The sequence below is a fragment of the Vidua chalybeata genome, chromosome 36, assembly GCF_026979565.1.
Source record: "Vidua chalybeata isolate OUT-0048 chromosome 36, bVidCha1 merged haplotype, whole genome shotgun sequence".
Classification (NCBI taxonomy): domain Eukaryota; kingdom Metazoa; phylum Chordata; class Aves; order Passeriformes; family Viduidae; genus Vidua; species Vidua chalybeata.
In genome coordinates, this window is record NC_071565.1 from 805 (window position 1) to 137,285 (window position 136,481).

The 136,481-nt window shown below is 62.3% G+C and overlaps 8 protein-coding genes across 15 annotated transcripts in view; 6 read left to right on the top strand and 2 right to left on the bottom strand.

The window, feature by feature from the left end:
• The first annotated feature begins 7,124 nt into the window (after positions 1-7,124).
• On the top strand, positions 7,125-15,784 carry GRK1 (G protein-coupled receptor kinase 1). The gene is made up of 8 exons (XM_053968584.1): positions 7,125-7,616; positions 9,629-9,915; positions 10,887-11,014; positions 11,553-11,710; positions 12,256-12,339; positions 12,795-12,919; positions 13,719-13,920; positions 15,151-15,784. Exons 1-8 carry the CDS (start codon positions 7,145-7,147, stop codon positions 15,444-15,446), a joined length of 1,752 nt encoding a protein of 583 aa, XP_053824559.1. The 5' UTR covers positions 7,125-7,144; the 3' UTR covers positions 15,447-15,784.
• Positions 15,785-21,529: 5,745 nt separating this feature from the next.
• On the bottom strand, positions 21,530-30,436 carry ZBTB4 (zinc finger and BTB domain containing 4). Of its 5 annotated transcripts, none has more exons than XM_053968597.1 (4): positions 30,338-30,436; positions 27,136-27,216; positions 25,790-25,866; positions 21,530-24,559 (listed from the first exon to the last, which is right to left on the bottom strand). In XM_053968597.1, exon 4 carries the CDS (start codon positions 24,542-24,544, stop codon positions 21,656-21,658), a length of 2,889 nt encoding a protein of 962 aa, XP_053824572.1. In that variant the 5' UTR covers positions 24,545-24,559; positions 25,790-25,866; positions 27,136-27,216; positions 30,338-30,436; the 3' UTR covers positions 21,530-21,655. The 5 variants fall into 5 exon arrangements, with proteins under 5 accessions (XP_053824572.1, XP_053824574.1, XP_053824576.1 ...); XM_053968599.1 differs by lacking the exon at positions 30,338-30,436 and adding an exon at positions 28,315-28,379; XM_053968601.1 differs by lacking the exons at positions 27,136-27,216; positions 30,338-30,436 and adding an exon at positions 27,020-27,073.
• A 598-nt stretch (positions 30,437-31,034) lies between these two features.
• POLR2A (RNA polymerase II subunit A) lies at positions 31,035-60,960 on the top strand. The gene is made up of 29 exons (XM_053968575.1): positions 31,035-33,896; positions 34,671-34,803; positions 35,355-35,491; positions 36,202-36,375; positions 37,480-37,761; positions 38,770-38,931; positions 39,735-39,955; positions 40,998-41,130; positions 41,852-41,976; positions 43,007-43,217; positions 44,260-44,469; positions 45,092-45,260; positions 45,626-45,720; positions 46,284-46,487; positions 47,162-47,384; positions 48,124-48,307; positions 48,843-49,014; positions 50,123-50,228; positions 51,266-51,471; positions 51,907-52,131; positions 53,049-53,295; positions 54,046-54,146; positions 54,236-54,340; positions 54,647-54,829; positions 55,839-56,042; positions 56,697-56,883; positions 57,484-57,597; positions 58,164-58,313; positions 58,849-60,960. Exons 1-29 carry the CDS (start codon positions 33,807-33,809, stop codon positions 60,003-60,005), a joined length of 5,910 nt encoding a protein of 1,969 aa, XP_053824550.1. The 5' UTR covers positions 31,035-33,806; the 3' UTR covers positions 60,006-60,960.
• A 1,208-nt stretch (positions 60,961-62,168) lies between these two features.
• Positions 62,169-69,232, top strand: WRAP53 (WD repeat containing antisense to TP53). Its single transcript, XM_053968572.1, has 11 exons — positions 62,169-62,213; positions 62,334-62,403; positions 62,515-62,613; positions 63,162-63,270; positions 63,893-63,981; positions 64,484-64,574; positions 65,476-65,608; positions 66,140-66,348; positions 66,634-66,737; positions 67,200-67,343; positions 68,237-69,232. Exons 1-11 carry the CDS (start codon positions 62,192-62,194, stop codon positions 68,871-68,873), a joined length of 1,707 nt encoding a protein of 568 aa, XP_053824547.1. The 5' UTR covers positions 62,169-62,191; the 3' UTR covers positions 68,874-69,232.
• Positions 69,233-69,952: 720 nt separating this feature from the next.
• Positions 69,953-75,353, top strand: EFNB3 (ephrin B3). The gene is made up of 5 exons (XM_053968563.1): positions 69,953-70,050; positions 73,033-73,301; positions 74,158-74,250; positions 74,353-74,391; positions 74,479-75,353. The coding sequence occupies exons 1-5, from the start codon at positions 69,953-69,955 to the stop codon at positions 74,757-74,759; spliced, it is 780 nt and encodes a 259-aa protein (XP_053824538.1). The 3' UTR covers positions 74,760-75,353.
• Positions 75,354-90,554: 15,201 nt separating this feature from the next.
• KDM6B (lysine demethylase 6B) lies at positions 90,555-112,976 on the top strand. Its single transcript, XM_053968576.1, is given in 22 exon segments — positions 90,555-90,634; positions 91,270-91,395; positions 92,576-92,680; positions 93,495-93,756; positions 94,752-94,847; positions 95,568-95,729; positions 96,293-96,427; positions 96,916-97,146; positions 97,967-98,420; positions 98,422-99,685; positions 100,962-101,088; positions 102,242-102,347; positions 103,235-103,440; positions 104,732-104,796; positions 105,233-105,301; positions 105,968-106,116; positions 106,847-106,961; positions 107,344-107,531; positions 108,063-108,204; positions 109,046-109,172; positions 110,024-110,194; positions 111,470-112,976. Coding segments are annotated over 21 exon segments (4,320 nt in total). The 5' UTR covers positions 90,555-90,634; positions 91,270-91,273; the 3' UTR covers positions 111,494-112,976.
• Positions 112,977-113,151: 175 nt separating this feature from the next.
• NAA38 (N-alpha-acetyltransferase 38, NatC auxiliary subunit) lies at positions 113,152-115,773 on the bottom strand. 2 transcript variants are annotated; one of them, XM_053968573.1, is made up of 3 exons: positions 115,682-115,773; positions 114,736-114,913; positions 113,152-113,958 (listed from the first exon to the last, which is right to left on the bottom strand). In XM_053968573.1, exons 1-3 carry the CDS (start codon positions 115,718-115,720, stop codon positions 113,864-113,866), a joined length of 312 nt encoding a protein of 103 aa, XP_053824548.1. In that variant the 5' UTR covers positions 115,721-115,773; the 3' UTR covers positions 113,152-113,863. The 2 variants fall into 2 exon arrangements, with proteins under 2 accessions (XP_053824548.1, XP_053824549.1); XM_053968574.1 differs by having other exon boundaries at positions 114,736-114,910; positions 115,682-115,772.
• A 5,290-nt stretch (positions 115,774-121,063) lies between these two features.
• CHD3 (chromodomain helicase DNA binding protein 3) overlaps positions 121,064-136,481 on the top strand; it is a 49,048-nt gene continuing 33,630 nt past the window's right edge. Inside the window, exons 1-10 of one of the 3 annotated variants that reach the window (XM_053968569.1) lie at positions 121,064-121,605; positions 128,963-129,081; positions 130,292-130,480; positions 131,303-131,430; positions 132,138-132,376; positions 132,934-133,064; positions 133,933-134,068; positions 134,184-134,246; positions 135,251-135,429; positions 136,278-136,481. The exon at positions 136,278-136,481 is cut by the window's right edge and continues 27 nt beyond it. In XM_053968569.1, coding sequence (XP_053824544.1) covers positions 121,347-121,605; positions 128,963-129,081; positions 130,292-130,480; positions 131,303-131,430; positions 132,138-132,376; positions 132,934-133,064; positions 133,933-134,068; positions 134,184-134,246; positions 135,251-135,429; positions 136,278-136,481 — 1,647 coding nt within the window. In that variant the 5' untranslated portion in view covers positions 121,064-121,346. The remainder of the gene's footprint in view (positions 121,606-128,962; positions 129,082-130,291; positions 130,481-131,302; positions 131,431-132,137; positions 132,377-132,933; positions 133,065-133,932; positions 134,069-134,183; positions 134,247-135,250; positions 135,430-136,277) is intronic. The other 2 variants (XM_053968570.1, XM_053968571.1) reach the window with 2 other exon arrangements.

The window sequence follows — 136,481 nt, forward strand, 5'->3', positions numbered from 1 at the left end:
CCCCCTAAATCAACCCAAAACGTCCAAAATCCCCCAAAAACTCAACGCAGAGCCCCCCCCCGACAAACCAGCCCCCCCAGCCTCGCGGACCCCCCCCAAAAACCCCCCAAGCCCCCCTAAACCCCCCCCCAGACGTTTAAATCCCCATCAGAGCCATCTGTCCCTGCGGGGGGAGGGGGAGTTTGGGGGAGGGGGGGGGGGGGGTTTGGGGTTCCCCGTCCCCCCCACCCAATTTTGGGGGGGTCCCCCGCCATGGGGGGGGGTCCGTCTGCTCCAAGCCCCCCTCTTTGGGGGGGTCCCCGCCGTTCCCATCCCCCACCCCCGACCATGACCTACTTTTGTCGCCACAGCGCGACAGATGGGGGGGGGGGGGGGGCGGGAAGGGGGGGGGGCACAAAGCCACCCCCGCCCCCCCCCAATTTGTCCTTTTGAACCCCCAAATTCCCTCCCCCACCGCCGCCTCCTGGCGGGGGGGGGGGATTTTTGGGGGTCACCCCCTAAAAAAGAGGGGGGGGGCTTTAAGCAGCCCCCCCCCACATTTCACCCATTTTGGGGGGGGGTCCTGGGTTGATTCCGCCCCTCCTCAAGAGGAGCCCCCACCCCCCAAAAAGGCGGCGTTAAAAGGGGGGGGTCCCCAATTCTCACCCAGTTTGGGGGGGCCCCCCTATGGGGGGGGGGTCTGGGCACATCCCGGGGGGGTGCTCTGAGCAGACCCCCCCTCATTTAATGCACAAATGGGGGGGGTCTGTGGGGCCCCCCCATAACTGAGGGGGTCAATGCGCCCCCTCCCCTCTCCCCCCTATTTGAGGGGGGGTCTTTACGCACCCCCCCACCCCATCGCACCCATTTTTGGGGTTGGGGGGGGGTTCCCAGGGACACCCCAAACTCCCCCCCCCCCCCCACATTAACGAGGACCTGTTGAGGGAGGGGAGGGGGGCGGGGACCCCCCAAAATCCCCTCATCGATCAGCGCGGGGGGCACCCCAAAAACAAAAAAATTAAAAAAGAGGGGGGGGGGGTCACCATCACCCCCCCCCCCAAAAAAAAAAAAAAAAACAAAAACCCCCAAACTCACCCCAACTGGAACCAGTCCTGCCCAGGAACTGGCGAGTGCGGGGGTCCCACAGGAACGCTCGCCACTCGGCCACCACTTGCCCGCAGCTGCGCTTCTCCTTGTCCCGCGCCATGGCGGCCCCCCCCCCGCTGTCCCCCCCCCCCGCCCCCGGTGTCGCTGCGCTGTCCCCCCCTGCCCCGCGCCGCTGTCGCCGCCGCTCCCGCCGGGACTCGAACCCGCGACTCCGCGCGGCCGCCGCCGCGCCGCCCTTTATGCGCTCGGAGGCCACGCCCCCTCCCGCGCCCAGGCCACGCCCACTGAGCGTGTTGCTTGGACCACGCCCCGCCTCTAAAGTCGCTGGGGCTCCGCCCCTTCTGCTGGGGGGGGTGTGAGGGGGTGTGGCCACGCCCCTTATGCTAATGAGGAGGGTTAAAGCTCGATTTGCAACGCCCCTTATGCTAATGAGGAGGGTTAAAGCTCAATTTGCAATGCCCCTTATGCTAATGAGGAGGGTTAAAGCTCAATTTGCAATGCCCCTTATGCTAATGAGGAGGGTTAAAGCTCAATTTGCAACGCCCCTTATGCTAATGAGGAGGGTTAAAAGCTCGATTTGCAATGCCCCTCATGCTAATGAGGAGGGTTAAAGCTCAATTTGCAACGCCCCTCATGCTAATGAGGAGGGTTAAGGCTCCAAGTGTCACGCCCCTTATGCTAATATAGGAGCATTAAATCTTAATTGCCACGCCCCTTGTGCTAATTAGGAGGGTCATAGCTTAATTTGGGAGTGCTAAAGCTTCATTTGCAACGCCCCTTATGCTAATGTGAAGGGTTAAAGCTTAATTTGCAATGGCCTTTATGCTAATTAGGAGGCTTACAGCTCAATTTGCAACACCCGTTATGCTAATGACAAGGGTTAAAGATCTGTTTGCCATGCCCCTTATGCTAATGAGGAGGGTTGAAGCTCTGTTTGCAACGCCCCCTTATGCTAATTACGAGGGTAAAGCTTAATTTGCAAAGCCCCTTATGCTAATATAGGGGCGTTAAAGTTTAATTTGCCCTGCCGCTTATGCTAATTAGGAGGGTCAAAGCTTAATTTGGGAGTGCTAAAGCTTCTTTTGCCACGCCCCTTATGCTAATGAGGAGGGTTAAAGCTCAATTTGCCATGCCCCTTATGCTAATGAGGAAGGCTAAAGCTTAATTTGGGAGTGTTAAAGCTTCATTTGCAATGCCCATTATGCTAATGAGGAGGGTTAAAGCTCAATTTGCCATGCCCCTTATGCTAATGAGGAGTGTTGATGTTCCACATGCCACGCCCTTTATGGTAATGAGGTTTTCTAAAGCTGGCACATCCCGCCCCTTATGCTAATAGGGATTTATAAACCCCAGAATGCCCCTCCCCTTATGCTAATAGGGATTTATAAACCCTCCAAATGGCCCCTCCTCTTATGCTAATAACGATTTGCTTTAATTAATTATGCCCCACCCCTTATGCTAATAATTTATTATAAAGCCCATATGCTCCACCTTTTATGCAAATAATCTTTAAAAATCCAATTTGCCCCACCCTTTATGCTAATAACTCATTACAATATACTGATACCCCACCCCTTATGCTAATACCCCATCTTGAAGCTGTCTGGCCCCTCCCTTATGCTAATAGCATCTGCCAAACCACAAAGCCACGCCCCTTATGCTAATAAATCACTCTTTAGTCACACCTCTTATGCTAATAGTACTTTATGAAGCGCCCAAACCCCGCCCCTTATGCTAATAACGAGCCCTGCATGTCTGTGCCCTGCCCCTTATGCTAATGACCACTGCAAACTCCCACAAGCCACGCCCCTTATGCTAATCTGAGATTTAAATACACCCCAGACCACCCCAGGCCCCGCCCCCAACACGTTGTCCCGCCCCTTTATCCATATAAGGGGGGGTTACTGTTCTATGCTAATGAGGGGGCGTGGCCTCCGCGGCGTTCCACCGTCCCCATTGAGAGATTTGGGGTCGGCGGTGGGGGGGGCTCTTAAAGGGCCCGCGCAGGAACGGGGGATACTGGGGGGATACTGGGGGTACTGGGAGCACTGGGAGCACTGGGAGGCACTGGGAGCACTGGGAGCACTGGGAATTGGGGGACTGGGAGCACTGGGGGGGTACTGGGAGCACTGGAGCACCACTGGGATGGGGACTGGGAGCACTGGGGGGGTACTGGGAGCACTGGAGCACTGGGAAGGGGAACTGGGAGCACTGGGAAGGGGAACTGGGAGCACTGGGGTTTACTGGGAGCACTGGGAGCACTGGGAAGGGGAACTGGGAGCACTGGGAAGGGAACTGGGAGCACTGGGAGCACTGGGAGCACTGGGAAGGGGAACTGGGAGCACTGGGGTTTACTGGGAGCACTGGGAGCCCTTGCTCGTTTGTCCTCGCGCGGTCATTAACGGGGGCGGGGCTAATTGGGGGCGGGGCCTGGGCGGGGTCACTCGAGGTCAAGTCTGGGGACCCCCCCCCCCACCCCGGGGGAGACCCCAAGGTCCCCAGTTCGCTCCAGTTCAACCAGTCCCAAACTGGGAGACGGCGACCCTGAGAGACCCTCCTCAAAGTGGGGGGGCTCGGAAATCCCGGGCGGGGGTCCCAGATTTTGGGGGGGCACCCAAGAATTTGCGGGGGGGGAGTCAGGAATTTTGGGGGGTAATGAATTTGGGAAGGGGGGTCAGGAATTTTGGGGAGGTCAGGAATTTGGGGGGGGCAGGAATTTGGGGAATTCAGGAATTTGGGGGGGGGGGTTTGCACATGTCTGGGGGGGGGTGAGGAATCCGGAGGGAGCTCAAATTTTGGGGGCGGCGGGGTGGGGGGTGTCTCAGGCATGCTCAGGCATTGGGGGGGGGGGGGTCCCCAAAAATCCACGAGGGACCCTCAAAATTCCGGGGGGGGGGGGGGGGGGGGGGGATCCCAGGCGGGGATTTTGGGGGCGGGGGGGCTCAGTTTGGGGGGGGGGGGGGGCCGTGGAGCTCCAGGAGGACGCGGTGGCGCGGGGGGGGGGGGGGGGCTCCAAGGATCCCGGGGGGGGCTCCAAGGATCCCGGGGGGGCCCGAGGATCCCGGGGGGGGCTCCAAGGATCCGGGGGGGGGCCCCGAAAAGGGGCGGGGGGCCCCGAAAGGGCCGCGCGTGCCCGGCCGAGCGCTCGCGGCTCCCCGGTAACGGCGCGTCCCGGCCGAGCTCCGCCAAACCCCCCCGGGCCCCCCCCCCCTGGAACCGGAACGGCACCGGAGCCCCCGGGGATGGGGGGGGGGGGGTCCCCCCATTCCCCCGGGGGGGGTGGGGCCCAAATTCCATCGGGGGTTCCGAAATTCTGGGGGTTCCCTGATGCATGGGAGGGGTCCCGAATTTCTGGGCGGGCGTCCTGAATTCCGGGGTGGTCCCTAAATTCGGATTGGGGGGGGGGGGGTGTGTTCCGAATTCTGGGGGAGGGGTCCCCAAATTCTAGGAGGGAGCCTCAATTCCCAGAGGGGGTCCCCAAATTCCCGGGGGGTGTCCCGAATTCCTGGGGTTCCTCGATCCATTGAGGGGGGGCGGTTCTGAGTTTCTGGGGGGGTCCCCAATTCCCGGGGGCTCCTGAATTCCCGGTGGGGGGTCCCCAATTCTCGGGGGGGTCCCGAATTCTTGGGGGGGGTGTCCCGAATATCCCGGGGGTTCCCAATTCCCAGGGGAGTCCCCAATCCATGGGGGGGGTCCCGAATTCCTGAGTCCCCCCCGGAATTAATTGGGGGGGTCCCCTGGGATCTCAGGATCCCTGAGTTTAATTTGGGGGGCTCCGGGACATTTGGACACCCCGGAATTTGGGGGGGGGGAGGGGGTCCTGGGAATCCCGGGGATCAATTTGGGGGGGGTCCCCGGGTGTTAATGGGGGGGTCCCGGGGGTTAACTTGGGGGTCCTGGGGGTTAATGGGGGGGGTCCTGGGGGTTAATTTGGGGGGTCCGGGAGTTAATTTAGGGGGGTCCTGGGGTTAAGGCGGGGTCCCGGGGTTAATTTGGGGGGGTCCTGGGGGTTAATTTAGGGGGTCCTGGGGGTTAAGGCGGGGTCCCGGGATCATTTGGGGGGGTCCTGGGGGTTAAGGGGGGGTCCGTCTACCCGAGCCCCCGGGGTAATGGGTGGGGGGGGGGTCCCGGGATCATTTGAGGGGGGTCCCAGGTATCCAGGCTCCCCGGGATCAATGAGGGGGGGGCCGGGGGGGTTTGGGGGGGGTCGGGGGTGGCCGCCCCGGGGGATTTGGTTAATCCCGGGCGGGGCTAATCCGGCCCCGGGGCACCGGGACCCGCCGCGGGCCGGGGCAGCTGCGCAGTGTGAGAGCGGGCGGGGGTCCCTGGGGGGGGGGGGGGGGGTCCCTGGGATCCCGAGGGGGTGGTCACAGGGGCGGGGGTCGCGGGGTCCCGGGTAACGGGGTGATTTGGGTCAGGGGTCTCTGGGGTTCCTGCGGGGGTCTCTGGGAGGGGGGGGGTGTGAAGGAATGAAGGGGGGGTTATTTGGGGGGGGTCGTGGGGTCAGGGGTGGGGGGCTCTGGGGTGTCCCCTGGGGGTCGCGGACGTTTGAGGCCCCTGGGGTCAATGGGGGGGGGTCGGGGGTCGCAGGGAGGGGGGGGTCCCGGAGATCTGGGTCCCCTGGGGTCAAAGGTTGGGTCCCCTGGAGATGGGGGGGTCACAGGGGGGGGGGTCTTCTTGGGGGGGGGGTCCTGGACACCTGAGTCGCCTAGGGTCAGTGTGGGGGGGGTCCCGGAGGGGGGTGGGAAATTCCCAAATGGGGGTCCTGGGGTGGGGGGGGGGGGTGGTCTCAGGGTTGGGGACCCCGGGGTCAAAGGTCAGGGGTCTCCCGGGTGTCTGGGTCGCGAGGGGGGGGGGTCCCGGGGTCATCGCGGGGGGGTCTCCGAGAGTGGGAGATCCTGGGGGGGGGGGGGGTCCCCAGGGGTGGGGGTCCCTGGGAGGGGGAGAGTCCGTGGATTTTGGGGGGGGTCCCAGGGAGCAGGGGTCTCGCAGGGTCAGGGGTCACCTGGACACCTGAAGGGGCGGGGGTCCCTTGGGCGGGGGAGGAGGAGGGGGGTGGAAGGTCCCTCCCCCACCCCCCCTCCCCATCACCCCCCGTGGGATCCACCCAGGGGTGGGGGGGGTGCGGGGGTGGGTGTTCTTTCCCAGAATCCTTTGTGGCCCATTTTTTTTGGGGGGGGGGGGTGGGACCCCCTTCCCATCGCGCCCCGCGGCCCCGGGGCCTGTCGGGATCCCCGGGGGGTCGGGGGGGGGTCGGGGAGGATGGGGGGGGGGGGATCTCGTGCGAGGGCCCCAAAAGCGGCTTAGGCACGCGCTGAGCCGCTTACGCTAATTATAGCGCGGGCCCTTTAAGAGCCGCGACCCCCCCCCCCCCAAACCCCCCCCAAACCGAGGGGGTGGGGAGGGGGCGTGGTCACATCCTCGTGCAGCGCATGAGGGACCCCCCCAGAGCCCCCCATGTGTCACAGGAGGGACCCCCAGACCCCCCAGAACCCCCCCCCACGTGTCACAGGAGGGACCCCCAGACCCCCCAGAGCCCCCAGACCCCCCCTACGTGTCACAGGAGGGACCCCCAGACCCCCCAGACCCCCCAGAGCCCCCCATGTGTCCACAGGAGGGACCCCCAGACCCCCCAGCCCACGTGTCACAGGAGGGACCCCCAGACCCCCCAGACCCCCCAGACCCCCCAGAGCCCCCCACGTGTCACAGGAGGGACCCCCAGACCCCCCAGACCCCCCAGAGCCCTCACGTGTCACAGGAGGGACCCCCCAGACCCCCCAGACCCCCCCCCATGAGTCACAGGGGGGACCCCCAGACCCCCCTAGAGACCCCCCAGCCCCCCCCCATGTGTCCCATCGGCTCCCCCCACCCCCCAGACCCCCCCTGTGCGTCCCACGTGCCCCCCAAACCCCCCCCCACGCCCCAAAACCCCCCCGCAAGCGCCACAACCCCCCCCCCCCAGAACGTCCCACCAGTGCCACCCAGTCCCTCCACCAGTCCCACCAGTGTCCCCCCGCCCCCCCCCAGGTGTCCCACGCCCCCCCAGCCCCCGGCAGCCATGGACATCGGGGGTCTGGAGACCGTGGTGGCCAACTCGGCCTACGTGTCGGCCCGCGGCGGCCCCGGCGGCAGCAAGGAGCGGCGCTCCAAGGCGCGCCTCCGCCTGCCCCACATCTCCCAGTGCGAGGCCCTGCGCGCCCAACTGGGCGGCGCCGCGGGCGCCCAGAACGGGGGTCCCGCCGCCCCCAACGGCGCCCCGCCCGGCCACACCCAAGATGGCGGCCAGGAGACGTCGTTCCGGTGGCAGTGCGTGGAGCAGCCCATCGGGAAGCTGCTGTTCCAGAGGTTTCTGGAAGGAACGCCGGAATTCGCGGCGGCCGGGGCGTTGTGGGCGGAGATCGAGGCCTTCGAGCAGTGCGAGGACGCCGAGAGGGAGGCGGCGGCCAAGCGGCTGCGGAGCCGGTTCTTCACGCCGGGCGGGTCCGAGCACTGCGGCTTCCTCAGCGCCGCCGCCACCGCGCCGTCCGCAGGTGAGGGGTGGCGTGGGTGGGTGCCAATATGGCGGCCGTGGCGCTGATATGGCTGACACAACTCCAGTATGGCGGCTGTGATGTTGATATGGCTGACGTAGCTCCAATATGGCGGCTGCGACATTGATATGGCTGACACAACTCCAATATGGGGGCTGTGATGTTGATATGGCTGACGTAGCTCCAATATGGCGGCTGTGATGTTGATATTACTGACGTAGCTCCAATATAGCGGCTGTGACATTGATATTGCTGACGCGGCTCCAATATGGTGGCCGTGATGTTGATATGGCTGATGCGGCTCCAATATGGCGGCTGTGACATTAACATTGCTGACGTAGCTCAATATGGCGGCTGTGATGTTGATATGGCTGACGTAGCTCCAATATGGTGGCTGTGATGTTGATATTGCTGACACAGCTCCAATATGGCGGCCGTGACGTTGATATGGCTGACGTAGCTCCAATATGGTGGCCATGCTGTTGATATGGCTGACGTAGATCCAATATGGCGGCCGTGACATTGATATGGTTGACATGGTTCCAATATGGCAGCTGTGACGTTGATATGGCTGACGTAGCTCCAATATGGCAGCTGTGACGTTGATATGGCTGATGCGGCTCCAATATGGCGGCTGTGACATTAACATTGCTGACGTAGCTCAATATGGCGGCTGTGATGTTGATATGGCTGACACAACTCCAATATGGCGGCTGTGATGTTGATATGGCTGACACAGCTCCAATATGGTGGCCGTGATGTTGATATGGCTGACACAGCTCCAATATGGCGGCCGTGATGTTGATATGGCTGACGTGGCTCCAATATGGCGGTCGTGACATTGATATGGCTGATGCGACTCCAATATGGCAGCCATGATGCAGATGTGGCTCCAAATGGCAGACATAGTGCCAATATGGCGGATGTCGTGCCAATGTGGTGGACGTGACACCAACATGGCGGATATGTGACATCAACATGGCGGTTGTGGCACCAATATGGCAGCCATGACACCTCATTGGCGGCCATGATGATGTTGGTGGCCATGACACCCCAATGGCAGCCATGATGTTGTTGGGAGCCATGATGATATTGGCAGCCATTATGGTATTGGCAGCCATGACATCCCAATGGCAGCCATGACACCCCAACCGTGTCCGTGACAACCTCGGTGGCCATGACACCCCAATGGTGGCCATGATGCTGTTGGCAACCATGACACTCCAATGGCAGCCATGATGGCATTGGCAGCCATGACATGCCAACGGCAGCCATGACACCCCAACGGTGGCCATGACACCCCAATGGCAGCCATGATGGCATTGGCAGCCATGACATGCCAACGGCAGCCATGACACCCCAATGTCAGGCGGCCATGATGCTGTTGAGAGCCATGACACTCCAATGGCAGCCATGACACCCTGATGGCAGCCATGACACCCTGATGGTGGCCATGATGCTGTTGGCAGCCATGACACACCAATGGCAGCCATGATGCTATTGGTGGCCATGACACCCCGACGGCAGCCATGATGGCATTGGCAGCCATGACACGCCAATGGCGGCCATGACACCCCAATGGTGGCCATGACACCCCAATGGCAGCCATGACACCCGACGGCAGCCATGACACCACGATGGCAGCCATGATGGCATTGGCAGCCATGACACGCCAACGGCGGCCATGACACCCCAATGGTGGCCATGACACCCCAATGGCAGCCATGACACCCCGACAGCCGCCATGATGACATTGGCAGCCATGACACCCCAACGGTGGCCATGATACCCCAATGGTGGCCAAGACACCCCAATGGCAGCCATGACACCCTGGCAGCAGCCATGATGGCATTGGCAGCCATGACACACCAACGGTGGCCATGATACCCCAATGGTGGCCAAGACACCCCAATGGCAGCCATGACACCCCGACGGCAGCCATGATGGCATTGGCAGCCATGACACGCCAACGGCGGCCATGACGCCCTGTAACCCTCCCCGTTGCCCCTCAGGCACCGCGCTCGCAGGCGACGCCTTCGTGCCGGCGCGCCGGGAGCTGCTGGCGCACCTGGAGGCGGCGGCCTGGGGGCCGTACCGGGGCTCGCCCGAGTTCGGCCGCTTCGTGCAGTTCAAGTGGCTCGAGAGCCAGGCCGTCAACGCCGACGCCTTCGTGGAGTTCCGCGTGCTGGGCAAGGGCGGCTTCGGCGAGGTCTGCGCCTGCCAGCGCCGCGCCACCGGCAAGATGTACGCCAACAAGCGCCTCAACAAGAAGCGCCTCAAGAAGCGCAAGGGATACGAGGTGGGGGTGGCCCCAAGGGTGGCCCAAGGGTGTCCCCAAGGGTGGCCCCAAGGGTGGCCCCAAGGGTGTCCCCAAGGGTGGCCCAAGGGTGGCCCAAGGGTGTCCCCAAGGGTGGCCCAAGGGTGGCCCAAGGGTGGCCCCAAGGGTGGCCCAAGGGTGTCCCCAAGGGTGTCCCCAAGGGTGGCCCAAGGGTGGCCCAAGGGTGTCCCCAAGGGTGTCCCCAAGGGTGGCCCAAGGGTGGCCCAAGGGTGTCCCCAAGGGTGTCCCCAAGGGTGGCCCAAGGGTGGCCCAAGGGTGTCCCCAAGGGTGGCCCAAGGGTGGCCGCAAGGGTGGCCCAAGGGTGTCCCCAAGGGTGTCCCCAAGGGTGGCCCAAGGGTGGCCGCAAGGGTGGCCCAAGGGTGGCCCAAGGGTGGCCCCAAGGGTGGCCCAAGGGTGGCCCTTTGTCCCCTCTGTGCCTGTGGGTGTCCCTCGGAACCCTCAGATGTTCCTCTGTCCTCAAATTCACCCCTCAGTCGTCCCTCTGACCCCACTTGGTCCCCTTGGACATCCCTCTGTCCCCAAATCTGCTCCTCTGTCCCCACATCTGTCCCTCTGTCCCCAGAGCTGCTCCTCTGTCCCCACATCTGTCCCCAAATCTGTTCCTCTGTCCCCTCGGATGTCCCCTCAGTCCCCGTGTCTGTCCCTTGGCGTGTGCCACCTCGTCCTTGGCATGTCCCTGTCCCTGTCCATCCCGTGTCCATGGTGGTGCCATCCTGTGTCCCCATTGTGTCCCCAGCGTGTCCTCGATGTGTCCCCAACGTGTCCCCAGGCGGCGCTGGTGGAGAAGCAGATCCTGGCACGCGTCCACAGCCGCTTCATCGTGTCCCTGTCCCTGTCCCTGTCCCTGTCCCTGTCCCTCTCCATCCTCTGTCCATGGCGGTGCCATCCCATGTCCCTGACATGTCCCCGACGTGTCCCCGATGTGTCCCCAGGCGGCGCTGGTGGAGAAGCGGATCCTGGCGCGCGTCCACAGCCGCTTCATCGTGTCCCTGGCCTGCGCCTTCCAGACCAAGACCGACCTCTGCCTCGTCATGACCATCATGAACGGCGGCGACCTGCGGTACGCGGGCTGCGGTGGCCTTGGGGGACAGCGGGGTGGCCTCAGGGTGGCCTCGGGGTGGCCTCGGGGTGGCCTCAGTGTGACCTCGGCCTGGCTTTGGATTGGTCTTGGTGTGACCTTGGTGTGGCCTTGGAGTGGCCTTGGCATGGTCTGGCATGGCCTTGGTGTGACCCTGCTGTGACCTTGATGTGGCCTTGAGGTGGCCTTGATGTGACCCTGACATGGCCTTGGCATGGCTTCGGTGTCACTTTGGTGTGACCCTGGTGTGACCTTGGCACTGTGCTGGTGCCGCACACGTTGATCGTGTCCCTGCCATGTCCCCGCGGTGTCCCCAGGTACCACAGTGTCCCCAAGGTCCCTGGTGTCCCCAATGTCCCCGATGTCCCCAGGTACCACATCTACAACGTGGACGAGGAGAACCTGGGGTTCATGAAGCTGCATGTGCTGAGCGTGTCCCTGTCATGTCCCCATGGTGTCCCTGTGGTCTCCCCGATGTCCCCGGTGTCCCCAATGTCCCCAATGTCCCCGATGTCCCCAGGTACCACATCTACAACGTGGACGAGGAGAACCCGGGCTTCGCGGAGCCGCGCGCGGTTTTCTACACGGCGCAGATCCTGCTGGGGCTGGAGCACCTCCACCAGCACCGCATCGTCTACCGCGACCTCAAACCCGAGAACGTCCTGCTCGACGACGCCGGTGGGGACACGGGGACACTGGGGGGACATGGGGACGTTGGGGACATTGGGGCATTTGGGGACATTGGAGATGTTGGAGATGTTGGGGACATTGGGGCATTTGGGGACATTGGAGATGTTGGGGACATTGGCAACATCAGGGACATTGGGGACATTGGGATATTGGAGATGCCGGAGATGTTTGGGACATCGGGGACATTGGGAACATTGGGGACATTTGGACATTGGGGACGTTGGGGACATTTGGACATTGGGGACATTGGGAACATTTGGACATTGGGGTAATGGGGACATTTGGACATTGGGAACATTGGGGACATTTGGACATTGGGGACGTTGGGGACATTTGGACATTGGGGACGTTGGGGACACTGGAGATGTTGAAGATGTTGGGGACATTGGGGACATCAGGGACATTTGGACATTGGGGACACTGGAGATGTTGGGACATTTGGGACATTGGTGGATGTGGGAAATGAGGGGGACATGGGGACACCGGTGGTCACTGGTGGTCACTGGTGGTCACTGGTGGTCACTGGTGCCCAGGCCACGTCCGTCTGTCCGACATGGGCCTGGCCGTGGAGCTCAAGGATGGAGAGAGCAAAACCCGCGGCTACGCCGGGACCCCAGGTGGGGACAGGGGACACTGGGGGGACACTGGGGACACTGAAGGACACTGGGGACACTGGGGGACACTGGGGGGACACTGGGGACACTGGGGACACTGGGGGACACTGGGGACACTGGGGGACACTGGGGGACACTGGTGGGACAGGGGGACGTGGGGGGAACCTTGGGTACAGTGAGGACATGGGAAGCCCCCCAGATACCTGTGTCACCTCTGGTCACCTGTGCCCCCCCTGTGTCACCTGTGTCACCCCTGTGTCACCTGGGTCACCCCAATGTCACCTGGGTATCCCCTGGAGATCCTACTGGGGTGGCCAATGTCCCCTGTCCCCTCGATGTCCCCTCGATGTCCCCTGTCCCCCTCGATGTCCCCTCGATGTCCCCTCGATGTCCCCTCGATGTCCCCTCGATGTCCCCTGTCCCCCTCGATGTCCCCTCGATGTCCCCTGTCCCCGCAGGGTTCATGGCCCCCGAGCTGCTCAAGAACGAGGACTACGATTGGTCGGTCGATTACTTCACGCTGGGGGTGACGGTCTACGAGATGCTGGAGGCCAAGGGCCCCTTCCGCCGGCGGGGGGAGAAGGTGACCCCCACCCCCAGCGCCCCCCAGTACAGACCAGTACAGCCCAGTACAGCCCAGTAACCATGGGAACCCCCAGGAACCCCAAGGAACATCTCAGGGCTTCCAAGAACCTCCCAAGGACCACCAGGAACTCCCCAAAATTCAGCCCAGGGCTCCCAGAAATCCCCCAGCACCTTCAGAACCCCCCAAGAACCTCCAAGAACCACCCCCCCCGACCTTCAGAACCCCCCAAGAACCTCCAAGAACTCCCCAGGTCCCTCAGAAACCTCCAAGAACCTCCCCCAGGTCCTTCAGAAACTCAAAAATTAAAAAAAAAAAAAACAAAAAAAAACTCCCCAGGACCTTCAGAAACCCCCTAAAACCTCCAAGAACCCCCCCAGGTCCCTCAGAAACCTCCAAGAACCTCCAGAAAACCCCCCAAGAACCTCAGAAACATCAAAATTTCCAATAAACCCCCCAAAGATCCCCCTCAAGACCCTAAGAAAAGTCCCCAAAGCCTCCAAGAGATGCCCCCAGCACCTTCAGAAACCCCCAAGAACCTCCAGGAAACCCCCCAGGTCCCTCAGAATCCTCCAAGAACCTCCAGAAAACCCCCCAGGTCCCTCAGAAACCTCCAAGAACCTCCAGAAAACCCCCCAGGTCCCTCAGAAACCTCCCAGAACTTCCAGGAAACCCCCCAGGTCCCTCAGAAACCTCCAAGAATCGCCCCCAGGACCTTCAGAACCCCCCCCCAAAACCTCCAAAAATTGTGACCCCAAGGACCCCCGACCCTTTTTTTTTTTCCCCGTTGTCCCCGCAGGTGGAGAACAAGGAGGTGACGCGGCGCATCCTGAACGACCCCGTGACCTACTCGGACAAGTTCAGCGCGGCGGCGCGCGAGGCCTGCGAGGGGCTCCTGGCCAAGGACCCCCAAGCCCGCCTGGGCTTCCGCGACAACGACTGCGCCCAGCTGAAGGCCCACCCCTTCTTCAGGAGCATCAACTGGGGGCGTCTCGAGGCCGGTAACGCCCCCCGTGGGGCTGGGAGGGGTCTCCAGGGCGGTCAAGGGTCGGGAAATGGGAAATGGGGTCTCCAGGGGGTGGTCGTGGTGGTGGGGCTTGGTGGGGCGTTGGGTGGCCAAGAGTTGGGTCTGCAGTGGGCTTTGGGTGGTCATGGTGGTGTCTCCATTGAGTGGTCAAGAGTTGGGGTCTCCAGTGGGTTTTGGGATCTCCAGTGGGTGTTGGGTGTTCATGGTGGTGTCTCCATTGAGCGTTGGGTGGTCCTGAATTGGAGTCCCCAAAGGACATTGGATGGTCAAGAGTTGGGGTCTCCAGTGGGTTTGGGGGTCTCCAGTGGGTGTTGGGTGCTCATGGTGGTGTCTCCATTGAGCGTTGGGTGGTCAAGAGTTGGGGTCTCCGATGGGTTTTGGGGTCCCCAAGGGGGGTTGGGGGTCAGGAAATGGGGTCTCCAGGGGGTGGTCAAGGAGGTCACTCTCAGTAGAGCGTTGAGTGGTCAAGAGTTGGGGTCTCCGATGGGTTTTAGGGTCTCCAGTGGGTTGTGGGTGTTCATGGTGGTGTCTCCATTGAGCGTTGGGTGGTCAAGAGTTGGGGTCTCCAGTGGGTTTTGGGGTCTCCGATGGGTTTTGGGGTCTCCAATGAATGTTGGAGGTCCAACAATGAGGTTTCCACTGAGTGTTGGGAGCCCTGGGCTGAATTTTGGGGAGTTCCTGGTGGTTCCTGAGAGGTTCTTGGAAGCCCTGAGATGTTCCTTGGGGTTCTCCTGGTTACTGGACCATACTGGGCTGTACTGGGAGGTTTCCAGGAGTCCTGGGCTGGATTTTGGGGAGTTCCTGGTGGCTGAGAGCTTTCTGGAAGCCCTGAGATGTTCCTTGGGGTTCCTGGGGGTTCCTGGGGGTTCCTGTGGTTACTGGACCATACTGGGCTATACTGGGAGGTTTCCGGGAGCCCTGGGCTGGATTTTGGGGAGTTCCTGGTGGTCCTTGAGAGGTTTTTGGAAGTTCTCAGATGTTCCTTGAGGTTCCCATGGTTACTGAGAGATACTGGACCATACTGGGCTGTACTGGGAGGTTTCCGGGAGCCCTGGGCTGGATTTTGGGGAGTTCCTGGTGGTTCCTGAGAGGTTCTTGGAAGCCCTGAGATGTTCCTTGGGGTTCCCCTGGTTACTGGACCGTACTGGTCTGTACTGGGGCTATCCCTGACAACCCCAAAGCCAACGGGGTGTCCTCCCCCAAGGCCTGGTGCCCCCCCCGTTCGTGCCGGACCCCCGCCGCGTGTACGCCAAGGACCTGGGTGACGTGGGCGCCTTCTCCACGGTCAAGGGGGTGGAGCTGGACGCGGGGGACGCGGCGCTGTGCGACGCCTTCGCCTCGGGCACCGTCCCCATCCCCTGGCAGGAGGAGCTGATCGAGACCGGCGTCTTCGAGGAGCTCAACGTTTGGGGGGCCCCGGGGACGCTGCCCCCCGACCTGGACCCCAGCGCCGCGGGGGGGGGCGGCGGGGGCAAGTCCTCCACCTGTCACCTGCTGTGAGAGGGGGACCCCGAAATTTGGGGAGGGACTCCACCTGTCACCTGCTGTGAGAGGGGGACCCCGAAATTTGGGGAGGGACTCCACCTGTCACCTGCTGTGAGGGGGGGACCCCGAAATCTGGGGGGGTTAACTCCACCTGTCACTTGTTGTGGAACCCCAAAATTTGGGGGGCTAACTTCACCTGTCACCTGCTGTGAGGGGGGGACCCCGAAATTTGGGGAGGGACTCCACCTGTCACCTGCTGTGAGAGGGGGGACCCCGGAATTTGGGGGGTTAACTCCACCTGTCACTTGTTGTGGAACCCCGAAATCTGGGGGGGTTAACGCCACCTGTCACTTGTTGTGAGAGAGTGGGAACCCCAAAATCTGGGGGAGCTCCTTCACCTGTCACCTGATGTGGCACCCCAAAATTTGGGGGTTAACTCCATCTATCACTTGTTGTGGCCCCCCAAAATTTTGAGGGGTTCAGTCCACCTGTCACCTGCTGTGAGAGGGGGGGAACCCCGAAATTTGGGGGGGGTTAACTCCACCTGTTACGTGCTGTGAGAGGGATTGGGGGGGCACCCCAAAATTTTGGGGGGAGGGACTCCACCTGGTGTGAGCGATTGCCCCCCAAAAGTTTGGGGCAGGGACAGGGATGTGGGGGGGGCTCTAAAAGTGGGGGGCTCCATCCCGAAGGGGCTTGAAAGTGGGGGACCCCCCCCTTGAGGATTCCTGGAGTTGGAGCCCAAAATTGGGGTGTACCCCCCCCCTTTTTTTGGGGTGTCTGGAATGGGGAGACAAAAAGGGGAAACCCCCTCAGGACCCCCAAAAATCAACGCCCTCTCCCCCAAAAAAAGAGACCCCAAAACTCGAGGGACCCCCCCCAGACCTCAGGGCCCCCCCCCTCAGCTCGGTGCCACCTGGGGGGATCCCCAAATTTACCTCATGTCACCCCCTCCCCCCTGTGACTCAGGGACACCTTTTGGGCCCCCCAAAAAGGGGAGACCCCCCAAAAAATGGGGAACCCCCCCAAAAAGGGGGTCCCCTCCCCCCCCCCCCCGTGTACAATAAATCGTGGTTGTTGTTGCTGCTCCGTGGGGGGGGGTCTGGATTTGGGGACCCCCCCGATGTCACCCCCAAAATGTCCCTCCGTGTCCCCCAATGTCCCCCCCAGTGCCACCCCCCACCGGGAACCGCCCCTCCCCCCCAATGTCCCCATGTGTCCCCAATGTGTCCCCAATCCCCCCCAATGTCCCCAAAGTCCCCAATGTCCCCCCAATGTCCCCAATCCCTCGATGTCCCTGATGTCCCCAATGTGTCCCTATGTCCCCAATGTCCCCAGTCCCGCCACTGTCCCCAATGTCCCCAATCCCCCCAATGTCCCCATGTCCCAATGTCCCCAATGTCCCCCCAATGTCCCCAACCCCCTCAATGTCCCCAATGTCCCTGATGCCCCCAATCTTCATAATGTCCCCAATCCCCCGATGTCCCCTCAATGTCCCCAATGTCCCCAATCCCCACGATGCCCCCCTCATGTCCCCAATGTACCCAACCCCCTGCTGTCCCCAATCTCCCCCATGTTCCCAGTGTCCCCAATGTCCCCAATCCCCCCCATGTCCCCAATGTCCCCAATGTCCCCAATCCCCCCCATGTCCCCAATCCCCCCCATGTCCCCCCGTGTCCCCAATGTCCCCAATCCCCCCCATGTCCTCAGTGTCCCCAGTGTCCCCAATCCCCCCCATGTCCCCCCATGTCCCCAATGTCCCCAATCCCCCCCATGTCCTCAGTGTCCCCAGTGTCCCCAATCCCCCCCATGTCCCCCATGTCCCCAGTGTCCCCAATCCCCCCGATGTCCCCCCCGTGTCCCCGCTGTCCCCAAGGCCAGCTCAGCTCTACGGTGTTTATTGGCGTCTCTAACACTCACTGATGCAGATAAATAGTGGACATTTGTCACCGCTGCCACCCCCCGCCGCGGGGACGCCCCGGGGGGGGACCCCCCCCCCCCGCCACCCCCCGGGACCCCTCCCCAGCGGGGACACCCCCGAGGGGCCCCCCCGGGGGGGGCGGACGCCGGGGGGACAGGGGGGGGGGGGGGGGGGTGGGGACATCCATGGGGTCACCTCGGTGGGGACGGGGCCATCCCCTTGGGGACATCCCCAGAGCCACCCCCCTTGGGGACACCCCCTTGGGGACATCCCCCACTGACGTCACTCCCTTGGGGACATCCCGGTGGGGACAGGGCCACCCCCTTGGGGCCACCCCCTTGGGGACATCCCCAGGGCCATCCCCTTGGGGACACCCCCTTGGGGACATCCCGGTGGGGACAGGGCCACCCCCTTGGGGCCACCCCCTTGGGGACATCCCCAGGGCCACCCCCTTGGGGACACCCCCTTGGGGACAACCCCCACTGACGTCACTCCCTTGGGGACACCCCCTTGGGGACATCCCCCACTGACGTCACCCCCTCGGGGCCACCCCTCGGTTGTCAGCCGGGTGGTGCCACCCCATTTTTGGTGCCACCCCCACCCACTGATGTCCCCAGCGGGGTCCCCTCCCCCCTCTGGGGCCCCTCCCCCCTCTGGGGCCCCTCCCCCACTCGGGTTTTTGTCACTTTTCCCCTTTTCCCGCTCCTTTTTTTTTTTTTTTTTTTTTTTTTTTGCCTTTTCCGGTCGCTTTTCCCCCTAAAGTGCGCTCGGGGAGGGGGGGAGGGGACACCGGGGGTGGGGGGAGGGGACATTGGGGGGGGGGGGAGGGGGACACGAGGGTTGGGGGAGGGGCGGGGGGGTTCAGTCAGTAGCGAACGCGGCCACGAAAGTGCAAAAGGGGGGAGGGGCCGCGGGGGGGAGGGGGAGGGGGGAGGGGCCTTGCACGTGGATGATCCTTGCACGAGGATCCTTGCACGGGGATCCTTGCATGGGGATGATCCTTGCACGTGGATGATCCTTGCACGGGGATGATCCTTGCACGGGGATCCTTGCACGCGGATCCTTGCACATGGATGATCCTTGCACGAGCATGATCCTTGCACGTGGATGATCCTTGCACGAGGATGATCCTTGCACGGGGATGATCCTTGCACGTGGATGATCCTTGCACGGGGATGATCCTTGCACATGGATCCTTGCACGTGGATGATCCTTGCACGTGGATGATCCTTGCACATGGATGATCCTTGCACGCGGATCCTTGCACGTGGATGATCCTTGCACGAGGATGATCCTTGCACATGGATGATCCTTGCACGTGGATGATCCTTGCACGTGGATCCTTGCACGGGGATCCTTGCACATGGATGATCCTTGCACGGGGATCCTTGCATGAGGATGATTTTTGCATGAGCATGATCCTTGCACGAGGATGATCCTCGCACGTGGATGATCCTTGCACGTGGATGATCCTTGCACGGGGATCCTTGCACGAGGATGATTTTTGCATGAGCATGATCCTTGCACGAGGATGATCCTCGCACGGGGATCCTTGCACATGGATGATCCTTGCACATGGATGATCCTCGCACGGGGATCCTTACACATGGATGATCCTTGCACGAGCATGATCCTTGCGTGTGGATCCTTGCACGTGGATGATCCTTGCGTGTGGATGATCCTTGCACGCGGATCCTTGCACGCGCGCTTCGCACGAGGATCGTCCTTGCACGTGCAGGAATCTGGCACGAGGATCCTTGCACAAGGAATCCTGCACGCGGATCCTTGCGCGCGCGTCACCCTTGCGCGAGGAACGTCCCTTGCACAAGGGTTCTTGCACGTGGATCCTTGCACGAGGACGATCCTTGCACGAGGATTTGCTCGCTCACACGCGGCTCCTTCCACGAGGATTTGCTCGCACACATGTGGATCCCTGCACAAGGATGATCCTCACACGAGGATTTGCTCGCTCACACGCAGATCCTTGCACAAGGATGATCCTCACACGAGGTTTTGCTCGCTCACACGTGGCCCCTTGCACAAGGATTTGCTCGCACACATGTGGATCCTTGCACAAGGACGATCCTTGCACAAGGATTTACTCGCTCACACGTGGATCCTTGCGCAAGGACGATCCTCACACGAGGATTTGCTCGCTCACACGCAGATCCTTGCACAAGGATTTGCTCGCACACATGTGGGCTTTGCACAAGGACGATCCTTGCACGAGGATTTACTCGCTCACACGCGGATCCTTGCGCAAGGACGATCCTCACACGAGGATTTGCTCGTTCACACGCAGATCCTTGCACAAGGATGATCCTCACACGAGGTTTTGCTCGCTCACACGTGGCTCCTCACACGAGGATTTGCTCGCTCACACGTGGATCCTTGCACAAGGACGATCCTCACACGAGGATTTGCTCGCTCACACGCGGCTCCTTGCACAAGGACGATCCTCACACGAGGATTTGCTCGCTCACACGCGGATCCTTGCACAAGGACGATCCTTGCACGAGGATTTGCTCGCTCACACGCGGATCCTTGCACAAGGACGATCCTCACACGAGGATTTGCTCGCTCACACGCGGATCCTTGCACAAGGACGATCCTCACACGAGGATTTGCTCGCTCACACGCGGATCCTTGCACAAGGACGATCCTCACACGAGGATTTGCTCGCTCACACGCGGATCCTTGCACAAGGACGATCCTCACACGAGGATTTGCTCGCTCACACGCGGATCCTTGCACAAGGACGATCCTCACACGAGGATTTGCTCGCTCACACGCGGATCCTTGCACAAGGACGATCCTCACACGAGGATTTGCTCGCTCACACGCGGATCCTCGCACGCGGCTCACGCCCGGCCCCCCTCGTGCAAGGCCCCCCTCGTGCCCCGGCGGCCGTGACGGAGCGTGAGCGTGAGCGGGCGTGCGAGGGAGCGCGGGGCCATGGGTGTGCAAGGCGGGGTCAGGCGGGTGTGCAAGGGGCGGGTTTGCACGAGGATGGCCCCCAGCGCCGTGCGGTGCACGAGGGCGGCGGGGAAGGGCCGGGCCTGGCACGAGGGTGGGCCTTGCACACTCACCATGGCACGGGGAGCCATTTGCACACTCAGATTTGCACAGGGATCCATTTGCACACCCACAACTGCACGAGGATGAGCCTCGCACACTCACCATTGCAGGGGGACCCATTTGCACACTCAGAACAGAATGAGGAGTCCTTTGCACACTCAGATTTGCACGGGGAGCCGTTTGCACACCCACAACTGCACGAAGGCAGCCCTTTGCACGCTCAGAATTGCACAAGTGCCCATTTTCACACTCACAGCTGCTCCAAGAGTCCTTTGCACGCTCAGAACTGCAAAAGGACCCCCCCCCCGCACACTCAGAATTGCACCAGGCCCCTCTCTTGCACGCTCACCGCTGCCCCCGGCCCCTCCCCGTCGCACATTCGCCCCCCTTGCACGCTCGCCCCCCCCCCCGGGTCTAAGTGCTGGAATGTCGCTGCGATGCCGATAAGGTGCCGAAGGGGGGGGGAGGGGTCGGGGTTTGGGATTTTGGGGGGCCCCGGGATAGTGGGGGGGCCCCGACTCCGATGGGGGGAGGGGGAGGGGCCCCTTTGGGGGTGCAAAACGCTGCGGGGGGGGGAGGGGCGGGCCTCGTATATTGGGGGAGGGGTCTCTGGAGTGGGGGAGGGGCTGCTTTGGGGGTTGCCCTGTATTTGGGGGGGGTCTTCGCTGTTTGGGGGGGTCCCTGTGCTCGGGGGGGGGGGCAGACCCCTCCTCTCCCCCCCAATTTGGGGTGACTGGAAGCCCCTCCCACCGCCCAGTATCCCCAGTGCCCCCCCCAGTCTCATACTGGTCCCTGTGGCCCCTCCCAAATTCCACGGGGGTCCCCATCTTCCTATGGGAACCCCCCACGAGATTCTGGGGACCCCCAACATCTCTGGGACCCCCATCCCCCCAAAACTTCCATGGGGTCCATGAACCTCTGTTGGACCCCCCCCCCAAAATTTACGGGCATCTCCAATCTCTTATGGGGACCTCAAATTTCATGGGGGCCCCCCCAAATTTTATGGGGTCCCTCAACTTCTATGGGGCCCAAGGGAGACCCCCCCATTATGGGCCCCACCTCTTTTCAATGGGGTCCCCCAACCACTGTGGGACCCCCACCCCCTCCAGTCCCCCCCCAGTAGGGAGCAGGGACCCCCCCCTCACCTCCGGGGCGCCCCCAAAACTCCTACAGAGCCCCTCCCCCTTCCATGGGGCAACGCCCTCCCCCTCCCCTCCCCCACCCCTCAGGTGCCCCCCCCCGCTTGCCGGGGCCGCTCCCCTCCCCCACCGGGGAACCCAAAAGTGGGGGGGGCCGTGCTGGGGGGGAGGGGCGCCCCCCCCGCCCCCCCCCCAGCCCCCAGGAAGCCGCGCTCGGGCTCGGGGAGGACGAGGGCCAGGGGGAGGGGGAAGGGGAAGGGGTAGGCGGCCACCAGGCGGGGCCCGAAGGGCAACGGGAACGCGGGGGGGGGAGGGGCCGGGGGGGCGCGGGGACCCCCCCGGGGTGTCCCCCCCCCGCCCCCCCCGGCGTCGTCCCCGAGCTCGGGGTCCCCGCCCGCGGCCCGGCAGAGCAGCGCCAGCGGCTGCTCCTGCACCGGGAAGCCCCCGCCGTCGTCACCGCCGCTGTCACCCCCGGCGGGACCCGCGACCTCGGCCCCGCCGGCGTCACCCGGGGGCGGTGGCACCGCGCCGGCGACGCCGGGGGACGGCGGGACCCCCCCTTTATCCGCGGCCGGCGGGGTGTAGGCGATGACCGTGGGAGGCGCCGGTGACCCCGGCGGTGACGCCGGTGCTGACCCCGGTGGTGACCCCGGTGACCCCGGCGGTGACCCCGGAGGTGACCCCGGCGGTGACCCCTGCAGTGACCCCGGCGGTGACCCCGGCGGCGACCCCGGCGAGCGCCGCCGGTGCCGCTGGGCGTGGCGGCTGAGCGCGGCCGCCGTCTTGCACACCTTGGCGCAGGTGGGGCAGGTGAAGCGCAGCGACGGCCGCCGCCCCACGCGGCCCGACGACGTCCCCGATGTCCCCGCCGGCGGCGCCGCGGCGCCGGCCTCGTGTCCCCGCTGGTGCTTCCGCAGCTTCCGCAGCGCCGGGAAGCTCTTCCCGCACACCCGGCACGGGTGCTGCCGCTCCCGGCGCCGCGCGGCGTCCCCGCGCTGCCGCCCGTCGCCGTCGTCGCCGCCGTCGTCCCCCGGCGCCCGGCGCAGCGAGCGCAGCTTGCGCCGCCACCGCGGCTTCTTGGCGGCCCCGGGGGCCGCCCCGGCGCCGGCGGCGTTGCCGCCCGCCTTCCTCTTGGGCTTGTAGGAGTAGTAGGGCCGCCAGAGCCGGTCCTCGGCGTCGCTGTCGTCGTCGCCGTCGCCGCGGCGCTCCTCGGCGCCGTCGCCGCGCAGGTCGGTGCCGGAGATGCGGCGCTTGACGATGGCCTCCTCGCCGATGCGCACGGTGATCTGGCACAGCCCCTCGCCCGCCGCCGCCGAGCCCGCGTACGCCGGCTTGGCCACGTAGGTCATGGTGCGGCCACCCCCGGCGGGGTTCTGGGGCGCGGCGGCCGCGGCCGCGCCCTCGGTGGCCGCGCCCTCGGCGGCCGCGCGCTGCGCCTCGATGTAATCGCGCAGCACCTGCTTCTTGATGGGCACCGCCGGCGTCACCGGCGCGGCCGCCGGCGCCTCAGGCGCTCCCGGCGGCTCCTCGCCCGCCCGGCCGTTGTAGGCGATGACCGAGGCCGCGCCGCTGCCGCCGCCGCCGCGCACGATGACCGACGGCGCCGCGCGGCCGTAGGCGATGACCGAGGCGGGCTCCGGCCGCGGCGGCGCCGCCGGCGGGTAGGCGGTGGCCCCGGCGTCCCCCGGCGCAGCCGCCGGAGCCGGCGCGGCCCCGTCGGGCACGGCGCCCTGGCTGTAGGTCTTGTAGGGGCGCTTGTTGGCCCGCATGGGCAGCAGGCGGTAGAGCTTGAGCGCGTTGAGCTTGGGCCGGTAGCCGCCGTTGGGCGTCTTCTCGGAGGCGATGAGCCCCGGGCTGATGCCGTGGAAGGCTTTTTGGTGCGTCTTGAGGTTGTAGTAGGTGACGAAGGTGTCCCAGCAGAAGATGCACTGGTAGCGGCGCTCGCCCGTGTGCCACACCTCGTGCTTGGTGCGGTACTCGGCCAGCGCGAACACCTTGTCGCAGTAGCGGCACGGGTACTTGCGGCGCCACGAGTGGACGTTGGCGTGGCGCTTCAGGCTGGACAGCGTCATGTAGGAGCGCTGGCACACGCCGCACAGGTACAGCACCTGCCCGTCCACCACCTTGACCAGCGGCTCCTGCTCCGCGCCGGGCTCCAGCGCGCGGTGCCGCAGCAGCAGCGCCTTCTTGGCCGCTCTCGGCGGCGCCGCGGCGCTGGTAGTCGTCGCAGCGGTGGCGGCGGCGGCGGCGGCGCCGGTGACGGCGACGTCGGTCCCGGCGGCGTTGGCGGCGTCGCCGTCGCCGTCGCGACAGCCGACCTCGTGCGTCTGCAGGCGCTTGACGTGGATGAAGCTCTTGCCGCAGTGCCGGCAGCACAGCCCGCGGCGCCCGCGGTGCAGCTTGGCGTGGAAGCCCAGCGCCGCCGCCGAGCCGAAGCCGCGCCCGCACAGCCCGCACCGCAGCGACGCCGGCGACGCCTCCGCCTCCGCCGCCGGCGCCGCGTCCTCGCCCGCCTCGCCGGGCCGCGCCGCGCGGGCGAGGTCCGCGGCGGGCGGAGGGGGGGTCCAGGCGCCGTTCATGTCCCGCGGCGCCGGCGGGGGAGGCGGCCCGGCCTCCAGGCCCTGCAGCGAGGGGATGCCGAGGCGCCGGCCCACGGCCCCCAGCGCCCGCGCGGCCGCCGGCGACGGCACGGCCAGGCGCGAGTTGTAGATGAAGTTGAGGACGTCGGAGAAGACGCCGGCCTGGACGCCCGGCAGCTCCAGCACCTGGGCGGGCGAGGGGCAGGTGGGCTCCTGGGCCAGCGCCCGCTTGAAGAAGGGGCTGGAGGCGGCCAGGACGTTTTTATGGGCGCGGAATTTGGTGTCCTCGGCGATGATGGTGACGTCGCAGAACTGGCCCCGCAGGCGCTGCTCGTTCAGCTCCAGCAGCAGCGCCCGGCAGTGCCCGGCGTCCGACACCTCCACGACCGGAGCCATCCCCGCGCCGGCCACCTGCGCGGGGAAAAACGGGGGCATGGGGTCACCTGGGTGGGCGGGGACACCGTTTGGGGTCACCTGGGTTTTTATTTGGGGTCCCCCAGACACCTAGATCACAATTTGGGGTCACCTGGGTGGGCAGAGCCACAGTTTGGGGTCGCCTGGGTTCTTATCTGGGGTCACCCAGGCACCTGGTTCATGATTTGGGGTCACCTGGGTGGGTGGGGCTATGATTTGGGGTCACCCAGACACCTGGGTCCCATATTTGGGATTGCATGGCTAAATCCTTTATTTGGGGTCATCCAGACACTCGGGTCCTTTACTTGGAGTCACCCAGACACCAGGGTGCCCTTTTTGGGGTCACGTGTGTGGCTGAATTTTTTATTTGGCGTCACCTGCATGGCTGCATCCCTTATTTGGGGTCACCCAGACACCTGGTTCACTATTTGGGGTCACTCATGGGTTTTGGGGTCACACCAGGGTTTGGTGTCCCCTGTCCCCGGGGTCTCTGTGGGGTTTTGGGGTCACTCTGTCCCCTGTCCCGGGGTCACTCTGGGGTTTTGGGGTCACTCTGTCCCCTGTCTCCGGGGTCCCTGTGGGGTTTTGGGCTCACTCTGTCCCCTGTCCCCGGGGTCCCTGTGGGGTTTTGGGGTCACTCTGTCCCCTGTCCCCGGGGTCCCTGTGGGGTTTTGGGGTCACTCTGTCCCCTGTCCCCGGGGTCACTCTGGGGTTTTGGGGTCACTCTGTCACCTGTCCCCGGGGTCCCTGTGGGGTTTTGGGGTCACTCCGGGGCTCGCTGTCCCCCGTCCCCTTTCCCACGGTCGCTGTCCCCGGCCCGGCGCCGCCATTTTGTGTCAGGGCCCGCCCGGCCTGAGGCGGCTCAAAATGGCGGACGGGACCGAACCACCGGGGAGGAACCGCGGGGGGGAGCGGGGAAAAGGGGCAGAACCATCGGGAACTGCGGGGGGAGCAGGGGCAGAACCACCAGCAGTGCCCCCAGTGCCCCCCCAGTACCCCCCAGTGCCCCCCAGGGCCCTCCCAGTATCCCCCAGTATCCCCCAGTGCCCTCCCAGTACCCCCCAGTGCCCCCCAGTGCCCCCCAGTACCCTCCAGTGCCCACCAGTACTCTCCCAGTACCCCCCAGGGCCCTCCCAGTGCCCTCCCAGTGCCCCCCAGTGCCCCTCAGTACTCTCCCAGTATCCCCCAGTATCCCCCAGTACCCCCCAGTGCCCCCCAGTGCCCCACCTGTGCGCGGGGCCCTCATGGACTGGGTGTTGCAGCTCCGGGGGTCCTCGGGGGGGGGTCACAGCCGGCCGGGCCTCCTGGGGGAGGGGGGGACACCGAGAGAGGGGTCACAACACCGGGATTTGGGGGGAAACACCCGGATTTGGGGGAAACATCTGGATTTGGGGGAAACAACCGGATTTGGGGGTACTCGGGGTCATTGGAGAGGTCACAACACCGATATTTGACACGTAACACCTGGATGTGGGGGGAAACACCCAGATTTGGGGTGAAACACGCGGATTTGGGGGTTCCCGGGGTCACTGGAGGGGCCGCAACACCCAGATTTCAGGGAACACCCGGATTTGGGTGTAAAACACCCAGATTTGGGGTGAAACACATGGATTTGGGGTGAAACACACAGATTTGGGGGGGAACACCCAGATTTGTGGGTACCCGGGGTCACGGGAGGGGTCACAACACCCGGATGCGGGTGACAAAGTGACAGCGAGGGATTCTGCAGGGTGACGTCACCGTCACCGCAAAGGGACGGGCGTGACGTCATCTGGAGGGGCTGGAGATGATGTCATCACGTGTGAGGGTGACGTCATGGGTCGGGATTGGTCGTCGCTGTGAGGGGAGGGGTGTGACGTCACTGCGGGGGGTTGAGGGCGGCATGACGTCACCAGGAGGGGACACCGCTGACAACACAGGGCAGGGGGCGGGGCGCTGTGACGTCATCGAGGTGACGTTGTGGGGGGTGTGTCGCACACAGCGGGGGGGGGGGGACACGGGGGTGGGGACAGCGACAGCCGAGGGCAGGGGGTGACACCTGGGGGGGGGTGGGGAGGTGACGCAGGTGGGAGGGGGGCGGGGACAACCTGACGCTACAACCGGAAGCGCCCGGGGGGGAATTTTGGGGGGGGGGGGGGGGAGGAAAAGGCGGAGGGACCCCCCACACACACACCCGTGCACCCCCTCCCCCCACGGAACCCCCCCCCCAAACCCGCGAGGGGACCCCGAGTGTCACCCGGGGGGGGGTTGGGGGGGGGAGGGGGCACACCCACCCCTCCCCCCCCTGCCCGTGCCCCCCGCCCCGCCCCCCAGGTACCCCCGGAGCCGCCTGACGGCGGCGTCCCGTCCGCGACGTCACCGGGGGGGGGAGGGGGGGAGTGTCACCCAACCGTTACCATGGGAACAACCCCCCCCTCCCCCCCCAGACCCCTCCCCCTCCCCCCCTTTCGGACACACCTTTCACCTGCGGCCAATCAGGGGGCAGGGAGCGCCAGGCCACGCCCACCCCTCCCCGCGGCCGCGCCCACTCCGCGCCAATGGCAGCGCGCGCGCCGCTGACGTCATGGGCTCACCTGGATGATCATTGGCTGGGCTGGGAGTGACGTCACGGGGCCCCGTCCTGCCGCGGGCGGTGTCAAAGGAGCAGGCGGAGGCTGAGGGGGCGGGGTCAGAGAGGGGGCGTGGTTAGAAAGGGGCGTGGTTAAGAGGAGAATGGGGGGGGAATGCGGAAGTGTCAGCGCGTCACGGGCGGGAGGGGACACGGGGGGGACACGGACAGGTGTGACACGGACAGGTGTGACACGGACAGGTGTGACACGAACAGGTGTTACACACACACACACCTGCACACACACAGGTGTGACACGGACAGGTGTGACACGGACAGGTGTGACACGAACAGGTGTGACACACGCACACACCTGCACACACACAGGTGTGACATGGACAGGTGTGACATGAACAGGTGTTACACACACACACACCTGCGCACACACAGGTGTGACACGAACAGGTGTTACACACACACACACCTGCACACACAGAGGTGTGACACGGACAGGTGTGACACACACACACACCTGCACACACACAGGTGTGACATGCACGGTCAGGTGTGAGACACGCACACACACCTGCACACAGGTGTGACACACACATAGGTGCGACACGCACAGGTGTGACACACACAGACAGGTGTGACACACGCGCACACCTGCACACAAACAGGTGTGACACGCACACACCTGCGCCACAGGTGTGACACACACACACCTGCACACGGGTGTGACACACACACAGAAAAACAGGTGTGACACACACACCTCTGCACAGGTGTGACACACACAGACAGGTGTGACACACGCGCACACCTGCACATGGGTGTCACACACACACCTGGACACACACAGGCGTGACACACACACACACCTGCGCACACACAAAGTGTGACACACACCTGTGCACAGGTGTGACACACACACGCACACAGGTGTGACACGCACACACCTGCGCACACACACAGGTGACACACCCACACAACAGCCACAGCACCTGGTGCACACGCGCAGCACGCGTGACACGTGCCAGGCGCAACCAACCGCGCACGGACACAACACACGCAGCCCCACAACCCCCACACAACCGCAACGGCGCGCGGGGCGCGACGCGCGGCCGAGCACGGGCGCACAACCGCGCGGGGACGCGTGACACGGCCGGTCGCGCGCGCGCGACCGCGCGGGGATGTGACGCACAACCGAACGCGGATGTACAGCCGCGCTCGAACTTCACCCACGCAACCCCCACACGGATGTTTCACCCGCAGAGGGAACGGCTGTAGATGGAAAAACAACCCCCGCGCGGATGGACGAACGCGCGGGGACACGTGACAGGCAGAGACACGGCCGTACGCGGACCAACAACCGCACGGGGACAGCTGGCAGTGAGCGCACAGGCACAGCCACGCAAAGGACACGCACACAACCCTCAGACAGGCACACAAAAACCCCTCATACAACCCTCGGATGGATGTACAACTGCACAAAACCACTCATACAACCCTCACAGGGGTGCACAATCGCATAAAAACCCCTCATACAACCCTCAGACGGGCGTACAACCGCACAAAATCCCTCATACAACCCTCACAGGGGTGCACAACCGCACAAAAACCCTCATACAACCCTCAGACGGGTGTACAACCACACAAAACCCCTCGTACAACCCTCAGACGGGCGCACAACCGCACAACAGCACGACACAACCACACAGTGACACTTGACAGGCAGAGGCACAACCGCCCACGGACAAACAACCCTCACAGGGGCGCACAGCCGCACAGGGACACGACACACAACCGGACGCGAACAGCCACGAGCACGCGCAGGTGCACAACCACACACCAACAACCCTCACACGGATGCACAACCGCACACGGGCGCTTGACAGGCAGAGGCACAACCGCACACGGACACACGACAGGCACGAGCACGCGCAGGTGCACAACCGCACACCAACAGCCCTCACACGACCCCCCCGCGGACGCACAACCGGACACGGACCAACAACCGGACACGGACAAACAACCGGACATGGACAAACAACCGGACACGGACAAACAACCGGACACGGGACTTGACACAAACAACCGGACACGGACAAACAACCGGACACGGACAAACAACCCCCACGCAGCCCTGACACAGACACGCAACCGGACGCGCACAAACACCCGCACACGCACAGCCCCGCACGGACACAACGCGCTCGGACAGACAGACAAACACCCGCACACGCACAAACACCCGCACACGCACAGCCCCGCACGGACACAGCACGCTCGGACAGACAGACAAACACCCGCACGAACACCCGCACACGCACAGCCCCGCACGGACACAACGCGCTCGGACAGACAGACAAACACCCGCACAAACACCCGCACACGCACAGCCCCGCACGGACACGACGCGCTCGGACGGACAGACAAACACCCGCACACGCACGAACACCCGCACACGCACAGCCCCCCACGGACACGACGCGCTCGGACAGACAGCCGGACAGGCACAAACAACCCCCGCGCGCGGCCCCGGCACACCTGCGCACGCACACCCCGACCCGTCACCCCCACAGCCGCACGGGGACGCCCGACACGCGCCCCCGCACCCCCCTCAGGCCCCCCCACCCCGGCACAAACACGCAGCCGCCCCCCCCCCCCAACCCCCGCCCGCGTCAACCCTGTCACCCCCCCCTCCCCCCCGTGTCACCCCTGTCACCCCCTGCGTCACCCCGGTCACCCCCCCGGGGTCCAGCCCCCCCCCCCAGCAGCATTTGGGGGGGCTGGGGGGTGTCGGGTGTGATTTGGGGGGGACAGAGCGGGGTCCTGGGCGGGGGGAGGGAGGTTTTGGGGTGCGGGGGGGTCCCGGAGCACTTTGGGGTCCCTGGGGACACTTTGGGGTCCTGCCAGGGTGTTTGGGGAGGGTCCGGGGGACGTTTGGGGGGTCCGGGGGGGCGGTGAGGGGGCGGGGGGGGGTGTTTAGGGGTGGGCGTGACCCGGGGCAGTGCGGGGGGTGGGGGTCGCGTTCCCCCCGCCCTGCCCCCCCCCCCTCCCCCCATCCCGTGGGGGTCGCGGCGCGGTGACAGCGCCGGGAGCGGGGCCGGGGGGGGGGCGCGGGGACCCCGCGGGGGCGGGGGCGGAGGGGGGGGGCTCGGGGGTTGGGGGGGGGGGTCCCGGCGCCCCGCGGGGGTCCCGGGGTGTGTGGGGGGGGTCGTTACCGGGGCCTGTCCCGGGGCCGGTGATGTCGCGACGGCGGCGGCGGCGGCGGCACAAGATGGAGGCGGCGCGTTGGGCCCCGGGTGGGAGGGAGGGAGGGACCCCCCGCCCCACGGCGCGGGGACACGGGGGGGACACGGGGGGGGACACTGGGGGGGGGGGACACGGGGGGACACTGGGGGGATATGGGGGGGGACACCGGGGGGATATGGAGGTGAGGGTATGGGGGGGGACGGGGGGAACACGGGGGGGATATGGGGGGGACACTGGGGGACACTGGGGGTGACGTGAGCGGACACTGGGGGGGACACGGGGGGGAAAACGGGGGGGACACTGGGGGGACATGAGGGGACACTGGGGGGGATATGGGGGGGGACGTGAGGGGACAATGGGGGGGATATGGGGAGGGATATGGGGGGGACACGCGGGGGGGACACGGGGGGGGGACGTGAAGGGACACTGGGGGTGACACGCGGGGGGGACACAGAGGGGACACCCGGAGAGGGGGTGGGGGAGGGATGGGGGGGGTGAGGGGACGGGGGGGACAAGGGGGACGTGGTGGGGGGACAGCGGGACATCACCGGGGGGGGGGACACGGGGAGGACAATCGGGGTCACAGTCGGGGGGACGCGGGGGGGGGACACAAACAGGGGTAAAAGGGGGGGCAGTGGGACACGAGCAGGGACACAGGGGGACATTTGGGGGACACAGCTGTGGGGACAGGGGGACACAAGTGGGGGACACAAGGGGACATTTGGGGGACACGAGCGGGGGGCACAGGCAGGCAGGGGGACACGGAGGGGACAGGGGACACAGCCGGGGGTGTGACAAAAAGTGGGGGACAGAGTTGGGGGTCAGCAGGACACAAGCAGGGGACACGGGGGCTGAGGGGACGGGGGACACGAGTGGGGGACAAAGTGACACAGAGCTGGGGACACGAGCGCAGCACGCAACGAGACACGGGTGACACGGGAGGGGACACAGCCGGGGACACCGCGAGACGCGGGTGACACGGGAGGGGACACAGCCGGGGACACCGCGAGACGCGGGTGACACGGGAGGGGACACAGCCGGGGACACCGCGAGACGCGGGTGACACTGACGCACATCTGGGGACACGAGGAGGCAGAATCGGGGACAAATTTGGGGTTACAGTGACACAAGAAAGGACACAGCGAGAGAGAGACGGGGACAAAAGCGGGGACACGGCGACGCACAGCCGAGGACACAACCACGGTGCCACAGCCCAAAAACGGGGACAAAACGGTGACAAAACCAGGGGACAACGACGCCAGGGCCACAACAGCCACGGCCGGGTGTAGCAGGGACCCTGCCCGGGGTGTGTGGGGGGGTTCAGGTGTCACCGTGCCCTCGGTGTCACCTCATGTGGCGTTGTCACCGTGGTGGGGGGTGTTGCGTGTCCGGCTGTGCCGTGTGGGGCTGTCACTCGGTGTCACACTCGTGTCACGGGTCACGTTGTGTGTCCGGCTGTGCCACGTGGGGCTGTGTCAGGTTGTACCTTTGGGCTGTACCTCAGACTGTGTCACACTCGTGTCACCTGTCACGTTTGTCATGTTTTGTGCCCGATTGTGCCACGTGGGGCTGTCACACGATTTCGGGTTGTGTCACTCGGTGTCACACTCGTGTCACGGGTCACGTTGTGTGTCCGGCTGTGCCACGTGGGGCTGTGTCAGATTGTACCTTTGGGCTGTACCTCAGACTGTGTCACACTCGTGTCACCTGTCACGTTTGTCCCGTTGTGTGTCTGGCTGTGCCGTGTGGGGTTGTCACGCTGTGTCACACGGTGTCACAGTCGTGTCACGTTGTGTGTCACGGGTCAGGCTGTGCCTTTGGGCTGTGCCTCAGACTGCGTCACACTCGTGACGCCTGTCACCTCGCGTGTCCGGCTGTGCCGTGCTCACGCCATGGCCCGGTGACGCCCTGTGACATCACCCCTCCCCCGGTGACACGGGGAAACTCCCCCCACTCCTGACCCCAAAATCCCCCCCTGCTCCCCAAATTTCTCCTTTTCTGCCCCTAAATCCCCCCCAAGCCCTCGTGCTCCCCACAAAACAACGTTTTCCTTCCCCCCAATCCCCCCTCTCTGCCACTCTGCCCCCAAATTCCCCTTTCTTGCCATAATTGTTCCCAAAACCTCCTGCTCCTGCTGGATACCCCTCCCTGACCTCCAAACACCAAAATTCTCCTTTTTTTTTCTCCAGTTATGGCCCCGTGGTCCTGCCTGCCTTTCCAAAACTCTCCTCAAATATTATTTTACTGCTCCAGTTGTTCCCCCAAACCCGACTGCTGCCCCAAAACACCCCAAACCCCCCTCCTGTCCCTCTAGATCCCCCTCCTTGTCTGCAATTGCGCCCAAACGCTCCTGCCTCTATAAATGCCCCTTTCCTACCCCGATTATAGCCCCACACCCCTCCTGCTCTGCCAACAACCCCCTGCTCCCCCAACCCCTCCTGCCCCCTCAAATTTCCCCTTCCTGCTCCTAAAATACTCCTCCAATAGCGCTGCCCCTCGCCCGGCCCCTTCCCCACCACCCCTCCGGAACAGGCCCCAAAGCCTCGGCCTTTCCCAGCGGCCACAGCCGGGTCGGGAGCGCCGGGAGCGGCCGGGCCGGGCGGGCGAGGCCGGGGCTGCGCAGGCCGCGGCTGGAGCGGTGCTTCGCCCATTTCCGGCACCGTCCGCCTTTGCTTCGACATCTTTCGTCAGATATTCGGATATTTCCGGTCTTTTCCGCTCATGCTTCGGCATCTTTCGATAACTTCCGCCAATACTTCGGCCAGTTCCGTCTCTTTCCGTCAGCGTTCGGCCACCGCCGGTTAACTTCGATCATTTCCGTCATTCTCCGGAGTCCCTTCGGCGATCTCCGCCCACTTCCGTTAGTACTTCGGAAATCTCCGTCAATCTCCGCCAGCTTCTGAGGTCACTTCGTCAGCCTCCCTCCGCCCCCGCGATCTCTCGGCTCTCCGCCTCAGGGGGGCGGCGCTTTTAAAATAAATTATTCATGAACCGATCCCACCGTGCTGGAAGCGGGGTTGGGGGTTACGGTCCGACGACGGCGCGTCCCATGAGGGCTTCACGGAGCAGCCGGCGACTCCCTGCCCCTTCCCCGCTCCTCGCTCGCCTCACGGACCGTGACGGGACTCGTCTCTCCCTTTCTTTCCCGCGCCTCCCCCTTTTGCCTGTGAGGCGCTTGGTACGCTCCGGTCACGCCCCCTCCGGCGGCTCGCGGGGGCCGAGGCTATATAAGGCGGCGCCGGTGCCTCACAACGCTCAGTCGCGCCTTGAGCGCGGAGCGGCCGGAGCGGAGAAGGGGAAGCTCCGCACCGCGGGCTCTGTGAGGCGCCGGTTCCCGGTTCCCCGGTGGGGTTCAAACTCCCCGCTCCCTCAACCCCTCCGTGAAGGGGTCGGTTCCGAACAGTCGGAGCGGCGCGAGGCCGCGGCCCCACCGGCGCCATGCACGGCGGGCCGCCCTCGGGCGACAGCGCCTGCCCGCTGCGCACCATCAAACGAGTCCAGTTCGGGATCCTCAGCCCCGATGAGATGGTACCGGGGCCGGGGCGGCGCGGACGGAACCGCGGGGCCCGCGGCGGGAGCGGGGCCGGCGGCTGAGGGCGAGCGGCGGCGGGAAATGGCGCCGGGGCAGCGAGAGCGGGGGGCGGAGAGGCCCCGTGAGGGCACAGCGCCCCCCACAGGCCCGGGGGGCTGAAAGGGGGAGAGGGGAGAGCTCGGAGGGGGATTTGGGGGGGTCCTCAGGGGGCTCGGGGACACAAACGTGGTTCGGGGAGGTGTTGGGGTGCCCAGGGAGCCTCTGGGAGAGCATTGGGGTGTCCGAGAGTGGCTCAGAATCCCCTGGCAGCGTTTTGGCGTCCCTAAGAGTGGCTCAGGGAGCCTCGGGAAGAGTTTTGGGGTCCCTGGGGGTGCCCTGGAGGCCTCAGGAAAAGCATTGGGGTGTCCTGGAGGGGTTTTAGGGTGTCCTGGAAGGGCTTTGGGTCTCCAGAGGTGTCTGTGGGAGCCTTGGAAGAGCTTCAGGCTGGTGTGCAGGACACTTGGGGTGCCTGGAGGTTTTTAGGGGAGTTCTGGAAGAGCTTTTAGAGGAGTTTTGGGGCTCCCTGAGAGTCGCTCAGGGAGCCCTGGAGGGGTTTTGGGGGTCCTTGGAAGTTGTTCAGACAGCCAGGAGGGATTTTGGGGTGATTAAAAGCGTTTGTTGTCACCCGAGGGGGTCACTTGGGGTGCCCCCCACCCATTTAGGGTTTTTAAGGGGACTCGTGGATGAATTTGGGGTTCCCCGGGTGCCTCAGTTTCCCTTTTGCCCCCCAGAAACGGATGTCGGTGACCGAGGGGGGCATCAAGTACCCCGAAACCACCGAGGGGGGACGCCCCAAACTGGGGGGGCTCATGGACCCCCGGCAGGGCGTCATTGAGAGGACGGGGCGCTGCCAGACCTGTGCTGGTGAGTTTGGGGGTCCTGAACCCCAAAAATCCTCACGGGGGGACCCCCAAAGTCCCAAATCTTCACAGGGACCCCCTGAGCCTCAAAAGTACCTCACAAGGAGGGTCTTGAACCCCCAGATCTCTCACATGAAAGGCCCTGAACCCCCAAATCTTCACAGGGTGGGGACCCAAAACCCCCTAAAATTCTCCTGGTTTGGGTGGGGGGGGCTTTGTTGGTTTTGGGGTGTCCTTTTTTGTGGGGTTGCCCTTTTTGGGGAGCTCCCCTCATTTTTTCCTCCCCAAATTTTACTTTTTGTTCCACCCATGGGATTTCTTAAGGGAGACTTCAGTGTTTTTTGGGGGGTTCTCTTATTTTGGGGTTTCTTTTTTGGGGGTGATGTCCCTCTTTTTTGGGGGTTTTCGTTTTTTGGGGTGCTCCCATTTTTTAGGGTTTTTTTAGGGCTGTTCCACTCCCACCCCAAAACCCCATTCTGGGGGGGTTTCCCTCTATCCCAACCCCCCCCATCCAATTTTGGGGTGTCCCCCAATCCGATTTTGGGGTGTCCCCAGGGAACATGACGGAGTGTCCGGGCCACTTTGGCCACATCGAGCTGGCCAAGCCCGTGTTCCACGTGGGCTTTTTGGGCAAAACCATGAAAATCCTGCGCTGCGTCTGCTTCTTCTGCTCCAAGCTGCTCGTGGACTCGGTGAGACCCCAAAAAAACACCGGGGGACCCCAACATTTTGGGGGGGAGGGGTTGGTTTTGGGCTGGCAATGCCCCAAAAATGGCCCCGTGGTGGCACCTTGGGGACACATCGGGGATGGGGGTTGGTGTTGGGTTTGGGGGATTTTGGGACCGTTTTGGGGGTGTCCAAAGGGAGGTGACAGAGTCAGGGGACATCAAGAAGAGGTGACAAAATTTGGGGACACTGAGGGGAGGTGACAAAATGTGGGGACACTAAAGAGAGGTGACAAAATGTGGGGACACTAAAGAGAGGTGACAAAATCTGGGAACACTAAAGGGAGGTGACAAAGTTGGGGGATACCAAGAAGAAGTGACAAAGTTGGGAGACACCGGGAAGAGGTGGCAAAATTTGGGGGACACCAAGAAGAGGTGACAAAATCAGGGCACACATCGAGAGTTGGGGGACACAGAGCTGTCACCTGCTGGGTGGTCTCGGAGGTGCTGAGGGACCACAACGTGACAATTCCAGATGCCCAAAATCACCTTTTATGACCTCAAAACCACAACGTGACCCCAAAATGGCATTTCCTGACCCCAAAGTGGCATTTTGTGACCCCAAAATGGCGTTTTCTGACCCCAAAGTGGCATTTTTATGACCCCAAAATGGCGTTTTCTGACCCCAAAGTGGCATTTTTATGACCCCAAACCTGCATTTTATTTTTTGGGGGCAGAACAACCCCAAGATCAAGGACATCCTGGGCAAGTCCAAGGGGCAGCCCAAGAAGAGGCTGACCCACGTCTACGACCTGTGCAAGGGCAAGAACATCTGCGAGGGGGGCGAGGAGATGGACCACAAGTTTGGGGTGGAGCAGCCCGAGGGCGACGAGGACCTCACCAAGGAGAAGGTGGGCACCCCAAAATCCCCCTTGGCGGCCCCAAAACTTCTGTTTGTGGCCCCAAAACTTCTGCTTGGGGTCCCTTTTCCCCCTTTTTTTCCATTTTAGTGGCACAGCAGTTGTGGGTCCTACCAGCTGCTCTTGCTGCCCTGTTAATGATCTCATTTACAAGTCTGTCACCCCAATAATTCCCTTTTTTCACTCTTTTCTCTCCGTGTTTCACCCCAACAACCCCATTTTTAACCTCAGTAATCCCCATTTTCCCCGTTTTAGGGCCATGGCGGCTGTGGGGGCTTCCAGCCCCTGTTGCTAACTCCAATAATTCTCCTTTTCACCTCTACTACTCTGTTTTTAATCCAAATTTTTCCCATTTTTCAACCCAATAACCCCATTTTGCCCCTTTTTCTTCAAGTTTTAGGGCCACAGCGGCTGCAGGCACTGCCAGCCTCTGTTGCTGACCCAAATAACCCCACTTTTCACCCCAAAAACCCCATTTTTCACCCCAAAAACACCATGTTTCACCCCGATAGCCCAACTTTTGCCCCAATAACCCAACGTTTCCCCCCAATAACCCCATGTTTCACCCCAATAAACCCACTTTTCACCCCAATAACCCCATTTTTCACCCCAATAACCCCATTTTTAACCAAATTTATCCCCATTTTCCCCATTTTTGGACCACAGTCCTAAAATGCTGCGGGTGGTACCAATCCCTGTTGCTAACCCCAATACTTCCCTGTGTTTCACCCTGATAACCCCATGTTTTCACTCCAATAATTCCCCATGTTTTCACTCCAATAATTCCCCATGTTTTCACTCCAATAATTCTCCATGTTTCACCCCAATAAGTCCCCATGTTTTCACCCCAATAATTCCCCATGTTTCACCCCGATAACCCCACATTTCACCCCAATAATCCTATTTTTCACCCTGATAACCGCGTTTCACCCCAATAACCCCACGTTTCACCTCAATAACCTCACGTTTCACCCCAATAATCTCATTTTCACCCCAATAATTCCCATTTTCTCCCCAAAACCCCCACGTTTCACCCCAAATACCCCATTTTGCACCCGACTAACCCCGTTTTGCCCCCTTTTCCCCCCGTTCCAGGGCCACGGCGGCTGCGGGCGGTACCAGCCGCGCATCCGCCGCTCGGGGCTGGAGCTCTACGCCGAGTGGAAGCACGTCAACGAGGACTCGCAGGAGAAGAAGATCCTGCTGAGCCCCGAGCGCGTGCACGAGATCTTCAAGCGCATCTCGGACGAGGAGTGCTTCGTGCTGGGCATGGACCCCAAATTCGCCCGGCCCGAGTGGATGGTGTGCACCGTGCTGCCCGTGCCGCCGCTGTCCGTGCGCCCGGCCGTGGTCATGCAGGGCTCTGCCCGCAACCAGGTGGGGTTTGGGGTGATTCTGTGGGGTTTTGGGGTCATTCTGTGGGGTTTTGGGGTCGTTCTGTGGGGTTTGGGGTGATTCTGTGGGGTTTTGGGGGTGTTTGGGGGGTGTTTGGGGTGATTGGGGTGTTTGGGGCACCGTGCTGCCCGTGCCGCCGCTGTCCGTGCACCCGGCCGTGGTCATGCAGGGCTCTGCCCGCAACCAGGTGGGGTTTGGGGTGATTCTGTGGGGTTTTGGGGTCATTCTGTGGGGTTTTGGGGTCGTTCTGTGGGGTTTGGGGTGATTCTGTGGGGTTTTGGGGGTGTTTGGGGGGTGTTTGGGGTGGTTTTGGGGTGTTTGGGGCACCGTGCTGCCCGTGCCGCCGCTGTCCGTGCGCCCGGCCGTGGTCATGCAGGGCTCTGCCCGCAACCAGGTGGGGTTTGGGGTGATTCTGTGGGGTTTTGGGGTCATTCTGTGGGGTTTTGGGGTCGTTCTGTGGGGTTTGGGGTGATTCTGTGGGGTTTTGGGGGTGTTTGGGGGGTGTTTGGGGTGGTTTTGGGGTGTTTGGGGCACCGTGCTGCCCGTGCCACCCTTGTCTGTGCCCCTGGCCGTGGTCATGCAGGGCTCTGCCCGCAACCAGCTGGGGTTTGGGGTAATTTTCTGGGGTTTTGGGAATTCATGGGGTGATTTTGGGGGTTATTGGGGTGATTGGATGGGTTTTGGGGGGTTTGGGGTACTGTGCTGCCCATGCCCCCAGCTGTGGTCACGCAGGGCTCCGCCCGCAACCAGGTGGGCACTGGGGCAGCTTTTGGGGGATCCCAGGGTGGGTATTGGGGTCCCTGATGCTTTTTGGGGTCTCCTCACTTCTTGGGGTCCCCATTCTTCAGGGTAACCCCATTTTTCTTCCACCCCAAATTCACTCTGCACCTTTCCCACGACGCTTTGGGTTTTCTCATCTCCCCTTATCAACGCCAAATCTCCTAATTAATTAATTTTGGGGTCACCCCGCTAATTTTGGGGCGTCCCTAGGATGACCTGACCCACAAGCTGGCCGACATCGTCAAGATCAACAACCAGCTGCGGCGCAACGAGCAGAACGGGGCGGCCGCGCACGTCATCGCCGAGGACGTCAAGCTGCTGCAGTTCCACGTGGCCACCATGGTGGACAACGAGCTGCCCGGCCTGCCCCGGGTACAGGAGGGGTCACAGCGGGGTTTTGGGGGGTCACAGAGGAATTTTGGGGGTCACAGAAGGGTTTTGGGGTGACACAAGGTGAGGGAAGTTCAGGTGGTGGCCCCAAGTTGCGGCCATGGACGTCAAGCTGCTGGAGGTCCACGTGGCCACCGTGGTGGACAACGAGCTGCCCAGGATCCAGGAGAGTCTGGGGGGGTCACAGGGGGGTTTAGGGGGTCACAGGGGGGTTTAGGGGGTCACTGAGGGTTTTTTGGGGGTTACAGAGGGGTTTTGGGGTGACACAGGCTTGGGGACAGGAGGGTGGTGGCCCCGTGTCGCACCTGTGAGCATCAAATGGCTCCAGGTCCACGTGGCCACCATGGTGGACAACGAGCTGCCCAGGATCCAGGATAGTCTGGGGGTGTCACAGGGGGTTTTTGGGGGTCACAGAGGGGTTTTGGGGTGACACAGGCTTGGGGACAGGAGGGTGGTGGCCCCGTGTCGCACCTGTGAGCATCAAATGGCTCCAGGTCCACGTGGCCACCATGGTGGACAACGAGCTGCCCAGGATCCAAGAGAGTCTGGGGGTGTCACAGGGGGTTTTTGGGGGTCACAGAGGGGTTTTGGGGTGTCCCAGCTGGGACACAAAGGGGACAAATGGGGACAGAGCAGCCTGGGGACCCCCTGAGCCTCACAAAGTCCCAGCAGGAGCTGGGGACATTCCCAGGAGGGATCAATTTCTGTCCCCCGGTGGAGTCTGGATTTTTGGGGTGATTTTGGGGGTTCCAACCCTCCCTGAACCCCAATTTCTCCTCCCCCAGGCCATGCAGAAGTCGGGGCGCCCCCTGAAGTCCCTGAAGCAGCGGCTGAAGGGGAAGGAGGGTCGGGTTCGGGGCAACCTCATGGGGAAACGCGTGGATTTCTCCGCCCGCACCGTCATCACCCCCGACCCCAACCTGGCCATCGACCAGGTGGGCGTGCCGCGCTCCATCGCCGCCAACATGACCTTCGCCGAGATCGTCACCCCCTTCAACATCGACAGGTGGGCTTTGGGGTGGTTTGTGGGGGATTTATGGGGGTTTGGGATGGATTTATGGGGGTTTGGGATGGATTTATGGGGGTTTGGTGTTGGTGTTCCCCGCTCCATCACTGCCAACGTGACCTTCGCCGAGATCGTCGCCCCTTTCAACATCGACGGGTGGGCTTTGGGGTGGTTTGTGGGGGTTTTAGGGGATTTATGGGGGTTTGGGATGGATTTATGGAGCTTTGGGGTCGATTTGTGGGGGTTTGGGATGGATTTATGGGGGTTTGGGATGGATTTATGGGGGTTTGGTGTTGGTGTTCCCCCCTTCATGACCACCAATGTGACTTCTGGTGAGATCATCACCTCCTTCAACATCGACGGGGGGCTTTGGGATGATTTACAGGGGACTTACGGGGTTTTGGGATGGATTTATGGGGTTTTGGGATGGATTTACGGGGTTTTGGGATGGATTTATGGGGTTTTGGGGTGAATTTATGGGGGTTTGGGATGGATTTATGGGGGTTTGGGGTGAATTTATGGGGGTTTGGGCTGGATTTATGGGGTTTTAGGATGGTTATCCTCTCCTCCATCACCATCACTGTAACCTTTGCTGAGATTGTCACCTTCAACGGTGGCTAGAGGAGTTTGGGGAGGATCTGAGGGACTTTGGGGTAGATTTTGGGGTGTTGGGGGTGAATGTGCGGAAGTGTCTGGTGTGGTTGGAGGAGTCTGGGGGAGTTCAGGGAGATTTAAGGGTTAAGGGTGTTAAAGGGGTTTTGGGGGGATTTGGGGGTTTGGGGGATTTTAGGACAGATGTGAGGCAGTTTTGGGATGATTTAGGAACATTCAGGGAGCTTTGGGGTGGTTTTGGGGTCATTGGGGGGTTTGGGATGGACACAGGGATATGGAGGAGGGCGTTAGGATTGAGTCGATCCCAATAACCCAAAACCACCCCAAACACCCTTTAAACCCCACTGATCCTTCTCAAGGTGACTCTGAGAGCTGTGAGGTGAATCCCTGACCCCCAAAATCCCCTGAACTGACCCCAAAAACCCCGCAGGCTGCAGGAGCTGGTGCGCAGGGGGAACAGTCAGTACCCGGGGGCCAAGTACATCATCAGGGACAACGGGGACAGGATCGACCTCCGCTTCCACCCCAAACCCAGCGACCTCCACCTGCAGATCGGGTACAAGGTCAGCACCCCAAAACCCCAGCACTCACAGCGAGGATCCCAAAAACCTGAGGGACACCAAAAACTGGGCGTGGAACCCACGACTGCGGGGCGTGATTGTTGGTTTGGGGGTTTAGAGCTCTGGGGTTTGGGTCAGTCCTTGATTTTGGGGTTCAGAGCTGTGGGGTTTGGGTCAATCCTTGATTTTGGGGTTCAGAGCTCTGGGGTTTAGGTCAATCCCTGATTTTGGGGTTCAGAGCTCTGGATTTGGGGTTCAGAGTTGTGGGTTTGGATTTGAATCCCTGATTTTGGGGTTCAGAGCTCTGGGTTTTGGGTCAATCCTTGATTTTGGGGTTCAAAGCTGTGGGTTTGGAGGTGAACCCCTGATTTTGGGGTTCAGAGCTCTGGATTTGGGGCTCAATCCCTGATTTTGGGGTTCAGAGCTCTGGATTTGGGGTTCAATCCCCGGTTTTGGGATTCCCAGTTCTAGATTTGGGGTTCAATCCATAATTTTAGGATCTAAATTTTAGATGTTGGGTTCAATCCAAAATTTTGGTTTCAAATCTCTGAAATTTGAGGTTCAATGCTCAATTTTGGCTTCCACCACCAGCAGGGAGTGAATTTAACCCCAAACCCCTCATTCCTCACTCTGACCCCACCATTTTTGGGAGAAAGATGCCGTTTTTGGGGTGTCCCCCATTTTTGGGGTGTCCCCCTGACTCTTGGGGGGGCTTTGGGGACAGGTGGAGCGTCACATGTGCGACGGGGACATCGTCATCTTCAACCGGCAGCCCACCCTGCACAAGATGTCCATGATGGGTCACAGGGTCAGGATCCTGCCCTGGTCCACCTTCCGCCTGAATCTGAGGTAAATCACCCCAAAAACCCCAAAATTAACCCTAAAATCAACCCCAAATTCTGCCCTGGTCCACCTTCTGCCTGAATCTGAGGTAAAACACCCCAAAAACCCCAAAACTGACCCCAAATCTTGCTCTGGTCCACGTTTTGTAATGAGATGAACGTGTCCCTGCCGTGTCCCCTCAGTGTCACCACGCCCTACAACGCCGACTTTGACGGCGACGAGATGAACCTGCCCCGTGTCCCCACAGTGTCCCCTATGTCTCTGATGTCCCCTCGATGTCCCCTCAGTGTCACCACGCCCTACAACGCCGACTTTGACGGCGACGAGATGAACCTGCCCCGTGTCCCCACAGTGTCCCCTATGTCTCTGATGTCCCCTCGATGTCCCCGAAGTCCCAGTGTCCCCACAATGTCCCTGAGATTCCTGATCTCCCCCTGTCCCCCACAATGTCCCAGTGTCCCCAATGTCCCTGATGTCCCCACAGTGTCACCACGCCCTACAACACCGACCATGACGGCGACGAGATGAACCTGCCCCGTGTCCCCAGTGTCCCAGTGTCCCCAATGTCCCTGATGTCCCCTCGCTGTTCCAGTGTCCCCACAATGTCCCAGTGTCCCCAATGTCCCTGATGTCCCCTCAATGTCCCAGTGTCCCCAATGTCCCTGATGTCCCTTCCATGTCCCTGATGTACCAGTGTCCCTACAATGTCCCTGAGATCCTTGATGTCCCCCTGTCCCCACAATGTCCCAATGTCCCCGATGTCCCCTCAATGTCCCCTCAGTGTTACTGCACCCTACAATGCCGACTTTGATGGCGTTGAGATGAACCTGCCCAGGTCCCTGCCATGACCCCAATGTCCCTGATGTCCCCGATGTCCCAGTGTCCCCACAATGTCCCAAATGTCCCTGATGTCCCCTCGATGTCCCCTCAGTGTCACCACGCCCTACAACGCCGACTTTGACGGCGACGAGATGAACCTGCCCCGTGTCCCCACAGTGTCCCCAATGTCCCTGATGTCCCCTCGATGTCCCCACAGTGTCACCACGCCCTACAACGCCGACTTTGACGGCGACGAGATGAACCTGCACCTGCCGCAGTCGCTGGAGACGCGGGCGGAGATCCAGGAGCTGGCCATGGTGCCCAGGATGATCGTCACCCCCCAGAGCAACCGGCCCGTCATGGGCATCGTGCAGGACACGCTGACGGCCGTGCGCAAGTTCACCAAGAGGGACGTCTTCCTGGAGAGGGTCGGTTTTGGGGTCATTTTGGGGGTGTTTAGGTTGATTTGAAACGATTTGGGGTTGGTTTGGGGTGATGGACGGTGGTTTTGGGGTGATGGACGGTGGTTTTGGGGTGGTTTCTGGTGGTTTTGGGGTGGTTTCTGGTGCCGTTGCGTTGGACGCGCTGAAGGCCGTGCGCAAGTTCACCAAGAGGGACGTCTTCCTGGAGAGGGTCGGTTTTGGGGTCATTTTGGGGGTGTTTAGGTTGATTTGAAACGATTTGGGGTTGGTTTGGGGTGATGGACGGTGGTTTTGGGGTGATGGATGGTGGTTTTGGGGTGGTTTCTGGTGGTTTTGGGGTGGTTTCTGGTGCCGTTGTGTTGGACGCGCTGAAGGCCGTGCGCAAGTTCACCAAGAGGGACGTCTTCCTCAAGAGGGTTGGTTTTGGGGTCATTTTGGGGGTGTTTAGGTTGATTTGAAATGATTTGGGGTGGGTTTGAGGTCATTTGTGGTTGTTTTGGGGTGGTTTCTGGTGGTTTTGGGGTGGTTTCTGGTGCCGTTGCGTTGGACACGCTGACGGCCGTGCGTGAGTTCACCAAGAGGGACGTCTTCCTGGAGAGGGTCGGTTTTGGGGGGGATTTTGGGAGTTTTGGGGTTGTTTAGGGTGATTTGAGATGATTTAGGGTTGGTTTGAGGTGGTTTGGGGTGGTTTAAGGTGAGATCAGGTGGTTTTGGGGAGGTTTAGGTGGTTTTGTTCAGGACGCGCTGATGGCCACGCACAAGTTCACCAAGAGGAACATCTTCCTCAAGACGGTTTGGTCTGGGGGGATTTTGGGGGCTTTTAGGGCATTTTTAGGATATTTTGGGATCTCTATGGGGTTTCCTTGATTGATGACATTTTTGGGGTGTCTCTCAGGGTGTGGTGATCACCCTGCTGACGTTCCTGTCCACGTGGGATGGGAAGCTGCCCTAATCCCCCATCCTGAAGGAGACTTTGGGGCATTTTTAGGATGTTTTGGGATCTCCATGGGTTCTCCTGGATTGATGACGGTTTTGGGGTGTCCCTCAGGGCGAGGTGATGAACCTGCTGATGTTCCTGTCCACGTGGGACGGCAAGGTGCCCCAGCCGGCCATCCTGAAGCCGCGGCCGCTCTGGACAGGGAAGCAGATCTTCTCCCTGATCATCCCCGGCCACATCAACTGCATCCGCACCCACAGCACCCACCCCGATGACGAGGACAGCGGCCCCTACAAGCACATCTCCCCCGGGGACACCAAGGTGGGGGCATCCGAGGAGCTCCTAGGGGGGCTTGGTGGGTGGGAAGGTGATCTGAGGGGGTTTTGGTGGGATCTGAGGGAGTTTTGGGATGGTTTCATGGGGTTTTGGTGGGATCTGAGGGAGTTTGGGGTGGTTTGATGGGGTTTTGGTGGGATGTGAGGGAGTTTGGGGTGGTCTGAAGTGCTTTTGGTAGAACTTGAGGAGGTCTAGGGGGGCTTGATGGGGTGGGAAGGTGATCTGAGGGAGCTTTGGGGTGGTTTGATGGGGTTTTGGTGGGATCTGAGGGAGCTTTGGGGTGGTTTGATGGGTTTTGGTGGGATCTGAGGGAGCTTTGGGATGGTTTGATGGGGTTTTGGTGGGATCTGAGGGAGTTTGGGGTGGTCTGAGGGCTTGGTGGGGTGCAGAGTTGGTTTGGGGCGACATTGGTGGGGTCTGAGGGTGATTTAGGGTGGTCTGAGGGCTCTTGGGATGTTCTGAGGGGGCTTTGGTGGGACCTGCTCTGGTCTAGGAGAGCTTTGTAGACTTTGAGGTGATGTGGGGTTGTTTTTGGGGTGCTCCAGGTGGGTTTTGGGGTTTTTTTTGGATCTTTGAGGTCCTGACCCCGTTCTTTGGATGTCCCCAGGTGATCGTGGAGAACGGGGAGCTCATCATGGGCATCCTGTGCAAGAAGTCCCTGGGGACGTCGGCCGGGTCCCTGGTGCACATCTCCTACCTGGAGATGGGCCACGACACCACGCGGCTCTTCTACAGCAACATCCAGACCGTCATCAACAACTGGCTGCTCATCGAGGGTCAGCGTGGTCCCAGGGGACTCCTGTGGGGCTGGGGACCTTCCTGGTGGCATCTAATGGGGGTTTGGTCACCCGGGGATCTTCTCAGGTCCCAACTTGGTGGAGCCCTTGGGCTCTCTTAGACTCCATTTTTGAGGTTCTGGTGGTCCTTGGACCCCTTTTTTGGGGACAAGGAGGACTCAGGAATTTTGGGGGAGCGTCCCGACCCCATTTTCATCCCTAAAGGACCTCGTTGTCCCCATGTCCTCCTTTTGTCCCACAGCCTGACCAGAACCTGACCCAGGGTTGGTTTTTTGGGGTGAGGGGTTGGAGATGACCCCGAATTTGGGGGAGGGATCCCCCTGAACCCCAAATGTCCCCCCCAGGTCACACCATCGGCATCGGGGACTCCATCGCTGACGCCAAGACCTACCAGGACATCCAGAACACCATCAAGAAGGCCAAGCAGGATGTCATTGAGGTGGGACTGCGGGGAGTTTCCTGGGAATTTGGGGAATTCCACAAGGGCTTTGGGGCGGTTCCTGGAGAATCTCGGGGTTTGGGCGGTTCCTGGAGGATCTCAGAAGGTCTGGGGGGGTTCCTGGAGAATCAGGAGGTTTGGGGCGGTTCCTGGAGGATCTCAGGAGGTTTGGGGCGGTTCCTGGAGGATCTCAGGAGGTTTGGGGCGGTTCCTGGAGGATCTCAGAAGGTTTGGGACAGTTCCTGGAGGATCTCAGGAGGTTTAGGGCAGTTCCTGGAGGTTCCTGTGGAGTTTTTCTGAGTTTTTTGGGATTTTTATGACGTTCTTGAGATGGTTTTGGGCACCAAGAGGTCTAAGACCAACATCTCCAAGGTTTGGGGGGTTCCAGAAGGTCTTGGGATGCTCCATACGGGGTTTGGGGAGGTTCCTGGAGGATCTCATGGGGTTTTGGTTGGTTCTTGTGGAGTTTTTTGGGATTTTTTGAGATTCTCAGGTGGTTTTGGCCGTCAGGAGGTTTCAGGGCTCCCTGCTGACCCTTTTGGGGTGGTTTTTGGGGTCTCCAGGTGATCGAGAAGGCCCACAACAACGAGCTGGAGCCCACCCCAGGCAACACCTTGCGCCAGACCTTTGAGAACCAGGTGAACCGGATCCTCAACGACGCCCGTGACAAGACCGGCTCCTCTGCCCAGAAATCCCTCTCCGAGTACAACAACTTCAAATCCATGGTGGTCTCGGGGGCCAAGGGCTCCAAGATCAACATCTCCCAGGTTTGGGGGGTTCCAGAAGATCTTGGGAGGCTCCATGTGGGGTTTGGGGCAGTTCCTGGAGGATCTCAGGAGGTTTGGGGCGGTTCCTGGAGAATCAGGAGGTTTGGGGCAGTTCCTGGAGGATCTCAGAGGGTTCGGGGCGGTTCCTGGAGGATCTCAGGGGGTTTGGGGCAGTTCCTGGAGGGATCTCAGAGGGTTTGGGGCAGTTCCTGGAGGGATCTCAGAGGGTTTGGGGCAGTTCCTGGAGGATCTCAGGGGGTTTGGGGCAGTTCCTGGAGGGATCTCAGAGGGTTTGGGGCAGTTCCTGGAGGATCTCAGGGGGTTTGGGGCAGTTCCTGGAGAATCAGGAGGTTTGGGGCAGTTCCTGGAGGATCTCAGAAGGTTCGGGGCGGTTCCTGGAGGATCTCAGGAGGTTTGGGGCTGTTGCTGTAGGATCTCAGAAGGTTTGGGGCAGTTTCTGGAGGATCTCAGAAGGTTTGGGGCAATTCCTGTAGGATCTCAGGGGGTTTGGGGCGCTTCCTGGAGGATCTCAGAAGGTTTGGGGCAGTTCCTGGAGGATCTCAGGAGGTTCCTGGAGGTTCCTGTGGAGTTCTATGGAGTTTTCTTGAGTTTTCTTGAGCTTCCGAGGTGATTTTGGGATGTGTCCCCAACGTCCCTGCCTGGTGTCCCCTCAGGTGATCGCGGTGGTGGGGCAGCAGAACGTGGAGGGCAAGCGGATCCCGTTCGGCTTCAAGCACCGGACGCTGCCGCACTTCATCAAGGACGACTACGGCCCCGAGAGCCGCGGCTTCGTGGAGAACTCCTACCTGGCCGGCCTCACCCCCACCGAGTTCTTCTTCCACGCCATGGGCGGCCGCGAGGGCCTCATCGACACGGCCGTGAAGACGGCCGAGACCGGTCAGTGTCCCCAGAACGTCACTGTGGGCCTTTCAGGAATCCAGAATTCCACCCACGTGGCCTTCAGGACCCCAAAATCCCAGTGTGGAAACCCTGAGGGCCCTAAAACCCTCCCTAGATACCTCCAGGATCCCCAAACCCTCCCCAGATGCCTCCAGGAGATCTCCAAACCCTCCCCAGATGCCTCCTGGAGGCCCCAAACCCTCCCCAGATGCCTCCTGGAGGCCCCAAACCCTCCCCAGATGCCTCCTGGAGATCCCCAAACCCTCCCCAGATGCCTCCTGGAGGCCCCAAACCCTCCCCAGATGCCTCCTGGAGGCCCCAAACCCTCCCCAGATGCCTCCTGGAGGCCCCAAACCCTCCCCAGATGCCTCCAGGAGATCTCCAAACCCTCCCCAGATGCCTCCTGGAGGCCCCAAACCCTCCCCAGATGCCTCCTGGAGGCCCCAAACCCTCCCCAGATGCCTCCTGGAGATCCCCAAACCCTCCCCAGATGCCTCCTGGAGGCCCCAAACCCTCCCCAGATGCCTCCTGGAGGCCCCAAACCCTCCCCAGATACCTCCTGGAGGCCCCAAACCCTCCCCAGATGCCTCCTAGAGATCCCAAATCCTCCCAGATGCCTCCTGGAGATCCCCAAACCCTCCCCAGATGCCTCCAGGATCCCCAAACCCTCCCCAGATGCCTCCAGGAGATCTCCAAACCCTCCCCAGATGCCTCCTGACCCCTCCCCACCCCTCAGGGTACATCCAGCGGCGGCTGATCAAGTCCATGGAGTCGGTGATGGTCAAGTACGACGCCACCGTCAGGAACTCCATCAACCAGGTGGTGCAGCTGCGCTACGGCGAGGACGGGCTGGCCGGCGAGAGCGTCGAGTTCCAGAACCTGGCCACCCTCAAACCCTCCAACAAGGCCTTCGAGAAGAAGTGAGGGACATGGGGGACACAGTGGGGACACGGCCCGGGGCAGGGCGTGGTCGTGGGAGGGGTCAATGGCCCCTGTTGGGGTCATTGAAGGGCTCATTTCAGGAGTTGGGGACGTCTTGGGGTCTTCAAATGGGAGTTGGGGACATCTTGGGGTCTTCAGATGGGGGTTGGGAACATTTTGGGGTCTTCAAATGGGAGTTGGGGACATTTTGGGGTCTTCAAGTGGCTCCTTCAAAGGTTTCAGACCCATCTTGAGGTCCCCAAGTGGCTCCTTCCAGAAGCTGGGGACATTTTGGGGTCTTCAAGTGGCTCCTCCCAAACCTGGGTGACATTTTGATGTCCCCCAACCTCTTCCACCCCAAACATTGGTGTCCCCAACCTTCTCCTCCCCAACTTTGGTCACATCTTGGTGTCCCCAACCTTCTTCTACCCAACGCGGACCAACGTTTTTGATGTCCCCAGGCTTGTCCAGCCTGAGGCGGGTGACGCTTTGGTGTCCCCTGGATGTCCCTGAGGTGTCCCCGTGTCCCCGCAGGTTCAAGTTCGACTACACCAACGAGCGGGCGCTGCGCCGGACGCTGCAGGAGGAGCTGGTCAAGGACATCCTGTCCAACGCCCACATCCAGAACGAGCTGGAGCGCGAGTTCGACCGCATGCGCGAGGACAGGGAGGTCCTCAGGGTCATCTTCCCCACCGGGGACAGCAAGGTGACACCAAAATGCACCCCGAGAACACCTGGGACACCCCAAAACCCAACTGGGACACCCCAAAACCCAACTGGGACACCCCAAAACCCAACTGGGACACCCCAAAACCCAACTGGGACACCCCAAAACCCAACCGGGACACCCCAAAACCCAACCGGGACACCCCAAAACCCAACCGGGACACCCCAAAACCCAACCGGGACACCCCAAAACCCAACTGGGACACTCCAAAACACAACCGAGATACCCCAAAACCCAACTGGGACACCCCAAAACCCAACTGGGACACTCCAAAACCCAACCGGGACACCCCAAAACCCAACCGGGACACTCCAAAACACAACCGGGACACCCCAAAACCCAACCGAGATACCCCAAAACCCAACCAGGATACCCCAAAACCCAACCGAGACACCCCAAAACCCAACTGAGATACCCCAAAACCCAAATGAGATACCCCAAAACCCAACCGAGATACCCCAAAACCCAACCGGGATACCCCAAAACCCAACTGAGATACCCCAAAACCCAATCGACATACCCCAAAACCCAACCGAGATACCCCAAAATCCAACTGGAATATCCCAAAACCCAACCAGGATACCCCAAAACCCAACCGAGATGCCCCAAAACCTAACTGGGACACCCCAAAACCCAACCGGGACACCCCAAAACCCAACTGAGATACCCCAAAACCCAACCAAGACACCCCAAAACCCAACTGGAATCACCCAAAACCCCAAATTCCAACCAGGACATCTCAAAACCTCCTCAAAAACCAACCAGGGCACCCTAAAAACACCTGGGACACCCCAAAATCCACACAGATCATCCCAAATTCCTTTATTTGGGGTGTATGGAGGACCTCGGGGTCACCTTCCCCACTGGGGACAGCAAGGTGACACCAAAATGCACCCCAAAAACACCTGGGACACCCCAAAACCCAACCAAGATGCCCCAAAATCCAACCAAGATGCCCCATTCTTGGGCTCTGACTCCCTGTATTTGGGGTTCTTCCCCCATTTTGGGGTGCTGATCCCATTTTTTGACCCCTGACCCCCCATTTTTGACCCCTGACCCCCCGTTTTTGGGGTTCTTCTCCCCCCAGGTGGTCCTCCCCTGTAACCTGCTCCGCATGATCTGGAACGCGCAGAAGATCTTCCACATCAACTCCCGGCTGCCCTCGGACCTGCACCCGGTCAAGGTGGTGGAGGGTGAGTGGGGCATGGGTCTGGGGTCCCTCTGGAAGGTTCTGGAGATCCTCGAGTCCCTCAGGAAGGTTCTGGAGATCATTGAGTCCCTCAGGAAGCTGTGATGGGTTTGGAGTCCTTCAGTAAAGTTCTGGAGATCCTTGAATCCCTCAGGAAGGTTCTGGAGATCCTTGAGTCCCTCAGGAAGGTTCTGGAGGCCCTTGAGTCCCTCAGGAAGGTTCTGGAGGCCCTTTAATCCCTCAGGAAGGTTCTGGAGATCCTTGAGTCCCTCAGGAAGGTTCTGGAGGCCCTTGAGTCCCTCAGGAAGATTCTGGAGGCCCTTGAGTCCCTCAGGAAGGTTCTGGAGGCCCTTGAGTCCCTCGGGAAGCTGTGATGGGTTTGGGGTCCCTCAGGAAAGTTCTTGAGATCCTTGAGTCCCTAAGGAAGGTTCTGGAGGTCCTTGAGTCACTCAGGAAGGTTCTGGAGATCCTCGAGTCCCTCAGGAAGGTTCTGGAGATCCTTGAGTCCCTCAGGAAGATTCTGGAGGCCCTTGAGTCCCTCGGGAAGGTTCTGGAGGCCCTTGAGTCCCTCGGGAAGCTGTGATGGGTTTGGGGTCCCTCAGGAAAGTGCTCGAGATCCTTGAATCCCTCAGGAAGGTTCTGGAGATCCTTGAATCCCTCAGGAAGGTTCTGGAGATCCTTGAGTCCCTAAGGAAGGTTCTGGAGATCCTTGAGTCCCTAAGGAAGGTTCTGGAGGCCCTTGAGTCACTCAGGAAGGTTCTGGAGATCCTCGAGTCCCTCAGGAAGGTTCTGGAGGTTCTTGAGTCCCTCAGGAAGCTGTGATGGGTTTGGGGTCCCTCAGGAAAGTTCTGGAGATCCTTGAGTCCCTCAGGAAGGTTCTGGAGATCCTTGAGTCCCTCAGGAAGGTTCTGGAGGCCCTTGAGTCCCTCAGGAAGGTTCTGGAGGCCCTTGAGTCCCTCGGGAAGCTGTGATGGGTTTGGGGACCCCCAGGGCCGTTCTGGCCGCCCTCGGTAGCCCCCTGTGACCGCGCTGTCCCCTCAGGGGTGAAGGAGCTGAGCCGCAAGCTGGTGATCGTCAACGGGGAGGACCCCCTGAGCCGGCAGGCGCAGGAGAACGCGACGCTGCTCTTCAACATCCACCTGCGCTCCACGCTCTGCAGCCGCCGCATGGTGGAGGAGTTCCGGCTCAGCGGGGAGGCCTTCGACTGGCTGCTGGGGGAGATCGAGTCCAAGTTCAACCAGGCCATCGTGAGAACGGGCTTTGGGGTCGTTCTGGGGGGATTTGGGGTCGCTTCTGGGGTTTTGAGGGGGCTTGGGGTCAGATCTTGGGATTGGGGATCATTTCTGGAGGTGTCTTGGATTGGCTGCAGGGGGAGAACGAGTCCAAGTTCAACCAGGCCATCGTGAGAACGGGCTTTGGGGGATTTGGGGTCATTCTTGGGGGCTTTGAGGTCGTTCTGGGGGGATTTTGGTTCACTTCTGGGGTTTTGAGGGGGTTTAGGGTCAGGGTTTGGGGTTTGGGGTCAGATCTGGAGCTACTTTGGAGTGGCTGCTGCAGGAGATCGAGTCCAAGTTCAACCAGGCCATCGTGAGAATGGGATTTGGGGTTATTCTTGAGGTTTGGGGTCACTCTGGGGTTTGGTGACCCCGCTGTGACCCTTTGCTGTCCCCGTGTCCCCTCAGGCCCACCCCGGTGAGATGGTGGGCGCGCTGGCCGCGCAGTCCCTGGGCGAGCCGGCCACGCAGATGACCCTCAACACCTTCCACTACGCGGGGGTGTCGGCCAAGAACGTCACCCTGGGCGTGCCCCGCCTCAAGGAGCTCATCAACATCTCCAAGAAGCCCAAGACGCCGTCGCTCACCGTGTTCCTGCTGGGCCAGAGCGCCCGCGACGCTGAGCGCGCCAAGGTGGCACCTGGGGACACGCTGGGGACAGCAGCTGGGGGTCTGGGGGTGCTTTGTGTCCTCACAGCCTTGCGGTGGCCCTGTGGGTTTGTGTCACCTCCTTGTCCCCTCAGCCCTGTGGTGGCTCCATGGCTTCATGTCCCCGTGGTGGCCCTGTGGGTTTGTGTCACCTCTGTGTCCCCATGGCGTCCATGTTCCCATGTCCCTGTCCCCTCAGGACATCCTGGGCCACCTGGAGCAGAGCACACCCAATGTCCCTCTGTCCCCTCTGTGTCCCCAGTGTCCCCCTGTCCCCAGGACATCCTGTGCTGCCTGGAGCATACCACGCCCAATGTCCCAATGTCCCCTCCACTCTATGTCCCCAGTGTCCCCATGTCCCCTGACTGTCCCCATGTCCCCTGACTGTCCCCAGGACATCCTGTGCCGCCTGGAGCACACCACACCCAATGTCCCCTGACTGTCCCCTCCATGTCCCCAGGAGATCCTGTGCCACCTGGAGCACACAATACCCAATGTCCCCAGTGTCCCCTCCATGTCCCCAATGTCCCCTGACTGTCCCCAGTGTCCCCAGGAGATCCTGTGCCACCTGGAGCACACAATACCCAATGTCCCCATGTCCCCAATGTCCCCTGACTGTCCCCAATGTCCCCTGACTGTCCCAATGTCCCCAGGACACCCTGTGCCGCCTGGAGCACACAATACCCAATGTCTCCTGACTGTCCCCAATGTCCCCTCCATGTCCCCAGGACATCCTGTGCCGCCTGGAGCACATCACACCCAATGTCCCCATGTCCCCAATGTCCCCTGACTGTCCCCAATGTCCCCAGGACATCCTGTGCCACCTGGAGCACACCACACCCAATGTCCCCAGTGTCCCCTGACTGTCCCCAATGTCCCCTGACTGTCCCCAATGTCCCCAGGACATCCTGTGCCGCCTGGAGCACACCACGCTGCGCAAGGTGACGGCCAACACCGCCATCTACTACGACCCCAACCCTCAGAGCACGGTGGTGGCCGAGGACCAGGAGTGGGTCAACGTCTACTACGAGATGCCCGACTTCGACGTCAGCCGCATCTCGCCGTGGCTGCTGCGCGTCGAGCTCGACCGCAAGCACATGACCGACCGCAAGCTCACCATGGAGCAGATCGCCGAGAAGATCAACGCCGGTGGGTGGGCCGGGCACGGGATTTGGGGGGGGTTGAGGTAGTTTGGAGGAAGTTTGGGGGTGTTTGAGGGACTTGGAGGGGGCTTGGAGTGACCTGGATGAGGTTTGAGTGGGTCTGAGCAGCTTTTGAGGGACTTGGAGGGGGTTTGAGGTGACCTGAATGAGCTTTGAGGGCATCTGAGGAACTTCTGGGGGGTTCTGAGGGGGTTTGGGGTGTTCTGGGGGGACCTGGAGGGGATTTGAGGTGACCTGGATGAGTTTTGAGGGCATCTGAGGAGCTTTTGAGGACTTGTGGGTGAGTCTGGAGGGGCTTTTGAGGGACCTGGAGGGGCTTTGAGGAGACCTGGATGAGCTTTGAGGGCATCTGAGCAGCTTTTGGGGGGTTCTGAGGGGGTTTGGGGTCTTTTGGGGGGACCTGGAGGGGCTTTGAGGTGACCTGGATGAGCTTTGAGGGCATCTGAGCAGCTTTTGGGGGGTTCTGAGGGGGTTTGGGGTCTTTTGGGGGGACCTGGAGGGGGTTTGAGGTGACCTGGATGAGCTTTGAGGGCATCTGAGGAGCTTTCTGTGGGTTTCTGGTGACCCTCGAAGGCATCTGAGAGCTCTTCAAGGAGTTCTGGGTGAGCCTGGAGGAGCTTTGGGGTGATCTGGGTGAGCTTTGGGGTTCCTGGCAGATCTTTGAGGAGACCCCGGAGGTCCCCTGGGTGCCGTGACCTTGGAGGTGACCCCGTCCCCACCCCGTGTCCCCTCCCAGGCTTTGGTGACGACCTCAACTGCATCTTCAACGACGACAACGCCGAGAAGCTGGTGCTGCGCATCCGCATCATGAACAGCGACGAGAACAAGATGCAGGAGGTGGGCAGGGACCTGGGGACACCTCAGGGGACACCTCAGGGGACACCTGGGGTGGCCTGGGCGTCACCTGTGCCCCACCGTGTCCCCAGGAGGAGGAGGTGGTGGACAAGATGGACGACGACGTCTTCCTGCGCTGCATCGAGTCCAACATGCTGACGGACATGACCCTGCAGGGCATCGAGCAGATCAGCAAGGTGGGGACACCTGGTGGGGTCCATGAAGGGATGGGAGGTCTCCAGGGATACCTGCAGAACTCCATGGTGACCTTTAGAAGGTCCAGGAGATCTTTAGAAGGTCCAGGATGGTTCCTGGTGACACCTGTGGGTACCTGAGAAGGTCTTTGGGTACCACCAGGTGCTCTGAGGGTTCAAGATCTCCAGGTAGATCTTAAGGAGCATCAGGAGCTCTCCATGGAGACTTCTAGGAGGTTCCAAGAGACCTTTAGAAGATACGGGTCACCCATGGTGACACCACGGTGACACCTGTCCCCACCTGCCCAGGTGTACATGCACCTGCCGCAGACGGACAACAAGAAGAAGATCATCATCACCGAGGACGGGGAGTTCAAGGCTCTCCAGGAGTGGATCCTGGAGACCGACGGCGTCAGCCTCATGCGGGTGCTGAGCGAGAAGGACGTGGACCCCGTGCGCACGACCTCCAACGACATCGTGGAGATCTTCACCGTGAGTCACCTGGGCTGGGGACACACCTGGGGGACGAGGGACACACCTGGGGGACGAGGGACACACCTGGGGGGTGAGGGACACACCTGGGGGACGAGGGAGACACCTGGGGCTCGTGGTGGAGATCTTCACCGTGAGTCACCTGGGCTGGGGACACACCTGGGGGACGAGGGACACACCTGGGGGACGAGGGACACACCTGGGGGACGAGGGACACACCTGGGGGGTGAGGGACACACCTGGGGGACGAGGGAGACACCTGGGGCTCGTGGTGGAGATCTTCACCGTGAGTCACCTGGGGAGTGAGGGACACACCTGGGGTGTGAGGGGACACCTAGGCTGGGGTTTGGAGGACATCATGGTCCTCATGGTGCATGATCTCCAACGACATCATGGAGATCTTCACCGTGAGTCACCTGGGCTGGGGACACACCTGGGTCCCCAGGTAATGGGATTCCCAACCCCCTGGATTTTGGGAATTCTCACCCTGGATTTTGGGAATTCCCAAAGCCATGGATCTCAGGAATTCCCATGCCCTGGATTTTGGGAACTCCCACGCCCTGGATTTCAGGATTTCCCATTCCCTGGATTTTGGGAATTCCCACGCCCTGCATTTTGGGAATTCCCACGCCCTGGATTTCGGGGTTTCCCATTCCCTGCGTTTTGGGAATTCCCACTCCCTGGATTTTGGGAATTCCCACGCCCTGGATTTCGGGAATTCCCACGCTCTGGATTTCGGGATTTCCCATTCCCTAGATTTTGGGAATTCCCATGCCCTGGATTTCGGGGTTTCCCACTCCCTGGATTTTGGGATTTCCCACTCCCTGGATTTCAGGAATTCCCACGCCCTGGATTTCGGGATTTCCCACTCCCTGCATTTAGGGAATTCCCACCCTGGATTTCGGGGTTTCCCACTCCCTGGATTTTGGGATTTCCCACTCCCTGGATTTCGGGATTTCCCACTCCCTGGATTTCGGGGTTTCCCACGCCCTGGGTTTGGGATGCGCAGGTTTTGGGGATCGAGGCGGTGCGGAAGGCGCTGGAGCGGGAGCTCTACCACGTCATCTCCTTCGACGGCTCCTACGTCAACTACCGGCACCTGGCGCTGCTGTGCGACACCATGACCTCGCGGGGACACCTGATGGCCATCACCCGGCACGGCGTCAACCGCCAGGACACCGGGCCCCTCATGAAGTGCTCCTTCGAGGAGACGGTGCGGGAGCGGGAACGGGGTTTGGGAATGGGGGATTGGGGTGGGAGTGGGGATTGGGGTGGGAATGGGGTTTGGGAACGGGGAGTGGGAATGGGGGATTGGAGTGGGGACGGGATTTGGGAATGGGGATTGGGAATGGGGGATTGGGGTGGGAGTGGGGATTGGGGTGAGAATGGGGTTTGGGAATGGGGATTGGGGTGGAGACAGGGTTTGGGAATCGGGGATTGGGGTGGGGATAGGGTGGGGTGGGATTGGGGTGGGGATGGGGATTGGGAATGGGAGATTGGGGTGGGAATGGGGGATTGGAGTGGGAATGGTGTGGGAACAGGAATTGGGGTGGGGATGGGGATTGGGAATGGGGGATTGGGGTGGGAACAGGAATTGGAATGAGGCATTGGGGTGAGAATGGGGATCGGGATGGGAATGGGATTTGGGAATTGGGGTGGGAGTGGAGATGGGGTGGGAGAAGGTTTTGGGATGGGAATGGGGTGGGAACAGGAATTGGGGTGGGAATGGGGTTGGGAATGAGAATTGGGGGCTGGGAATGGGGTTTAGGAGCTGGGAACGGGGGATTCTGTGGGCATTTCACAGGATTTGGGGTTCAAGAGGGACATTTAAAGGTTGAAGCTGATTTTGGGGTGTCCCCTCGCTCAGGTCGACGTCCTGATGGAGGCAGCTGCGCACGGGGAGAGTGACCCCATGAAGGGCGTGTCCGAGAACATCATGCTGGGCCAGCTGGCCCCGGCCGGCACCGGCTGCTTCGATCTCCTGCTGGACGCCGAGAAGTGCAAGCACGGCATGGAGATCCCCAGCGCCCTGCCCGGCCTCGGCGTCGGCGGCCGTGAGTCCCCAAAACCCTGGGGACACCCCCGGGGAAAATGGGGACACCCCCGGGGAAATGGGGACACCCCCGGGAATGGTGGCCGGGTTCCTCCAGGAGCAGCTGGGCACGCCCCAAGGGTGGTGGCACAAAGACCTTCAAGGTCATGGTGGTCATTGGCCAGTTCTGGGTGTCCCGTGGCAAGAGGGGGCAGCCTCAGATTTTGGGGTCCACGCAGATTTTGGGGTACACCAGGACTGGATCCTACAAGGGAGGAGTTAGGGTTGTGGCAGTGGTGACATGAAGACCCCCAGTGTCACCGTGGCCACCACCGTGTCCCAGCTCTGGTCACTTGGTGTCCCCCAGACGTTGATATCTCCCAGATTCTGGGGTTCCCCAGATGTTGATGTCCCCCAGATGATGGGGTCACCCCCAGATTTTGGGGGTCCATGGGGGAGGAGGGGACACCCCAAGGGTGGTGGTGACACAAAGACCCCCGATGTCACCGTGGCCACCACCGTGTCCCAGCTGTGGTCACTTGGTGTCCCCCCGATGTTGATGTCCCCCATATTTTGGGGTCCCCCCGGTTTTGGGGTGCCCCTGACCCCGCTCTCTCCGCAGCCACCGGGATGTTCTTCGGCTCGGCCCCCAGCCCCATGGGGGGGATGTCCCCGGCCATGACCCCCTGGAACCAGGGGGCCACCCCGGCCTACGGCGCCTGGTCGCCCAGCGTGGGTGCGTTGGGGCACTGGGACGGACTGGGAGGGACTGGGAGGGGTTCTCGGGGGGTCTGGGGCAAAATGGGGGTCACTGGGATGGCTGTGGGGGGGAATTTGGGGTGAACTGGGGATGATGAGGGTTCCCCTGACCCCTTTTCCCCCACAGTCAGCGGGATGGGGCTGGGTTGTGTTTAAGGGGTGCTTTTGGGGTCTCAGGTTCTGTTTGGGGCTGGTTTTGGGGTCTCAGGTTGTGTTTTGGGGTCCCCCTGACCTCCTTTTCCCCCACAGGCAGCGGGATGGGGCTGGGTTGTGTTTAAGGGGTGGTTTTGGGGTCTCAGGTTGTGTTTGGGGCTGAATTTGGGGTCCCCCTGACCTTCTTTTCCCCCACAGGCAGCGGGATGGGGCCAGGTTGTGTGAATGGGGTGGTTTTGGGGTCTCAGGTTGTGTTTTGGGGTCCCCCTGACCCCCTTTTCCCCCACAGGCAGCGGAATGACCCCGGGCGGGGCTGGGTTGTGTTTAAGGTGTGGTTTTGGGGTCTCAGGTTGTGTTTTGGGGTCCCCCTGACCCCCTTTTCCCCCACAGGCAGCGGGATGACCCCGGGCGGGGCCGGGTTCTCCCCCAGCGCCGCCTCCGACGCCTCCGGCTTCAGCCCCGGCTACTCCCCGGCCTGGTCACCCACGCCCGGCTCGCCGGGGTCACCCGGCCCCTCCAGCCCCTACATCCCCTCCCCCGGTGAGTACGGCCCCAAAAACACCCCAAAATACCCTTAAAATAACCCAAAATAACCAAAAACACCCATAAAACACCCTGTAACACCTAACAACACCCCAAAACATGCTGAAACACCCTAAAATAATCCAAAATACCTGTAAAACACCCTGTAACCCCTAATAACACCCCAAAACACACTGAAACACCCTAAAATAACCCAAAATACCCGTAAAACACCCTGTAACCTCTAACAACACCCCAAAACTCATTGAAACACCCCAAAACAGCCTCGTAACACCCCCTCACTGAGCCCCACAACACCCGAACAGCACCTCAAAGGGACCCCCAACACCCCCACAACACCAACAGCCCCACAACACCCGAACACCACCTCAGGGGGCCCTACAACATCCAAACAACACCTCAGAGGGCCCTACAACACCTCCACAACACCCGAACAGCGCCTCACAGGGCCCCACATCTCTCTACAACACCCCCACAACACCCCAACCACCCTCCCCAGCACCCTCCTGACCCCCGTGTCCCCTCTCCGCAGGTGGGGCCATGTCCCCCAGCTACAGCCCGACGTCCCCCGCCTACGAGCCGCGGTCGCCGGGGGGCTACACCCCACAGAGCCCCAGCTACAGCCCCACCTCTCCCAGCTACAGCCCCACCTCGCCCAGCTACAGCCCCACCTCGCCCAACTACAGCCCCACCTCGCCCAGTTACAGCCCCACCTCTCCCAGTTACAGCCCGACCTCGCCCAGTTACAGCCCCACGTCCCCGAGCTACAGCCCCACGTCCCCGAGCTACAGCCCGACCTCCCCCAGCTATAGCCCCACCTCGCCCAGCTACAGCCCAACCTCGCCCAGTTACAGCCCGACGTCTCCCAGTTACAGCCCCACCTCCCCCAGTTACAGCCCCACCTCGCCGAGCTACAGCCCCACTTCTCCCAGTTACAGCCCCACTTCTCCCAGTTACAGCCCGACCTCGCCCAGTTACAGCCCAACCTCGCCCAGTTACAGCCCCACCTCGCCCAACTACAGCCCGACCAGCCCCAACTACACCCCGACGTCTCCCAGTTACAGCCCCACCTCTCCCAGTTACAGCCCCACCAGCCCCAACTACACCCCGACCTCGCCCAACTACAGCCCCACCTCGCCCAGTTACAGCCCCACTTCCCCCAGTTACAGCCCCACCTCTCCCAGTTACTCCCCATCCAGCCCCCGCTACACCCCGCAGTCGCCCACCTACACCCCCAGCAGCCCCAGTTACAGCCCCAGCAGCCCCAGTTACAGCCCCACGTCCCCCAAGTACACCCCGACCAGCCCCAGCTACAGCCCCAGCTCCCCCGAGTACACCCCGACCTCGCCCAAGTACAGCCCCACCTCCCCCAAGTACAGCCCCACCTCGCCCAAGTACAGCCCCACCTCGCCCACCTACAGCCCCACCACGCCCAAGTACAGCCCCACCTCGCCCACCTACAGCCCCACCTCGCCCGTCTACACCCCGACGTCGCCCAAGTACAGCCCCACCTCGCCCACCTACAGCCCCACCTCGCCCAAGTACAGCCCCACCTCGCCCACCTACAGCCCCACGTCGCCCAAGGGCTCCACGTACAGCCCCACGTCCCCCGGCTACAGCCCCACGTCGCCCACCTACAGCCTCACCAGCCCGGCCATCAGCCCCGACGACAGCGACGACGACAACTGAGGGGCGGCCTGTGGGGACGGGGGTGTCACCCCCCAAAACCCCCGCCCCAGGCCGTGGGGGTGACCCCCAGCTCGACACGGGGTCGGGGTTGTTGTTGCTCCCCAACACCCCCAGCTCGACACGGGGACGGGGTTGTTGTCACCCCCAAACCCCGCAGGCCATGGGGGTGACCCCAAAATTGATTTGGGGATGCGGTGGTTGTCACCCCCCGAACCCCCACAGGGATACGGGGTCGGGAGTGTCACCCCCTGAACCCCCAGATTCTGATGGGCTCGGGGTTGTTGTCACCCCCAAACCCCACAGGCCTCGGGGGTGACCCCAAAATTGACACGGGAGCAGCAGCGTCACCCCCACACTGAAACGGGGTCGGGGGTGTCACCCCCCCAAAAACCCAAAACAGGCCGTGGGGGTGACCCCAGTATCCAACGACAACGGGGCTGTCACCCCCAAATGGAAATGGGCTGGGGGTTGTCACCCCCAAACCCCCAAGTTCTGGTGGGGACAGGGCTGTTGTCACCCCCCAGGTCCCCACGGGCTGTTGGGGTGACCCTGAAATTGGGGTGACACCGAAGGGTGGTGATGGCTAAATTTGGGGTCACCCCTAAGTTGGGGTCACCCCCAAAGTTGGAGAGACCCTCAGGTTTGAGGGGGAACCCCTGGACTGAACTTGACCCCAAAGTTCAGAGGGGGCAACCCCCAAACTGGGGCTGACCCCCAAACTGGGGGGGATCCCTAAACTGGGGGGGGGACCCCTAAATTGGGGTGAAACCCTTAAATTGGGGGGGTTGATCCCCAAACCAAGCTCTGACCCTTAAATTTGGGGTGACCCCCAAGTCGAGGGTGACCCCCAAGTTAGGGGTGACCCCCCAGTTGGGGTGGGGGCAGGTGTGGGAGCCCCCCCCCATTTTGGGGGGTGCCGGTGGGGGGTTGTAATTTATGGGGTTCATTAATGAGGATGGGGAGGGGGGTGGGGGAGGGGGGCGCTCGTTGGTGGCGGTTTTGGGGGTTCGGGGGAGGGGGGTCCTTTGCCCCTCCCCCACCCCCCTTTATTTCGCTGTTTTCACTTTTGGGGTTGTTGTGGGGGGAGGGGAAGCGAATTTTGGGGAATTTCAGATTTTGGGGGGGGGAGTTAATAAAAGTTTTATTGATTTTCAACCTGTGACTCTTTTTGGGGGAGAGGGGAGACCCCAAAACTCCTCATTTGGGGACACCTGGACACACCTGGGCACCTGTGGTGGCCCTGAGGAACTGGAGGGGGATGTGGAGGAACATCACAGTGGGCATGGGTGGGTCATGGTTGGGTCATGGTGGCCGTGGTTGAGTCATGGTGGCCATGATGATTGAGTCATGATGGCCATGGTTGGGTCATGGTGGCCATGGGGAGTGGTGGCCATAGTTGGGTTTTGGTGGCTGTGGTTGGGTCATGGTGGCCGTGGTTGGGTTGTGGTGGCCGTGGTTGAGTCATGGTAGCCATGGTTGGGTTGTGGTGGCCGTGGTTGAGTCATGGCGGCCGTGGTTGGGTCATGGTGGCCATGGTTGGGTTTTGGTGGTCTTGGTTGGGTCATGGTGGCTGTGTTGGGTCATGGTGATCATGGTTGGGTCATGGTGGCCCTAGTAGTGTCATGGTGGTCTTGCTTGGGTCATGGTAGCCGTGGTTGGGTCATGGTGGCCATAGTTGAGTCATGTGGCCATGGGGAGTGGTGGCCATAGTTGGGTTTTGGTGGCCATGGTTGGGTCATGGTGATCATGGTTGGGTCATGGCGGCCACGGCTGTTTTCTGGTGGCCACGGTTGGGTCATGGTAGCCATGGTTATGTCCCCTTGGTTGCTCCCCACCCACTCCAGGACCCCTTTAGGGCGCCCCCAAACCCTCGGGTGACATTTTGGGGTGCCCTGTGTCACTCTGACCCCCCCGGTCACATTTTGTGGTCCCCCGGACCCCCCAAACCCTCGGGTGACGTTTTGGGACGTCCCAGGTCCCCCTGGACCCTTTTGGGGTCGTTTTTGGGGTCGCATTTCGGGGTCCCCAAAACGCGGGAGTCCATTTTGGCGGGAAAACCCGAGACCCCGCCCACAGAGGGAGGAGCCAATCCAAATCGCGCCTCATTCCATATATGGAGATGGGGCGTGGCAAACAGCGTATCCACCAAGGGGGCGTGTCCACAGGGGGCGTGGCCTCGCGCTGTCATGGCGGCGCCCACGGTGGACGGTGCGCGTGGGGGGGGGCGGGAGGATTTGGGGTTTTTTTGGGGGATTTTGGGGTTTTGGGGGGATTTTGGGATTTTTTGGGGGTGGGGGCGGGGCTCTGACCTTTCCCCTCCCCCCGCAGCCCCTCAGGGGGTCCCCGACCCCCCCGGGACCCCTCAGGACGCGGCCCCGGAGGAGCCCGAGGAGCTCGAGTGAGTTTTTGGGGGGGGGTTTATTTTGGGGTGGGGGTCTCTGACTCCCTGAGCGGTTTTGGGGTCCCTGACCCCTCCCCCCCCCCCCCCCCCGACCCCGGCTCTCCCCAGTTTCCCCCAGTACGAGCTGGGCCGCCCCCCCCGCCAGGTTTGGGGGGCGCGGGAGGAATTCGCGCGGCGCCCCGAAAATTTCCTGCGAGGCTGCAAATGGTGAGAGACCCCAAAACACCCCGAAATCACCCCAAAACCACCCCAAGCCCCCCAAAATCACCCCAAAACACACCGAAATCACCCCAAAACCACCCCAACCCCCCCCCAAATCACCCCAAAACACCCCGAAATCACCCTAAAACCCCCCAAAACACCCCGAAATCATCCTAAAACCCCCCAAAAATCAGCCCAAACCCCCCCAAAATCACCCCAAAACACCCCGAAATCACCCTAAAACCCCCCAAAACACCCCGAAATCATCCTAAAACCCCCCAAAAATCAGCCCAAACCCCCCCAAAATCACCCCAAAACACCCTGAAATCACCCCAAAACACCCCAAAATCACTCTAAACCCCCAAAAATCACCCGAAATCCTCTCGGGGGAAGGTCTGGTGTCCCCTGGGGGTTCCTGGGCAGGGTTTGGGGGTCCCTGGGTTACCTGGGGAGGTGTTTTGGGGTCCATGGAGGTTGAAATGGGGGTCCCCAACACGTGGGGGTCCCCTGGGGGGTTGTTTTGGGGTGACAATGGGGGTCTCCCCCCTCCCCAGGGCCCCCGACGGCTCCTGCGTCCTCACCTGCAGCAACGACAACGCCCTGAGGATCTTCGACCTCCCCTTCCCCCCGGGACCCCCCCCGGGGGCGCCCCTCCCCCAGCTGGTGGGGCACGGGGGGGGGGGGCTGGGGTCCTGGAGAGGGGATTTGGGGGGGCTGGGGGGTCAGGATGGGGGGTTTGGGGTCATTCAGGGGGGGTCTGGGGTCACTCGGGGGTGCTGGGGGGGATTTGGGGGGGCTGGGGGTCAGGATGGGGGGGGTTGGGGTCAGTTTGGGGGGGCTGGGGGTCACTGGAGGGTCATTGTGGATCTTCAGGGGTCACTCTGGGGTCATTTTGGGGTCACTCTGGGGGTTTCTGTGGTCACTCGGCATCACTCAGTGGTCACTCAGGGGTCAGTGGTCACTCAGGGTCACTTGGGGTCACTCGGGGTCACTCTGGGGTCACTCGGGGTCACTCAGTGGTCACTCAGGGTCACTTGGGGTCACTCAGGGTCAGTGGTCACTCAGGGTCACTCAGGGTCAGGGTCAGTGGTCACTCAGGGGTCACTCAGTGGTCACTTGGGGTCACTCGGGGTCACTCAGGATCACTCAGGGTCAGTGGTCACTCGGGGTCACTCAGTGGTCACTCAGGGTCACTCAGGGTCACTCGGGGTCACTCAGTGGTCACTCAGTGGTCACTCAGGGTCAGTGGTCACTCGGGGTCACTCGGGGTCACTCGGGGTCGCAGGTCCCGGCCGTGCAGGTGGCCGAAGGTGACACCATCTACGACTTCACCTGGTACCCCCTGATGGACTCCAGCGACCCCCCCAGCTGCCTGTGAGGCACTGGGAGCACTGGGAGGGACTGGGGGGGAACTGGGAAAGGGCTGGGATGTACTGGGAATGGGCTGGGATGTACTGGGAATGGACTGGGATGTACTGGGAAGGGACTGGAAGGTATTGGAAGGGGACTGGGGTGTACTGGGGAGGTCTGGGAGGGAACTGGGATGTACTGGGGGGCACTGGGAAGGGACTGGGAATGGACTGGGAGGCACTGGGATGGTGCTGGTTGTTACTGGGACGAACTGGGGGGGGTGTACTGGGAGCAGGGGCGGTTCCTGGGAGGTCACTGCTGGTCCATACTGGTCCGTACTGGTCCATACTGGTCCGTACTGGTCCGTACTGGTCCGTACTGGTCCATACTGGTCCGTACTGGTCCGTACTGGTCCGTACTGGTCCATACTGGTCCGTACTGGTCCATACTGGTCCGTACTGGTCCGTACTGGTCCATACTGGTCCGTACTGATCCACACTGGTCCGTACTGGTCCGTACTGGGCAGGGTGGCCGCCAGCAGCCGGGACAGCCCCGTGCACCTCTGGGACGCCTTCGACGGGACCCTGCGGGGGTCGTTCCGTGCCCACAACCACCTGGTGAGCACTGGGAGCACTGGGAGGGACTGGGGGGAACTGGGAGGGACTGGGATACTGGGAGCACTGGGTTTTGGGGACCCCTGGGATGTCCTGGGTGGGTTCTGGGGTCCCCTCGGTACCTGGGTGGGTTTTGGGGTCCCGGAGACACTTCTGGGGACCCCTGAGCCCTTTGAAGGGAGGGGATTTGGGGTTTGGGGACACCTGCGATATCCCAGGGTGGATTTTGGGGTCCCAGAGCCCCTTTGAAGGGGGAGGATTTGGGATTGGGGACCCCCCCCAGCTGTCCCAGGTGGGTTTTGGGGTCCCGGAGATGCAACCCCCGATCCCTTTTAATAGGAGGGCTTTTGGGTTTTGGGGACCCCCCAGAGCTGTCCCGGGTGGGGTTTGGGGTCTCCCCGGTACCCGGGTGGGTTTTGGGGACCCCCTGGATGTCCCAGGTGGGTTTTGGGGTCTCCCCGGTACCCAGGTGGGTTTTGGGGACCCCCTGGATGTCCCGGGTGGGTTTTGGGGACCCCCTGGATGTCCCGGGTGGGTTTTGGGGACCCCCTGGATGTCCCGGGCGGGGTTTGGGGTCTCCCCGGTACCCGGGTGGGTTTTGGGGACCCCCTGGATGTCCCGGGTGGGTTTTGGGGTCTCCCTGGATGTCCCGGGTGGGGTTTGGGGTCTCCCCGGTACCCGGGTGGGTTTTGGGGACCCCCTGGATGTCCCGGGTGGGTTTTGGGGTCTCCCCGGTACCCGGGTGGGTTTTGGGGACCCCCTGGATGTCCCGGGTGGGTTTTGGGGACCCCCTGGATGTCCCGGGCGGGGTTTGGGGTCTCCCCGGTACCCGGGTGGGTTTTGGGGACCCCCTGGATGTCCCGGGTGGGATTTGGGGTGCCCAGGACTGACGGGGGGTCCCCAGGACGAGCCGGTGGCCCCCCACTCGCTGGCCTTCGCCCCCGACGGCTCCCGGCTCCTGGGGGGCTTCGAGGGCGCCGTGCGCGAGTTCCCGACCGAGCGGCCGGGCCGGAGCGGCCACGAGAGGAGCCTGCGGCGTGAGGGGCGGGGACGGGGGCGGGGCTTAAACGGGTGGGGTCCGTGGGTGGGGCAGGGGTGATTCCCTGGCTTTATCTGGGGTTAAAATGGGGTTTGGGTGGGAAAGTCAGGGGTTAAAAGGGGCGGGGTGGGGGTCAAAAGGGGCGTGGCCTAAATTAGAGGGTGTGGTATATTGGGGGTGGGGTCAGTGGGTGGGGCTGGGGTGGGGCAGGGGCGATTCCCACCCTTTTTTTGGGGGGGAAATGGGGGTTGGGAGGGAGAATTGGGGGTTTAAAGGGGCGGGGTCAAAGGGGGTGTGGTCTAAGAGGGGTGGAGCATAAAGGGTGTGGCACTGGGGGCAGGGCCTAAATGGCATAAAGGGGAGGGGCTTAAAAGGGAATGGCAGACAAAATGTAAATGGGTGGGGCATAAGAGGGCGTGGCTTTGATGGGTGTGGTACAAGGAAGGCGGGGCTAGGGTGGGTGGAGTCCAACGGGGTGGAGCCTCACTGCTGAGGGCGTGGCCTAACCTTTGTCTCCACCCCCCCCCAGAGGGCGGGGAGGGCCAGCGAGGCCTGATTGGCTGCCTGGCCTTCAGCCCCAGCCAATCGCTGTTCGCCTGTGGCTCCTATGGGCGGAGCCTGGGGCTGTACCCAGTGGAAGGGGGCGGGGCTGTGGCGTTCTGGCCCCGCCTCCCGGCCGCGCCCACTCACCTGCGCTTCAGCCCCTGCGGGACTCACCTGTACGCCGGTGGGAGGAAGGTGGGCGTGGCCAAATTTGGGTGGGGCATGGGGGTGGGCATGACATGTGGGTGGTGATGAGGGCGTGGCCTCGAGGTGGGCGTGGCTTTGTGAATATGGGTGTGGCCTCTGCGCATTGCATAAACCGGGTGTGGCTTTAGGGGCATGGCTTCTGCTCTGATTGACATATTCCATCAGGGTGGGTGGGGCTCTGTGGGCGGGGCTTATGGGCTGGGAGGTGCTTTGTGCATTAGGGGCGTGGTTTCAGGCCTGATGGGCGTGTCCCGGCCTGGCCCCGCCCCCCAGGACAGCCACATCCTGTGCTGGGACCTTCGTGTCCCCGAGCGTCCCCTCCTGGCGCTGCCGCGGCGCGTGGCCACCAACCAGCGCGTGACCTTTGACCTCGACCCGTGAGTGACCCCCCGAAAAACTGGGGCACATTTTGGGGGGGATTTTGGACCCCGGGTCACTTTTTGGGGGGATTTTTGGGGGGTCCTGAACACCTGGAACACATTTTTGGGGGATATTTGGGGGTCTTGGACACCTGGGTCAAATTTTTGGGGTGTCCTGAACACCTGGGTCACCTTCAGAGAGGATTTTTGGGGGTCCTGGACACCTGGGTTACTTTTTGGGGGGAATTTGGAGGGTCCTGAGCACCTGGCTCAAATTTTTGGGGTGTTCTGGACACCTGTGTCACCTTTTTAGGAGATTTCAGGAGGTCCTGGACACCTGGGTGAAATTTTGGGTGGGGGGTCGAGGGGATTTTTGGACCCCTCCATCCCCTCTGGTGGGGTCCCAGACCCCTGGGCCCCATTTTTGGGGGGGTTTTAAGGGGAGGGGGTCTCATCCCCCCCCCCTCGTGCCCCCCCCAGGTCGGGGCGGTTCCTGGTCAGCGGTGACACCGATGGCTTTGTCACCGTGTGGGACACGCTGGCCCCCCCCGGCCCGGGGGACCCCCCCGAGCTGCCCCCCCTGCTTCGCTTCCGCGCCCTCCGCGACTGCGTCAACGGCACCAGGTAAACCCCCCCCAAAAAAACTGGGGACCCCCCCCCAACAAAAAAACATTGGAGATGTCCCCAAAAATAGCACTCAAAAAAATCTGAGACCTGCCCCCCAAAAAATCCGGGATCACCCCAAACACCTGAGACTCCCCCTCAGAAAATATTTTGGGACCCCAGGGTGCCTTGGCGGGGCTCACTCCTACTCTGGGCCCCCCCCAAATTGTCCCCTTGGTCACCCCAAACTGCTCAGATTGTCCCTCTCAGCCCCCTCCCCAAATCCCCTAAAATCCCCCAAATCGTCCCCCAAATGTCTGCCCCAAATTCCCCAAATTCCCACCTCAAACCCCTCCAAATTTCCCCTCAGCCTCCACCCCAAATCCCCCCCAAAATCCCCATAAAATTATCTCCCTCAGCTTCCACCCCAATTCCCCAAAATTTCAACCCCCAAATCCCCCAAATTTCCACTCCAACTCCCCCCAAACGCCCCCAGAATTCCACCCCAAACCCCCAAATTTTCATTCGCATCATCCAATTTTCACCCCAAACTCCCCCAGATTTCCGCCCTGAACCCCCCAGATTTCCACCCCAAACTTCCTCCCCAAATTCCCAAATTTTCACCCAAGTTTCCACCCTGAACCCCCCAAATTTCCACCCCAAAACTTCCACCCCGAATTCCCATATTTTCACCCAAGTTTCCGCCCCGAACCCCCCAAATTTCCACCCCGAACCCCCAAATTTCCGCCCCAAACCCCCAAGTTTCCATCCCGAACCCCCCAAATTTCCACCCCAACGTCCACCCCAAATTCCCATATTGTCACCCAAGTTTCCGCCCCGAACCCCCCAAATTTCCACCCCAAACCCCCAGATTTCCACCCCGAACCCCCAAATTTTCCCCCAAATCCCCGCAGCCTGCACCCCGGGCTGCCCCTGCTGGCCACGGCCTCGGGCCAGCGCCTGTTCCCGGCGCCCTGGGACAGCGACGGTGACAGCGAGGGCACGGAGGAGGGGCCAGCCCCGGGAGGGGACATCCGGCTGCAGCTCTGGTGGTGGGGACCCGAGGACACCGGGGACACCGGGGACAGCGGGGACAGCGGGGACAGCGGCCGGGACCCCCCCGGGGACAGCGGGACCGGCCATTGTCACCTCCCCGGGGACACCGATTGTCACCTCCCTGGGGACACCGGGAGCGGCCATTGTCACCTGTCTGGAGACACCGATTGTCACCTGTCTGGGGACACTGGGACTGGCGACTGTCACCTCCCTGGGGTCACCGATTGTCACCTCCCCGGGAACACCGATTTTCACCTGTCTGGGGACACTGGGACTGGCGACTGTCACCTCCCTGGGGTCACCGATTGTCACCTCCCTGGTGATTCTGGAACTGGCAATTGTCACCTCCCTGGGGTCACCGATTGTCACCTGTCTGGGGACACCGGGACTGGCGATTGTCACCTCCCCGGGGTCACCGATTGTCACCTCCCCGGGGGACACCGGGAGCGGCCATTGTCACCTCCCCGGGGTCACCCGTTGTCACCTCCATGGTGATTCTGGGACTGGCGATTGTCACCTCCCCGGGGTCACCGATTGTCACCTGTCTGGTGACACTGGGACTGGCGATTGTCACCTCCCCGGGGACACCGCGTGTCACCCCCTTGGGGACAGCAGCCAGGACACCACGACCGTGGACACCGAGTGTCACCCTGCTGCTGTCACCGATCGTCACCCCCTCGGGGACAACGGCTGTGACACCCTCGGGGACACCTGGGGCCACCCCACCTGTGGGGACGCCGATTGTCACCCACCCCAGGGACAGTGACTGTCACCTTTGGGACCCCAGCTGCCACCCTGGGGACCCCAAGTGTCACCCCCAGGCCTCGGCTGTACTAAAGACGTTGTGACTGTCACCCTCTGTCACCCCTGTGGGCTGTCACGGGTGGAGGTGTGGCCAGATCTGCCCCGCCCCCCAAAACCTCCCCAGGTGCCCCAAAATCTGCCCCACCCCCACAGTGGTCCCCACCCTCCAATTCTGGCGTTGCCCCTTTAAGAGACCCCCCCCAAAGGGGCGGGGCTTGTTCCTAAGCAGCTTCACTGTCACCATGGCAACGGGGGGGTGTGATGTCACCATGGGAACCGTGTGGCACTGCTGGCCACGCCCCCCACCCCGAGGCCACGCCCTTCCACTGCCACACCCACACCATGGTCAGCTCTGTGGGTGTGGCCAAACCACGCCCCTTCCTAATGACCACGCCCCCGTTCATGCCTGCCCGTGCTAATTGCCAATAGGACACGCCCCCGGAGCCACACCCACTCCAGACCACACCTCCCCTGGCTCTCACAAACCACGCCCCACGACCACACCCATAGAACCACACCCCTTTACAACGCAGCCACGCCCACCTACGAGGCCCCTCCCCTGCTCCAAACCGCGCCTTTTACTATCAGACCACGCCCCGTGTGGCCACGCCCCCGCCAAGCCCCGCCCCCGCAGCCGGCGCGGTCGCAGCCGGGGCGGCCCCGCGGGGACCCGGGTTCGAGTCCGGGCCGGGCCGGGGGTCGGGGCCGGGGGTCCCGGCGGGGGTCCCGGGGCCGGGCCGGGGTCTGCGGCCCCGGCGGGGCGGGGGGCGATGGCGGGGCGGGCGGCGGCGCTGCTCGTGGCCGTGCTGGGCGCGGGGGCCGCGGGGCTGAGCCTGGAGCCGGTGGTGTGGCACACCGGGAACCGGCGGTGAGCGCGGGGGGCTCGGGGGCGGGGGGCACCGGGGGGGTCGAGGGGTTTGGGGGGCACCGGGGGGGGATTGGGGGGCACCGGGGCTCTGAGGGGACTGGGGGGTCTGGGCGGGTTTTTGGGATATTGGGGGTTCTGAGGGGATTGGGGGGCACCGGGGGGGATTGGGGGGCACCGGGGCTCTGAGGGGATTTGGGATTTTGGGGGGTCGGGGGGGGATCAGGGGAGGTCGGGGGGTGTTGATGGACATGGGGGGCGTGGGGAGGATTGGGGGGGTCTTGGGGGCCTGAAAAAGTCGGGGGAGGGGGGGAGGGGGAGTCTTGAGAGACTGGGGGGTCCCGGGGGTCCGCGGGGGGGGGTCTGGGGGTGGTGGGAAGATTTGGGGGGGTCTGGGGGACTCGGGAGGGACTGGGGGGACCTTGGGGGTGTTGTCACCCCCTCCGGGTGTCCCAAGAGATGGAGATGGGGACATGGGGGGTGACACTGTGTGTGTGACACCGCGGGAAGGGGGTGACACTGTGCGTGTGATACCAGCGGGGGGTGACAGTGTGCGTGTGACACCGGTGGGGGGTGACAGTGTGCGTGTGACACCGGCCAGGGGGTGACAGTGTGTGTGTGACACTGGTAGAGGGTGACACTGTGTGTGTGACACCGGGGGGGGGTGACAGTGTGTGTGTGACACTGGTAGAGGGTGACAGTGTGTGTGTGACACCGTGAGTGACACCTGATGCTGTAGCTGTGTGTGACGCCGTGTGACACCATGAGTGTGGCACTGTGACTGGGTGACACTGACTGTGACACCGTGACTGTGACACCGTGACTGTGACACCGTGACTGTGACACTCTGACTGTGTGGCACCGTGGGACACTGAGTGTGACACCGTGACTGTGACACCGTGACTGTGACACTCTGACTGTGTGGCACCGTGGGACACTGAGTGTGACACCATGACTGTGACACCGTGACTGTGACACCGTGTGACACTGTGACTGTGTGACACTGAGTGTGGCACCGTGACTGTGACACCGTGACTGTGACACCGTGACTGTGACACCGTGTGACACTGTGACTGTGTGACACTGAGTGTGACACCATGACTGTGACACCGTGACTGTGACGCTGTGACTGCGTGGCACCGTGTGACACTGAGTGTGACGCCGTGACTGCGTGGCACCGTGTGACACCCTGAGCGTGACAGCGTGAGTGACACTGTCACAGCGTGTGTGACACCGTGGCTGTCGCCCTGGACACGTCTGTGTGACATGGTGTGACACGGGCAACGTGACAAGGACGATGCGCGGCAGCGCGGGTGTCACCGCGCCTGTCACGCGCTGAGCAGGTGTCACAGGGGGGTGACACCGGGTGACACCGGGTGTGTGGCACGGTGGCGGCCCCCCGCTGTCACCCCCCTCGGGCGCCCCCAGCCCCGGGTGCCCCCTGCTGTGTCCCCTCCCCCCCCCGGCCCCCCGCGGAGCGGGTGGGGGAGGGGCGGCGGCGGCGTTGCCACGGTGACAACAACGGCTGCCCAACCCCCCCCCGGCGCTGCGGGGGCCCTGGCGGGGCTGTCACCGTGTCCCCACGCCCGGCGGTGTCACCCTGCTCTGGTGTCGCACGGTGTCACCCCCACGGTGTCACCGTCACGGCGGCAGTGTCACACCTGTCACCGTGTCACACACACACAGTGTCACCGTGTCACACACACACAGTGTCACCGCCACAGTGTCACCCTGACCGTGATTGTGTCACACACACACACAGTGTCACAGTGTCACACACACACAGTGTCACCGTGTCACACACACACAGTGTCACCCCCATAGTGTCACCCTGACCGTGATTGTGTCACACACACACAGTGTCACAGTGTCACACACACTATGTCACACAATGTCACAGTGTCACCGTGTCACACACACACGGTGTCACCGTGTCACACACACACGGTGTCACCGCCACAGTGTCACCCTGACCGTGATTGTGTCACACACGCACAGTGTCACAGTGTCACACACACACAGTGTCACCCCCATAGTGTCACCCTGACCGTGATTGTGTCACACACGCACAGTGTCACACACACAGTGTCACAGTGTCACACACACAATGTCACACAATGTCACAGTGTCAGACACACAGTGTCACAGTGTCACAGTGTCACACACAGTGTCACACACACAGTGTCACAGTGTCACACACAGTGTCACACACAGTGTCACACACAGTGTCACACACACACAGTGTCACACACACAGTGTCACACACACACAGTGTCACACATACACAGTGTCACACACACACAGTGTCACACACACACAGTGTCACACATACACAGTGTCACACACAGTGTCACACACACACAGTGTCACACAGTGTCACACACACAGTGTCACACACAGTGTCACACACACACAGTGTCACACACAGTGTCACACACACAGTGTCACAGTGTCAGTGTCACACACAGTGTCACACACACAGTGTCACACACAGTGTCACAGTGTCACACACAGTGTCACACACAGTGTCACACACACACAGTGTCACACACAGTGTCACACACACAGTGTCACAGTGTCAGTGTCACACACAGTGTCACACACACAGTGTCACACACAGTGTCACAGTGTCACAGTGTCCCCGCAGGTTCCTGGACGCCGGTGGCTACGTGCTGTACCTGCAGTGTCACACACACAGTGTCACACACACGGTGTCACAGTGTCACACACAGTGTCACAGTGTCACACACACACAGTGTCACAGTGTCACACACACAGTGTCACACACAGTGTCACACACAGTGTCACACACAGTGTCACAGTGTCACACACAGTGTCACACACAGTGTCACACACAGTGTCACACTGTCCCCGCAGGTTCCTGGACGCCGGTGGCTACGTGCTGTACCTGCAGTGTCACAGTGTCACACACAGTGTCACACACAATGTCACAGTGTCACACACAGTGTCACACTGTCCCCGCAGGTTCCTGGACGCCGGTGGCTACGTGCTGTACCCGCAGATCGGCGACCGCCTGGACCTGGTGTGCCCGGGCGGGGCGGGCTACGAGTACTACAAGCTGTACCTGGTGGGCGGGGCGCAGGCGCGGCGCTGCCAGGTGCCCCCCGCGCCCACCCTGCTGCTCACCTGCGACCGCCCCCAGCGCGACGTGCGCTTCACCATCAAGTTCCAGGAGTTCAGCCCCAACCTCTGGGGACACGAGTTCCGCCGCCAGCACGACTATTACATCATCAGTGAGCCGTGACGTCATCGGGGGGGGGCGGCGGTGTCATCGGAGGGGGTGGTGATGTCATCGGAGGGGTGGTGATGTCATCACGGAAGGGGTGGTGACGTCATCGGGGAAGGGATGGAGGGGAGGGGGCTGTTGGGGGAGGGGTTGGGGTTGTGTTCAGGGTGTGCTGGTGATGTCATCGGGGTGGTGATGTCATAGCGAGGGGCGGTGATGTCATCAGGGTGGTGATGTCATCGGGGAGGGGGGGGTGAGAGCGTGGGGAGGGGGAAGGGGGAGGGGGGGTGTTTTAGGGGAGTGACGTCACCGTTGTGTCATCGCGGGGGCTCTGGTGACGTCAGCAAGGTGGTGATGTCGTTGCGAGGGGTGGTGACGTCATTGCAAGAGCCGCTGATGTCATCAGGGAGGGGATGAAGGGGCGGGGGCAGCAGCGGGGGGGGGGGTTTGGGGAGGGTCTCGGGGCTCTTTCATCAACAGGGAGGTCCCTGTGACGTCACCAGGGTGGTGACGTCACCAGGGCGGTGACGTCATCATAAGCACAAGTGTTGTCATCAGGGGCGGGGTGACGTCACCAGAGGGGAGTGACGTCAAGGGCGCGATGCCATGGGGGAGGTGACAGCGGTCGGGCAGTACCGATGTCATTGTGACGTCACCGATGCGCGATGCCGTGACGTCACGGGGGTTGGCGATGACGTCACAGGGCGTGACGTCACCAGAACGGACGGCGACATCAAGGGAAGGGGGGGGTGGGGTGGGGAGGGGTGACCAGGCTGTGACGTCACGATGGGGGGGGGTGTGGTTTATAACGCGTGAGATGACGTCGCCGATGACGTCACTGTGCCCCCCCCCCCCCCCCGCAGCCACCTCGGACGGGACCCCCGAGGGGCTGGAGAACCGCCAGGGCGGGGCCTGCCTGACGCGGGCCATGAGGGTCACCCTGCGCGTGGGGCAGCGTGAGTCACCCGCCCCTCCCCCACCCCGCCCCTCCCCCACCCTCCCCCTCCCCCCCTCTCACCCTCCCCTCCCCCCCCCCCCCCCCCCCCCCCTCCCCACAGGCCCAGGGGCTGAGCCGCCGCCGGACCCGGACGGGACAGGTAAAGGTGTGGGGGGGGGAGGGGCAGGGGGAGGGGCTTCGCCCACCTGAGGCCCCGCCCCTGACTCCTCCCCGCCCCCCACCCCAGGTTCAGCCAATCAGACGAGCCCACCCGGGCCGGGCCCTCCCCCCGCGCGGGGGGGGGCGGTGCTGGGGGGCGCGGGGGGAGGGGCGGCGCTGCTGGCGTTGTTTGGGGCGGGGGGGGCGCTGTGGTGGCGGCGCCGCCCCCGGAGACCCCCAAAAACCCCGCGGGGGGGCGGGGTGGCGGGGCCAGCGCGGCCACGCCCCCACGGGCCCGGCCCCGCCCACCCCCTGCGCGAGCTGCCCCTCCCCCCCGCCGCCCCTCCCCCCGCCTACTACAAGGTATGAGGGGTGGGGGAGGGGCGGGACCCCCAAAAGAGGGGAGGACCCCTCCCAAAAATGGAAGGACACGCCCCGCCCTGAAGCTCCGCCCCCTCGGGGCAAAGAGGAATGAAGGCCCCAAAAAGGGAAGAATTTGCCCCAAAAAGAACCCCCAGGTGTGGGGGTGGGGCTTAACCGGGAGGCGTGGCCTGAATGGGGCGGAGTCACCAAAGGGGTGTGGCCTATCCGCATATTGTACTGCCTAGGGGCGTGGTCAACCAAATATAGGCGTGGTAGCCATAAATGGGTGTGGCTTTACGTGGGGGAGGCGGAGCTTGAGCGGCTTTGAGGCGTCACCCCCAGAAAACGGGCGGGGCTTGCTCGTGCCAGCCTCCCATTGGTCACGATGAAACCCCGCCCACACAAACGGGTGGGATCTCTTAGGCCACACCTCCATGGCAAAGGGGGCGGGGCTTTTCCCTCACAGCGACATGGCCGCCGCCGGAGCGGATGAACCGGAAGTGACGTCACCGCGACAGAGAGGCGCGGCTTCCTGTGTGATGTCGTGAGGGGGGCGGGGCCCGACCGCGCGCCCGCTGCTGATTAGACAGTTTTGTGCAACTGGCTCCGCCCCTTCCTGTCAATCCAGTGGCGTGGGCGGGGCTTGGGGAGGTTTTTGTCGCCCCCTGGTGGTGGCGGACGGGCTGGAGGGGGCGGGGTCAGCTGTGGGGGCGTGGCCCACCTGGCAGGTGTCACCTGTGTCACCCTCAAGGCCCCAAATCTTCATTATTTCCCCCTAAAACCCGGAATTTCCCCTGTCCAGCCTCGTGGTTTTGGGGCCAAATCCCTCGTTTTTTGCCAATTTTTGCCAAAGCCCCGTCTTCCACACAAATCCTCACTTTTAGGGTCCCAAATCCTTTTTTTTGGTGAGAAAAAGGATCAGTTTTAGTGTCAAAACCTTTTCTTTTAACGATTTAAACCTTCATTTTTAAGCTCTAATCCCTCATTTTATGCGCAAAACATAAATTTAAAATTTAAAGCCTCGTTTTGTACATAAATCCCCAATTCCTGCACCTGAAACATCTTTAAATGTCCAAGTTTCATTTTTACATTTAAAAGATTTTTTTTTTTTGGCTCCAATTCCCATTTTTTTTAAGGTAAAAACTGTATTTTTTGTGTTCAAAACCTCACTTTGGGCTCCAAACCTACATTTCTAGGGCCAAAATTATTAATTTAAAGTTCAAAGTTTCATTTTCCCTCGTTTTGGAGGCCAAAACCCAATTTATATGAGAAAAACCTCCAGTTTCAGGGTTCAAACCCCTCTTTTGGGCACAAAAAAATCTCATTTTTGGGGTCCCAAACATTATTTTTAAGGCCAAAAGCCTCATTTTAAAGTGTAAATTCTTCATTTATAGGATCCAAAATTCCACTTTTGGGTGCAAACACTCAATTTTAGGGCAGAAATCCAAAGTTTTGGAGTTCAAACACAAGGTTTAGGGCAAAACGCTTCATTTTTAGGATTCTTAGGAGGGTTTAAAGTTATTTTTGGGTACAAAAAGTCCAATTTTCATTGTCTCAAACCCCATTTTTTGTGCCAAATTCTCTTTTCAGGGTCTAACCCCTCATTATTGGGGCCAAATTCTCAAGTTTAGGGTCCAATCCCTCTCTTAAGAGTTAAAAACTTCAATTTTTAGACCCAATTTTAAGGACAAACCCCTCGTTTCTGACCCAAAAGCTTATTTTTGGGGTGCAAATCCTCATTCCTGCTTTCTGGGGAGTAGAAAAACTCATTTTTAGAGCCTAATCACTCATTTTTAGGAGGAAAAACCTTTTTTGGCACCAAATACTTCTTTTTTGGGACCCCACCCCCTCTTTGAGGGGACAAAACGATTAATTTTAAGGCCAAACTCCCTGCTTTTGGAACAAAAATCTCGTTTTTGGGGTCCCAAATCCCATTTATAGGCTGAAAAACTTTGTATTTAGGACGACATCCCCCAATTTTAAGTCCAAAATCTTCAATTTTGGGCCCAAATTCTGATTTTATAGAGCGCTCTGCCCTCTCCAAGCCTAATTTTTGGGTCATTTTCATCCATTTTTGGGTCCAAATTCCCCTTTCCAAGGCCTCCCCCTCCCCCTCCCCTCAGCTCCCTCTGTTGCCATGGCAACGAGCCAGGCGCGCCCTGCCGTGACGTCACGGCGGCGCCGACCAATCAGAGCGCGGCTCGGCCGTTGTTGCTGGGGGAGGGTCACGTGAGGGGGGGGGCCGCGCGTGGGGGGTCACGTGACCTCGTGAATCTTCCCCCCCCCCGGGGAGGGTCCTCGTGCAAGGGGTCACGTGACCCCCCGTGCAAATCCCAAATTTCCCCGTGCAAATCCCAAATTCCCCCGTTTAAACCCCAAATTCCCTGTCCAAACCCCAAATCTTCCCATTTAAACCCCAAATTTCCCCACAGAAATCCCAGATTTCCCCGTTTAAACCCCAAATTCCCTTTCCAAACCCCAAATTCCCTTTTCAAATCCCAAATTTCCCCGTTTAAATCCCAAATTTCCCTGTTTATACCCCAAATTCCCTCTCCAAACCCCACATTTCCCCGTGCAAGTCCCAAATTCCCTCGTCCACATCCCAAATTCCCTGTCCCAATCCCAAATTTCCCCGTTTAAATCCCAAATTTCCCTATTTATACCCCAAATTCCCTTTCCAAACCCCAAATTCCCTTTTCAAATCCCAAATTTCCGCGTTTAAATCCCAAATTTCGCTGTTTATACCCCAAATTCCCTTTCCAAATCCCAAATTCCCTTTCCAAACCCCAAATTCCCTGTCCCAATCCCAAATTTCCCCGTTTAAACCCAAGATTTCGCTGTTTATACCCCAAATTCCCTTTCCAAATCCCAAATCCCCCCGTTTGAACCCCAAATCCCCCCGTTTGAACCCCAAATTCCCTGTCCAAATCCCAAATTCCCCCGTTTGAACCCCAAATTCCCTGTCCGAATCCCAAATCCCCCCGTTTGAACCCCAAATCCCCCCGTTTGAACCCCAAATTCCCTGTCCAAATCCCAAATCCCCCCGTTTGAACCCCAAATTCCCTGTCCGAATCCCAAATCCCCCCGTTTGAACCCCAAATTTCCCTGTGCAAGGGCCGGGCACGAGGGTGGGGGAGGGGTCTGCAGCTCCCCCCCCCTCCCCCCCCCGTGCAGGAAGCCCCTCCCCCAGGAGCCCCTCCCCCCTTGCACACGCGCGTGCCACGCCGCCCCTCCCCCTCCCCCGGTGGCTCCCGGGGTTGAACCCGGCCCCTCCCCCACCCCCGCCCCTCCCCCACCCCTCCGGAGCCTCCCGGGGGCGGGGCCGAGCGAGAGGGGGCGGGGCAGCGCCCGCCGAGGCCACGCCCCCTTTGGGCACGTGCGGTCCCGCGCGCTGCCCGAGGGGAGGGGGAGCGGGGGGCGGGGCCTGGCGGAGGTGCCGCGCGCTGATTGGTCGGCGCTGGGACGGGGCTTCTGCCATTGGCCGGAGCGCGGTGTCCCCAGGGTGGCCCCGCCCCTCTGGGTGCCAGGGCGCCCCCTGCTGGTCCCAGTGCGCTTCCAGTCCCAGTGCCGGCTTATACTGGGCCCAGTGACCCCCCAGTGCCGGCTTGTACTGGGCCCAGTGACCCCCAGTGCCGGCTTGTACTGGGCCCAGTGACCCCCAGTGCCTGCTTGTACTGGGCCCAGTGACCCCCAGTGCCTGCTTGTACTGGGCCCAGTGACCCCCAGTGCCTGCTTGTACTGGTCCCAGTGACCCCCAGTGCCTGCTTGTACTGGGCCCAGTGACCCCCAGTGCCGGCTTGTACTGGTCCCAGTGCCTCCCAGTGCCTCCAGTGCCACCCTGTACTGGTCCCAGTGCCTCCCAGTGCCACCCTGTACTGGTCCCAGTGCGCTTCCAGTCCCAGTGCCGGCTTGTACTGGTCCCAGTGCCTCCCAGTGCCTCCAGTGCCACCCTGTACTGGTCCCAGTGCCTCCCAGTGCCTCCAGTGCCACCCTGTACTGGTCCCAGTGCCTCCCAGTGCCAGCTTATACTGGTCCCAGTGCCACTCTGTACTGGTCCCAGTGCTGGCTTATACTGGGCCCAGCATGTCCCAGTGCCTCCCAGTGCCACTCTGTACTGGTCCCAGTGCCTCCCAGTACTGGCTTATACTGGGCCCAGTGTGTCCCAGTGCCTCCCAGTCCCAGTGCCACCCTGTACTGGTCCCAATACCAGGTTATACTGGTCCCAGTGCCACCCTGTACTGGTCCCAGTGCCTCCCAGTCCCAGTGCCACCCCGTACTGGTCCCAGTATCACCTTCTATGGGTCCCAGTGCCTCCCAGTCCCCGTGTCACCCTGTACTGGTTGTAGTACCAGCTCATACTGGTCTCAGTCTCTCCTAGTACTGGAGTGTACTGGTCCCAGTGCCTCCCAGTGCCACTTCAGTCCCAGTCCCAGTCCCTCTGTCACCCTAGACTGGGCCCGGTACTTCCCAGTATGATTCTATACTGGTCCCAGTGCCATTCACTGTTATCTCATCCTATCCCAGTCCATCCCAGTCCACTTCAACCTATCCCAGTCCATCCCAGTCCACCTCAGCCCATCCCAGTCCACCTCAACCCATCCCAGTCCATCCCAGTGCTGTCCCAGTCCATCCCAGTCCACTTCCAGTCCTATAGCAGCCCATCCTCACCACCTCCCATGACATTTCAGAGCCCCCCAGTTGCCCCCAGTCCATCCCAGTCCACCCCAGTCCCTCCCATTCCCCCCCAGTCCCCCCAGTCCACTCCAGTCCCTCCCAGTCCATCCCAGTCCCCCCAGTCCATCCCAGTCCATCCCAGTCCCTCCCAGTCCCCCCCGGTCCATCCCAGTCCATCCCAGTCCCCCCAGTCCATCCCAGTTCCTCCCAGTCCCCCTCAGTCCCCCCCAGTCCATCCCAGTCCCCCCCAGTCGCTCCCAGTCCCCCCCAGTCCCCCCAGTCCATCCCAGTCGCTCCCAGTCCCCCCCAGTCCCCCCAGTCCCCCCAGTCCCCCCCAGTTCATCCCAGTCCCCCCCAGTCCCCCCAGTCCCCCCCAGTTCATCCCAGTCCCCCCAGTCCCCCCCAGTTCATCCCAGTCCCCCCCAGTCCATCCCGGCCGCCGGCGCGGTGGGCGTGGCCTCACAGCGAAGTGGGCGTGCCCTCTCCATATATGGGCGCGCCGCGCGCCCCCCCCTCCGTGGGCGTGTCCAGCGATCACCCCCCAACCCATTTTGTGGGCGTGGCCTTCCTCTCAGGGGGGGCGGTCCCGCCGCGCGGTGGGCGTGCCCTGGCTGCGGAGGCGTGTCCATCCGCGCTGTGGGCGTGTCCGGGGGGCGTGTCCGGGGCGGGCGGGGCGCGCGGCTCTCGGGTCCTTTGTTTGAGCGAGGCCGGAGCCGCGGAGCCGCCGCAGCGCCGGGGCCGGGCCGGGACCCCCGGGACCCCCGGGACCCCCCCGCACCCGGCACCCCCCGGCACCCCACGGACACACCGGCACCGGCAGCGCCGCAGGTACGGCTGAGGGAGAGCGGCGGGGGCAGCGCGGCCGGGGCGGCCGGGCCGCGGCCTGAGGGAAGGAGGAGGTGGGGGGGGGGGGGGTGTGTGGGGTGAGGGGGCTGAGGGGGGGTGGGGGGGTGGGGAGGGGGTGTCAGGTGAGGGGAGTTGGGGGGTGGGGGGAGGTGAGGGGAAATGAGGGGTTTTGGGTGGGGGGGGTGAGTGTGAGGGGAAATTGGGGGGGGGTGTTGGCGTGAGGGGAATGGGGGGGCTGGGCTGGCGGGGGGGGGTCAGAGGTGAAATTAGGGGGGTGGGCTGAGGTGAAGGGGGGGTCTGGGGTGGGGGTGGGGGGGTCGGGGTTGAGGGGAATTTGAGGGGGGGGTTGAGGTACGTGAGGGGGAAACTGAGGTAAAATTGAGGGGTGCGGGGTGGGGGGGTGGGAATTGAGGAGGAATGGGGGGGGGCTGGGGGCGTGGGGGGGATTTGGGGGGGGTCCGGCCTTGTTGGGGTGAATTGAGGGGGTTTTGGGGAGGGGGCGTCAAACCTGAGGGGAATTTTAGGGGGGTCAGAGCTGAGGGGGATTTGAGGGGGGGTCTGGGGGAGGGGGGGCACGGCTGAGGTGATTTGGGGGGGGGTCCGGCCTTGTTGGGGTGAATTGTGGGGGGGGGGTGTCAGGGTTGGGGTGAATTGAGGGGATTTTGGGGAGGGGGCGTCCAACCTGAGGGCAATTTTGGGGGGGTCAGGGCTGAGGGGGGGTAAAGTGATGGGGGGTTTGAGGTGGGGGGTAAAATTTGGGGTGAGATTAAGGGGGTTTGGGTTTAGGGGAGGGGAAATTGAGGTGAAATTGGGGGGCTCAGAGCTGAGGTAAAATGGGGGGGCTCAATTCTGAGGTGAAATGGGGGGGTCTGGTCCCGTTTTGGGTGATTTTGGGGGGGGTCTGTTAAAACTGGGGTGAAGTGGGGGGGTCTGGGCTGGGGGGGGTCAGATATGAGGTGAAATTGGGGTTTTTGGGGGGTTGGGAGAAAATAGGGGTGAAGTGGGGGGGTCTCACCTGGAGGGGGTCAGGGCTGAGAGGAATTGGGGGGGGTCAATTAAAATTTGGGGGTTTGAGCTCGGGGGGGGGTCAAACCTGAGGTGAAATTGAGGGGGGGGGGTAAAGCTGAGATAATGGGGGGGGTCTGGGCTGGGGGGATAAATTGGGGGGGGGTCTGGGCTGGGGGGATAAATTGGGGGGGGGCTCTGGTGTGAGATAAGGGGGGGGGGGTTCAAATCTGAGTTAAAATTCGTGCGTTTGGATTTTGGGGGGGGGGTCCAGTTTTGGGGGGAGGGGGTGAAGTTAATGAGGGAAACGGGAGGGGGGAGGGTCTTCCCTTCCCCCCCCTCCCCAAAAATGATTTGGGGGTGTCTGGGCTGAGCTAAACTGGGGGGGCTCTGACCCCCCTGGAGTGGATTTTGGGGGGTCATTTGGGGTGAAGCCCTGCCCCCCCCCCCCGAGGTGAATTGAGGGGGGGTTTGACCCCCCTGGGGTGAATTTGGGGGGGGGGGTGTGTCTGGGTCTTAAAGGGCCAGCGCAACTTTGGGGGGGGGGCACCTTTAGTGACCCCCAACTTCCCCTGTGCCTCAGTTTCCCTTTCTTAGGGGGTGTCCCTCTTATGTTTATTTGCGGGGGGGGGGGGCACAGGAAGGTTTTGGGGGCCAGGGGAGGGGTCGAGGTGTCAAGGGGGGGCTCTTGGAGGGATTTTGGGGGGCTCTGGGAGGTTTGAGGGGTGTGAGGGGTGTTTGGGGGTGTCAGGAAGGGGCCGGGCGGAATTTGGGGGGGTCTGGGCTGGGTCTGGGGTGTCAGGTGGGTTGGGGTGTCCTCGGGGGCATTTGGGGGTGTCTGAGGGGGCTGTGGGGGTGTCAGCAGGGGGGGTTTTGGGGTGTCAGGTGAGGATTTGGGGGTGTCGAGGGGTCTGGGAGGATTTGGGGGGGCTCAGGGAGGGATTTGGGGGTGTCGGGGGGGTTTGAGAGTTTTGAGGTGTTTTTAGGGGAGGATTTGGGGGGTTTTGGGGTGTCTGGGGGGGGTCAGAAGGGGGGGGGTCAGGCCCTGCAGCCGTATCGGGGTGTAGCCCCCTCCTGACCCCCCCAAAACGCACCTGGGACTCCCCAAAATGCACCTGGGCCCCCCCAAACACACCTGCCCCCCCCACCCCCCCCCCGCCAGGGCACCCCGGGCCGGGCTGGGTGCGGCCTCCTGATAAGGCGGGTGTGGGAGCACTGGGAGGGACTGGGAGCACTGGGAGGGACTGGGAGCACTGGGAGCTGGGGGCAAGGGTGAAGGCTGCACTGGGAGCGGGGTAAGGGCTGTACTGGGAGCACTGGGAGCACTGGGAATGGGGTAAGGGTTGTACTGGGAGCACTGGGAGCGGAATAAGGGCTGTACTGGGAGCACTGGGAATGGGGTAAGGGCTGTACTGGGAACACTGGGAGCGGAATAAGGGCTCCCAGTACTGGGAGCACTGGGAATGGGATAAGGAATGTACTGGGAGCACTGGGAACAGGATAAGGAATGTACTGGGAGCACTGGGAACAGGCTCAGGGCTGTACTGGGAGCACTGGGAACAGGCTCAGGGCTGTACTGGGAGTACTGGGAGCACTGGGAATGGGGTAAGGATTGTACTGGGAGCACTGGGAACAGGGTCAGGACTGTACTGGGAGCACTGGGAATGGGGTCAGGGCTGTACTGGGAGCACTGGGAATTGGACCACAAGGTGTTTGTGTACTGGGAGCGCTGTGTGAATCTATACTGGGAGCACTGGGAACAGCAGATCATGGTGGGAGCTCTGGGAGTGACAGATACTGGTGTTACTGGGATCTGGGAGTGATGGCTACTGGTGTTACTGGGATCAGGGACTGATGGCTACTGGAGTTACTGGGATCTGGGAGTGATGGCTACTGGTGTTACTGGGATCTGGGAGTGACCCTTACTGGTGTTACTGGGAGCTGGGAACGATGGCTACTGGAGTTACTGGGATCTGGGAGTGATGGCTACTGGAGTTACTGGGATCTGAGTGTGACGGTTACTGGTGTTACTGGGAGCTGGGAGTGATGGCTACTGGAGTTACTGGGATCTGGGAGTGACGGTTACTGGTGTTACTGGGAGCTGGGAGTGACGGTTACTGGTGTTACTGGGAGCTGGGAGTGACAGTTGCTGGTGTTACTGGGATCTGGGACTGATGGCTACTGGAGTTACTGGGAGCTGGGAGTGATAGCTACTGGTGTTACTGGGAGCTGGGAGTGACCCTTACTGGTGTTACTGGGAGCTGGGAGTGACCCTTACTGGTGTTACTGGGAGCTGGGAGTGATGGCTACTGGAGTTACTGGGAGCTGAGAATGGCCACTACTGGTTATACTGGGAGCACTGGGAGCTGGCTGTGGTGGGTGAGGGTGTTACTGGAGCCAAGCGTGGGGCATACTGGGAGTACTGGGGCCTCACAATGGTGGGAAGGGTTTTACTGGGAGCTACTGGGGATACTGGGATGTGGAAACTGCGGTACTGGTCATACTGGGAGCGCTGGGAACGGAGGTGGATGTGCTGGGAGGCACTGGGGATACTGGGAAGTGGAAACTACAGTACTGGTCATACTGGGAGCGCTGGGAACAGAGGTGGATGTGCTGGGAGATACTGGGGATACTGGGAGCAGCAGTACTGGTCATACTGGGGATACTGGGAGCGGTGGTACTGGTCATACTGGGAGCACTGGGAATCTAGGTGGCTGTACTGGAACTACTGGGGATACTGGGAGCAGCAGTACTGGTCATACTGGGGATACTGGGAGCAGCGGTACTGGTCATAGTGGGGATACTGGGAGCAGCGGTACTGGTCATACTGGGGATACTGGGAGCAGCAGTACTGGTCATAGTGGGAGCACTGGGAATGGAAGTGGCTGTTCTGGAACTACTGGGGATACTGGGAGCAGCAGTACTGGTCATACTGGGGATACTGGGAGCAGCGGTACTGGTCATACTGGGGATACTGGGAACAGCGGTACTGGTCATACTGGGAGCACTGGGAGTAGCAGTACTGGTCATACTGGGAGCAGCACCCTGGGCCCTACTGGTCCCAGTATGGCACTGGGAGGGGGGGAGGGGCTTCCCAGTGCTCCCAGTGCTCCCAGTAAGGCTCTGTCCCCCCCCCAGTCCCAGGCCATGGCTGGTGCGTAGCCCCTCCCCCACTGGACCGGACCCTCGGACACGTGAGTGCCCCTCCCCCACGGCCCCGCCCCACCAAGCCCCGCCCCCTCCCTGACAGGTGTGTGTGACACCAGGTGTGACAGGGGGTGCACACCTGTGCAGGTGTGTGTGTGACACCAGGTGTGACAGTGTCACACACCTGTGCAGGTGTGTGTGTGACACCAGGTGTGACAGTGTCACACACCTGTGCAGGTGTGTGTGTGACACCAGGTGTGTGTGTGACACCAGGTGTGACAGTGTCACACACCTGTGCAGGTGTGTGTGTGACACCAGGTGTGTGTGTGACACCAGGTGTGACAGTGTCACACACCTGTGCAGGTGTGTGTGTGACACCAGGTGTGACAGTGTGACACACCTGTGCAGGTGTGTGTGTGACACCAGGTGTGACAGTGTCACACACCTGTGCAGGTGTGTGTGTGACACCAGGTGTGACAGTGTCACACACCTGTCCAGGTGTGTGTGTGTGACACCAGGTGTGACAGTGTGACACACCTGTGCAGGTGTGTGTGTGACACCAGGTATGACAGTGTCACACACCTGTGCAGGTGTGTGTGTGACACCAGGTGTGACAGTGTCACACACCTGTGCAGGTGTGTGTGTGACACGTGTGACAGTGTGGCACACCTGTGCAGGTGTGTGTGTGACACCAGGTATGACAGTGTCACACACCTGTGCAGGTGTGTGTGTGACACCAGGTGTGTGTGTGACACGTGGTGTGACAGTGTCACACACCTGTGCAGGTGTGCATGTGACACCAGGTGTGTGTGTGTGACACGTGGTGTGACAGTGTCACACACCTGTCCAGGTGTGTGTGTGACACCAAGTGTGTGTGTGTGTGTGACACCTGGTGCGACAGGGGGCGCACTCCGGTGTTACACAGGTGTTGCACAGGCAGGACAATGTCACACGTGTGTCACCTCCACGGGACACTCACGCCTGTGTCACCTGTCTAGGACAGTGTCACACCTGTGTCACATCCATAGGACGCTGTCACACCTGTGTCGCCTGCACAGGACAATGTCACACGCACATTACATGCGTGTCACCTCTCTAGGATATTGTCACACCTGTGTAATCTCTTTAGGACATTGTCACACCTGTGTCACAGCCACAGGACAGTGTCACACCTGTGTCACCTCTCTAGGGCAGTGTCACACCTGTGTCACATCCATAGGACAGTGTTACACACACATTACATGCATGTCACCTCCCTAGGACACTGTCACACCTGTGTCACCTCTCTAGGACAGTGTCACACACACATTACAAACTTCTGCCACCTCCCCAGGACACTGCCACGCCTGTGTCACGTCCACAGGACAGTGTCCCCCCCGTGTCACACACCAAGGACCCTCTCACGCCCCTCCCCCGCGTGTCCCTGTCCCTGTCACACACCCGCCCCTCCCCCGCCCCGGAACCGGTGACTCAACCGCCCCTCCCCCACTGCCTACCCCCCCCCCCCCCCCCCCCCCCGCGGCTCCCCCGGATCCAGGGACACCCCGGGGACACCCGAGGGACACCCCAGGGACACCCCGGGGACACCCAGGGACACCCCAGGGACACCCGGGGACACCCAGGGACACCCCATTGTCACAGGGACACCCAGGGACACCTCAGGGACACCCCGGGGTCACCCCAGGCAGAGGACAGCAGTGACACGGGTGTCACACGCGCGCGTCCGACCGTGCGTCGTCACACGCGGGGTCACGCGGGGTCACAGGCGTGCGCCAGGTGTGTCACTCCGTGCGGTTGTACCTGTCCCCAGGTGTCCCCTGTCCTCACCTCACCCTGGGTGTCCCCGTGTCACCCCGTGGCTGCTGTCCCCGTGTCACCCCGCGTGTCCCTGTGTGTCCCCACGTGCCCTCCCCGTGTCCCCAGGTGTGTCCGTGCCCTCCTTGTGTCCCCAAATGTCCCCACGTGCCCTCCTGTGTCCCCACGTCTGTCCCTGTGTGTCCTCACATGTCCCCACGTCTGTCCCTGTGTGTCCTCACGTGTCCCCACGTCTGTCCCTGTGTGCCCTCACATGTCCCCGCGTCTGTCCCTGTGTGTCCCCAAGTGCTCTCTCCGTGTCCCCACGTGTGTGTCCCCCAGTGTCCCCCCGTCCCTCAGTGTCCTGTGTCTGTGTCCCCCCATGTCCCCCTGTGACCCGTGTCCTCCCCACCTGTCCCCAATGTCCCCGATGTCCTGTCCCCACCCTGTGTCCCCCCCAATGTCCCCCCATGTCCCCCCTATGTCCCTCCGTACCCCCCCATTCCGTGTCCCCAATGTCCCCCCCACTGTCCCCTCCGTGTCCCCCCTAATTTCCCCCCCCGTGTCCCCCCCAGTGTCCCCCCAATGTCCCCTCTGTGTCCCCCCTAATGCCCCCCTAATGTCCCCCGAGTGTCCCCCCCCGTGTCCCCCACAATGTCCCCCGTGTTCCCCCCTAGTGTCCCCCCCAATGTCCCCTCCGTGTCCCCCCTAATGCCCCCCTAATGTCCCCCCCTAATACCCCCCTAATGTCCCCCCAATGTCCCCTCTGTGTCCCCCCACTGTCCCCCCGTGTTCCCCCCTAACGTCCCCCCCCGTGTCCCCCCCAGTGTCCCCCCAATGTCCCCCCCAATGTCCCCCCGTGCCCCCCCCAATGTCCCCCCCCGTGTCCCCCCCCCCTCCCCGCTGGGATTCCCCCTCCCCCCCGCGCCGTCACGGGCATCCGGTGACGTCACGGGTGGCGGGAGGGGGGGAGGGGCGGGGACACCCACGCGGGCCCGGTGACTCACGCGGTGCCGGTGTCACCACGCGGTGTCACCACGCGGGGACAGGGACACCACGGCACACGCGGGGCACACCGGGCACGGGTGAGGGACGGCGGGGACGGCGTGGGGGGGTCAGCGTGGCGTGGGGGGGTCACTCGTGGCATGGGGGGGGTCAGCGTGGCGTGGGGGGGTCACTCGTGGCGTGGGGGGGGTCAGCGTGGCGTGGGGGGGTCACTCGTGGCGTGGAGGGGATTCAGTGTGGCGTGGGGGGGTCACTCGTGGCGTGGGGGGGGGGTCAGCGGGGTGGGGGAGGGACGTGGGACGGCGATTGTGTGTGACCACGGGGCCGTGGGTCAGCCTGGCCGTGGGTCAGTGTGGCTGTTGGTCACTCTGGCCATTGGTCACTCTGGCTATTGGTCACTCGTGGCTGTGGGGTCACGTGTGTGTGACCGTGGGTCAGCCTGGCCGTGGGTCAGTGGCTGTGGGTCACTCTGGCTGTTGGTCACTCTGGCTGTGGGTCACTGGTGTCTGTTGGTCACTCCGGCTGTGGGTCACTCGTGTCTGTAGGTCAGTGTGGCTGTTGGTCACTCTGGCTGTTGGTCACTCGTGTCTGTGGGTCACTGTTGGTCATTCTGGCTGTGGGTCACTGGTGTCTGTGGGTCAGTGTGGCTGTTGGTCACTCTGGCTGTTGGTCACTCATGGCTGTGAATCACTGGTGACCGTGGGTCAGGCTGGTTGTTGGTCACTTATGGTTGTTGGTCACTCTGGCCGTGGGTCACTCTGGCTGTTGGTCACTGTTGGTCACTCTGGCTGTGGGTCACTGTTGGTCACTCCGGCCGTGGGTCATTGGCTGTGGGTCACTCTGGCTGTGGGTCACTCTGGCTGTGGGTCACTCTGGCTGTGGGTCACTGTTGGTCACTCTGGCCGTGGGTCATTGGTGGCTGTGGGTCACTCTGGCCATTGGTCACTCTGGCTGTTGGTCTCTCTGGCCATTGGTCACTCTGGCTGTTGGTCTCTCTGGCCATTGGTCACTCTGGTTGTTGGTCACTCATGGCCGTGGGTCACTCTGGCCGTGGTCACCGTGCTCGGGGTCACTCTGCTCGAGTGTCCCACGCGTGCGTCACGTGGTGCCGTGTCCCCGCGTGTCACCTGGGGGTGTCCCAGGGCTCTGGTCACCCTGTCCCCAAGTGTCACCCTGTCCCTGAGTGTCACCCTGTCCCCCAGTGCCACCCTGGGGTGTCCCAGGGCTCTGGTCACCCTGTGCCCGAGTGCCACCCTGTCCCCGAGTGTCACCCTGGGGTGTCCCCAGTTGTCACCCCGTCCCCAAGTGTCACCCTGTCCCCGAGTGTCACCCTGTCCCCGAGTGTCACCCTGTCCCAGGGCTCTGGCCACCCTGTCCCTGAGCGTCACCCTGGGGTGTCCCAGGGCTCTGGTCACCCTGTCCCCGGGTGTCACCCTGGGGTGTCCCTGAGTGTCACCCTGTCCCCGAGCGTCACCCTGGGGCGTCCCTGAGTTGTCTCCCTGTCCCCAGGTGTCACCCTGTCCCCGCGTGTCACCCTGTCCTCCAGTGCCACCCTGTCCCGTCCCAGGGCTCTGGTCACCCTGTCCCTGAGTGTCACCCTGTCCCGAGTGTCACCCTGTCCCAGGGCTCTGGTCACCCTGTCCCCGGGTGCCACCCTGTCCCCGCATGTCACCCTGTCCTCCAGTGCCACCCTGTCCCGTCCCAGGGCTCTGGTCACCCTGTCCCTGAGTGTCACCCTGTCCCCGAGTGTCACCCTGTCCCAGGGCTCTGGTCACCCTGTCCCGAGTGTCACCCTGTCCCCGGGTGCCACCCTGTCCCCGAGTGTCGCCGTCCCCTTCCCGCTCCCCGTGGGCGTCGCGGGGTCCCATTGGCCACGCCCCCGACCGTGACGTCACGGGAAGGCCCCGAAATTCTCCCCCCAGCTGTGACCATGACGTCACGGCTGGGGGCGGGGGCGGGCCCTGCTTCCCCCGCCCCCGATGTCCCCAAATGTCCCCAAATTGTCCCCAAATCCCTCCCAAAGCTGCTCCCTATTCAGCCCCACAGGGGGCGGGGCCCCGCCTTGCCCCGCCCTCCCCTCTGCTCATTGGCCAGCACCACCCTGACCCCTCTCTCCATTGGTCGCCCTCAGGCTGAGCCAGAGCCGGAAGGGAGCGATGATTGGCTGCCAGGCGAGAGGCGCGCTGTGATTGGCCGGTTCCTGGAGAGTGTCGCGTCATCGGTGAGGGGGCGGGGCGTGGGTGGAGGGGGCGGGGTCTAGCGAGAGCGTGAAGTACCGCCCACTTCCGCACCACGTGATCGCGGCATCGCTCGACCCCTCCCGCCGGGGGCGGAGCCTCAGAACTTCCCCCAAAAGTGCCCCAGAATTGATCCAAAACTGCCCCAAAAATGCCCCAAAAGTGCCCCAGAACTGCCCCTAAAACTGCCCCAGAATTGTCCCAGAATTGATCCAAAACTGCCCCAAAAATGCCCCAAAAGTGCCCCAGAACTGCCCCTAAAACTGCCCCAGAATTGTCCCAGAATTGATCCAAAACTGCCCCAAAAATGCCCTAAAAGTGCCCGAGAACTGCCCCTAAAACTGCCCCAAAAGTATCCCAGAATTGCCCCTAAAACTGCCCCGGAATTGTCCCTAAAAGTGCCCCAGAACGGCCCCTAAAACTGCCCCACAAATGCCCCAAAAGTGCCCCAGAACTGCCCCTAAAACTGCCCCAGAATTGTCCCAGAATTGATCCAAAAATGCCCCAAAAGTGCCCCAGAACTGCCCCTAAAACTGCCCCAGAATTGTCCCAGAGTTGATCCAAAACTGCCCCAAAAATGCCCTAAAAGTGCCCGAGAACTGCCCCTAAAACTGCCCCAAAAGTATCCCAGAATTGCCCCTAAAACTGCCCCGGAATTGTCCCTAAAAGTGCCCCAGAACTGCCCCTAAAACTGCCTCGGAATTGTCCCTAAAAGTGCCACAGAATTGATCCAAAACTGCCCCAAAAGTCCTCCTAAAAGTGCCCTGAAAGTGCCCCAGAACTGCCCCTAAAATTGCGCCAGAATTGATCCAAAACTGCCCCAAAAGTTCTCCTAAAACGGCCCTGAAAGTGCCCCAGAACTGCCCTAAAATTATCCCAGAATTGCCCCAAAACTCCCCCAAAACTGCCCTAAAAGTGCCCCAGAATTGTCCCAGAAGTGCCCCAGAGCTGCCCCGGGGCTGATCCCAAACGTTCCCCTGCCCCCCAAGTGCCCCCCAAGTGCCCCCCAAGTGCCCCCAGGTGCCCCCAGGTGCCCCCGGCTCCCCTGAGTGCCCGTACCTGTCCCAGGTGTATGCGGCAGTGAGGGAGGGGCCGCCCCCGCCCAGCAGCCGCCCCCTCCCCCCCCCACGGGGGGGCCGCGGGGGGACCCAGCCCTCCCCCGCCCCACGAGTGGTGAGTGGGGGGCTCGGGGGTGGTTTGGGGGGTCTATGGGGCTGTTTATGGGGTCACAGGGGTGGTTTGGGGGGTTTTTGGGGGGGTCTATGGGGCTGTTGTAGGCTCACAGGGGTGGTTTGGGGGGTCTATGGGGCTGTTTATGGGGTCACAGGGTTGGTTTTTGGGGGTCTATGGGGCTGTTTATGGGGTCACAGGGGTGGTTTTTGGGGGTCTATGGGGCTGTTTATGGGGTCACAGGGGTGGTTTTTGGGGGTCTATGGGGCTGTTTATGGGGTCACGAGGGTGGTTTTGGGGGTCTGTGGGGCTGGTTTTGGGGGTTATGGGGCTGTTTATGGGGTCATGGGGGCTGGTTTTGGGGGTTATGGGGGTGTTTAAGGGGTATCTGTGGGGCAGGTGGGTCACCGGTCACAGGTGTCTGGATGGGTCTGTGGGGCAGGGATGGGTCTGTGGGGCTGTGGGGTGGATCTGTGGGGCAGGGATGGATCAGTGGGGCTGTGGGGTGGGTCTGTGGGGCAGGGATGGGTCTGTGGGGCTGTGGGGTGGATCTATGGGGCAGGGATGGATCAGTGGGTCTGTGGGGTGGGTCTATGGGGTGGGTCTGTGGGGCAGGACAGACCCCCGTGTCCCCCCAGGCCGATGCATCGCGCCGTGGAGCCCCTGGGGGGCCGGGCCGGACGGGACCCCTTCGCCGTGGGGAGCCTGGGCTGCGGCGGGGGCTGGGCCGGCTGCCCCCCCCGGGCCTGGCTGCCGCCCCCCAGGTAGGACCCCGACAGTGACCCCTGTGACCCCTAACTGACCCCAACTGACCCCAACAGTGACCCCTAACTGACCCCAACTGACCCCAACAGTGACCCCCAACTGACCCCCACTGACCCCAACAGTGACCCCTAACTGACCCCAACTGACCCCAACAGTGACCCCTAACTGACCCCCAACAGTGACCCCCAACTGACCCCCAACAGTGACCCCCAACTGACCCCCACTGACCCCAACAGTGACCCCCAACTGACCCCAACTGACCCCCAACTGACCCCCAACTGACCCCAACAGTGACCCCCAACTGACCCCAACAGTGACCCCCAACTGACCCCCAACAGTGACCCCCAACTGACCCCTGTGACCCTCAACTGACCCCAACTGTGACCCCCAACTGACCCCAACTGACCCCAACTGACCCCCAACTGACCCCCAACTGACCCCAACTGACCCCAACTGACCCCAACAGTGACCCCCAACTGACCCCCAACAGTGACCCCCAACTGACCCCAACAGTGACCCCCAACTGACCCCTGTGACCCTCAACTGACCCCAACTGTGACCCCCAACTGACCCCAACTGACCCCAACAGTGACCCCTAACTGACCCCAACTGACCCCAACTGACCCCAACTGACCCCAACTGACCCCCAACTGACCCCCAACTGACCCCTCTGACCCCCACCTGACCCCTGTGACCCAAACAGTGACCCCCAACTGACCCCTCTGACCCCCAACTGACCCCAACAGTGACCCCTAACTGACCCCAACTGACCCCCAACTGACCCCCAACTGACCCCAACAGTGACCCCCAACTGACCCCTGTGACCCCAACAGTGACCCCAACTGACCCCAACAGTGACCCCAACTGACCCCAACAGTGACCCCCAACTGACCCCAACTGACCCCAACTGACCCCTGTGACCCCCAACTGACCCCTGTGACCCCCTACTGACCCCCCTACTGACCCCCCAACTGACCCCCAACTGACCCCTGTGACCCCCAACTGACCCCCAACTGACCCCTGTGACCCCTTGACCCCCAACTGACCCCCACACTGATCTCCCCCATTCCCAAGGTTCTCCCCCATTCCCGGGGGTCTCCCCCATTTTTGGGGGGGTCTCCCCCATTTTTGGGGTCTCCCCCATTCCCGGGGTCCCCCCCTGACCTCCCCTCCCCCCAGGTGCTCCTCCAGCCTCGGCCCGGCGCCGCTGCCCCCCCACCTGACGCCCCCCCCCAGCGGAAATGGGGGGCCGCCCCTCCCCCACAAGGCCTTCTACCCCCCGGGGTAAGTGCTGACCCCCCAAAATGTGTCACCTGCCCCCCAAAATGTGTCACTTGTACCCCAAATGTGTCACCTACCCCCCAAATGTGTCACCTACCCCCCAAATGTGTCACTTGTACCCCAAAATGTGTCACTTGTACCCCAAATGTGTCACCTGCACCCCAAAATGTGTCACTTGTACCCCAAATGTGTCACCTACCCCCCAAATGTGTCACTTGTACCCCAAAATGTGTCACTTGTACCCCCGAAATGTGTCACACCCCCAAAATGTGTCACTTGTACCCCAAAATGTATCGCCTGCCCCCCAAAATGTGTCACCCCCTGTCCCAAAAGGGGTCCTGGTGGGGTCCCTATGGGGCTGAGCCCCCCCAGATCCCCATTTTGGGGGGTCCCTATGGGGCTGAGCCCCCCCAGATCCCCATTTTGGGGGTTCCGCGGGGGTCCCTGTGAGCCCCACCCCCCAGATGTCCCCATGTCCCCCCAGAGCCCCCCCCCCGGGCCCCCCTGGACCCCCTCCAGGGCTGTGTTTGGGGGTCCCTATGGGGCAGAACCCCCCCAAATCCCCATTTTGGGGGGTCCTTATGGGGCAGAACCCCCCCAGATCCCCATTTTGGGGGGTCCCTATGGGGCTGAGCCCCCCCAGATGTCCCCATGTCACCCCTGTCCCCCCAGAGCCCCCCCCCGAGCCCCCCTGGACCCCCTCCAGGGCTGTGTTTGGGGGTCCCTATGGGGCTGAGCCCCCCCAGATCCCCATTTTGGGGGGTCCCCGGGGGTCCCTGTGAGCCCCACCCCCCAGATGTCCCCATGTCCCCCCCAGAGCCCCCCCCCGGGCCCCCCTGGACCCCCTCCAGGGCTGTGTCCGGGCGCTGCAGCCCTGGGACCCCCCCGGCCCCGAGGCCACCCCCGAGCTGGAGGAGCCCCCGAGCTGCCACCACGGGCGGCACCGCGGCCACCGGCCCGGGGACATCGGCCACCGAGGGGACATCGGCCACCGCCATGGGGGGGACGGCGGCCACCGCGGGGACGTCATCGGTGGCCACCGAGGGGACATCGCCGCCCGCATCGGGCGCCTGCAGCAGGTGGGGACATCGGGGGGACAGCGAGGGGACATTGGGGGGACATTGAGGGGACATTGGGGGGACATTGGGGGGACAGTGAGGGGACATTGGGGGGACATCGGGGGGACAGCGAGGGGACATTGGGGGGACATTGAGGGGACATTGAGGGGACAGTGAGGGGACATTGAGGGGACATTGGGGGGACATTGGGGGGACAGTGAGGGGACATTGGGGGGACAGTGGGGGGACATTGAGGGGACAGTGGGGGGACATTGAGGGGACATTGAGGGGACAGTGAGGGGACATTGAGGGGACAGTGGGGGGACATTGAGGGGACAGTGGGGGGACAGTGAGGGGACACTAGAGACAGTGAGGGGACGTTGTGAGGACACTGAGAGGACAGGGAGGGGACATTGAGGGGACACTGGAGGGACATTATGGGGACAATTGAGAGGAGGACATCGAGGAGATATTGAGAGGACAGTGTGGGGACACTGAGGGGACACGGGAGGGGCTGGGTTGTGTCCCTGATGCCACCACAGTTGCGGTCACAGCAGGTGACAGTGGCAGGTGGGGACATCGTTCCCAGGGGTGGCACCGGGGCGTCCCCGTGTCCCTGGGGGTTGACCTCAGGATGTCCCCGTGTCCCTGAGGGTGTCCCTGGGGGTGTCCCCGTGTCCCTGGGGTGTCCCCATGTCCCTGAGGGGTGTCCCTGGGGGTGTCCCCATGTCCCTGAGGTGTCCCCATGTCCCTGAGGTGTCCCTGGGATGTCCCCGAGGTGTCCCTGGGGGGTGTCGCCGAGGTGTCCCAATGTCCTTGGGGGTGTCCCTGGAGGTGTCCCCGAGGTGTCCCCATGTCCCCAGGGTGTCCCCATGTCCCTGAGGTGTCCCTGGGGATGTCCCCATGTCCCTGGGGGTGTCCCCGTGTCACTGGGGGTGTCCCTGGGGGTGTGCCCATGTCCTTGGGGAGTGTCCCCAGGGTGTCCCCACGTCCCTGAGGTGTCCCCGTGTCCCCAGGCCCAGCTCTGGAGTTTCCCCCCGGGCCCTGTGTCCCCCCCCCGGGCTCGGGCCCTGCCCCCCCTCCAGCAGGTCTGGAGCCTGCTGCACCCTGAGGTGAGAGGGGGGATTTGGGGGGGCTGGGGAGGGGATTTTGGGGGGGCTGGCGGGGATTTTGGGGTGTTTGGGGAGAATTTGGGGGGGTTAGAGGGGGATTAGGGGGCTGGGGAGGGGATTTTGGGGGTGTTAGAGGGGGATTTGGGGGAGCTGGGGGGGATTTTGGGGGGAATTTGGGGGGATTAAAGGGGTTTGGGGGGATTTTGGGGGGTATTTGGGGGGCTAAAGGGAAATTGGAGGGGCTGGGGAGGGGATTTTGGGAGGTTTTTGGGGAATTTGGGGGGGTTAAAGGGGCATAGGGGGATTTTGGGGGAATTTCGGGGGGTTAAAGGGGCTGGGGGGGATTTTGGGGGAATTTTGGGGGGTTAAAGGGGCTGGGGGGGATTTTGGGGCTGTTTGGGGGGGTTAGAGGGTAACTGGGGGGCTGGGGAGGGGATTTTGGGGGTGTTTGAGGGGATTTTGGGATGTTTGGGGAGAATTGGGAGGGTTAAAGGGGCTGGGGGGGATTTTTGGGGATTTTTGGGGATTTTTGGGCATTTTTGGGGATTTTGGGAAGAATTAGGGGAGGGGCTCAGGGGATCATTGCGGGGGGGCACTGGGAATGGGACCAGGCCTTACTGGGAGCACTGGGAATGGGGGGGGTGGGGGTGATGCCGCCCCTCCCCCCCCCCCCCCCCAAAATCCCCTCCCTTATCCCAACTCCCCTCCCCCCCCCCCCAGAAAAGGACGTTCCCGGCCAAAAGGGGGGGGGCGCAGCTGAAGAGGGGGGCGGCCCCCCCCGACCCCCCCGCGGGGCAGCCCCTCCCCCCCGCCCAGCCCCCCCCGCCCCCCCCCGAGGACCTGCCCACCCCCCTCAAACGGCGCCGCAGCGGCAGCCCCCAGGTGGGGGAGGGGCGGGAATTTGGGGGGGGGGGGGGGAGGGGCTGCGGGGGGCGTTAAAGGGTCCTGGGGGGGGGGCACTGAGGGGTCTGGGGGGGGTTAAAAATTGGGGTGAAAGGGGAAAAACGAGGGGGGCAATTGGGGGGTTAATGGGGGGGCTGAAATGGGTCTGGGGGGGCAGTAAAGGGGGAGTTGGGGGGGTGAAATGGGTCTGGGGGGGCAGTAAAGGGGTCTGGGGGGTGAAATGGGTCTGGGGGGGCAGTAAAGGGGTCTGGGGGGTGAAATGGGTCTGGGGGGGCAGTAAAGGGGTCTGGGGGGTGAAATGGGTCTGGGGGGGCAGTAAAAAGATCTGGGGGGGCACTGAGGGGTCTGGGGGGGCATTAAAGGGGTCTGGGGGGGCACTGAGGGGGTCTGGGGGGGCACTGAGGGGTTCTGGGGGGCACTGAGGGGTCCTGGGGGGCACTGAGGGGTCTGGGGGGGCACTGAGGGGTCCTGGGGGGCACTGAGGGGTCTGGGGGGGCACTGAGGGGTCCCCCCCGTGCCACCCCTGACCCCGCTGTCCCCAGGGGGGCTGTGGGGCGCTGCCCCCCCCCGGGCCCCCCCCTGGGCCCCCCCCTCCGTTCCCGCTGCCCCCGGGGCTGTGGAGCCCCCTCCCCCCAGCCGAGGCCTGGGCCCCCCCCCGGCGCCACCCGGACAGACAGGTGGGGACCCCCCCGATGTCACCAACCCCGTGTCACCAACCCCGTGTCACCGTCCCTGTGTCACCGTCCCTGTGTCACCCCCTGAGTGTCACCTGTGTCACCGTCCCTGTGTCACCGTCCCTGTGTCACCATGCCTGTGTCACCCCTTGAGTGTCACCTGTGTCACCCCCCCCAGTGTCACCGTCCCTGTGTCACCCCCTGAGTGTCACCTGTGTGTCCCTTGTGTCACCCCTCCCTGTGTTCCCGCCATGTCACCTCCCCCGTGTCCCCAAGGTCCCCCATGTCCTCAATCTCCCCATGTCCTCGATGTCCCCAGTGTCCCCCCCATGTCCCCCATGTCCCCCCCATGTCCCCATCCCCCTCTAACCGCTGTCCCCCCATGTCCCTCATGTCCCCCCCATGTCCCCCCCATGTCCCTCATGTCCCCCCCATGTCCCCCCCATGTCCCCACCCCCCCGTAACCGCTGTCCCCTCTGTCCCCCCCCCAGGAGCAGCGGCTGGTGGCCCCCCCGTTCCCGCCGCCCCCCCCCGTGCCCCCCCGGCCGTCCCCGTGTGTCCCCCCGGGTCCCCTCCCAAGTGACCTTAGGGCCAGCGGGGCCGGGGGGGCGCCCCCCGCCCCCCCCAGCCGCTCACCAGCAGCACCGACCGCCTGCGTGCCTTGTGCCCCCCCCCGGGCACCCCCCCGGACCCCCGCCACCAGCACCCGCCCCCCCCGCGGCGTGAGTGCCACACCGGGGACACGGGGACACCGCGGGGGGGGGACACGGGGACACTGTGGGGGGGGGACACGGGGACACTGGGGGGGACATGGGGACACTGCGGGGGGGGAAATGGGGACACCGCGGGGGGGGACACGGGGACAGCACGGGGGGGACAGGGGACACTGCGGGGGGACACGGGGACACCGCGGGGGGGACATGGGGACAGCACGGGGGGGACAGGGGACACGATGGGGGGACATGGGGACAGCACAGGGGGGACACCATGGGGGACATGGGGACAGCACAGGGGGGACATGGGGATACTGCGGGGGATATGGGGACAGCACGGGGGGACATGGGGACAGCACGGGGGGGACACAGGGACACCACTGGGGGGGACATGGGGATACTGCGGGGGGACACGGGGACACCATGGGGGGACATGGGGGGGGACACGGGGATGGGGACACCATGGGGGGACATGGGGACACTGCTGGGGGGACATGGGGACACCACGGGGGGGACACCATGCGGGGGATATGGGGGGGGAACATGGGGACACAGAGGGGACATGGGAGGGACACGGGGGGGGACACAGGGACATGAGGGGGGACACCATGGGGGGACACGGGGGGGGACACGGGGATGAGGGCATCATAGGGGGGATGTGGGGATGTGGGGATGGGGACACGGGGGGGACACGGGGACAGCGGGGATGGGGACACAGGGAGGGAGGGAAGGGGGGGTGCAGGGATGTGGGGGGGACACAGGAGGGCCCCCCCCCCCCCCGTTCCGGGTCTCACTCAGGGTCCCCCCCCGTCCCCAAATGTCCCCCCAGGCTCCCGACCACCGCTACCAACCTCCGGAGCCGCCGGGGCCGGGGGGGGCCAGCGGGGGGGTCCCCGCCCCCCACCTGCCCCCCGCCCCTCCCCCCTGCTGCGCCCCCCAGGAGCCACTCCCCGCCCCCCCCCTGCCCTGGCTGAAGGACCCGGGGGGGGGTGACCCCCTGGACGAGATCCTTTTCGGGGGACCCCCGCCCAAGGGGGGGGCGGGGGGGGCTGATCCCCCTTTGGGGGGGTCGCCGGGATCTTTCCCGGACCCCAGCACCACCAGCACGGGGGGGGGCGCCCCCCAGACCCCCCCTTTCCCTTACCCGGACAAGGAGGAAGAGGAGGAGGAGCCCCCCGCCCACCACCACCAACCCCCCCCCGGCGATTTTTGGCTGGGGACCCCCCCCCACCCCCCGTTACCGCCGCCCCCCCTCTCCGAGGGCCCCCCCGATGCCTCAGGAACCTCCCCCGCGCCCCCCCCCGCCCCCAGCCCCCCCCATTTCTTCGGGGGTCCCCTTTCCAAAGAGCACCCCCGCCCCTCCCCCCACCCCCCCGCACCCCGAGCCCCCTCCCCCGCCTTTACCCCCCCCTGCCCCGCCCTCCTCCGACCCCCCGGGGGTCCCCCCCCGCCTCTTCGATTTCGGGGCCCCCCCCTTGGACGATCAATTCGAGGAGCCCCCCGAGTTTGCCAAAATCTTGCCCGACGGCCTGGCCAACATCATGAAGATGCTGGACGAGTCCATCCGGCAGGAGGAGGATGAGGGGGGGGTCGCCCCTCCCCCGCCCCCTCCCCCGCCCCCCCCACCCCCCCCACCCGCCCCCCCACTCCTGGCCCGCCCCAAAGCCCCTCCTTTCGGGGCCCCCCCGGGCCACGGCGACCCCCCGGACCCCCCCCGCCTTTACCCCTTCGGCAAACGGGACGACCCCAAAACCTCCCCTTTTTACCCCAAACCCCCTCCTGCCGAAAAGCCCTGCGCAGGGGGCGGGGGGGGCGGCGCCCCCAAACCCACCCCCCCTTCCCCACGCCCCCCCACGCCCCCCCAACTCGCTACCTCACCCCCCGGCTGGGGCCCCCCCGCGCTGGCCGTGCCCCCCCCGGGCCGCAGCGAGTCGGAGGCGCTGGAGGAGATCAGCCGGGCCTGCGAGACCCTGGCCGAGCAAGCCGGCCGGCCCAGCCCCCCCTCGCCGGACACCCCCCCGAAATTAGGGCCGGGGGGCGGCCGCCGTCACCGCCGCCCCCCCTCGCGCCACCGGGATCTCCGCCGGGGGCCCCCCCGGCGCCGGCACCCCCGGAAAGAGGAGCGGGAACGGGAACAGCAGCAGCGGGAACAGCAGCAGCAGCGGGAGCGTCCCGTGCTGGCCACGCTGGACCTGCAGAGCCCCGGCGTGCAGGAGAAAGGGGGACCCCCCCCCAGGCTGGAAACGAAAGGGGGGGGTCCCCCCAACAACAGCAACGGCGCCCCCCCCGCGGCTCCCCCCGCGGGACCCCCGCCCGCCTTCGTCAGCTCGGCCGACCTGCTGAAGCTGCGCTCGCTGGGCGAGGGGCCCCCCAAAGAGCTCAAGATCCGCCTGATCAAGGTGGAGAGCGGCGCCGGGGGGCCTGGGGGGATCCCCGGGCTCGGGGGGGGCCCCGGCGGCGACGCCTCGGAGGCGGCGGAGCCCCGGGGGCTGCCCCTGGCTCAGCTGACCATCCGGCACAGCGCCGCCGAGGTGGTGCGGGCCAGCAAGTGAGTGGGGGGGGGCTCTGGGGGGGGGTTTTGGGGGTCCCGCTGAGGTTTAGGGGGGGTCACGGGGGAGATTGGGGGGGGATCCCGCTGAGGTTTTTGGGGGGATTTGGGTGATTCTGTCTGCCCGGGACCGTTCTGGGGTGGGGATCTTTGGGATGCTGGGGGGATTTTGGGAGGATTTGGGTGATTCTGGGTGTCTGGGCTGTTCCGAGGTGGGGATTTTTGGGGGATTTTGGGAGGATTTGGGGGATTCTGGGCGTTCCGGCAGTTCTGAGGTGGGGATCTTTGGGATTTTGGGGGGATTTGGGTGATTCTGGGGGGATTTGGGCCATTCTGGGTGTCTGGGCTGTTCCGAGGTGGGGATTTTTGGGGATTCTGGGGGGATTTGGGCGATTCTGGGTGTCCAGGCTGTTCCGAGGTGGGGATTTTTGGGAGGATTTTGGGAGGATTTGGGGGATTCTGGGCATTCCGGCAGTTCTGAGGTGGGGATCTTTGGGATTTTGGGGGGATTTGGGTGATTCTGGGGGGATTTGGCGATGCTGGGTGTCCACGCCGTTCCAGGGTGGGGATCTTTGGTATTTTGGGAGGATTTTGGGGGGATTTGGGAGATACTGGGTGTCCAGGACATTCTGAGGTGGGGATCTTTGGGATTTGGGGGGGATTTGGGTGATTCTGAGTGCCCGGGCCGTTCTCGGGTGGGGATCTTTGGGATTCTGTGGGGATTTGGGTGATTCTGGGTGTCTGGGCCGTTCCAAGTTGGTGAACTTCGGGATTTTTTGGGGATTTGGGTGATTCTGGGTGTCCAGGACATTCTGAGGTGGGGATCTTAGGGATTTTGGGGGAATTTTGGGGGGATTTAGGTGTCCGGGCAGTTCCAAGTTGGGGATCTTTGGGATTCTGTGGGGATTTGGGTGATTCTGGATGTCCGGGCCGTTCCGGGGTGGGGATCTTTGGGATTCTGGGGTGATTTTGGGGGGATTTTGGGGGGATTTGGGTGATTCTGGATGTCCGGGCCGTTCCGGGGTGGGGATCTTTGGGATTCTGGGGTGATTTTGGGGGGATTTTGGGGGATTTGGGTGATTCTGGATGTCCGGGCCGTTCCGGGGTGGGGATCTTTGGGATTCTGGGGTGATTTTGGGGGGATTTTGGGGGGATTTGGGTGATTCTGGATGTCCGGGCCGTTCCGGGGTGGGGATCTTTGGGATTCTGGGGGGATTCTGGGGTGACTCTGGGGGGATTTGGGGTGTTCCGGGGTCCCACTGGCGCTGCCCCGCAGGCAGGCGCGGCTGAAGGGGCCGTTCCGCGAGTCCTACCTGTGCCCCGCGCAGTCGGTGAAGCCGCGCATCGACGCGCGGGAGCAGCTCCCGAGGGACAAGCTCAACCCCCCCACGCCCAGCATCTACGTGAGTCCTCATTGGCTGCCGCCCGCAGCCCCGCCTGCTGATTGGCTCCCTCAGTTGGTCCCCCGCCTGCTGATTGGCTCTTTGGGTTTGACTGCTGATTGGCTCCCTCGATGGGTCCCCTGCCTGCTGATTGGCTCCTTATCTGGGTTTCTTGATTGCTGATTGGCTCTCTGGATGGGTCCCCTGCCTGCTGATTGGCTCCTTGTCTGGGTTTCTTGACTGCTCATTGGCTCCCTCGATGGGTCCCCTGCTTTCTGATTGGCTCCCTGGATGGGTCCTCTGCCTGCTGATTGGCTCCCTCAATGGGTCCCCTACTTCCTGATTGGCTCCCTGGATGGGTTCCCTGCCTGCTGATTGGCTGCTTGTCTGGATTTCTTGCTTGCTGATTGGCTCCCTGCGAAAGGTCCCAGGGTGTCCTCTCTGCTCATTGGCTGGTGGGAAGGGTCCTGCTTCCTGATTGGCTCCTTGGCAGGGTTCTCTTCCTGCTGATTGGCTCCCTGGCTGGGATCCCAGGGTGTTCCCTCTCCTGATTGGCTGGTGGGCATCCTTGCTGCTGATTGGCTCCCTGGCAGATTCCCTCTCTCTGCTGATTGGCCCCTGGCTGGATCCCTCCCGTCCTGATTGGCCCATCATGGGCAGCTCTTTGTTGATTGGCTGCCAGAAGGGGATGGATCTGCCAGAGCATCCCTGATTGGCCGATGGGATAGGAGACTCTCCTGATTGGCTGCTGGGTGGGGCCTCCCTACTGCTGATTGGCCAATGGGTGGGGACAGAATTTCCCAGCGAATCTTGCTGCTGATTGGCTGCCGGGTCATGGCCTTTCAATCCCGATTGGCTGGTGAGCCAAACCTGAATCCTCGTTGGCTGGTGAATGGTGAACCAGGCGATCTTCATCCTGATTGGCTGATGCCCTAAACCACCTCCATCCTCATTGGCTGATGCCTTAAACCATCTGCATCCTGATTGGCCGCTGGCCTGGTTGTTGGGTGGGCCATGGCGTGCTGTGATTGGGCCATGTGTGAGGGCGCTGCGCTGTGATTGGTCCTTTCTCCGGGTGCCGGGTGCCGATTGGTCCTTGCCCGAGGGCGGCGGGCTGTGATTGGTCCCCCTGTCGGGCGCCGGTCTCTGATTGGCCGCCGCTGTTCCCGCCCAGCTGGAGAGCAAACGCGACGCCTTCTCGCCCGTGCTGCTGCAGTTCTGCACCGACCCCAAGAACCCCATCACCGTCATCCGGGGCCTGGCGGGGTCCCTGCGCCTCAGTGAGCCCCCAAAAACACCCCAAAAACACCCCAAAACCCCACAGAAACCCCAAAACCCCACAGGGACCCCCCAAACTTCTCCCATGGATCCCCCCGTCACCGTCATCTGGGGCCTGGCGGGGTCCCTGCGCCTCAATGAGCCCGCGAAAACACCCCAAAACCCCCAAAAACACCCCAAAATCACACAGGGACCTCAAAACCCCACAGGGACCCCAAATTCCCTCAGGAACCCCCCAAACTTCCCCCATGGATCCCCCCCAATCATCGTCATCCAGGGCCTGGCGGGGTCCCTGCGCCTCAGTGAGCCCCCAAAACACCCCAAAAACACCCCAAAACACCCCAAAAACCCCACAGAAATCCCAAAAACCCCACAGGAACCCCCCAAACTTCCCCCATGGATCCCCCCCAATCATCGTCATCTGGGGCCTGGCGGGGTCCCTGCGCCTCAGTGAGCCCCCAAAAACCCCCAAAACCCCAAAAACCCCCAAAAACACCCAAAAACACCCCAAAAACACCCAAAACCCCACAGGGACCCCAAAACCCCACAGGGACCCCCCAAACTTCTCCCATGGATCCCCCCATCAAGTTCCCCTGCAGCAAGACCCTGGTGGAGATTTCCTATCCCTGTCCTTGTCCCTGTCCCTGTTCCTGTCCCCATTTAACCCTTCCTGTCTCCTGCCACCCCCAATCCCCCCGGTGACCCCGAAATGACCCAAACCCCGTTTTTTTTGGCAGACCTGGGGCTGTTCAGCACCAAGACCCTGGTGGAGATTCCCTGTCCCTGTCCCTGTCCCTGTCCTTGTCCCTGTCCCTGTCCCTGTCCCCTGCCACCCCCCAATCCCCCCGGTGACCCCGGAATGACCCAAACCCGGGGTTTTTTTTGGCAGACCTGGGGCTGTTCAGCACCAAGACCCTGGTGGAGGCCAGCGGCGAGCACGCGGTCGAGGTGCGCACGCAGGTGCAGCAGCCCTCGGACCAGAACTGGGACCTGTCGGGGACGCGCCAGGTGTGGCCCTGCGAGAGCAGCCGCTCGCACACCACCATCGCCAAGTACGCCCAGTACCAGGCCTCCTCCTTCCAGGAGTCCCTGCAGGTGAGGGACGGGGACAGGGACACGTGGGGACACACCCCGGGGACAGGGGACACAGGGGACACACCCCGGGGACAGGGGACACACCTCAGGGACAGGGGAAACGTGGGGACACAGCAGGGACCCCACGCCACCATCGCCAAGTACGCCCAGTACCAGGCCTCCTCCTTCCAGGAGTCCCTGCAGGTGAGGGACGGGGACACAGGGGACACAGGGGACACACCTCAGGGACAGGGGACACACAGGGGACACACCTCAGGGACAGGGGACACACAGGGGACACACCCTGGGGACAGGGGACACAGGGGACACAGCAGGGACCCCACGCCACCATCGCCAAGTACGCCCAGTACCAGGCCTCCTCCTTCCAGGAGTCCCTGCAGGTGAGGGACGGGGACAGGGACACGTGGGGACACACCTCAGGGACAGGGGACACACCCCTGGGGATAGGGGACACATCCGGGGGACAGGGGACACGTGGGGACACACCCCAGGGACAGGGGACACATCCCGGGGACAGGGACACAGGGGACACACCTCAGGGACAGGGGACACAAGGGGACAGGGGACACATCCTGGGGACAGGGGACACATCCTGGGGACAGGGGGCACGTGGGGACACACCCCAGGGACAGGGGACACACCCTGGGGACAGGGGACACATCCTGGGGACAGGGGACACAGGGGACAGGGGATACACCCCGGGGACAAGGGACACAGCAGCGACCCCACACCAGCATCTCCCAGTACGCCCAGTACAGGTGTGCTCCTTCCAGGAGTCCCTGCAGGTGACAGGGGAGGGGACAGGGACACGGTGGGGACAGCACGGGGGACAGAGGGCTCAAGGGGACATCAGGGATGCAGGGGACTCGTGTCCTTGTGTCCCCAGAGTGTCCTTGAGTGTCCCCTGGTGTCCCCAAGGAGCCCCAAGAGTCCTCAGGGTGACCCCAAGTGTCCCCTGGTGGCTCTGAGGTATCTCCTGGTGTCCCCAAGTGTCCCCTGGTGTCCCTGAGTGTCCCTTGGTGTGCTGGGGGTGTGTCCCAGAGCCCCCAGGATGTCCCCAAGTGTCCCCTGGTGGCTCTGAGGTGTCTCCTGGTGTCCCCAAGTGTCCCCTGGTGTCCCTGAGTGTCCCTTGGTGTGCTGGGGGTGTGTCCCGGAGCCCCCAGGATGTCCCCAAGTGTCCCCTGGAATGCCTGGCTGTGTCTGCAGTGTCCCCAGGTGTCCCCCAGCATCCTGAGGTGGCACCTGGGGGCTGAGGTGGCACCTGGGGGCTGAGGTGGCACTGTCCCCACAGGAGGACAAGGACAGCGAGGACGAGGAGGCCGAGGAGCCCGACAGCACCACCGAGACCCCGCCCAGGTGGGGCCACCCCCTGTCCCCTCTTGGGGACATCCCGGGGGCACAACGTGTCACCCCCTCCCCGCCCGGGGGGAGGGTCCCAATGTCCCCAAGGGGTCCTGGTGTCCTTTGGGGGGGTCCCAATGTCCCTGTGGGGTCCCCAGGGTGTCACTGTGGGGGATGCCCAATGTCCCCAAGAGGTCCCCAGGGTGTCCCTGGGGGGGCCCAATGTCCCCAAGAGGTCCCAGTGTCCCCAAGGGGTCCCCAGGGTGTCAATGTGTCACTGGGGGGGGGGGTCCCGATGTCTCCAAAGGGTCCCCAGGGTGTCACTGCGTCCTTTGGGGTGGGTCTTGGTGTCCCCAGGGTGTCCCCGGGGGGGTCCCCAAACCCAAGGGGGGGTGACATGTCCCGCTTGGGGACCCCGTCCCCGCCCCCCGTGACCCCGTGTCCCCCCCAGCCCCCCCGACCAGAAATCCCACCAGATCATCAAGTTCGGGACCAACATCGACCTGTCGGACGCCAAGAGGTGACAGCGGGGACACCGGGTGACACTGGGGACACCGGGGGGACAGCGGGGGCTGGGACACCTGGGGGACACTGGGGACACCGGGGGGACACCTGGGGGACAGCGGGGGGGGGTGGAGACACGTGGAGGACAATGGGGACAGCTGGGTGACAATGGGGACACCTGGGGGACAGTGGGGGGTGGGACACATGTGGGTGACAATGGAGGGGTGGGGACACCCGTGGGTGACAGTGAGGGGGGTCAGGGTCACCCGTGGGTGCTGCAGGGACACCTGGGGGGCTGAGCCGGGGAGGTTGGGGCCACTCCAAGGTGACATTTTGGGGATACCTGTGGGGCAGGCGGTGCCCCCAGGTGGGTGTCACCCGGCAGGTGACAATAGGGGGGCTCGGGGCCACTCTCAGGTGACAATGGGGGGGCTCGGGGCCACTCTCAGGTGACAATGGGGGTGTCAGGGTCACCTGCGGGTGCTGCGGGGACACCTGGGGGGTGAATTTGGGGGCTCGGGGCCACTCTCAGGTGACAGTGGGGGGGCTCGGGGCCACTCTCAGGTGACAGTGAGGGGGTCAGGGCCACTCTCAGGTGACAGGGCGTGGCCCCCCCGGGGCAGGCGGTGCCCCCAGGTGGGTGCCACCCCCCGGGTGACACGGCTGTCCCCCGTCCCCGCAGGTGGAAGCCGCAGCTGCAGGAGCTGCTGAAGCTGCCGGCGTTCATGCGCGTGTCCTCCACGGGGAACATGCTGAGCCACGTGGGCCACACCATCCTGGGCATGAACACCGTGCAGCTCTACATGAAAGTGCCCGGCAGCCGCACCCCCGGTGAGCCACGCGCACCTGGGCACACCTGGGGACACCTGGGGACACCTGGGCGTGCCTGGGGATACACCTGGGGACACCTGGGCATGCCTGGGGACACCTGGGCATACCTGGGGATACCTGGGGATGCCTGGGGACACCTGGGGACACCTGGGGATACACCTGGGCACACCTGGGGACACCTGGGGATACACCTGGGCACACCTGGGGATACACCTGGGGACACCTGGGTGCCATGGGGACACCTGGGGATACCTGGGGATACCTGGGGACACACCTGGGCACACGTGGGCACACCTGGGAACACACCTGGGGACACACCTGGGCATAGCTGGGGATATCTGGGTACACTTGGGGAACACCTGGGCATGCCTGGGGAACACCTGGGCACATCTGGGGGTACCTGGGGACACACCTGGGCACAGTTAGGGACACACGTGGGGGTGCCTGGGGAACACCTGGACACACCTGGGGGATTTTTTGCCTTTTTTTAGGATTTTTTCCAGAATTCCTGCCATTTCTTTTGAGATTTTTTGGGGGGCTTTTTGGAGGAATTTTTTTTTTTTTTTTGCTTTTTGGGGTTTTTTATGGGATTTTTTCGTGGGAGGCGACAAAATCCGACAGCGGTGGGGACGGGCTGAGCCCCCCGACCTCGATGTCCTGGGGGGGGGGCAGCGGGGGTGACACGAGGTGACAGTGACGGTGACAGTGACGGTGACAGCGTCCCCCGCAGGCCACCAGGAGAACAACAACTTCTGCTCGGTGAACATCAACATCGGCCCTGGCGACTGCGAGTGGTTCGCGGTGCACGAGCACTACTGGGAGACCATCTCCGCCTTCTGCGACAGGTGGGCGTGGCCTGCATAAAAGGAGGCGTGGCTTGCACAAAATGGGTGTGGCCTGCATAAAACCGGGGGTGGTTTGCATAAAGAGGGTGTGGCATAAAGGGGTGGGGTTACTGGCGTTGCACTGATGGCAGACCAGCTCCGCCTTCTGCGACAGGTGGGTGGGGTCTGCATAAAAGAGGGTGTGGCCTGGGTGGAGTCAGAGGGTGTGTCCTGATAATGCAGGGGTGTGGCTACACATGGGGGCGTGACCAAGTGCAGTGGGCGTGGCCAGCCCTGCTTTTCCAGCACTGAGGAGGAATTTAGGGCTGGGAGGGAACGGGCGGGGCTCTGTGGGTGTGTCCAGGTGTGGGCGGGGCTGTCGCTGACCACGCCCTCGGCACAGGCACGGCGTGGACTACCTGACGGGCTCGTGGTGGCCCATCCTGGAGGACCTGTACCGCTCCAACATCCCGGTGTACCGGTTCGTGCAGCGCCCCGGCGACCTGGTGTGGATCAACGCCGGCACCGTGCACTGGGTGCAGGCCACGGGCTGGTGCAACAACATCGCCTGGAACGTGGGGCCACTGACTGGTGAGGGGACACTGGGGACACTGGGGACACTGAGGGGACACTGGGGACACTGAGGGGAACAACATCGCCTGGAACGTGGGGCCACTCACCGGTGAGGGACGTGGGGACATTGGGGACACTGAGGGGACATTGGGGACACTGAGGGGAACAACATCGCCTGGAACGTGGGACCACTGACCGGTGAGGGGACACTGGGGACACTGGGGACACTGAGGGGACATTGGGGACATCGTGAGGGGACAAAAACATCGCCTGGAACGTGGGGCTGCTCACCGGTCAGGGGACACTGGGGACATCAGGGACACTGAGGGGACATTGAGGGGAACAACATTGCCTGGAACGTGGGGCCACTCACCGGTGAGGGGACACTGGGGACACTGAGGGGACAATGGAGACACAGGGGACACTGGGGACACACCGTGGGCGCTGCCACGCGGCGGGCACGGAGCGTCCCGGGGAGGGGCTGTGTTGTGGCCGGGGGGCTCAGGGGCGCGGTGGCCGTGACGTCCCCGCTGTCCCCGCTGTCCCCAGCGTACCAGTACCAGCTGGCCCTGGAGCGCTACGAGTGGAATGAGGTGAAGAACGTCAAGTCCATCGTGCCCATGATCCACGTGTCCTGGAACGTGGCCAGGACCGTCAAGATCAGCGACCCCGACCTCTACAAGATGATCAAGTGAGTGGGGACACCTGGGACACCTGGGGACACACGGGGACAGCTGGGGACACACAGGGACACAGGGGGAAGGAGCGACAGGGAGAGGGTGGGGATGGGGACAGGGACATGGGATGGGGACACAGTGGGACAGGGGGACTGGTGGCTTGGCTGCCCCATGGTGGGTGAGACCCTGGTGACACTGTCCCCAGCAGTGGGTGACAGTGGGTGCCAGTGTCCCTGGAGATGATGCCCTTGTGGTGGGTGACAGTGGGTGCCAGGTGACGCTGTTTGTCCCCATAGTGGGTGGCACAGGTGCCTCAGGTGACACCGTCCCTGGTGAAGGTGGCACAAGTGCCTCAGGTGACACTGTCCCTGGTGATGGCATCGCCATGGGAGCTGGCTCAGGTGACACTGTCCCTGATGAAGGTGGCACAGGTGACACCGTCCCTGGTGAAGGTGGCACAGGTGCCTCAGGTGACACTGTCCCTGGTGATGACGTCCCCATGGGAGGTGGCTCAGGTGACACCGTCCCTGGTGAAGGTGGCACAGGTGCCACTGTCCCTGGTGAAGGTGGCACAGGTGACGCTGTCCCTGGTGAAGGTGGCACAGGTGACGCCATCCCTGGTGAGGGTGGCACAGGTGGCTCAGGTGACACCGTCCCTGGTGAAGGTGGCACAGGTGCCTCAGGTGACACTGTCCCTGGTGATGACGTCCCCATGGGAGGTGGCTCAGGTGACACTGTCCCTGATGAAGGTGGCACAGGTGGCACAGGTGACACCATCCCTGGTGAAGGTGGCTCAGGTGACGCCGTCCCTGGTGAGGGTGGCACAGGTGGCTCAGGTGTCCCCTCCCCGGGCAGGTACTGCCTGCTGCAGTCCATCAAGCACTGCCAGGTGCAGCGCGAGAGCCTGGTGCGCGCGGGGAAGAAGATCGCCTACCAGGGCCGCGTCAAGGACGAGCCGGCCTACTACTGCAACGAGTGCGACGTGAGTGCGGGCACGGGCACGGGCTGGCACGGGCACTGCCGCCCTGCCGTGCCCTCGGCGTGCCCTCGCGGTGCCCTTGGGGTGCCCTCGGCCTTGGGGTGGCCTTGGGGTGGCCTTGGCCTTGGGGTGGCCTTGGGGTGTCCTTGGCCTTGGGGTGTCCTCGGCCTTGGGGTGGCCTTGGGGTGTCCTTGGCCTTGGGGTGGCCTCGGCCTTGGGGTGTCCTCGGCCTTGTCACTGTCACACCATTGGCTATGGCCTTGGGGTGGCCTCGGCCTTGCGGTGTCCGTGTCCTTGTCTTTGGGATGGCCAAGACCCTTGGCCTTGTCACTGTCACACTGTTGACCATGGCCTTGGGGTGGCCTCAGCCTTGGGGTGGCCTTGGCCTGTCTTTGGCCATTCTGCTGACCACTGCCCTGGCCACGGGGTGTCCGTGGCTGGCCACTGACCATCACGGTGGCCGCGGGGTGTCCCTGGCTGGCCGCTGACCATCACGGTGGCCACGGGGTGTCCCTGGCTGGCCGCTGACCATCACGGTGGCCGCGGGGTGTCCCTGGCTGGCCACTGACCACCACGGTGGCCACGGGGTGTCCCTGGCCAGCCACTGACCATCACGGTGGCCGCGGGGTGTCCCTGGCTGGCCACTGACCACTGCCCTGGCCATGGGGTGTCCCTGGCTGGCCACTGACCACTGCCCTGGCCACGGGGTGTCCCTGGCTGGCCACTGACCACTGCCCTGGCCACGGGGTGTCCCTGGCTGGCCACTGACCATCGCGGTGGCCGCGGGGTGTCCCTGGCTGGCCACTGACCATCACGGTGGCCGCGGGGTGTCCCTGGCCGGCCGCTGACCGCAGGTGGAGGTGTTCAACATCCTGTTTGTGACGAGCGAGACGGGCGGGCGCAACACGTACCTGGTGCACTGCGAGGGCTGCGCGCGGCGCCGCGGGGGCGGCCTGGCCGGCGTCATCGTCCTCGAGCAGTACAAGACCGAGGAGCTGATGCAGATCTACGACGGCTTCACCCTGGTGAGGGACACCTGGGCACACCTGGGGCACCTGGGGACACACCTGGGGGCAGCTGGGGACACCTGGGGCACCTGGGGACACCTGGGGAACCTGGAGGCACACCCGGGGACACCTGGGGACACACCTGGGAGCAGCTGGGAACACACCTGAGGGCAGCTGGGGACACCTGGGGCACACCTGGGGACACACCTGGGAGCAGCTGGGGACACACCTGGGGCAGCTGGGAACAGACCTGAGGGCAGCTGGGGACACCTGGGCACACCTGGGGCAGCTGGGGACACCTGGGGCACCTGGGGACACCTGGGGAACCTGGAGGCACACCTGGGGACACCTGGGGACACACCTGGGAGCAGCTGGGGACACACCTGGGGACACACCTGGGAGCAGCTGGGAACACACCTGAGGGCAGCTGGGGACACCTGGGGGCAGCTGGGACACACCTGGGGCAGCTGGGACACCTGGGGGCACACCTGGGGACACCTGGGGCACACCTGGGACACCTGGGGGCACACCTGGGGACACCTGGGGCACACCTGGGACACCTGGGAGCAGCTGGGGGCACCTGGGGACACTTGGGAACAGACCTGGGCACACCTGGGAACACACCTGGGGGCAGCTAGGGACACCTGTGGACACCTGGTCACACCTGGGGACACCTGGGGACAGTTGGTCACACCTGGGGACACCTGGGGACAGCTGGGCACACCTGGGCACACCTGGGGCAGCTGGGGACACTTGGGAACACACCTGGGGGCAGCTGGGCACACAAGATTCTGGGTGGATTTTGGGGGAAATTCGTGAGGATTTGGGGATCTGGGGGTGTCACACAAAGTTTTGGGTGGATTTTGGGGGGATTTGGGGTTCTTGGGGTGTCACACAAGGGTTTGGGGGGATTTGGGGATCTGGGGGTGTCACATGAAGTTTTGGGTGGATTTTGGGGGGATTTGGGGGTTTCTGGTGCTGAGTGACAACAACCAGGAGCAGCTTTTGGGTAAAAAAAAAACCCAAATAGGGTAAAACCCCCAAACCTGGAGTGGTTTTTACCCCATTTCCCATCATTTTGGGGTAAAATCAGCTGCTGGGGGGGGTTCAATCTGGGGACACACCCGGTGTGACACCCGGTGTGAGGTGACACCTGGTGTGACACCCGGTGTGGGGACACACCCAGGACACACCTGGGGGGGGGGTGGGGACACCTGCGTGGGGACCGTCCCCTCCCGGTGTCCCCACGGGGGGTGCTGGGGTGACCCCTCCCCGTTCCCATCCCCCCCCCAGGTGACGCCGCCGACCCCCAGATGAGTCCTGGGCCCCCCCCCCCCCCGGGGGGACACCACGGCGGGGGAGGGGACAGGAGGGGCCGGGGGGGCCCCCCCGCCCCTCCCCCCACGAACACTTTTTATTTATTCACGGAGAAATCGCCCCAAAAATCGCCTGGAGGGGCAGGACGCCCCTCCCCCGCCGCGGGGGGGGTGGAAAACTCCGATTTTATACAAAAATCCCAATTTCTAGGAATTTACAAAGCCCCTCCCCCGCCGCCCCTCCCCCCGCGGTGGGGGATGGGGGGGGTCTTTCTGCTCCCCCTCCCCCACCCCCACGTTTTGGGGTCCTGTGAACTCGGAGGGGGTTGGGGGGAGGGGAGGTTCCGCTCCCGCCCCTCCCCCCTCGTCTTGGGGGCGTTTGTGCCCCTCCCCCAACACAAAGGGGCGCCTGGGGGGGGTCCCCGCCCCCTCCCCTCAGCATTAAAGGGGGGGAGGGGCTGGGGGGGAGGGGCACTTTTTTTTTGGGGGGGGGTTCGACCCCTTGCCAAGATTCAACCAAAAACTTGCCCCACCCCCAAAAGCAGCCGCCCCTCCCCCCCCATACGGGTCCGGGCCGGGGGGAGGGGCACGGGGGGGGGGGGGGGAAGGGGGCAGGATTTTTTTTTGGGGGGGTGCCCCCTCCGCCCCTCCCCCCTCGCGGGGTGGGGCTCAGGTCTCTAAAGGGGGGGAGGGGCTCCCCCCAAACCATGGTGCAAAGGGGGGAGGGGCCTGTGCTACCCCCTCCCCCCCAAAAGGGGGGGCGGCAGGAGCCCCCCCGCGGGGGGAGGGGCCTTGGGGTGCCCCTCCCCCCCTTTCCCCGAGCCTCCTTTTGGGTTTTTGCTCTTTTTTTTTTTTTTGGTTGGTTTTTTTTTGTAAATGATTTTTTTTGTTGTTTTTTTTTTTTTTCTTTTCTTTTCCTCTTTTTTAATTTATACGCGGGGAGGGGGGGGGGGGAGGGGTCGCTTTATTTATTGGGGGGGTCGGGCCGGGGGTCCCCGACTCCCGGGGGGGGGGGGGGGAGAGGGGAGGGGTCTGTGGGAGGGAGGGGGAGGGGTTTTGGTCACCGTGACCCCGGTGACCCCCCCCCCCTTGTCCCCCCCCCCCTTACCCGGTGACCCCTGACCTTTGTGGGGGGAGGGGCGGGTTGTCACCCCCCCCCCCTCGCCCCGCCCCCACCCCCATCATGGTGCTGGGCCCTGCGGCCGCCCCGCCCCTCCCCCCCCACCCCGTGTCCCCCCTCCCCCCCCCCCCCCCTTCCCCTCCCCCCGCCGGGCCCCCGGTGTGTGTGGGGGTGGGGGAGGGGCGGGTGCGCCCCCTCCCCTCCCCTCCCCCCCCCCCCCAGAAGCTATTTTGTACCTGAGATTAAATTAATGGCAAAGCCCGACGGCTTCTTGGGGGAGGGGCGGGGGGGGGGTCCAGGGGAGTGGGGGAGGGGCAGCGAGAGGGACTGGAGGTTGGGGGGAGGGGCAAGAAATTTGGGGGGGGGGGGGGGCTCAGGAAAGTGGTGGGAAGGAATTGGGGGGGGGTTCAGGAAATGGGGGAACAGGAATTTGGGGGGGGGGGCAGGAATTTGGGGGGGGGGGCAGGAATTTGGGGGGGGGTCTCCTGTCCCACACAGCGGGGGAGGGGGGGGACACACCCACGAGCGTCACACGGGGACAGCGTCACCAGGGGGGGCTTTAATGGTGACCCCCAAAAACCCCCAGGGACATTTTGGGGAGGGGGGAGGGGGCTCGAAGTCTTGGGGGGTCGTTCAGGCATCGGGGGGGGCCCCACGTGGATTTTGGGGGGGGGGTCTGTCCCAGCACTGGGGGGTCCATCAGGGTTTTGGGGTCCGTCCAGGGGGTCCGTGAGGCACTGGGGGGGTCTCAGGTGTTTTTGGGGGTCCTTGGGGTGTTTTGGGGGTCCCTGGGGTGTTTTGGGGGTCCCTGGGGTGTTTTTGGGGTTCCATCGGGTGTTTTTGGGGTCCCTGGGGTGTTTTTGGGGTTCCATCGGGTGTTTTGGGGTTCCATTGGGTGTTTTTGGGGGTCCCTGGGGTGTTTTTGGGGGTCCATCGGGTGTTTTTGGGCTCCCTGGGGTGTTTTGGGGGGTCCCTGGGGTGTTTTGGGGTCCCTGGGGTGTTTCTGGGGGTCCCTGGGGTGTTTTGGGGGGTCCGTCGGGTGTTTTGGGGGTCCCTGGGGTGTTTTTGGGGGTCCGTCGGGTGTTTTTGGGCTCCCTGGGGTGTTTTGGGGGGTCCCTGGGGTGTTTTGGGGGTCCCTGGGGTGTTTCTGGGGGTCCCTGGGGTGTTTTTGGGGGTCCGTCGGGTGTTTTTGGGGTCCATGGGGTGTTTTGGGGGTCCCTGGGGTGTTCTGGGGTCCGTCCAGGGGGTCCCTCAGGGGTAGGGGGGCTCCACCTCGATGGACACGATGTGGTGCCCGGGCACCATGGCCAGCCCCAGAACTCGGGGTTCACTGCCCGGGAAGGCGTCTGGAGGGGGAGAAAGGGCTCAGAACCCCCCCCCAAAAAAATAAAACCAACCTAAAAACCCCCATAAAAAAACCCCCAAAGACTCTCACAAAAAAAAAAAAAAAAACTAAAAACCCCCCCAAAAAAACCCCAAACCCTCCTGCTAAAAAAACCCCAAAGACTCCCACAAGTCCCAAAACCTCCAAAAAAACTCCAAACCCCCCCCCCCCAAAAAAAAACCAAACCCCCCCCCCCCCAAAAAAACCCCAAACCCCCCCCCAAAAAACCCAAATCCCCCGGACCTGCGGCCTTGAGGAACTCCTGTGCCGAGCCCAGGATCATCGCACTGCTCTGGCAGTCAGAGCTTGGATATCTTCCCACCCCCCTCAGACCCCCAGGACCCCCCCAGAACTGCCCCAAACCCCCCAGAACCTTTCCCCAGGACCCCCCAGAACCCCCCCAGGACCCCCCCGGACCTGCGGCCTTGAGGAACTCCTGTGCTGAGCCCAGGATCACGTTGCTCTGGCAGTCAGAGCTTGGATATCCTCCCACTCCCCTCAGACCCCCAAAAGCCCCCCAGGACCCCCCAAAACTCCCCAAACCCCCCAAACTCCCCCAAACCTGCGGCCTTGAGGAACTCCTGTGCTGAGCCCAGGATCATCACGCTGCTCTGGCAGTCAGAGCTTGGGAACCCTCCCACCCCCCTCAGACCCCCAGAACCCCCCCAGAACTGCCCCAAACCCCCCAGAACCTTTCCCCAGGACCCCCCAGGACCCCCCCCCCAGGACCCCCCCGGACCTGCGGCCTTGAGGAACTCCTGTGCCGAGCCCAGGATCACGTTGCTCTGGCGGTCCGTGCACAGGAACGCTCCCACCAGGGTCCGCCCGTCCGACATGCGGATGCGGAGGCTGCGGTTCAGCAGCGCCTCCAGCCGCTGCCGCCCCCGGGGGGGCCCCGCGACCCCCGCCCCGGGCTGCTGGGGGAGGGGGGGGGGGGGGAAACGGCTGAGACCCCCCCCCCGAGCCGCGGGGATGGGGCCGGGAAGGACTGCGGGGACCCCGGCCCCAAAAAACCCCACCCGTGTCCATGTGCCCCCCCCCCCAGACATCATCCCCCAGCCCCAAAAAACCCACCCCGTGTCCCTGTGGCACCCCAAACATCCCCCAGACCCAAAAAACCCACCCCGTGTCCCTGTGCCCCCCCAAAAATCCCCCAGCCCCAAAAAACCCACCCCGTGTCCCTGTGCCCCCCCAGACATCATCCCCCAGCCCCAAAAAACCCACCCCGTGTCCATGTGGCACCCCCAAACATCCCCCAGCCCCAAAATATTCCCCAGCCCCAATGGCCCCCCCCAAACCTCCCCTCAGTCCCTATGACCCCCCCCCAAATTTCCCCCAGACCCAATGCCCCCCCCCCCCAGCCAAAACTGGGCCCCCAAACCTCCCCAGCCCCAAAATATTCCCCAGCCCCAATGGCCCCCCCAGAACACCCCGCAGCCCCCCCCCAGACGCCCCCACAACCCCCTCACGGCCCTACCGAGCCCCCCTGCCCCACTGGGACCCCCCCCCACAGCACCGCCAGCCCTCAGAGCTCCCCGAGTCTCCCCTCAGGACCCCCGCACCGCCTCTCACGAGCTCCTGATGCCCCCCAGGATCCATAGGGCAGCCGTGCCCCCCCCCCGGTCCCTCAGACCCCCAAATTCCCCCCAGATTCCCCTGCAGACCCCCCCACGCCCCCCACTCACGGCCGGGCCACCCCCCGCCTCCTCCGGCGGATCCGCCATGATGGCGCCGCTTCCCGGCAGCCCTGGCGCGGCCCAGGGGGCGGAGCTACGAACTACAACTCCCGGCGTGCATCGCGCGCCGTGCGGCACCGACAGCGGGTACCGAGGCGGTGACTACATTTCCCAGCATGCGCCGCGCGCTATTACAATAAAAGCAAGGACTACGTTTCCCAGCGCGCCCCGCGGCGCGTAGCGCCGGGATTTCCGGCGGCGTTGCCATGGCGACGGGCGGCGCGGGCTCGGCGGCGACCCCGGGCCCGGCCGGAGTGGCCCCGAGGTGCGGGGGGGGCTCTGAGGGGCCGGGGCGGGGCTCAGGGGGGGCCTGGGGGGAGCTCTGGGGGTCGTGGGGGTGTCCGGGGGTCCCGTTTTTGGGGGGGGTCTCCCCTCCGTGACCCCCCCCCCCCAACCCAGGCGCAGCCCCTCCTGCAGGCCGCGTGTAATGACGTCACCCCAGAGGGGGGTCGGGGTCCCCGACCCCTCCCCTCCCCCCCAGTTAGGGGCTCAGGCCCCCCCCCCCCCCCTTTGGGGGTCACCAGGACCCCCCCAGTTTTGGGGGTCCCCCATCGATTTCGGGGTCCCCGGGGGATCCCCCCCGATTTTGGGGGCCAGTTGTGACTTTTTGGAGCCCGAATAAATCGGATTTTGTCCAAACAAGGCGCGGCGGAGCTTGGGGGAGGGGACAACGCCGGGTGACAATGGGGGGGTCACCAGCGGTCCGTGACACCTGTCGGTCTGTCTGTCCGTGCCACCTGTGTCTGTCTGTCCGTGCCACCTGTCTGTGTCTGTCTGTCCGTGTCACCTGTCTGTGTATCTGTGTCACCTGTCCCTGTGTCTGTCCGTGTCACCTGTCTGTGTATCTGTGTCACCTGTCCCTGTGTCTGTCCGTGTCACCTGTCTGTCTGTCTGTCTGTCCGTGTCACCTGTCTGTCTGTCCGTGCCACCTGTCTGTGTATCTGTCCGTGCCACCTGTCTGTCTGTCTGTCCGTGTCACCTGTGTCTGTGTGTCCGTGCCACCTGTCTGTGTTTGTCTGTCCGTGCCACCTGTCTGTGTGTCCGTGTCAGCTGTCTGTGTGTCTGTCTGTCTGTGTCACCTGTCTGGCTGTCCATGTTACCTGTCCCTGTGTCTGTCTATCTGTGTCACCTGTCCCTGTGTCTGTCTATCTGTGTCACCTGTCTCTGTGTCTGTCTGTGTCACCTGTCCCTGTCCAGCTGTCCATGTCCCCTGTCCCCGTCCCTGTCCCTGTCCCCATCCCCTGTCCCTGTCCCCATCCCCTGTCCCTGTCCCCATCCCTGTCCCTGTCCCCGTCCCCATCCCCTGTCCCCGTCCCTGTCCCCTGTCCCCATCCCCTGTCCCTGTCCCCATCCCCTGTCCCTGTCCCCATCCCTGTCCCTGTCCCCATCCCCTGTCCCTGTCCCCTGTCCCTGTCCCCTGTACCCATCTCCTGCCCCTGTCCCTGTCCCCTGTCCCTGTCCCTGTCCCCATCCCTGTCCCCTGTCCCCATCCCTGTCCCCACCTGACCTGGTGACACCGCGGTGCCACCACGTGGGACAGTGCCACCCTCCTGGGGGGTGTGACAGTGACGGTGACACGGGGGTGGCCTCGGGGCTGTGAGGAGCACCAGAGCCACCAAAGAGAGGGAAAAGGGGCAAAAAGGAGCAAAACGCCCCAAAAATGGCCCTGGGCAGGGGCTCGGGGGGACAAAAGCCACAAACAGCCCCAAAAATGTTGTCACATCTGGGATTTGGGGGTCCTGGGGGTGTCACACGAGGGTTGGGGACATTTGGGGGTCCTGGGGGTGCCACACGAGGTTTTTGGGGGGAGAATTTGGGGGGATTTGTGAGGATTTTGGGGTTCTTGTGATGTCACACAAGGATCTGGGGAGAATTCGGGGTTCTTGTGGTGTCACACGAGGTTTTGGGTGGATTTTGGGGGGATTTGGGGGTTCTGGGGGTGTCACACAAGAATTTGCAGAGATTTGGGGGTTCTTGAGATGCCACCTTGGGGGTTTGGGGAGTATTTTGGGGTTCTCATGGCGTCACACGAGGTTTTGGGGGGAATTTGTGAGAATTTGGGATTCTTGTGGTGTCACATGAAGTTTTGGAGAGAATTTGTGGGGATTTGGGGGTTCTGGGGGTGTCACATGAAATTTTGGGTGGATTTTGGGGGAATTTGGGGGTTCTGGAGGTGTGACATGAAGTTCTGGGGGGATTTGGGGGGATTTGGGGTTCTGGGGGTGTCACATGAAGTTTTGGGTGGATTTGGGGGGGATTTGGGGGTTTCTGGTGCTGAGTGACAACAACCAGGAGCAGCTTTTGGGTAAAAAAAAAACCCAAATAGGGTAAAACCCCCAAACCTGGAGTGGTTTTTACCCCATTTCCCATCATTTTGGGGTAAAATCAGCTGCTGGGGGGTTCAATCTGCTGCCCCAAGGTACCAACCCCAGAGTTTTGGGGCAAAAAAGGCCCCAAAAAGGGAGGGGAAGGAAAAAAAAAAGCAGCAAACTCCACCAGTGGGGGAGGGGCAGGCACAGCCTGGGGCTTTTGGGGTGATTTTGGAGCATTTTGGGCAACTTCACCCCCTAAAAACCATCCCTGAGGACAAACTCACCCATTTCACCTCTGAGTTTTTCTTTGGGGGAGGATCTGGGGGAACTTTAAACCCTTTTTTCTCCCCTTTTTAATATCTTCTTTCTCCTTTTTCAATTCCCCCCCTTTTTTTTCCAATATTTTTTCTTTTTTCATCCCTTTTTTAATCCCCTTTTCCTAATTTCCCCATTTCTTTAAAACTTTCTTCTCTTTTTTGAATCTTTCCCCATCTCTTCAACTCTTTCCAAATATTTTTTTTTTAATCTTGACCACTTTTAAAATATTTTCCCCCTTTCTAAAGTATTTTTCCTGTTTTAAGTACTTTTCCCTCTTTTGAATCTTTTTTCCATTTTTTTACTCCCCTCTTTAATACTTTTCTCTTTCTTTCACTTTTCCCCTTCTTTCCATCCATTTTCCCTTTTGTTCTTCCCCTTTTTCAGACTTTGACTTTTAAAAATAATTTTCCCTTTTTATCCTTTTTTCCTTCTTCAATGTTTTTCCTTTTTAATATTTCTCCATTTTTTAATTATTCTTAGTAACTTTTGTTCCTTTTTGAATATTTTTCTCAATTTCAACATTTTAAAACTTTCATCCTTTTAAATATTTTGCCACTTTCACCCTTTTTGAGTAGTTTTTTCCTTTTTCAAAATTTTCCCTTTATAATTTCTTCCCTTTCCCATCTTTTTACCTTCCCCCATCCTTTTCCAATCTTCTTCCCTTTCCCAATCTTTTAAAAAATATTTTTTCTTTCAACTTTTTCTCTTTTCTAACCATTTGTCTCTTTCTCAGCATTTTTCTTTTTTCATCTTTTAAAATTCTTCTTGGTTTTCCACTATTTTTTATTCTTTTTCAATTTTTTCCCTTTTCCAATCTTTTCCCCCTTTTCAATCCTTTTTCCCTTTTGCAATTTTCCCCCTTTTAAATCTTTTTCCTTTTCCAATATTTTTCCCTTTTTAATTTTTCCCCTTTTCAATCTTTTTATTCCTTTTCAATCTTTTTTATTCCTTCTCAATCTTTCCCAACCTTTTTTAATCCCACCTCCATCTTTCCAACCCCTTCCTCAACCTTTTTTTTAATCCTTATAAACCCCCCCTCTTTTTTTTGTTCTTCCTCCCTGCAGTCTTAAAGAAACTCCAAAAAAAGAAAAAAAAAAAAAAAAAAAGCCAAAAAGAAAAAAAAAAAACCAACAACCCCAAAACCCAACCCACCAAACCACTCCCTTCCCAAGTATTTCAAAGTCGAGGAGGGAGGGAGAAAGAACAAAAAAAAAAAAAATTTGCTTTTTAATTTTTTTTTTTAAGTGCGTGCTTAAAATCACCGAGGGAGGGGGGAGGAATGGGCGAAAAAGGGGGGGGAAAGGGTAAAAAATCCTTTAAAAAAATGAAAAGGGAAGCGTGACGAGTATGGAACTAGTTAACCTTTAACAATTTATGCTGATGTCACACTGAGCATGAGTACTGATTAATCCCCCCCCGAAATATTTTTATGGGAGTGAGGAGGGGGGGGGGGGGAAAGAATAAGGAGAAAGAGAAGAAAAAAAAAAAAAAAGGCAGAAAAAAAAAAAAAAAAAGAAATAATTTACCGCAGCCATCTTTGTTTTATGCAGAAAAATCTCCGGCTTCGGGTCCCCCCCGGCTGGGGCCACACAAATATTTGTCCCTCGCCGAGCCGGGATCTGCGGGAGGGGGAAAAAGCAAAAAAATATCATTAATGAGGCCCCAAAACCGACCAAAAATACCCTAAAATGAGCAGGATGAGGATTATTCGCCTGCTCGGGCTGTAGCGGCGAAGGCTGGGGGGGGTGGGGTGGGGGGAGCTTTGGGATTCATTATTTTTGAGGGGTTTTGTGCTTTTTGATTTTTATTTTTTTTGGGGTGTTTTTAAGGATTTTTCGTGGGTTTCGTTTTTAATTTTTTAATTTTTTTTTTTTTACCTCGTGCGGTTGTTTTTTAAGGTTTTTTGGCGCTTTTTTTTTTTTTTTGGATGTTGATTTTTACCCTTTTCAGCCCTTTCTGTTTTTTGTTTATTTTTAACATTTTTTTTCCATTCCCTTCCCTTTTTAAATATTAATGTTCATTTTTGACTCTCCTCCTTTGCCATATCAATTTTAAGCTTGATTCCCCCCTTTTTCTTCCTATTCCTTCCCCATTTTAAATTTTAATGTCGATTTTTACCCCTTTTTGCCTCTCCTTCCTGCCCTTTTCCATTTTTCCACCCCACTTTTTCATTTCACCGTTCCTTTCCCCTCCAATTTAACTCCTTTTCAATTCTCCCCTTTATTTCCTTCATTCTTTCCCTGAACGCTTCCCTTTCCTCCTTTTTTTTTTTTCTTTCTTAAATATTAATTTTAATTTTTTTTCTCAATTCCCCTCCCCCTTTCGCGGGTTGGGTTTTGTCGCTTTTTTGTGTGTTTTTAAGGCTTTTTTCGCCTCTTTTTCCCCCTCCTTCCTCCCCTAAGGTGCGTGTGGGGCAACTTTAAAAAAAAACCCTCATTCGGCCATTTTGCGCTTTTTTTTTTTTTCCCCTCACGAAGGTGGGGGGGGCACCACCCCCCCCATTTTCCCTCATTTTTAACCCCTCCCTCCTCCATATTTTTTATACGCCTTTCCCCCTTTCCCCCCCCCCCCCCTTACCGGGGTGTGTGTTTTTTTTTTTTTTTTTTTTTTTCTCTTCTTCTTTTTTTTTTTTTTTTTTTTTTTTCCTTGTGTGTGTTGAGTGTAGGGGGGGGGGTTTATTTTAAAATTACACCCGGGGCGGCCATTTTCGCTGCCGGCGCCGTCCCGCCGCCCGCCGCCTCCCGCGCCCTGAGGCGATTTTAACCGATCCGGGCGTTTTTCAACCCATCGCCGCCGCCCCCCCCGCGCCCCCCGCGCGGCCCCGCCGGGCCCGGCCCGGGGGGGGTCGCCCCGTCCCGCCCCCTCCCCACTTTCCCCTCACACCGAGCCCCCCCCCCCCCCACCCTCAGCGGCGGGGGCGGTTTGGGGCGGTGGGAGCGGCGCACGCCGAGGGTCCCCCCGGCCCCCCCGCCCCTCACCCGGCCATGGCGTCCCCGCTGAGGGAGGACGAGGAGGAGGAGGAGGAGATGGCGGTGTCCGAGGGGGACGAGGAGGACGACGACGAGGAGGACGACGAGGAAGAGGAGGAGGAAGACGCCGCCGCCGCCGCCGCTGCTGCCGCGCTCTTGGCCGGGCACCGAGGGCCCCCCGACATCTTCGCCGGGCCGGCCCCGGCTCCGCTCCCGCCGCCGCCGCCGCCGCCCCCCGCGCCCGCCGCGCCCGGGCCGCCGGAGGCGCCCGCAGGTACCGCCGGGACCCCCTCGAGTGACCACCCCGAGCCCCTCAGAGCTTCCCCGAGTGACCACCCCGAGCCCCTCAGAGATTCCCGCAGGTACCGCCGGGACCCCCTCGAGTGACCACCCCGAGCCCCTCAGAGCTTCCCCGAGTGACCACCCCAAGCCCCTCAGAGCTTCCCCGAGTGACCACCCCGAGCCCCTCAGAGCTTCCCCGAGTGACCACCCCAAGCCCCTCAGAGATTCCCGGAGGTACCGCCGGGACCCCCTCGAGTGACCACCCCGAGCCCCTCAGAGATTCCCGGAGGTACCGCCGGGACCCCCCCGAGTGACCACCCCGAGCCCCTCAGAGCTTAGCGGAGGAATCGCCGGGACCCCCCGAGTGACCACCCCGAGCCCCTCAGAGCTTCCCCGAGTGACCACCCCGAGCCCCTCAGAGATTCCCGCAGTTACAGGAACCCCCTTAGCCCCTCAGAGCTTAGCGGAGGAATTGCCTGGACCCCTCAGAGCTCCCCCCAGATCCCCTCAGAGCTTCCCGGAGGTACCGCTGAGACCCCCGAGTGACCCCCCGAACCCCTCAGAGATTCCCGCAGTTACCGGAACCCCCTGAGCCCCTCAGCGCTTCCCGGGGGTACCGGGACCCCCCAAGGGTTCCCCCGAGCTCATCGCCGCTGGAGCTCCTCAGCGCTTCCCGGGGCCGCCCCCCGAGCTCCCCCTTCCCGCTCCCTCAGCGCTTCCCGGAGGCGCCCGCAGGTACCGAGACCCCCCCCCCGATCCTCACCTGTCCCCTCAGCTCTTCCCGGAGCTTCCCGCAAGTACCGGGACCCCCGAGACCCCCGGTCTGCCCCCAGTCCCTCAGAGCTTCCCGGGGCCGCCCACAGATACCGAGGCTCCCCGAGCCCCACTGTCCCCTCAGCGCTTCCCGCCGGTACCGGAGACCCCCGAGCCCCTTCTCCGGTCCCCTCAGCGCTTCCCGCCGGTACCGGAGACCCCCGAGCCCCTTCTCCGGTCCCCTCAGCGCTTCCCGCAGGTACCGGAGACCCCCGAGCCCCTTCTCCGGTCCCCTCAGCGCTTCCCGCAGGTACCAGAGACCCCCGAGCCCCTTCTCCGGTCCCCTCAGCGCTTCCCGCAGGTACCGGAGACCCCCGAGCCCCTTCTCCGGTCCCCTCAGCGCTTCCCGCAGGTACCGGAGACCCCCGAGCCCCTTCTCCGGTCCCCTCAGCGCTTCCCGCAGGTACCGGAGACCCCCGAGCCCCTTCTCCGGTCCCCTCAGCGCTTCCCGCCGGTACCGGGACCCCCTTGAGCCCCAGTTTTCCCTCAGCGCTTCCCGCCGCACCGGGGGTGGGCTGTGAGGGGAGGGAGGTGTTTGTAAACAAGCGCGAGTGTCACCGCGAGTGTCACCGTGCGGCCACCCGTGTGTGGGGACACCTCCCGCCGCACACCGGGCCTGAGGGGACACGGTGGTGGCAGGAGCCCGGCCGTGGGGTGACAGGGGCTGGATGTGCCCTGCCAGGACCCAAAGTGGGAGCTGACCCCATCATGTGGGGTGACAGGGGCTGGATGTGCCCTGCCAGGACCCAAAGTGGGAGCTGACCCCAGCATGTGGGGTGATGGGGGCCAGCAGTGCCCTGCCAGGACCCACAGTGGGTGTTGAACCCCACAGTGAGGATGACAGGGCCTGTTGTGACCCTGCCAGGACCCACAGTGGGTGTTGAACCCCACAGTGAGGATGACAGGGCCTGTTGTGACCCTGCCAGGACCCACAGTGGGTGTTGAACCCCACAGTGAGGATGACAGGGCCTGTTGTGACCCTGCCAGGACCCACAGTGGGTGTTGAACCCCACAGTGAGGATGACAGGGCCTGTTGTGACCCTGCCAGGACCCACAGTGGGTGCTGAACCCCACAGTGAGGATGACAGGGCCTGTTGTGTCCCTGCCAGGACCCAAAGTGGGAGCTGACCCCATCATGTGGGGTGACAGGGGCTAGCTGTCCCCTGCCAGGACCCAAAGTGGTCCCACAGCGAGGATGACAGGGCCTGTTGTGACCCTGCCAGGACCCACAGTGGGTGCTGACCCCATCATGTGGGGTGACGGGTGTTGCTGTGCATCTGACAGGACCCAGAGTGGCTGTTTGCGGGGTGTTGGGGGCTGTAGGTACCTGACAGGACCCAAGGTGGTTGTGGCACCCCACATTTTAGGGTGATGGGGGCTGTAGGTACCTGACAGGACCCAGGTTGGCTGTTGCACCCCGTTTTGAGGTGTTTGGGGGTTGTTTCTCCCCTTCCAGGACCCTGAATGGGTCGTTTTACCCCATACTGAGGTGTTTGGGGGCTGGTTCTCCCCTTCCAGGACCCGAATCAGCTGTTTCACCCCATTTTGAGGTGTTTGGGGGCTGTTTCTCTCCTTCCAGGACCCAAATCGGTTGTTTCACCCCGTTTTGAGGTGTTTGGGGGCTGTTTCTCCCCTTCCAGGACCCAAATCGGTTGTTTCACCCCATTTTGAGGTGTTTGGGGGCTGTTTCTCCCCTCCCAGGACCCTGAATGGGTTATTTCACCCCGTTTTGAGGTGTTTGGGGGCTGTTTCTCCCCTTCCAGGACCCAAATCGGTTGTTTCACCCCGTTTTGAGGTGTTTGGGGGCTGTTTCTCCCCTTCCAGGACCCTGAATGGGTTGTTTCACCCCGTTTTGAGGTGTTTGGGGGCTGTTTCTCCCCTCCCAGGACCCTGAATGGGTTATTTCACCCCGTTTTGAGGTGTTTGGGTGCCCATGGCCGCAGGTGTCACCGTTGTCCCCTCCAGGACGGAGCCGCTGTCCCCAGGACCCGTGCTGGGAGCCCCTTCCATGGGATTTTATTGCTTTATTGCATTTTATTGTATTTTATCAGGATTTCTTTTATTTCCCAACCACCACCTCTCGGTGTTGGCGACTCAGCTGAGCCCCCACCCCAAATTCCAGCCCCGTGGGGGGGTTTGGTGCCTCCATCCCTTCACCTGACAACTCCTCCTGCGGGTGGTAAATGGGGAAAAAAGAGCATTTAGCACCAAAAGTCCCATTTTTCACACCCTCATTCCCAGTGTGGGGGTTCAAACGCCTTTACTGGTGGTTTTCCATCAGGTGGAGCACTAAAATTGACCCTTTTTGTCCAAAATTAAGAGGGTTTTTTTTTCCCCTTCTGAATTAAATCTGTTGGATTTTTTTTTTTTTCATTGGCCTCAAACTGATGAGGGAAAAAGGAATCTCAAAGCCTGGAGGAGTCAGTTTGGTTAAAAAATCAGCTTTAAAGTGAAGCCACTTGCTTTGAAAGGGCTCAGAAGTGGATAAATTCAGATTTTAGAAGCTTTATTTTTTCCCAAAAAGGTTAGAAATGAGTACATTTGGGGGTTACTTCCCCCTTTTCCCCAAAAAAATGCTTAGAAATGGGTTAAATCTGGGCTTTGGAACCTTTTCCTTGGCCCTGAAGTGCCCAGAAGTTGGTAGGTTTGTATTTTAGTTTCCTTTTTTTTTTGCCCCCAAATGCTTAGAAATGGGTAAATGTGGATTTGGGAGCTCCCAAGAATGAGTAAATTCAGCTTTTAGAACAATTTGTGTTTCTGGAAAAGCTTAGAACTGGATAATTTTGGAATTCAAACTCCTGCTTTTTCCCAGAATTGTTCAAAAACGAGTAAATTTGGGAGTTTTCCCCCACGGTGCTTAAGACTTGGTACATCTGGCTGACAGAGCTCACAAAAATGCTCAAAATGGGGCAAATTTGGATTTTAACCCCCTCCAAAACGCTCAGAAATGGGTGCACACTGATTTTAGAGCTCCCTCTTCCGCAGAAAAGCTCAGGAATGAATAAATTTGGATTTTAACCTCCCTTTTTTTCCCCCCAAACCCCTCAGAAATGGGCAAATCTCACCTTCCGCTGCTTCCCCGACCCTTTCCTTTGGCTTTTTCTGCACTTTTTGGCCAATTCCTGAATTATTTTTCCTCAGATATCCCATGTGGGACACACAGACACCCCCAAGCCAGCCCTAAATTCGCTTTTTAAAACTTTTCCCCCACCCCCAACCACCCCAAATCCCCATTTTTACCCTTTTTCCTCCCCCAAACACCCCCAATCCCCATTTTTTATCCTTTTCCCTCTCAGAACATCCCTAATCCCCATTTTTTCCCCACTTTTTCCTCCCCCTAACCCCCCAAATCCCTATTTTTATTAACATTTCTCCCCCTCGAGCAGAAGTTTTGCCCATTTTTAACCTTTTTCACCCCGGATCAGCAGCAGCCTGGCCTCTCTCCCCGCATTTGAGGTGAAATAACACTTTTTCCCCATTTTCCCAGCGGGAAGCCAACTCCTCCTCCTGCTCCACAGCTGAAACTTGTTGGTTTGGGTTTTTTTTTTTTTAATCCTTTTTTCCCGATTTTTGCCGTTTTCAGCCCATCCCAGCAGAGAACAATGGCGAGGCCGCGGCAGCTCCGCAGCCGGGCTGGGGTGGGGGGAGCACCCAAACCGACCGGATTTTCCCTTAAAAAAAAAAAAACCCAAAAACAACACCCCGAAAATCAAACTTAAACTTGAGATTTTCCACACTTGGCACCAAGTTCCTGAGCAAAGGCCTGGCTGGCTGCTCCAGCGCCAGGAGCAGCAGGAAAACTGGGGCGAAACACCCCAAAAAAAAGCCCAAATCGGGGATTTCTGCAGCGTGGGGGAAGCGGCGCCTCACTCCCCGCTGTGCCTCTTCCCCCAGTTTTTCCCTTTTCCCCCCATTTTGGAGCTCCCCTCCCTCTTTCTTTGTTCCAACTCCTTCCTCCCCTTTGCCGGAATCACTCCCCCTTTTTTTTTTTTTTTTTCTTTTTTTTTTTTTTTTTTTTTTTATTGTGGTTTTTGCTACATTTTTTCCATTTTTCCACCTCTCCCCCCCTTTCCTTTCACCGTTTCATTTGCAATTTCCACCATTTTCCCCTCATTTCTCTCTCCCCTCATCCACTCAGGAGGGGGTTTCGCTTTAGGATCGCGGCCCCCCCCTTCCCCGGGTGGGGGTTTTTTGGTGTTTTTTCGGTTTTTTTCCCCTTTTTCTCGAGGTGCGGGGAGTGGGAGCGTCACGTGTGTGGAAAATTCTGGTTGATGCTTTGCCAACGCGCCCCGGCTCCCCGCGCATGTCCGATGGGGCCGGGGGGGGTTGGATTTGGGGGGTGAAAAGGGGGGAAAACACCCCAAAAATGGCAGGATCGGGCCCGCAGGGGCTCGGCCCCATCCCCGCCAGCGGCCGCGTGTCCCCGGCAACACCCCCAGGTGATGGTTTGGGGCGAAAAACCAGCGAAAAGGGGAATTTGGAAAGCGAGGAGCGGCGCGGGGGGTGGGGTGGGGTGGGGGGGGAACAAGGCGGGCTGGGCCTCGGCGCTGCCGCCATGGTAAAAAACGGGCGGAAAAAGGCAGGTTTTGGGGTTTTCGCCCCCGCGGGCTCGGCGCTGCCGGTGGTCCCGGCGCCCGGCCCGGCCGCCCGGGGCTGGCAGGCGGCGGTGCCAAGGGATTAGGCTGGAATGTGACCCCGGCGGCGCCGGGTGTTGCTTCCTGTCCCCTCGCCAGCCTTGGCACCCGCTGTCACCCCCCCCCCCCGTGTGCGCGTGTGTGTGTGTGTGTCCCCCTGGCTCCCCTGGGGACACCCTGGCGGTGATTTACGGGTGACAGCGCGGGGGACCCGCGGGGGACAGGCACGCGTCGGGCGGGGGCCGTGCCAGCGGCTGGCAGATGTGACACCTCTCTGTCGCCGGCGTCACCCCGGGCGGCTGCCAGAGCGGCGGGGACAGCCGGGGCCGTGACACGGATGCGGTGTCACCGCCCCGGGGACAACGGGCCGCGGGAATGCGCGGTGGCCCCTGTCACCCGGGGATGCCGGTGGCCCTCGGCCAAGGGCTGGGGAAATCCTCTGCTGGCGGTTGGTCACCGTCACCGTGACACCGGTGTCCCCATGTGAGGGGTTGGGGAATCCTCTGCTGGCGGCTGGTGACACCGCTGTCCCCAGAGTGAGAGCTGGGGATTGCTCTGACACCATTTGGTCACTGTCACCGTGTCACCAGTGCTTGGTCAGTGTCACTGTTGTCCCCTGAGAGCTGGGGATTGCTCTGCCATCGTTTGGTCACTGTCACCAGTCAGTGTCACGGTGTCACTGTTGTCCCCTGAGAGCTGGGGATTGCTCTGCCATCGGTTGGTCACTGTCACCAGTCAGTGTCACGGTGTCACTGCTGTCCCCTGAGAGCTGGGGATTGCTCTGCCATCGTTTGGTCACTGTCACGGTGTCACCAGTGCTTGGTCATTGTCATGGTGACACTGCTGTCCCTACGTGAGGGTCGGGGAATCCGTTTGGTCAGTGTCACGGTGTCACTGCTGTCCCCTGAGAGCTGGGGATTGCTCTGCCATCGTTTGGTCACTGTCACTTTGTCACCGGTGTTTGGTCAGTGTCAAGGTGACACTGCTGTCCCTACGTGAGGGTTGGGGAATCCTCTGCCATCATTTGGTCACTGTCACCGTGTCACCGGTGTTCGGTCACTGTCACGGTGACACTGCTGTCCCCTGAGCCATTTGGGAATCCTCTGCCATCCATCAGTCACTGTCATGGTGACACTGCTGTCCCCACGTGAGAGGTGGGGAATCCTCTGCCATCAGTTGGTCACTGTCACCGTGTCACCAGTGCTTGGTCATTGTCAAGGTGACACTGCTGTCCCCTGAGAGCTGGGGAATCCTCTGCCGTCGTTTGGTCACTGTCACGGTGTCACCGGTGTTTGGTCACTGTCACGGTGACACCAGTGCTTGGTCATTGTCAAGGTGACACTGCTGTCCCCACGTGAGGGTCGGGGAATCCTCTGCCATCGTTTGGTCACTGTCACGGTGACACTGCTGTCCCCTGGGCTGAGCCATTTGGGAATCCTCTGCCATCCATCAGTCACTGTCGCGGTGACACCGCTGTCCCTACGTGAGGGTTGGGGAATCCTCTGCTGTCATTTGGTCACTGTCACTGTGTCACCAGTGTTTGGTCACTGTCACCGTGTCACCGGTGCTTGGTCACTGTCATGGTGACACCGCTGTCCCCAAGTGAGGGCTGGGGAATCCTCTGCCGTCATTTGGTCACTGTCACGGTGTCACCAGTGCTTGGTCACTGTGATGGTGGCACTGCTGTCCCCTGTCCCTGTCCCCATTCTATCCCCATCCTGTCCCCATCCCCATCCTGCCCCTGTCCCCATCCCTGTCCCCGTCCTGTCCCTGTCCCCATCCCTGTCCCCGTCCTGTCCCTGTCCCCATTCTATCCCCATCCTGTCCTTGTCCCTGTCCCCATCTCTGTCCCCATCCTGTCCCCATCCTGTCCCCACGGCTGATGCCACCGTGTCCCCACAGATGGGGACGAGGAGCTGCTGCGGGGCCTCGAGGGGGCCCTGGGGGTGAAGAAGAAGAAAAGAGGCCCCCGGAAACAGAAGGAAAACAAACCCGGAAAACCCCGGAAACGGAAAAAACTGGTGAGTGCTCCTGGGCTCAGGGACAGGTGACGGGGTCTGGGGACAGTGGGTGGGGACAGGTGACAGGGTCTGGGAACAATGATGGCATCTGGGGACAGGTGACAGGGTCTGGGGACAGGTGACAGGGTCTGGGGACGGGTGACAGGGTCTGGGGGCAGGTGATGGGTTGGGGGTGCCTGATGGGGGTCTCTGATGGGGTTCTGAGGGTGCCTGACAGGGTCCTGGTGTGACTGAGGGGGGCTCTCAGGATCACTGGCAGTTTTGGGGTGTTTTTGGGGTGGTTTTGGAGTAGTTTTGGGGGGCCCAGGTGAGCGAGGATGAGCTGGAGTCAAAGAGGTTTGAGTACCCCTGCGAGGAGTACCAGGAGTGGTTCAGGGGGTCCTGCTGTGGTTCAGGGGTCTCGGGGTGACTGAGGGGGGCTCTCAGGGTGACTGAGGGGGATGTTTTCAGGGTCGCTAACAGTTTTGGGGTGTTTTTGGGGTGCCCAGGTGAGCGAGGATGAGCTGGAGTCAGAGAGGGACGAGTACCCCCGCGAGGAGTACCTGGAGTGGTTCAGGGGGTCCTGCTGTGGTTCAGGGGTCTCGGGGTGACTGAGGGGGATGTTTTCAGGGTCGCTGACAGTTTTGGGGTGTTTTTGGGATGTTTTTGGGGTGCCCAGGTGAGCGAGGATGAGCTGGAGTCAAAGAGGTTTGAGTACCCCTGCGAGGAGTACCGGGAGTGGTTCAGGGGGTCCTGCTGTGGTTCAGGGGTCTCGGGGTGACCGAGGGGGGCTCTCAGGGTGACTGAGGGGGATGTTTTCAGGGTTGCTGACAGTTTTATGGTGTTTTTGGGATGTTTTTGGGGTGCCCAGGTGAGCGAGGATGAGCTGGAGTCAGAGAGGGACGAGTACCCCCGCGAGGAGTACCTGGAGTGGTTCAGGGGGTCCTGCTGTGGTTCAGGGGTCTCGGGGTGACTGAGGGGGGCTCTCAGGATCACTGACAGATTTGGGATGTTTTTGGGGTGTTTTTGGGGTGCCCAGGTGAGCGAGGATGAGCTGGAGTCAAAGAGGTTTGAGTACCCCTGCGAGGAGTACCGGGAGTGGTTCAGGGGGTCCTGCTGTGGTTCAGGGGTCTCGGGGTGACCGAGGGGGGCTCTCAGGGTGACTGAGGGGGATGTTTTCAGGGTTGCTGACAGTTTTATGGTGTTTTTGGGATGTTTTTGGGGTGCCCAGGTGAGCGAGGATGAGCTGGAGTCAGAGAGGGATGAGTACCCCCGCGAGGAGTACCGGGAGAAGTCGGAGAGCGGCGGCAGCGACTCGGGCGGGGCGGCGCGGAAGCGGCGGCGGAAGCACCGCGAGAAGAAGGAGAAGAAAACCAAGAGGCGGAAAAAGGCCGATGATGAGGGGGGGCAGAAGGTCAAGGTACGGCCTGGGGGGGCACCCCGGGGTGGGGGGCACTGGGGATCCCTCGGTCCTGCCCTGTGCGGGGAACTGGGGGTTCTGGGGGGGGTTCCCAGCACCTGTGTGGGGTCCTTGTGGGGGTCCTGATACCTGTGGGGGGTTCTCATGGGGATTCCATCACTGTGCGGGGTCCTCATGGGGGTCCCATCACCTGTGGGGGGTCCTCATGGGGGTCCCGATACCTGTGGAGGGGTTCTGTCACTGTATGTGGGGGTCCCAACACCTGTGTGGGGTTCTGTGGGGGTCCCAGCACCTGTGGGGGGTTCTGGCACTGTGTGGGGTCCTCATGGGGGTCCCAACACCTGTGTGGGGTTCTGTGGGGGTCCTAGCACCTGTGGAGGGGTTCTGGCACTGTGTGGGGTCCTCATGGGGGTCCCATCACCTGTGGGGGGTCCTCATGGGGGTCCCAACACCCGTGGGGGGTTCTGTGGGCATTCTGTCACTGTGTGGTGTTTTCATGGGGGTCCCGACACCTTTTGGGGGTTCTGTCACTGTGTGGGGTCCCAGGGGGGTCCCATCACCTGTGTAGGTGCCCACGGGGGGGTCCCATCTCCCCTCTGGTCCTCGTGGGGGTCCCATCACCCACGTTGGGTCCTTCAGGGGTCCCGACAGGTGACGTGTTTCCTTCTCCTCCTCTCTGTTCCTGTTGCTGGTGTTTCTCCCCATCCTGGTGTCCCCCCGTGTCCCCCCGGTGTCCCCTGGTGTCCCCCCGTGTCCCCTGGTGTCCCCCTGGTGTCCCCCCGTGTCCCCCTGGTGTCCCCCCGTGCCCCCCGGTGTCCCCAGCAGGCAGTGGAGCAGAACTCCTCGGCGCAGCTGCTGGGGGCCTGGGGGCTGGAGGACGTGGACCACGTGTTCACCGAGGAGGATTATCACACCCTCACCAACTACAAGGCCTTCAGCCAGTTCATGAGGTGGGGCTGGGGGCACCCCGGGGGTCCCTCTGGGTGTTTGGGGGGCACCTTGGGGGTCCTGAGGGTCCCTCTGGGTGTTTAGGGGGCACCTCGGGGGTCCTGAGGGTCCCTTTGGGTGTTTGGGGGGCACCTTGGGGGTCCTGGGGGTCCCTCTGGATGTTTGGGGACACTTTAGGATTTTGGGAGGGTCCTTTTGGGTCACCCCAGGGTCTGGGGGTGCCCCTGGGTGCTGGGAGACACTTTAGGGACCTGGGCGGGGGACACCTGATGGTCCTGAGTGACCCCAGGGCTGTCCTGGGATCCTGAGTGACCCCAGGGATCCTGAGTGACCACAGGGGTCCTGAGTGACCCCAGGGCTGTCCTGGGATCCTGAGTGACCCCAGGGATCCTGAGTGACCACAGGGGTCCTGAGTGACCACAGGGGTCCTGAGTGACCCAGGGCCACCCCTGGATCCTGAGTGACCCCAGGGATCCTGAGTGACCCCAGGGCTGTCCCGGGATCCTGAGTGACCCCAGGGATCCTGAGTGACCCCAGGGCTCCTGAGTGACCACTGAGCCACCCCTGGATCCTGAGTGACCCTGGGCCATCCCAGGCCGCTCTGTGGCCATCAGGCCACTCCGGAAGGGCCAGAGCCCTGCCCTCCCTGCTGACCCCAACACCCCCCACCCCTTTGGCCCCCCGTGCCACCTCGCCCCTCGCTCTGCAGGCCCCTGATCGCCAAGAAGAACCCCAAAATCCCCATGTCCAAGATGATGACCATCCTGGGGGCCAAGTGGAGGGAGTTCAGCGCCAACAACCCCTTCAAGGGCTCGGCCGCCGCCGTGGCCGCGGCTGCAGCGGCCGCAGCGGCCGCCGTGGCCGAGCAGGTGTCGGCCGCCGTGGCCGCCGTGGCCCCCGAGGCGCCGCCCCCGCCCCTGCGCAAGGCCAAGACCAAGGAGGGCAAAGGTGGGGACCCCTCCCCACCCTGGGGGGGGTCTGGGGGTACCACCGGGTCTGTGGGATTACCCTTGGGTGGGTGGGGGTTTGGGGGTTACTGGGGGGGGGTTTGGGGTTACTGGGGGGGTTTGGGGAGTCACTCAGGGGTTTGGGGAGTCACTGGGGGGTTTGGGGGGGTCACCGGGGGGTTCGGGGAGTTAATTGGGGGGTTTGGGGGTCACTGGGGGGGGTTTGGGGGTCCTTGTGTGATTTTAGGTGTCCCTGGGGTTGTTTGGGGTGTCCCCAGGATGGTTTGGGGCGTCCCCGGGGTGGTTTGGGTGTCCTTGTGGGGGTTTTGGGGGTCCCTCTGCGGGTTTGGGGGTCCCTAGGGTGGTTTGAGGGTCCCTGGAGTAGTTTGGAGGGTCTCTGGGCTGGTTTAGGGGGTCTCTGGGGTGGTTTGGGGGTCCCTGGGGTGGTTGAGGGAGGTCCCTGTGGTTGTTTGGGGTCCCTGGGATGGTTTGGGGTCCCTGTGGTGGTTTGGGGTCCCTGTGGTGGTTTGGGGGTCCCTGACCCCCCGTGCCCCCCAGGCCCCGGGCACAAGAAGCGCAGCAAGAGCCCACGGGTGCCCGAGCTGAAGAGGAAGATGAAGGGCAGGAAGATGGCCCCGCTCAAGATCAAACTGGGAGTACTGGGAGGCAAACGCAAGAAGAGCAGCTCGGTGAGACCCCCTGAGGGGCACTGGGGGCACTGGGGGACAGGGCAGGGGGGCACTGGGAACACTGGGGGACAGGGCAGGGGGGCACTGGGAGCACTGGGGGACAGGGCAGGGGGGCACTGGGAGCACTGGGGGATCAGGGACATGGGGCACTGGGAGTACTGGGGGACAGGGCAGGGGGGCACTGGGAGCACTGGGGGATCAGGGACATGGGGCACTGGGAGCACTGGGGGGCAGGGCGGGGGGGGATGGGGACACTGGGGGATCAACATGGGGCACTGGGACTGCTGGGGGACAGAGCAAGGGGCACTGGTGACACTGGGGGACAGGGCAGGGGGGCACTGGGAGCACTGGGGGACAGGGCAGGGGGGCACTGGGAGCACTGGGGGATCAGGGAGATGGGGCACTGGGAGCACTGGGGGACAGAGCAAGGGGCACTGGGGACACTGGGGGTGGGGACACCCAGGGACAGCGGCACTGAGGACATGGGATGGGACGCTTGTCCCTGCTGTCCCCTGGCGACCCGATGTCCCCTCGTGATCCCATGTCCCCGCTGTCCCCCAATGTACCTGATGTCCCTGCTGTCCCTGCTGTCCCCCACTGTCCCCTGGTGACTCCATGTCCCCGCTGCTGTCCCCTGCTGTCCTTGCTGTCCCCTGCTGTCCCCGCTGTCCCCTGGTGACCCGATGTTCCCTGCTGTCCCCCGCTGTCCCCTGCTATCCCCACTGTCCCCCGGTGACCCGATGTCCCTTGCTGTCCCCGCTGTCCCTGCTGTCCCCCGATGTCCCTGCTGTCCCCCGGTGACCCGATGTCCCTTGATGTCCCCACTGTCCCCCGGTGACCTGGTGTCCCCACTGCTGTCCCCGTGCAGAGCGAGGACGCGGGCGAGGCCGAGGAGGAGTCGGATGCCGAGAGCCCCGGGGTGCTGGGGGCCACCCCCCGCCCCGACCCCACCACGCGCCTCAAGAAGCTCAAGCGGGGCCGCCCCGGGCGCAAGAAGAAGAAGGGTGAGCGTCCCCGAGCGTCCCCGAGTGTCCCCGGGTGCCACCACCGCCGCCCCGCTGGGCGATGGGGACGGCCGGGTGACGTCCCCGTGTCCCCTCCCCCCGTCTCTCCTTGCAGCCCCCGGCGCCGGGCCGGGCCGGGAGCGCGGCCCCGTGGGGACGGGCACGGCGCCCGCGCACGGTGAGACACCCCAAGTGTCCCCAGGGTGTCACCCGGGGTCCCCAAGCCCCCACGGGTGTCCCCCAGAGTGGAGGCCGCGGTCCTGTCTCTGTCTCCAGCCCGGTGGTGGTGGCTGGGGGGGGTCCCCAGCCCCTGGTGTCCTCTGAGGGGTGTCCCCAGCCCTGTCCCTGTGTCCCTAGCCCCTGGTGTCCCCAGCCCTGTTCCTCTGTCCCCAGCCCTGTCCCTGTGTCCCCAGCCCTGTCCCTGTGTCCCCAGCCCTGTTCCCATGTCCCCAGCCCTGTCCCTGTGTCCCCAGCCCTGTCCCTGTGTCCCCAGCCCTGTTCCCATGTCCCCAGCCCTGTTCCCATGTCCCCAGCCCTGTCCCTGTGTCCCTAGCCCCTGGTGTCCCCAGCCCTGTCCCTGTGTCCCTAGCCCCTGGTGTCCCCAGCCCTGTTCCTCTGTCCCCAGCCCTGTCCCTGTGTCCCCAGCCCTGTTCCCATGTCCCCAGCCCTGTTCCCCTGTCCCCAGCCCTGTCCCTGTGTCCCCAGCCCTGTTCCCATGTCCCCAGCCCTGTTCCCATGTCCCCAGCCCTGTCCCTGTGTCCCCAGCCCTGTCCCCAGTTCCTCCATCCTTCTCTTCCCAGTGTCCCCATGTCCCCATCTCTCTATTCCCAGTGTTCCCAGTAACCTCCATCTCTCTGTCCCCAGTGTCCCCATGTCCCCACTCCTGAGCCCCCTGTCCCCAGTACCCCTCAGCCCCATCCCCAGTTCCCCCAGTGTCCCCAGTGTCCCCATCCCTGTCCCCAGTGCCCCCATCTCTCTTTCCCCATGTCCCCACTCCTGAGCCCCCTGTCCCCAGTACCCCTCAGTCCCATCCCCAGTTCCCCCAGTTCCCCCAGTGTCCCCATCCCTGTCCCCAGTGCCCCCATTGCCCCCCATGCCCCCTGAGCCCCCGCGGGCGCGGTGGCCGCGGTGACAGTGGTGACAGCAGTGACAGCGGTGACAGCCGTGCCGCCGTCCCCGCAGGGCCGGGCCCGGAGGAGGAGGGCGATGGCTACGAGACGGATCACCAGGACTACTGCGAGGTGTGCCAGCAGGGCGGGGAGATCATCCTGTGTGACACCTGTCCCCGCGCCTACCACCTGGTGTGCCTGGACCCCGAGCTGGACCGCGCCCCCGAGGGACGCTGGAGCTGCCCCCACTGCGTGAGCGGCGCCACCGGGGCCACTGGGGGCACTGGGGGGGCACTGGGAGGGCACTGGGGGCACTGGGAGGGGGCTGGGGGGCACCCTTGGGGGCACTGGGGGCACTGGGAGGGGACTGGGGGGCACTGAGGGGCATCTTGGGGCACTGGGTCCATCCTGGGGGTTTTGAGGGGATGCTGGAGGTTTTTGAGGGGAGGCTGGAGGGGGTTTGGAGGGATTGGAGGTAATTTAGAGCATCCTGGGAGTCCCTCGGGGCCATTCCCTGGAGGTTTGGGTGTCCCTGGGGATATTCTGGGGTCGTTCCCTGGAGTTCTGGGGTCTCCAGGGGCTGTTTTGAGGCCATTCCCTCACAGTTTGGGGTCCCCAGGGGCTGTTTTGGGGCCATTCCCAGGCAGTTTGGCCGTTCCCTGGCAGTTTGGGGTCTCCAGGGGCTGTTTTGGGGCCATTCCCTGGCGGTTTGGGGTGTCCCTGGCAGTTTGGGGTCTCCGGGGGCTGTTTTGGGGCCGATCCCTCACAGTTTGGGGTCTCCAGGGGCTGTTTTGGGGCCATTCCCTTACGGTTTGGTGTCTCTGGGGGCTGTTTTGGGGCCGTTCCCTCACAGTTTGGGGTCTCTGGGGGCTGTTTTGGGGCCGTTCCCTCACAGTTTGGGGTCCCCAGGGGCTGTTTTGGGGCCGTTCTCTGACAGTTTGGTGTCTCTGGGGTCTGTTTTGAGGCCATTCCCTCACGGTTTGGGGTCTCTGGGGGCTGTTTTGGGGCCATTCCCTCACGGTTTGGTCCCTTCCCTGGTGTTCTGTCCGTCCCTGTGGGGCTGTTTTGGGGCCGCCCCTCTGACCCCGATCCCTCCCCAGGAGAAGGAGGGCGTGCAGTGGGAGGCCAAGGAGGAGGAGGAGGAGGAGGAAGAGGAGGAGGAGGAGGGCGAGAAGGAGGAGGAGGATGACCACATGGAGTACTGCCGCGTGTGCAAGGACGGCGGCGAGCTGCTGTGCTGCGACGCCTGCGTGTCCTCCTACCACATCCACTGCCTCAACCCGCCCCTGCCCGAGGTCCCCAAC

Coding starts and splice junctions, on each gene's coding strand:
- GRK1 (XM_053968584.1), top strand. CDS start 7,145: ATGGACATCGGGGGTCTGGAGACCGTGGTGGCCAACTCGGCCTACGTG. Junction 7,617..9,628: donor CGCCACCGCGCCGTCCGCAG/GTGAGGGGTGGC, acceptor GTTGCCCCTCAG/GCACCGCGCTCGCAGGCGAC. Junction 12,340..12,794: donor CGGCTACGCCGGGACCCCAG/GTGGGGACAGGG, acceptor CTGTCCCCGCAG/GGTTCATGGCCCCCGAGCTG.
- NAA38 (XM_053968573.1), bottom strand. CDS start 115,720: ATGGCGGATCCGCCGGAGGAGGCGGGGGGTGGCCCGGCC. Junction 114,914..115,681: donor AGGCGGGGGGTGGCCCGGCC/GTGAGTGGGGGG, acceptor CCCCTCCCCCAG/CAGCCCGGGGCGGGGGTCGC. Junction 113,959..114,735: donor GGAGTTCCTCAAGGCCGCAG/GTCCGGGGGGGT, acceptor CTCCCCCTCCAG/ACGCCTTCCCGGGCAGTGAA.
- EFNB3 (XM_053968563.1), top strand. CDS start 69,953: ATGGCGGGGCGGGCGGCGGCGCTGCTCGTGGCCGTGCTGGGCGCGGGG. Junction 73,302..74,157: donor GCACGACTATTACATCATCA/GTGAGCCGTGAC, acceptor CCCCCCCCGCAG/CCACCTCGGACGGGACCCCC. Junction 74,251..74,352: donor CACCCTGCGCGTGGGGCAGC/GTGAGTCACCCG, acceptor CCCTCCCCACAG/GCCCAGGGGCTGAGCCGCCG.
- POLR2A (XM_053968575.1), top strand. CDS start 33,807: ATGCACGGCGGGCCGCCCTCGGGCGACAGCGCCTGCCCGCTGCGCACC. Junction 39,956..40,997: donor ACCCCCTTCAACATCGACAG/GTGGGCTTTGGG, acceptor AAAACCCCGCAG/GCTGCAGGAGCTGGTGCGCA. Junction 45,721..46,283: donor CCAAGCAGGATGTCATTGAG/GTGGGACTGCGG, acceptor TGGGGTCTCCAG/GTGATCGAGAAGGCCCACAA.
- WRAP53 (XM_053968572.1), top strand. CDS start 62,192: ATGGCGGCGCCCACGGTGGACG. Junction 66,349..66,633: donor TGTACGCCGGTGGGAGGAAG/GTGGGCGTGGCC, acceptor CCCGCCCCCCAG/GACAGCCACATCCTGTGCTG. Junction 66,738..67,199: donor GTGACCTTTGACCTCGACCC/GTGAGTGACCCC, acceptor TGCCCCCCCCAG/GTCGGGGCGGTTCCTGGTCA.
- ZBTB4 (XM_053968597.1), bottom strand. CDS start 24,544: ATGGCTCCGGTCGTGGAGGTGTCGGACGCCGGGCACTGCCGGGCGCTG.